This window comes from Meles meles, chromosome 13 (genome assembly GCF_922984935.1).
Source record: "Meles meles chromosome 13, mMelMel3.1 paternal haplotype, whole genome shotgun sequence".
Lineage (NCBI taxonomy): Eukaryota > Metazoa > Chordata > Mammalia > Carnivora > Mustelidae > Meles > Meles meles.
In genome coordinates this window covers 50,467,394-50,611,363 of record NC_060078.1, presented here as the reverse complement: position 1 = coordinate 50,611,363, position 143,970 = coordinate 50,467,394, and the positions used below count along the sequence as shown (strand labels likewise).

At 42.7% G+C, this 143,970-nt stretch overlaps 2 protein-coding genes across 2 annotated transcripts; one reads left to right on the top strand and one right to left on the bottom strand.

Annotated features, from left to right (window-relative positions):
* The first annotated feature begins 24,484 nt into the window (after nt 1–24,484).
* Nucleotides 24,485–99,920, top strand: SLC16A12 (solute carrier family 16 member 12). The gene is made up of 7 exons (XM_046027880.1): nt 24,485–24,629; nt 76,795–77,044; nt 86,063–86,166; nt 89,074–89,217; nt 90,725–91,304; nt 93,553–93,812; nt 96,468–99,920. The coding sequence occupies exons 2-7, from the start codon at nt 76,935–76,937 to the stop codon at nt 96,728–96,730; spliced, it is 1,461 nt and encodes a 486-aa protein (XP_045883836.1). The 5' UTR covers nt 24,485–24,629; nt 76,795–76,934; the 3' UTR covers nt 96,731–99,920.
* Nucleotides 99,921–114,300: 14,380 nt separating this feature from the next.
* IFIT5 (interferon induced protein with tetratricopeptide repeats 5) lies at nt 114,301–125,502 on the bottom strand. Its single transcript, XM_046027230.1, has 2 exons — nt 125,379–125,502; nt 114,301–117,225 (listed from the first exon to the last, which is right to left on the bottom strand). The coding sequence occupies exons 1-2, from the start codon at nt 125,381–125,383 to the stop codon at nt 115,782–115,784; spliced, it is 1,449 nt and encodes a 482-aa protein (XP_045883186.1). The 5' UTR covers nt 125,384–125,502; the 3' UTR covers nt 114,301–115,781.
* Nucleotides 125,503–143,970: the final 18,468 nt, after the last annotated feature.

Below are 143,970 nucleotides of genomic sequence, written 5' to 3'. Positions count from 1 at the left end.
GCTCCCCACTGAGCAAGGGGCCCAACGCAGGGCTCCATCCCAGGACCCCAGGATCATGACCTGAGCCAAAGGCAGACGCTTAACCAATTGAGCCACCCAGGCGCGCCAGAACAGCTTTACATTTAGAGAAAATAAAATGGAAAGATAGGACAGGGCTCAGATAGTACAGGGCTCTCATATACAGTGTACTGGTTTTCTCTCTGGTAACATCTTACATTAGCAGGATACTTTTGTTATGATGATGAACCAATATTATTAACTAAGGTTTTATTCAGAGTTGGTAGTTTTAATTAATGTTCTTTTTCTGTTCCAGGATCCCATCCAGGATACTACCTTATATTTTGTTATCATGTCTTCTTAGGCTCTTCTTGTTTTGGGTTCCTTGTTTTTGATGACCTTGACAGTTTTAAGTACCAGACAAGCATTATGTAGAATGTCCTTCGGTTGGGATTTGTCTGGTGTTTTCCCGTGATCGACCTGGGGTGATGGATTTGGGAAGACCACAGAGGTAAAGTCCATTCTTATCACATTATATCACATTATTTCAACATGACATCACTGATGAGGGTGGCCTTGGTCACCTGGCTCACTGTTAACGGTCTTGGGTTAACGGTGGTGTTATTTCTGTTTGTTTTTAGTTACATTTAGTGTTAGGCATCAAGAAAGATACCTTATTGAGTAAGATCATGAATCACGACTTACATTGTTCTTAATTTATACTAGGATATTACCACTTCTAACTTTAGCAGATGGTATCTATCAGGACCTGTTCTATCTTGAAGTGTGTGTGTGTATGTGTGTGTTTTAAGGTTTTATTTATTTCTTTGAGAGAGAGTGCGCGCATGCACGCATGCATGAGGGCACGAGATATAGGGAGGGGCAGAGGGGTCATGACCTAAGCCAACAGCAGAAGCTTAACGGACTGAGCCACCCAGCTGCCCTGGTAAATTGTTTTTTAAAAACAACTTTATTGAGGACACCTGGGTGGCTCAGTCTCTTAAGCATCTGCTTTTCGGCTCAGATTCGGAGGTCCTGGGATCAAGTCCCACATGAGACATCCTGCTCAGTGGGGAGCCTGCTTTTCCCTCTCTCACTCCCCCTGCTTCTATGTGCTCACTTGCTCTCTCTCTGTCAAAAAAATAAATAAAATCTTTTAAAAAACCCAGTTTTATTGAGACATAATTTACCAACCATACAATTTGCTCGTTTAAGGTATGCAAGTCAATGGGTGCCTGCCTGGCTCAGTGGGAAGAGAGCGTGACTCATGATCTTGGAGTCATGAATTTGAGCCCCATGTCAGTGGTAGAGATTACTTGAATAAACAAGTATCTATAAATAAAGAAAGTGTGTGATTCGATGGCTTTTAGTATATTCACAGAGTTGTGTGACCATTACCACAGTCAATTTTAGAATATTTTCATCACTCCTCATCAAAAACCCATACCTATCGACAGTCATTCCCTCTTTGTCTCTAACCCTTCCCCTGAGCTCTAGGTAGCTTACTTTGCTAGCTTACTTTCTGTCTCTGTCGATTTGCCTGTTCTGGACATTTTGTATAAATGAAACCACACAGCATGTGGTCCTTGCGACTGGCTTTCTCACAACATACTGTTTTCAGGATTTGTTCATGTTGTGCCACGATATGTTATAGTATTTCATTTCTTTTTATTGCTGAATTATATTCCATGGTATGGAGGTACCACCTTTTGTTAATCTATTCATTATATGATAAACACTTGAGCTCTTTCCACTTTTCCATTATGGTGAATAATGCCGTCACAGACATTCTTGTACAAGTTTGTGTGGGTGCCTGTGCGTTTAAGTTACCAACAGTATACACCTGTATTATTCTGTACCATTCTGTATTCTAGCTGTCACATTTGTGGCAATTCTACCATAAGCTTAAGCTATTTTACCTTTTATTTTTATTTTATTTTATTTTGTTTTATTTATTTGAGAGAGAGAGCAAGAACATGAGCAGGGGAGGGGCAGAGGGAGAAACAGACTCCCTGCTGAGCAGGGAGCCTGATGCAGGGCTTGATCCCAGGACTCCAGGATCATGACCTAAGCTGAAGGCTGTCACATAACTGACTTAACTACCCAGGTGCCCCCATTTTACCTTTTAATGAGATTATTACTGTTTATTTGTCAAAACATTCTATATTATAAATTACTGTCTTTTTATTCCTTTGCATTAATTTTAGGGTCTTATATAGGGTATTGGGTTGATTCTTTTAAAATTCTGCTAGGTTATTTACATCTAGGAATTGCATTTCAGGATGTCCAAAAAGGGCATTACAATGTATATCTTATTAAGAGGAAGGGCTGTTTGGTTTAATAAGATTGGGGAACACTGGACCTTTTCTTTCTCCCAATCAGACTTAGGGATTCCTTTCCCTGAGCACCCCTGTATATATCATCACTAAAACAAATCATGTGACCATATGATAATTGTTAACAGATTAGTTCTTCGAAGACTATGAGCCCTTTGAGCAAGAATTTTGTCTTTTATTTTTATTTTATACTTCCAGGGTTTGGACAGCTTCTGGGATTCAGCAAATATTTGCTGTGTGATGAATAATGGGGAATAAATGAGATGACCACCCAAAGGCAGTAAGGCAAGAAAAAACACTAGGTGGGAAGAAGGGATGACTATTGTGTCCTGACATCTGAGTCTAGCCTCTAGGCTCTGCTCCCTCACTTCCGATCTAATTCTCCAAGTTGGCCCACCCAGATCCAGGCTCTGGATCCGTTGTGTGGAACTCCCCCAAGCCACCACCCTTCACCATCCCCTGCCCCAGCTCTGGGCGGCCAGGCCTGGACAGATTGCCCCAACCTCTCAGCAATGCAGTGTAGTGGAAGTGCACTTGCAGCTGCTGGCTTTGTGCCCTCTAGGGCACATATTAGTGCGTGGATCCCGTTGCTAGAACAGGCATCAGTGAGATGCACACTGCTGCATTTGCTGGGCTTCTCTGCACCTGTGCTGGTTTCCATCCGGCTCCAGCTCTGGAAACTTTCCCAGGGGTCTTTGCCGCATGGCACAGCCTCGGCACCCCCCACAAGTGCTGTGCTCTTCTCCAGGTGGTCAGTCATCTTTCCTCTCCATTGTGTCACTTATCACATTCCACATTCTACTATTGGCATTTGAATGTATGAAGCTTCGCCACTAAACTTTAACTTTTAGGGATAGAAACTGGGTTACACACCTTCGCATTCTCATAGCACCTAGAGCATTGCCTCAGTCCACAAATGACAGGACACATATGGTTTATTATGTTTTGTGTTAAATGCATTTATTACAGATTACTATGCTTCATGCATGCATTTTATTATAAATATGTCTCAATGAAGTGAAATTCACATAACAAAATTACTCATTTTAAAGCAAGCAATTCAGTGACATTGGTACCTTCACCACCTTATGCATCAACTATCTCGTCCCAAAACACTTTCTTCACCGCAGAGGAAAACTCTCTGCCTACTGAGTGGTCAAGGCCCATTCTTGCTTTCCCGTAGCCCCTGGCAAGCACTCATCTGCTTTCTGTCTCTATTCCAGATACATACCTATCCCCCATAGCTCATATAAATGCAGTCATACAATAGGTGACCTTTAGTGCCTGGGTCCTTTCACTTACCACCACGTTTTCAAGATTCATCCATGATGTAGCACTTATCAGTATTTCATTCCTTTTTATGGCTAAATAAATTCTGTATATTTTATTTGCAGTTGATTGCAGGTATTTGATGTTACCACTAGATGGCACTACCTTCCTAGGAATTTCCTGGTGGTGGTTCTCGCAAGTTAGTAAAATTATGGAAACAAATTACATCAATTCAAGGACTGCTTTCATTGCAATGCCTGATGAATGAGCCATTATGTGTTCTTTGACAGTACAACATACAAAATGTTATGGATCTAGCCATTATATGTTGATATAAACAATAGTGGCTTTCACAAAATTAGATACTACTTTCCAGATTTGTTTACAGTATCTGTTTTATCTTGAATTATCAAAACACAAATCTTTTTATTAAGCTGTTAATGAATAATAACATGCCTGTCTAGAGTGGAATAACAAAATATTGTAGAGAAGTTTGTAATGTCATTGTAAAATCTGCATGATATTTGGCGTGGTTTAGACTCGAGTTCTAACTATTAGCTAAAGGTTCATGAGAAGTCCTTATTGGACATACTTAATCCCCCAGAAAGAAATGAAAGCAAATTAACACTTTCCTTTCAGGGATTTATGAGTATCAAATGAAATACGTCCATGAAAATGCCCCATTATCTGGGAAGCATTATGCTCATTGTTACTAATTTTGAAGATTTAAAAACTCTTACTCAGTATTTACATCATGCATAAAAACGTTATTCTCTTTTGGGTAGTGTAATTAAGCTCAGAGCTTATCAAGAATTTTAAGAATTTTGGGGGGCCTTGCTGATTCAATCAATAGAGCATGTGATTCTTGATCTTGGTGTCATGAGTTCAAGCCCATACTGGGTATAGAGATTACTTAAAAAAAGGAATTTTAACAGTTTAAAAAGCAATTCTATTTTGAGCATTTCTCTGAGACTATCATCAGAGAGAGTGGTTTGAAAAGATTCTGTGAGGAAACTACAGCAATTTTAAGTAAGTGACCTTTGTACTGGAGAATTCGACTGTGTTTATTTAGATGAGGTAACTTTGATTTGACCAACAATATTTCTCAGTACGAGAAGCATTAGTCCTATCTGGTAACAGTTCAAAGTTTCTTTGTACCTTTAATTTAGTGTCCAACAGAGTTTGACATATAACAAGCCTTAAGTATATAATGATAAACAAATAAATGTGTTCTAGTCCCTATATTTCTCCCTTATTTGACTAGAAATTTTCCCTCCCTCCTTCCTTCCTTCCTCCTTCCTTCCTTTTTTACTTCCTTCCTTTCCTTCTTCCAAGATTTTAAAGTAATCTCTACACCTAAGGTGGGCCTAGAACCCAGGACCAAGAGACCAAGATGCTTTACCAACTAAGCCCGCCAGGCAACCTGACTAGGAATTTCTTTAAGGTAACCAATGTTTTATTTGTCAAATTCTCATGACCAAATAGTGCCCAGCCCCCAAATAAAAAACAAAACAAACAAAGTGTTTATTGGATGCATAAGTGAATAGGAAAGTACATTAGTACTAAAATGCAAAAAATACAGGTTTAAAACTGTTTGTTATGTTTTTAAGTTATTAAAGGTCTATTTCAAAGTTACAAATTCTCCCCTAGTTGATCTAGCAGTTTAGTTAAAAGCTAAAGCAGTTAACATCTATAATCATCTTTTAACAGATAAAACCGAAGCAAGCCAGGGGTGTTCACAGATAGGTTTGCAAGTGATTCATATGACCTCAATTTCTTAAAATGTAAACAATACAGAGTTCTTTGCGTGTATAAGAAGCACTGGGACCATGAAAGCCGAATGGGAGGGAGGCGTGGGGCAAATGGATTCAATGAGATTACATCCACACAAAGCATTCAACTTGGAACCTGGCTCAGAGCACCTTTGGGCTAATTGGGTAAGGACCTCTCTGGGCAGCTGGAGCCCCGCTGATGGATTTCTGTCCCCAAGCTTCTTTGGTGGGGGGGCAACCTTGCACAATGAACAACCTGCAGAACTATTTTTGGAGGCCCCGGGGCTAGCTGTGGTCATTAAGAGATGGCATGATGAAGCGGTCAGATGGCGTTCCCCATCTTACCCATGGGGGGCTAGGAACAGAGCAATCTTTCCGTGTCCTGACTTGTAAAGTGAGACAATGAGACAATGTCACTAGGGTTGTTGTGCCGCCGAAATGAGCGAATGCGGTCCACGGCTCTGTCAGGACGGCTGGCGTATGCCAACCTCACATGAGGTGGTTTTCTCCGTCTCTTCTGAGATGATTATTTATGAGTCCTTTCCCAAATGCGGCAGCATTCTGAAACACAGTCTCCTGCATCTCTTACCGTTCGCTCTCACCTCCACTTTCTCACAGGAATGCTTCTGTTCTGGAATGGCAAGGATACAAACAAACACGGGATTTCTCAGAGTGCATTCTCCCGGATTTTGGAATAGCAAAATTTCTCATCATAGACTTAAAACACTAAGTAAACTTCATTTTCTAGAGTAGTTTTAGGTTACAGCAAAATTGAGAGGAAAGTGCAAAGACTTCCCACATCCCACATACCCCTCCCCTGACAACAGCCTCCTCCATTGTCTCATTGTTAATCAAAGTCCATTCAGGTTCGCTCTTGATGATGTGTATTCTATGGGCTTGGACAAATGTATATGACACCTACCTACCATCATAGTTCCATACAGAAAAATGACAACAAAATCCCCCGTGTTTTGCCTAGTCATCTCTCCTTCCTCTGAGCCCCTGGCAAGCACTGATCTTTTAGCATCCTTACAGTTTTGCCTTTTCCAGAATGTCATGTAGTTGGGATCATACAGCATGTTAGCCACTTGAGACTGCCTTTTTTCATTTAGCAATATGCACCTAAAGTTCTATGTCTGGTCGTGATTTGATAGCTCATTTGTGTTTAGTGCAGTATAATATTCCATTGTATGGATATACCACAATGTATGCACCCGTTCACCTACGGAAAGGCATCTTGTTTTAACAACCATGAATAAAGCTATATGAGCATTCGTGGGTAGGTTTTGTGTGGATGTAAGTTCTCAACACCTTTGGGCAAGGAAAGTGATTGCTGGACTGTATAGTACTAATAGGTTTAGTTTTGTAAGAAGCTGCCAAACTCTCTTCCAAATGGTTATGTCAGTTTGCATTCCCACCAGCAGTGAATGAAAGTTCCTTTTGCTTGACACCCACACCAGCATTTGGGGTTAGTGTCTTGGATTTTAACCATTCTACTAGGTGTGGAAAGGTAACTCATCATTGTTTTAATTTGCAATTCCTTAAGGATATGTGATTTTGACCATCTTTTCATACACTTCTTTGCCATCTGTATATCTTCTTTGGTGAAGTGTCTGTTCAGGTCTTTTGTCCAATCTTAACTGGATTCATTTTCTTATTGGGTTTCATCATGATTTTTTTTATTAAAGTTGTGGAGACTTCAGTAAATACAGAAACGCAAGGGGAAAAAATAGAAATTTCTATAGCTTAGAAATAACCAGAACACTGTTTTATATCCTTTGGACCTGTTTACTCTGTACAGATGCAAATATTGTTACATAAAGTACATAAAAAATTAGGATAACACTCAACCACTAAAGAAAGGCCACATTCATCAATTCCCCTGCAGAATTAACACTTCCGTGGGATTCCTTGTCTTCTTGTCCTCATGTCGCCTCAGTTCCAGAAGCTCCTCTTATACTCCTTGTTGCAAACTATGGCAGCGTCTTCACAATGGCTGAGAGACTGACCGGCAGCCTTCCATCTTTCTTCCTTAAAAACCGCAGTGAGGGCAAGCAATGTCAATACATTGTGGGAAGGTTTTCTACAAATCTCCTATGGACTATACTTACTTCTCAAGGAGTTTGGAAAATTACACTAAATGCAGTCCCTAATGTCCAGTTTACAACTTGGTGCAGTTTGGAATTTCAATAAATCTGGATTCAAATCCCGGCTCTGGGTGGTAGGATGTAAGTTGTTGCCCCTGTCTCATTTTGTCTTTCTTACAATTAAAGGGAAGAATCATAATACCTAGTTTGTAGGATTGCTGGAAGGTACTGAATCAGAATGACCAATGAGAGTTTACCTAATTCAGTTTGATGCCATGCCCCTTCCCAGTTGGTAGCAAGTACTAGAGGCCAGCAGGCCAAGCAAGCACTGTGGGCTGGGCTGGTATTATTGAAATGAGTGATTACTGGGGCGCCTGGGTGGCTCAGTGGGTTAAGCAGCTGCCCTCGACTCAGGTCATCATCTCAGGGTCCTGGGATTGAGCCCCACATCGGGCTCCCTGCTCACCAGGGAGTCTGCTTCTCCTTCTCTCTCTGCTCCTTCCTCCTGCTCATGCTCTCTCTCTCTCTCAAATGAATAAAATAAAATCTTTTAAAAAATGAGTGATTACTGATATTATTTATTCATTCACAAACATTGTCTCTCTTAATGATCTATTATGACCATGTGGGTATTTACGCATCAACGATATTGAAAGGAAAAAAGAAAGAAATCTCCTTGTTTTGGAGAAGCTTGTTGTCTAGCATGTCGGGCAGATAAAAAAAGCCACCAGCTAGAATACCAGGTTGGAAAGAGTACAGGACCTAACTGTGCACAAGGCGTCAAGGTATCTTGAAGGGATGCTTGTCTCATCAGGGTAGGGGAAGCTTTCCAGGGCAGGCTAGAATTAAGCTTGACTTGATGTGTGAAGAGGAGTCAGCCTAGATAAACAGAGAAGCCACGGAAGGCTGAGTGAGTACAGTCTATTCACAGAACCGTGAATGGCTGTGTACAAGAGAGTACTGATGACTCGGGCAGCCATAGGAGAAGAATCCAAGAGGTAATCTCAGCAGACATCATTATGTGGTGTATAATTTGCCTTGTCCTGACCCCACCTCATTTCCTACAAACGCCCTCCCTGTTCCAGTCCCACTGGCCTCCTTGCTTTTCCTCCAAGACGCCAAACACACTCCAAACTGTTCCTTTGTCACAGGCTCCTTGGAATGTTCTCACTGCAGATAGCCACAGGCCTTCTCCCTCAGCTCCTTCTGGCTTCTGCCCAAGTGCCACTTCCCTGACCTTGTCAGCCATTTTTCCTGTGCCGTCTCTCTCCATGGTGCCCGTCACGGCCTGACACAACATATACTTCCCCCGTTACTAGTCTGTTGTTTGTCTCTGCCGCTCGACCCGCAGGGATGAGAACAGAGCCTGACCTATGCCAGGCAACTCACATATTTTTTATGTTTAAATGAATGCCACACGATTGCTGTTAATTTGAAGTTATGACAGTACATCTCACGGGATGATACTTTTGTTCCTGTTTGTACATTTGTTTTTGCTGTACTGTCACATAGAGGCTAAAGATATACAGAGTTTTTACCTGATCTTTTCCTATGTATGAAAGCAGCCAGGGCTATGATCAAAACAATTTAAGTTGTTCCTAAAAGATGCTCCACATCGCTCATCATGAGGGAAATACAAATCAAAACCACAATGAGATAACATCTCACACCTGTCAGAACAGCTAAAATTATCAATGCAGAAAACAACAGGTGTTGTCAAGAATGTGGAGAAAGGGGAACTCTCGTGCACTGTGGGTGGGAATGCAAACTGGAGCAGCCGCTCGGGAAAACAGTATGGAGTTTCCTGGAAAAGTCGTAGGTCGACTACCCTATGACCCAGCAATTGCACTACCAGATATTTACCCAAAGAATACAGAAATACTAATTCAAAAGGGTAGACCCACCTTCATGTTTATAGCAGCATTATCTACAGTAGCCAAATTACGGAAGCAGCCCAAATGAACATTGACAGAGGATTGGATAAAGATGTGGCATAGATATGCAATGGAATATTACACAGCCGTCAAAAGAACGAACTCTTGCCATTTGCAAAGATGTGGCTAGAGCTAGAGGGTATTATGCTAAGTGAAAAAAGTCCGTCAGAGAAAGACAAATACCATGTGATTTCATTCATGTGTGGAATTGAAGAAACAAAACAAATGAGCAAAGGGGGGGATGGAAGAGAGACAAGCCAGCAGAAACAGACTCTTAACTATAGAGAACACACGGATGGCTGCCTTAGGGGAGGTGGGTGGGAAGAAGGGGATGGAGGAAATAGGTGTTGGGGATTAAGGAGGGCACTTGTTGTGATGAGAACCTGGCATGGTATGGAATGTGGAATCACTGTATTTTACACCGGAAACTAGTATAACACTGTATGCTAGCTAACTGGCATTTACATAAAAACTTAAAAAAAAGAATTTAAGTTGATCCTGGAAAATTGTGATGGAGAAATCTGTAAGAATTTTTTTATTCCTTTTAAAGGGGTTCACACATTCCTCATATTTAAGGAACACTGTTATAGTACCTTGGGGTGTTTTTTTCCTTAAGTTTATAAGGAATATGAGTTAAACATTAAACATCTTAGTACCACCACCTACAAGCTCTCTGTTCTTGTGCAAATTATTCATCTGAGAACCATCTGACTATCGTTTCTGAGCGGATTAGATGAGATAATACATGAGGCATGTTTAGCACAGAGCCAGAGCATAGAGAGCTCTCCATAAACTGAGCTACGTTAGGCTAATTATCTTAAGAGGTAGGAGTAAAGCTGAATCATTTTCAAAGAGTCATATCCTTTCCTCCACAGTATGTATTTGAAATACAGATTCTCTGTTTTTGATGAGCATTTCTCTCACGAGATCTCAGGAACTGTGTGGGTTTTACTCATTATCGCTCTCTAGTACCTAGCCCTGTGCCTGGTTTGCTCAAGGGTTGACCGTCTCTCAGGTGTCAGCTTTGAAAGGCCATGTAAATTCCAATACTGAACACAAGAGGGCAGTGTTGCCCCACTTATCCCCACCCTGGCTCCATGCAGATAACTCGCTAGAGGAAAATGTATTGTTCAAGCCTACTTCTAGTCAAGGAAACAAGTCCTTCATTTCTTGAAGGCTCAGGCTCTTCGTTTTTGCTCCATTTCTGCCTGGAATATATATACTATCCTTCTCATAGAAATAAAAGGAAATTCTAAAAGCTTGATTGTGTTTGTACCCAAGACTTCATAGTTTAAATGACAAATTATTTAAATCAAAGTAATTTAAACTGGTTATCCCTCTCTATCAGGTAACATAAAATATAATGCTGTTGCAATTAACGTGATTATGTGGACCCTCTGAAACATTAGTTTGCTTGTGAATCTTTGTGAACAACTTTCCAAAGGTAGTTGCTAACCTTAAACACTTCATTCTACAAATATTTACTGAGTGCCTTATAGGTGCCAGGGATTTTTCTGGGCACTGGGGAGTTAAGTGAGGAAGACAGAAAATTGTTGTGTCTTTGTGTTTAGCCTGGTGGATATTCTAGAAGGACAGGAAGGAAGAGATATACCTGCTTGCAGAGGCTCAACATCCTTGAAAGAATATCTTAGAAACATCTAGATGTATTTAGAGATACGGGGATTTAGGATGATCTTGTGGAAACTCAGATGCTTAGAGGGGCTAGACAGATGATATAAATAAGTAAAATGGGCCAGGTGGGAATTAGCATTAAATATAGAGCAACATCCAATTTAAAGACCACACCCTCCCCATCAGCTCAAACAAGAATTTTCTTCTTCTCTCTCTCTGTATGTGTGTGTCTCTCTCTCTTGTCTCTTTCTCTCTTTTTTACAACCAAAACCCCCCTCCCCTCAGCACACACACCGTTTTCCTTAGGTCACCAAACAGAAAGAACAGCTCTCAGAAGGGTGGCTTCCAAGAACCATCACTGTCAGGTGCTACAGAAGAGGAAGGAGCTGGGTGTGCAGTGCCTTCCTACTTGCAAACATGAGACACGAGATGTGGAAGGGAGTTGCAGAGGCCAGAATTTTCCAGGGAATTCAGATTTGGATTTTGCAGAAGAAACCAAGAATCTGGAGTTCCATGGGAAATCTCCCAATTTTAGAAAGGTGCCTATGAATGAATTTTTTTTTTTTTTAATGCCATGAGGGCTAATCCAGGAGCTCAGCTGAGAGCTAAATTTGCCTCATTGCCTAGTAGCTTCATCTCTAACCTAATTCAGTCCTCTAATTTCATAGCGCAAATAACAGACTCAGACATTAATGACTGCCCAACATCCCTATTCTTTCCATTCAGTAGTAAAGCTGATGAAAAACATGGAGGAAATGTCTGACAACCATGAGATAACTCCTGTCAACTTTAAATAAGTTGGGCTTGATATGAGCCATGCTACTTGGCAGTGTTGGTGCTGAGATGATTCAAAGAATGTGATTCATTCCAACAATGAATGTAGTACCTAATGCGAAAAATGATGTTATTGCCCCGGCAGTTGGGAGGGGGGTGGGGAGAAGGGCTGGTATAAAAGCAAAAGATGTGCTCTAATGGATGCCAGGGGTTCCAAATCGGCACCCGGGTGGCACTGTCAAACGTAACCTGGACACAACCCCCTATGGGAAACCAGCTGCAGGGTTACATGTCAAGAAATTCGGGTAAGTCGGCAGTTGTATTATTTCACAAGACTAATCAGAGAAGGACATGTGCATTTTGCTATTAAATTAAGAAAGAAATGGCTCCATATCACACAGGAAACACAATAGCCATGCAGATCTGGTGAAGGAGCTCAAATGAACAAGGCGATGAGGAAACATTCAGGAGAAGGCAGCTGGGGCTTCAAATTCTGGGGCCATTTCCAATGCATTGCAAATCCCATTTCATGGAAACAGGAGCTAAAAATATTGTGGTACCATTCAAGAAAGTTCCATTTTTCTGACTGTTCACTCTGCACGGCTAATTCCTGTGTTTTGCTATTCCAAGGCGATGGCCAAGTGCTGATGTCATCCTCTGGATTTGCTAAGTCTTGTTGACCTCCCATTTATTCTGTTAGGGCTGAGTGGATGTCTCAATTCTCACTGTCATATTCCCAGCGTGGTTTCTGGCACTCAGAAGGCCCTCAGTAACTGTTTCTTTAGTTGGGTTGAGTTGGCAAAGGGGAACTGAGAAATCAGAAGCAATTGGAAGGGACCTTAGAGCTAGTTCTCATGGTCCCCACCCTCTGTCACCCCCTGAGTGTGACAAGGCTCCCTCCTCTCACACATCCTTTTTCATCCATCGGTGATGGGAAATGCAATGTACTATCGAGCCACGCTTGGCAAGCAGCCAAATTGAACTGCTCTAGACCCTCCCTAGATGATGATTCCTAACTCCAAAATAGATTGTCCTAATGTTCTTGGCCAAAAGCCCATAGTTTTAAAATGAGACTTCGTGTGATTCATGGGTTTTAACATAACCGTAGTAAATATTAATAACACATGCTATGTAATCAATTGGCATTCTCCCACGAAGAGCTCTAACTCTTCTTATTTCTTATTGTGATGCCTTTATACTTACAGATGAACATTAATAAATCTCTCTTCATAAGGGGCAAAACAAGCTTTTGGCTTCATGGAAGTTTCCTGACAACAATGTGATCTAGCTCCGCTAGTTTGGAAGAGCGAAGGGCTGGGGAATTTCATTTTTTTAATTTATTTTTTAATTTTATTTTTAAGTAATGTCCACACCCAGCATGGGACTCATATTCACAACCCTGAGATCAAAAGTTGCACATTTTACCAACTGAGCCAGCCAGGCATCCTGTGGGCTTGGGAATTTCAGTCTCTGAGATCACCCTAGAATGATGTTTAATTTCTGAACTGCACACTCTCACCCCGTCCAAATGAGAGTTTCTGACTTGTCTAAATCAGGGACTTTTCCACACCTTGAAAACTTGGGGTCCTTTTATCCATTCATCCAATAATCAAATTCCTAATATATGCTGGGCACTGTGGTACACGTAATGGAGAGGTTCGTGTTCACCTTGAACTTTTAGTTTAGAGCAGAACAAAATGAAAGCGAACAGCAATAAAAAACTCAAGTTGCAAAAAATAAAAATGAAGGAAAACATAGACTAAGATGGAGAATAATGGAGACTCAGGGGACTGGGTTTAAGCGGTATGGTCTCGGGAGACTTCTTCGGAGATGACACCTAAGCGGAGGTGTTCGCAGAAGAAGATGCAGAGCTGTCCAGGAGGAAGAGGAGATGCAAAGGCGTCTACCTCCTTGGCTTGATGCCAAGCAAAGAACCCAGCGTGGCCACAGTTCTAGCGAGACATGGGATGTGGCTCCAGGTGACGTAGGGGGTCTGATACACGCACGCGCCGTGCTCCCAGGAAGCTCCGGCTTCGTTTGGGGCCTTTGGGAGCCGCAGAAGAGTTTTCAGCTGCAAGGCCATGTGATCCCATTTAAGTTTTGAGGAAAATGTTCTTGATGTTCTAGTGGGACTGGCCTGGAGGAGGCTAAGAGCAGGCACAAGCGGAAGGGTTAGGAGTCGCAGACCAGACGGTGTGGGCAGTGCCCCTGGGAAACAAGTGGGGCAGATCAGGTGTCGTGTTTGGATGAGGTCATGGATAGGACTTGCTGATGGATTGATGGGGGAGGTAAGGGATGACTTGGCTTGACAAATGGAATGCGTGGAATCCCAATATGATAAAACCAAGAATAGAGCTATTCTACTTAAGGAGGAAGAAAAAGAAAAGGGGCAGGCTGGGTCCGGTCTGCTGGGTGCGTTCCTCCTCTCCAACCACCCTTGGGTCTCCCTGGATTACCCACGTACGGTTCTCAGTTTTTAGGGAGCTGAGCCACTTGGAAAGCTTGTTAAATACTGGTTCCTACAGGTAGTGTTCCTGGATCAGAGCATTTAGAGCAGATACAGATAAGATGGTTAATATGGATGTGTCTGCTGATAAGAACTATGCATCCACTGCTTTCAACTAACCTGCAGATTGCTGGGTAGAAATACCTTTTTTTTTTTTAAAGATTTTATTTATTTATTTGACAGAGATCATAAGTAGGCAGAGAAGCAGGCAGAGAGAGAGGAGAAAGCAGGCTCCCTGCTGAGCAGAGGGCCCAATGTGGGGCTTGATCCCAGGATCCTAAGATCATGACCCAAGTTGGGTAGAAATACCTTACAGCAACTGGCAAGCAGTTTGTTGGCAGACTTATGAATCGTTTTTGTAAGCTTTTTCTTTCTTTCTTTCTTTCTTTTTTTAAAGATTTTATTTATTCATTTGACAGACAGAGATCACAAGTAGGCAGAGAGGCAGGCAGAGAGAGAGGAAGGGAGGCAGGCTCCCTGCCGAGCATAGAGCCCGATGCTGCTGCGGGGGCTCGATCCCAGGACTCTGGGATCATGACCTGAGCCGAAGGCAGAGGGTTGAACCCACTGAGCCACCCAGGCGCCCCAGCTTTTTCTTTTTTTTAAAGGAGCTTTTTTTTTCTTTTTTTTTTTTAAGATTTTATTTATTTATTTGACAGACAGAGGGATCACAAGTAGGCAGAGAGGCAGGCAGAGGGAGAGGAGGAAGCAGGCTCCCTGCGGAGCAGAGAGCCCGATGCGGGGCTCGATCCCAGGACCCTGAGATCATGACCTAAGCCGAAGGCAGCGGCTTAATCCACTGAGCCACCCAGGCGCCCCTTTTTTTTCTTTTTTTGACTTTGTGCTTTTCTAGTCTACACTCTTTACTGAAATACAATAGGACAAATGGCTATTATTTATATTCCTAGAATTTCTATAAGTGGTTCTTCCAGTAGTTGGGATGAATTGTACTTTTTTTCCTTCTGTCTTTTTTTTTTTTTTTTAAGGTAGACACCATACCCAGTGTGGGGCTTGAATTCACGACCCGAGATCAAGAGTCATGTGTGCTACCAACAGAGCCTGTCAGGTGCCCCTGAACTGTCCTTTCTTAACTTAATGATGTTACCATAACATCATCTGGAACCACAAGAACTAAGTAATAAGGCTGTGTGAATATGTGTTTCTGCCGAAGACAGTAGATACAACAGAACCCGTAGCTCAGCTTGTGGAACATTGCAGATGTACTTCCAGAGTATAAAAAACTAAAACGAAAGTTACAAAGGATTTGGTCATTGTTTCCCTTGATGCTTTATTTCTTTGGACTGGCTTTATCCCCGTCCAACATGTTCTTCAATTTACACATGCTGAATTTATGAAAATGAATAAAGGTGAAGCAGAAACGTGCTTATTAACCCATTAAGAAGATCAACACAGAGAGTCAAAAAGGGTAAATCAGCCCCAAACAAAGCTGGCTGGCTTTTGTTTTCTGTTGCGGGGTTTTGTTTCTGGTTTTTGCAAATGAGTGTCATCAGTCCCTACGGTGCTTCTGTTGTTAGCAGGTGAGACGTCCAGCCCGGACCACACATCCCTCCAGATGACTTAACAGAAGCCGCGTGGTCCCATTATCACTCCTTCTCTTGGAAGAGAACGTTTCCGCTCTGCTGGTGTGTGTCTCCGTCCCTTCTCCGAGTGGTTATCACACTTCTGTGACTCCTCTGGCACTTGTGACATCCTGCTCAGCGGGCAGCTGCCGCTCTTGCTTATCTCCCCCACTCGACATTGCCGACATTCCCCGAGATCCCGTCCTTGCCCTTCTACTCTGGCGTCATCTCCGCTTGCGTGCACTGAAGGCTTTCAAGCCTGATCTCTAATGCTGCCCTTCCCCCTTGGCCCCCTGACCTGAATTCCCAGCAGCCTGCTGGGCATTTCACTCCCGCCTCAAGTTCCGCCATCTGACATGGAAGAGTTCCCCAGCTGCTACCTCCTAACTGCTCTGTTAATGATCACCATCCTTGGGCTGGAGACACACACACTCCTCACGCCCCTTCCACCCCGTATCTCATCAGGCACTTTGTCCTATTGATTTTCTCTGCTCTCATCAAAAGGACTTATTTACTCTCTGCCAAATACACCTTGCGCTTTCCCTTTGTTGGTATCTTACCTATCGCTGTGCCCACTGAGCCAGGCTCAGCTGCTTACTGAAAGGCTCCCAGAAAGAGTTCCAGCCCCACCTGTCCAGTCAGCCCCCACCTGGGCAGTCCTCTGCCACGCCTTCCACTTCTGAGTTCTAGCAAGGGCTCACTTCCTTTTTTCAAAATGACAGTGCATCTTTTCTTTTTCGAGACATACGGTTGTGGTGCAGGGTTCTTGAAATCTTTTATTGTTACTAGGTTTCTCTCATTTCATGGTTACTTACGTGTCAATTAGACTGTAAATTCCTGGAAGACAGGAACCGTGTCTTAAAATACTGTGGTACTGTGCATAGTGCCTATACAGACCAGACACTCAAAACTGCTGGTTGATTTGTTTGCACGGGATTCATCTGACGATATAAGTGAAGGAGAGACACCCACTGTGGTTCCGTTTGCAATTTAGCTGCTCATTCCATTGACTCAGAAATGGACCCCTGCTATTCCTCTTTCCTACGGGCTAAAACAAGGGCCACAGGGGTGGGGCAACAGGGATGGGGCAACAGGGATGGGGAAGATAAAAATTCACATCACAAGGGTATGGAAACATCTGGAGCAGGTGCCAGCTGTTTTTGTATCCCGGCTACTCCAGACTTACACCAGGCTCTACGGACCAGCACTGCTTCCTAGTTGCACAATTCTGGGCAATTCCTATAACCACTGTGTAGGGGCTGCGGGCAGGCCACCCCGAGACCAGCCGCTGTGGTATGAACATTAGTTTGAGCTACAGGCAATTCTAGACCTGCTGGCTTGAGAAATTTTGCCCCTCAGCTAACTGCATGGAAGAATGTCATTTGGGGGGTGGGTCTTTCCCCGAATAAGGGTTATCGGCAGAGGTGAATTTTATCTAAGTGACCATCTATATGGCAGGGCAAACATCTACATACCAAAACTCTGCTTTTCTTCTTCTTTCCCGGTGAACAGCATTCCTTGTCTCTGAAGTGCCAGACCCCTACCCCTTCTCCTTAGTTCAGGAAGACAAATATACCGCATCTGGCCTGACCACCGTCTTCAGAATTTCCATGTCTGTGTGGATTCCCCATAAGTACCCTAGTACATTTGATCTCATGTCCATTTGATTCTCAGTCGAGCTAGATGGACCAAGAAAGGGACAGACATTCTTGCTCCCCAAAACTCTCAGCCACTTTCCCTCACTTGGAAAATTGTCACTGTAAGAATGAGCGAATACACAGGACCTGGAGCCCTGGAGGAATTCGGAAACCCCCCCTCCCCACCCCCTCTCCGCTCTCCCACCAGCCAGGCAGAGGGGGGGAAGAAGGGTATACCAGCTGTGAACATTATGGACATTAAATAACTTCATTTAAATTCAATTTGGAGAACCAAATGCTAAAACCAAACACATCCTTTGGGGGAAAAAATGACATAAAAGTTTCAGCAATAACTTGAAAGATTTTGAGTAAATTCACTGGGAAACAAAGCTTGAAGTTATTACAATCAGTAGGGCCTTTGGGCGCCTGGGTGGCTCTATCGGTTACGTGTCTAGCTTTCCTCTCAGGTCATGATCCCTGGGTCCTGGGATCGAGTCCTGCATTGGGCTCCCTGCTCAGTGTGGAGCCTGCTTCTCCCTCTGCCTGCTGCTTCCCCTGCTTGTGCTCTTGCTCTCTGTCAAATAAATAAATAAAATCTTTAAAAAAAAAATCAGTAGGGCTTTACACTACTCATGGGAGCAAGAAAGAGTGGGTCATGATGTCCGTGGGCCAGGCCCATCCTCAAGGGAGGAATGTTTGTTATTTTCAGCTAACACATATTTTAATTTTCCCCCCAGCTTTACTGAAGTATGATTGACAAAAATTGACATAATGTGCACAACATGATGATACGATACATACATACTTTATGAAAGGATTCATGCAAACTAATAAAACTTCCATCATGTCACATAGTTAGCATTCTCATGTGCGGTGAGAACACTTAGGATCTACTCACTCAGCAAATTCCAATATGTAACAGAGCACTATTACCTATAGTTACTATGTGGTAGTAACTGGTGTGGTAGGTAATAGAGCTTACTCATAAGTGAGTAAGAGCTTACTCATAAGTAAAAGTTTATAGCCATTTCTTCCACCATTGATAAAGGCAACCACCATGCTACTTGCTGTTTCTGTGAGTTTGAATGTTCTAGAATCTACCTGTAAGTGAGATCATACAGTAATTGCCTTTCTGTGTCTGGCTTATTTCATACAGCATGACGTCCTCTGGGTTCATCCATGTTGTTCCAAATGACAGGCTCTTGTTCCTTTTTTATGGCTGAATAATATTCCATTTTAGAAATACATACCACATTTTCTTTTTCCATTCTCATCAACAGATATTTAGGTGATTTCCGTATCTTCCTGTTGTGAATAATTTATTAAGTCCTTACTGTGTGTCAGCTCCCGTGCTAGGCATGAGAGAAGTCTATGTCTCGTTTAACCTTGCAACAGTCCCACAAGGAAGGTGTTGTTCTTTTGTTTCATAAGTGAAGAAGCTGAAGTTTTGCACTGATATGGAACTTGCCCAAGGTCATCCAGCCAGCAAGAGGTGGAGCTGGCTTTGAACCCAGGTCTACCTAATACCAGAGCCTAAAATCTTAATTACGAAGGGCTAGAGTTAGATGGGAAGTCTTTCATATGTTTGTTTTGTTTTGCTTTTGTATTTTTTGTAATTTTATCTCATTTATTTTTATTAGGACAATTTCCAAACATAGAAAAAGTTGAAAAATTATACATCTGCTGCTTGCTAGATTCTAGGTGAATATTCAGCTAAATTGCTTTTTCAACTGACTTTCCATCTCTGTCTCTCCCTCTGTCCGTTCAACTATCTTTTTTTTTTTTTTTTTGGATGCCTTTCAAAGGAATTTACGAGCATCAGTAGAAGTTGGGATTTGAATTGAGCCTTGAAAGATGTTCTCAAGTCTATAAAGGCAGCAGAGAGGAAGGGAACAAGGCAAAGTCTCGGTATGGGGGAAAAGTGTGGGTGAAAGAACAGGGGACAGGAATGTGCATGATGACTTGACAGAACAAGAAGGAGACTATGATGTAGAGTGACAGGCGGGGGGTATGATGATGAAGCCTGGATAGGAAGGCTGGATGGAAGAGAACTATGGCCAACCAACAGCGAAGTTCCATTTCAGTGAGAATAAATAAGGGGAACAGGAACTACCAGAGTTTCCAGCAGAAAGAATGTAGGGTATGAACAGTATCAGGAAGGCTCTTTGTCCAGATGGGCAGGAGTAAGGAAACACTGGACTAATGGAAGTCTAGTAATTCTAGTGAGCTATGCGTAAGGGAATCTGAATCTGGAGATCAGTCAAAATAGATAGGGAGAGAACAAAACTATTAAGAAAATTTAATGTAAGAAATGTGTCTTATTGTTGCTTAAACTCAAAAACAGCACCTGCTAGGATAGAATAATAATGTAGAACAACACAATCTAAACTAATTTTTTTTCTGAAAATGTTTCTCAACTGTGAGTTTCAGAAAATACCTCCCCTTGACAGAGCTTCAGGAGTGAGTGGATATCCATATTCTGCTGATGCTGACCTGGTCAGGCTCTGTGCAGGCTGCCTTCATGCCCATTGTCTCATGGAATCCTCTCAGACCCAGAGAGGAAGGCCCTTCTGCTCCCCTCAGAATTCCTCTAACCCAGTGGTTGCTAACAGGAGGTGATTTTGTCCCTGGCCAGGGGACATGTGGCAGTGTCTGCAGGCAATTGGGATTGCCATGACCAGAGGGTTACTGCTGGCATCTAATGGGTAAAGACGAGGGATGTTGTTGAACATCCTACAATGCACGGGGCATCCTCACGATGAAGAATTATCAGGTCCAAAATGTAATGAGTGTGGAGGGTGAGAGTCTATCGTTCCAATTTTAGTATATGTGCTGCCAAAGCGAGCACGGAGGGTGAGAGTCTAAACTAACTAGCAAAGAATCTGGGATAAGTAGCTGCCCAAGCCGTATTTTTTGAAAGGTACTGTTGGTCTAATTTTATAGATGAGAAACATGAGGCTTAAGAGGGTTAGGATATTCCCTAATTTCCTCTTGCCAAGGAGTGACAAAGATGAAGTTTTTATTTTGGTCTTTTGATTCCAAATTCAATGTCTTTCAGTTATACCATGACTCCATGAAAAAGAAAAAGGGGTTAAAATCATTCCATTGTTTCAAGTCACAGGAGATGGGAGAATTTCAGCACCAAAGACCAAGGCAGTGATATCAAAGAGGAGAAAATAGAAAGTCTGGGGGGAGGCTAACCACAGAGTGTACTGATAACTTCAGTTCCTGAAAGGTTAACATTTGAAGTGATGGGGTAGGAAGAAGGTAAATGACAGTGTCCAGTGGGGATCTGGCAAGAAGCCCTGGAGAGAGGTCAGAACCAGAAATGCACTGCCTCTCATACAAGTGTGAGCCACAGGCATGACAGGAGGGGTGTAGGATAGGGGTGAAGAAAAGAGAACAGAAAAATAGGGGCTGAATTCTAAGAAAATGTTCATAAGAAAAGAAGTGCTAAAAAAGGAACCAAGGAAGACAATAAAGAAAGTGGGAACCCAAAGCAGCCCATAGAATGTGATTTTATTAAAGAAGCCAGAAGAATAGGAGTTTGAGAAGAAGGTCATTCAGAAATCCATGTTTCTTGGCATGCCGAGAAGAATTTCCCTGCTTCCTGTTCCATGTGTTGCCCTGATTTGTATAACTGACCGCAGACAATACTTGCATCTTTTTTTATGATGTTTGTAGTTATTCTGAGAATCTTTATTACTCATGAAAATAAACTTTCAACTTCTATTTAGGCAAAAGCCTCAAATTGTCAGTCCCAGCCGCCACCCCCCGGCTTCTGCAGCTTCCAGTCTGATGTGGACACCCCAAATATTACTTATCTGGAGCCAATGTTCTCATTTCTCTCTGCTGAGTCCACACATCCTTGTTTGACCAAATAACAGGAACAAACAATTCCTTCCATAATGTACTCTAAGGTGTCACACTTCCGAGAATTTCAACTGAAAATTGATTCCCCTGAACTATGGTGTAATATGATTTTAGTTAACACACTTCCTATTTATCAGACCCAAACGGTAGGGATTTGAGCAAGTATGCTGAGCCTCAGGCCAGAACAGTACAGGTGGTGCCCAGCTCTGAGCAGGGAGGAGGAGGGGAGGGGAGGAGTCGGTGCAGAGCTGTAAATGGTTGCTGAGGGAGGAGAGCTGCTGAACCATGTCAGCAAAAGACTATTTAACTAATAATGATGTAACCGTAGGACTATGTCCCCCTGACAACTTTTCTTTACAGTTAAATAACTGTTAATGCTTATTCTGGTAAGATTTTTTGCACATTTACTCTATGCAGGGAATGATATTCATTCCCTGGAATGATTATAGAATTAGCCCATTCCGACCCTCCCGAGGACTCAGTGACCTCGGTTTCATGATCAATTCCTCCACCCACCTTAGGACAGCTGAGGTCCTGACAAGGATTTGGAAAAGCTGGAACACTGGGGCTCACTTCCTCATCAAAATCCTAGCCTCTAAGCCACCACTGTAACTAAAATTTGTGTGATGAAGGAAATGTTTTATCTGTCATCTGGTACGGTAGCTACTAGCCACACGCTGGGATGGAGCACTTGAAACTTGGTTAGTCCAACAGACTAGCACTAATTCACACTAAACACTAATGCACACAAAAACCCTGAGTTTTCATTAAAATATAAATGTAAATAGCCACACTTTGTAGCCATATGGACCACGCAAATGCAGAACATTTCCACCCATGAAGGATGTTTTGTGGGGTAGCACTGTTTAGGAGAAATGTTGCCTTTTTCCTTTCCTGCCTGGTTGGATTCCAGGGCAAGCAGAAGGGTCTTTTTCCTTCCCTTCCCAGGTCCTCCAAACCCCCAGCCTCTGAGAACGGAGGTTCCTCTCCTCTGACCATCTTCCCCTACTCCACGTCCACACTGCCCATCTGCAAGGCATCAGCTGGTTCAACAGCCTTGGGTGGGCAGATGGAACTGACCTTTCCAACTCAGGCACTGTCAGGCAGCCTTACCTTCCTCCTCATCAACAATCTGCAATTACCCCACTCACACAAGACGGAAATCATTCTGCCAGAGCTACAATCATGCAGACTAAATCTGAACATTCCAAGAATCAAAAACAAACACAAAACCCAAACACATAGCATTTAATGAAATAAACAAAGTGCATGCTTTGGGCTTTGCTAGAGCTTCTCTGTGAGTGATGACTTCAGTCAGATAGAAGGAAGATAATTCGGTTTCTATTCTCAAAAACTTTTTCTTTCCAAAACTTATTTTTTAAAGATTTATTTATTTATTTATTTATTTATTTATTTATTTGACAGAGAGACACAGGGGAGGGAGAGAATACAAGCAGGGGGAGTGGGAGAGGGAGAAGCAGGCTTCGGGGCTTGATCCTAGGACCCTGGGATCATGACCTGAGCTAAAGGCAGATGTTTAACGACTGAGCCAAACAGATGACCTCAAAACTTTTTTTAAAAACTGGTTGTCGTACATTATTTAAACGGAGAATGGACCTTATTTGCCACCCAAAACAATGCTCTGAAATGTAAAAATATTCAACTCTTGAACCTAAAGACCTTCACAGGTGAGCACTCAGGGCTCTCCGAGGCTCTAGATTGATAAATCTGTTTTCAATGCTAATGAATTCTTTTACAATCCATATTTGCTAATTCTTACGTGTGTTTTAGACATAGATTTACTAATCATTACTCAGATGTAACCAAAGGTTTTTGCAGTGAAAACACGACATAAATCCAGATTTATAAAGAGCAGGAGATTAGAGAAAGGAGAAGAAATAAAACAGCCAGAGGGTAAAATGAGGAAGGATTTCCTAGTCTATTTTTAAAATATCCTGAAGTATTATATGGCTACTGCTCAGTAGCTTTGCAGCCCCTTTTTCAGATTTTCCAAGAAATTCAACTCTTACCGAAACTTTGATGTACCACTAACTAAATCACCTAGGGATTCTTGTTAAGCCACAGATTGTGATTTAGAGGTGCCGGGGGTGAGTCCCAGATTTCGCGTTTCTAGCAAGCTCGCACATGACAAAGATGCCGCTGAGTGGCAAGGGTGTAGACCCCAAGAAACTGGAATCAGACAGCCAGTTCGGAGAACCTGCTTCTGACAGACTGATTTACAAGAAGGTTAGCCTAGAATCTGCCTTACGAGGGGTACTTCTGGGCAAACCCGGGAAGCTGTCTCTCTAGGTCACTGAGACCGCCGCCTTCAAGGCAGCATTTGAGGAATGGGGACGAGCCGCCACACAATCAACAGCAGTAACGTCGACCCGGGGCGGGGCGTGTGACATGCCGGGGGGGGCAGTACTTCCCTTCGTTGTGTCCTCTCGGTGAACACCTGAAGCGGACTATTATTATTCTCATTTCACAGGTGAAGAAACTGAGGCCCAGGGACTTAACTTGCTCAAGGTCACAAGCTTTTCAGGAGCGTTGGATCCAGGTCCAGCTAACTCCCAGAGACAACGCTTGTAACTAACACTCCGGGGGCTCGGGGTCGTGCGCTGTGACCTGGGAAGCGCGGCCGGCAGCATCCCTGCCAGCTACGTCTAAGGAGTCCTTGAATTCCTTCTCCGGACGTTGCTCGTCGACCCTGCAGGGGAAAGTTCTTTTGCGAACGCCCGGCCGCCTCTGCTCTCCTCGGTCAGGGGCGCGCACGGCTGATAAGGGTCACGGCAGACCCCGGGGAGACGAGGGCGGTGCCGGGGCAAGCTGGCTGGGGACCCAGCGGGCCGACCCATTGTATAACCGCGAGGTGTCCCTCCGCCCCCGCGCGAAGCCTCGGCCGGGAGAGCGGATCCCAGGGATAAACCCCTTTCGCCCACCCTGCAGAGTCCACGGCGGCGCTGGCGGGGCGAGGGTGAACCCGCCGGCGCGTTTCGCAGGCCGCGCTCTGGGCGCTTCCCCGCGACGCTCTCCTCCTCCCGCGCTGCCCGCGGGGCCCCCAGCCCCAGCCCCGCCGGCGCCTCCGCCCCGAGCGCTCCCCGCCCCTCGGAAGCGCGGACCGCGGCGGCTGGGGCCCGGGAAGGGGCCACGGCACGGGGAGTCGGCCGGGTGGGTGCGCCCGCGGGGCATGTCCGCGCGCCGCCGCCCGGGATACAGCGGTCCACGCGAGGTAAGGACGCGGCGGGACCGGGCGGGGACCGGGAGAGAGGGGGTACTGCGCGCCTGGGCCGTGCTGCGGAGCGCGGGCACCGGTCGGGCGGGGCTGCCCGGGGTTCTCCCGGTTCCCCGGCGGCGTGGGGGCTCGGGGGGACCCGGGTCATGCAGCGTGGCGGGGCGGCCGGGCGGCCTCGGGCTGGGCGTGGTGGAGCTGGCGGAGGGCGCGCGGTGACTCCCGCTTCCCCAGCGCCCCCGGAGCCGGAACCCCCACCCCAGCCCGGGTCCTTTGGGGCGCATGTTGGGATTGGATTAGAGGGACAGACATGTGCTCCCTCGCTCGTCCTGTCGGCGTTGGGCCCGCGCTCCAGCTGTTTCTGGGCAGGTGGCTGGAGAGGAAGCGGCTTTGATCTCCATCTCCTGTGCTTTCCAAAGGTAGATTTCCCGGTGTTATAGAGACTGCTTTTCTGCTGGATTGGGCTTTCAGTGACTTTCCCCCCCCCCCTTTCTTCTTAATCTTCTTCTGCTTAGGTAATAATATTTATTTCTCGTGTACGGTGTACTAACAGCACACCAACTAGCCTTCAAAACTCTCAAATGACAACAATTTCTCAGCTCTTTCTTGTCCTTAAGGAAGGCCGTGTGATCCCTGTAGTGCAAACTCAGGGACAAGTGTTGACAAGCAAAATTCTATAGTACGATTCCAGTAAGTACTGGGGCCATTTGGTTAGCCTTCCGTTTTAACAATTCAGCTTTCTGACCATCTTACAACTTTTTTTTTTTTTTTTTTTTTTTTTTAATGTTGAGTCGGATGGAAACTACCAGAACACGTTAAACCATTCCATTCTGATGGGACTCTAATTCGTCCATCCTGTTTGCTTCTTTGCTGAGATCTGGGCACTCTGAAGTTGCAGCCAGCTTAGTCCAGGGAGAAACACAAGGCCTGACAAATTTAGAAACACACTGTCTCCACGGATTTCTGAGATCACTAGCTTTTAAAATCATCAACGGGGGGTGGCCTGGGTGGTCAGTAGTTTGGGCATCTGATTATGGCTCAGGTCCTGTTCACAGAGTCCTGGGATGGAGCCCGGCATCCGGCTCCTTGAGCAGCGGGGAGCCTGCGTCACCCTCTCCCACTCCCCTTGCTTCTGCTCTCTCTTTCTGTCAAGTAGATAAGTAAAATCTTAAAAAAAAAAAAATAGGATAAAATCATCAATGGACCCTGCAGTTTGTCTCACCCTCCCTCCACCGATGTCCTGCCGAACTAAGCCTAGGGTGTCTGACCCTCCTGAGGTGCCCAACGTCTGTCTGTTAAAGAAATAAATGGTGAAAATAAGGAATAGTAACTGAGTGACTGGATTTGGTCATGTAATCGCAGGATCTTAAAAATTGAAAAGGGTTTTAGAGATCATCTATTCAACCCTTCACCTGGTGAGCCAGGAAGCCAGGATTCCCATTGGCGAAGATGGGCTAAACTCACACTGTTCATTGGTGATGGAGCCAACGCCACAGTCCATGCCTTCTCCTTCCCACTTGGTGACACTCGCAAAGCATATTGCTGCTAGGCATTTTGAACAAAAACAATGAAACTAGAATCACCTATAATTATATTCCTGTTCTTCTTATTTATTTATTTTAACTGGTAGCATTTTGAAATAAATGAGAGGTTGATTTAGCCAAACCACTTCTGTAGTACAATTTAAAAAAAAAATGCAACCCTTTAAATTTAAATAATGCTTACATTCTTCTTGAGCAGTGATGAATATTCAGATACATCCTAGGTGAACATCCAGAGAAGAAAAGTAATCAAAGCGGGTGGGCTAAATTTACCCGCATCTCTCCCTGGAATCTCAGCTCCTTCTGGTGATGATTGGTTAGAGTAAAAGGTGTAATGTATGACTTTGGAGCCATCTTGAGAAAAGGGGTTTATATGAGGATCGTTTGTGTGTTGTGATTAACGCCATGACCTTATAACAGAGCTGAGAAAGGGACTTTAAGCTGACTTCTTTAGCATTTTGGCATTGCATACTTTTTTACGTTTCTCAATTTTTAACAGAGCTCTTTATTTACCTGCCGTATTCTGCAGCGCCTGCTGTGTGCCCAGTGCTGTTTTGGGCATTTGGGATCATCAGTGAATGCAGCAAAAAGATTTGTTCCTGTAGAGCTCAAGTTACAATTCATTCATTAGAATGTTTCTGGATTTTGCTTGGCAGATAGAAGAGAATTTTGGTTTTGCCTAAAGTAGGGAAATGAACTTAAATGTTCCAGATTCTCTTCCCTCCAATCAATCCCCTGATCCTGCTGATTTTATAAGCACTGGAAACAAAGAAGGGAATTCAGATAAATTACTTTGACTTCTTTGAAAGGATATCCTCCCATACTCGAAGAGCAGGTGCCACATTTGGTTATTTTATGTATGTTCATTCGGAGTCCCTTAAATTATATTTCCTTTAGTGCAGGGACATCACTGTGGTGACATTAAACTTAATGGAGCATGGGAGGATTCGTTTTCTCACTAGCGTCGGCGTGCCCATGGTCATGTTGCTATTGTAATGGTACCGGTGGGTAAGATGTAGCTGCTTACTTATTTATGCAGATGGTGCTCTGCTTTCATTTTTTCTCACTTTACATTTTGACCCCCACTCCTCTCCATATTCCTAGGCTTCACAGTGTTGTGACTTCTTGGTAAATCCGTTACCACGGAAGGTTTTATTCAGACATTCCAGTTTTAAGCATTTTCTAGTTCCCTCAACTGTTTTTTCTTCAAAACGGCATGGTTTGCAAGCTTAGGCATGTTTATTGTTTTTAACAAAGGCTTATCAAAATGAACTTGGCAGTTTTTCAGTCGTATACAGCCAAAAAAAGTATTCAGTGCAGACTTTGGGGCTGTTTATGCATTCCTTACCAACCCTATTGGTTTGCTTTTAAAAATCGCTAATTTGGAAGCTATTTGCTTATAAGAACCTTTGTAGGATATCTCAAAACTCACCCATTAAAGTGGTATGGTGTAACAATTTTTTTTAAAAGATTTTATTTATTTATTTGACAGAGAGAAATCACAAGAGAGGCAGGCAGAGAGAGAGGAAGGGAAGCAGGCTCTCCGCTGAGCAGAGAGCCCGATGTGGGACTCGATCCCAGGACCCTGAGATCATGACCTGAGCTGAAGGCAGCGGCTTAACCCACTGAGCCACCCAGGCGCCCGGTATAACAATTTAATTGGGGAAAAACCAAATCCACATTTGATATTGGGAGATTTTGAGCACAAAGATTTTCCTTCTGTTTTTAATTTCTTCTCCATCAAAGGACATCAGGAAGTGTCATTATCTAACAATGTCCTATTTGAAAGTGGTCTCTGTGAAGCCCTTGGAGGAGAGTCATGATTTCTGACGGCTGCTAGGCACCTGGACTCCTTGATTTTCTTCAGTTGCCCCCTGCTTCTCCCCATCAGACGCTCATCCCTAGGCTCATCCCTCCTTTCCCTCTTCTTTGACCCAAGTAGATGAATGGGCTGAGTTGCTCTAGCCAGGTAGGAAATGCCTAAATAAATTAATTATTCAATGTGCTCCTTCTTTACTTAATAAATAAATAATAAATACTTAGTGAATTTCTCCTTATTAAATATTGGTATAAAGATTGTGTTTTGAGCACCTTTTTTTTTTCTATGCTCGTGGCAGCAGGCAAGGCAAAGACACAGAACCTGCCTCCGAGGTAGCTTTCAGCCAGGTATGGGGGGAAAAAAAAAGATGTTATATGACTGGCTGTCATCCAGGTTCTGAGCTCCATGAGATGGATAAATCCTCTGGAAATTAAAAGGGAGGAGAGAAAGCATGCAGGCACTGTAAGTAATCGAGGTTTAAGGAAGACTTTATAGAGAGGACACATTTGAGTTCCTCCTTGACAGACAGTTTGGTAAAGGTTTCTAGAAGTAGAAAGGTATATCTATCTTTATGGGAACCAATCTCTGGTTTTTTTTCTTTGAAGACCTATGGAGGACTTCCTTTGTGGGGGCCAGGTAAGGCTGCATTGGGTTGTATAATGAACCCTGACCATTTCTACACCCTCTGCATGCTTCCCTCTCCATCTTGGATAATGGCATACTGACCGGTGTTACAACAACTCAGGGTACATGCGTGGCTCAGTTGGTTAAATGGCTGCCCCTTGGTTTGGGCTTGGGTCATGATCTTGGGTGGTAGGGTGGAGCCCCACCTCGAGCCCAGTGTTGGGCTCCATGCTCAGTGGGGAGTCTGCTTCAGGATTCTCTCTCTCTCTTACCTGTCCACCCACTCTCTTTCTAAAATAAATGAATAAATCTTAAAAAAAAAACAAAACAACAACCCAGTTCAGGGTTAGCCATTACTCTTCTTCCCTCCGGAACCCTTCCTGGTTGCCCCTCAGCACAGAGGTCGCTGTGGGAAGTAGCTGTCATCACAATGAATTGGTGTACTTTGCTTTTATCAGCTCAGGGGCATGCTCATAGTCGTGTTTGCTCATAGTTCTGTTTATCACTAGCCTACCACTAGTACTTGCTATTGTAATTTTGCAATTTAATGAAATATTACATAAAATGATATAATGTAAATGCCAAAGAATGTTTTTCTATAAAAGCTAAATGGATCACCCTATAGGCCCATAAAAGTGAGTCATTTCTGAAAACAATGTCAACACATGCTACAGTGTGGATGAACCATGAAAACATTACGCTGAGTGAGAGAAGCCAGATGCAAAAGACCACATATTGTGTGATACGTCCAACGTAGGCAAATCCACAGAGACAAAAAGTAGATTGGTGACCGGCATGGTATGGGGGTAGGGAAAGTTGAGAGTGACTGGCAATGATACATGGTTTCTTTGGGGGATGATGGCTTTATTCTAGAATTAGATGGCAGTGATGGCTTTATAACATGGGAGTACACTAAAAATCACTGAATTGTAGTCTTTAGAATGACTAAAAGGGTAAATTTTATCTCAAACCACCCCCTGCAAAACCAGTGAAGCTAAAAAGAGAAAGAACAAGATCAACAAGCAGGCTACTACTCCTTACATGTGGGACGGCCGGCCGTCGAAGATTGTCGAACTCTAATAAAACGGATCTAGGAAGCTTTGGCACTTGGGCTTTTCCACAAGTAACTTTAAGGTACAAATGCTTTTACTGTCTTTGAGAAAATGTGGTAAGGTGATAGACAAAGTGAAAACACTGATCTACTGGACTTCTTAGAACTGATCTTAGTTTTTTGTTTTTTTTTTTTAAGATTTTATATATTTATTTGTCAGAGAGAGAAAGAGTACACACAAGCAGGAGGATCGGCAGGCAGAGGGAGAAGCAGGCTCCCCACTGAGCAGGGACCCTGGGATCATAACATGAGCCCAAGGCAGATGCTTAACCAGTTGAGCCACCCAGGCATCCCAGAACTGATCTTATTTTTAATGACATTTAGTCTTATTTTACTTTCAACAGTAGTGGGAATTCTCACCCTCTGTTACCAGTTAGCTGTCCCCAAATGTGTTTTCACTGTTAATTTTTGTATTAAATGTAGTACTTCTGGGGCACCTGGGTGGCTCAGTCGGTTAAGCCATTGCCTTCGGCTCAGGTCATGATCCCAGTGTCCTGGGATCGAGTCCTGCGTGGGGCTCCTTGCTTGGTGGGGAGCCTGCTTCTCTTTCTGCCTCTGCCTGCCACTCTGTCTGCTGGTGCACGCGTGCTCTCTCTCTCTCTATCTATCTGACAAATAAATAAATACATAAAATATATAAATAAATGTAGCACTTTCATGGATCTTGATCAGTCTGAACTGTGTTTTGCGGATTTCTGTGGGTTTCAAGGAGTCTCGGGACATGAGGGGCATGGGGACGGTGTGGGGAAGATGTCCTACATCCAGCTTGGGGTTCCTTTTGGTGATCTCTTTGGCAACCTGAGCACTGTGCTGGTCTTGATTTCACATTTTGGGTTTCCAAGTAAGATTTTCTCTGAACAAGGGACTTCTTGGTGAAAACAAGTTTGTAAGTGATTAGGCCACATGTTTATAAGTTTCTGCTTCCCTTTCTCTGCCAAATTTGGTTAATGTCATTCTGGTAGCTCCTAATTGTTTCAAAATACTACCATGCACCTGTGTTGAAAAAGCATGGAAAGACATTGGTCTTACTGTCTTTATATCCTCTGTGCCTGTGCAGAGAGAGCATCAAATGAGTAATTAGATATTCTGGGCAAGAAGCATAGATTGGAAGTCATTAGCATAGAGACTCAGTTTAAGTCCTGTGTGTGTGGAAGTAATCATGCCAGGAGGGTGTTGATGGAGAGGCGTGAGGTGGGTCAGAGATGAAATCCTGAGGAATGGCTGTGCTAGGCCAGGTACTCTCTATACTCACACTTTGGTCACGAAGTTCCCTCTTTAGTTTGCTATTTCCCCACATATGCTCGGGCATAACTGTGGAAGAATTGGAGCATGAGTGTGTATGTGGGTAGGTAGGGGTGTGGGGTAGGGTCAGAGCATAGGCTGTGGAAACCATCCAAGGAAGTTTCTCTTTAAGGGCTCCTTCTATATGTGTACTGATGTCCAGAATGAGAAGATAAACTTGAGTGTTTGCCTCATGGATTTGGTAGTGAGAGAGCCATTGCGGTATTTTTGGCATGCAGTGATTTGTTCAGAAGCATTACGGTTTCTTGATTTTTAAAACCCAGACATCCCCTGCCATGTCTTCATTTTTCCCTTGTGGGACTAGAGTGGTGACTACTAGGTTCTGGGTAAGGTCTCAGTGAGACCCCAGGTAAGTCCCCATGCCACAAATATCTGAAGTTTTATTTTGTGTCATTGACACAGACTCTGCCTTCAGTGCTGGCCAGCTGTTTAGCAAATGTGTTACAAGTCTCAACAGGCAACAGTGTATTAACATAATTTATAAACCCATAAACCCTCTTAGGAGAAGTCAAAGTACCCTGATAAAGAATAAATAAATGCTCATAAGTAAGACAGTGGCAAATATATTTTACTTAATAGTTAGGGGGTTCTAATGATAAAGCAGGCATGGTATTGGGGGTGGGGAAAGTTGAGAGTGACTTGTATCAAAAAATTAAGCACCGCACATTTTTTCCTCTTGTTTTTACTTCTCTTAGTTGACTTCTTCCACATTCAGAAAAGAAAAATTATAGACAACCGTATGTTTTAATTTTATTAGAGATGAAAGTGTAATGAAAATTCCAAATGAAAGTGGGGGGGGGCACCTGGGTGGCTAAGTCAGTTAAGTGTTTGACTCGATCTCAGCTCAGGTCTTGATCTCAGAGTGCTGAGTTCAAGCCCTGTGTTGGGCTCCATGCCCAGTGTAGAGCGTACTGAATAAATAAAGCTTCAAAAACAAAAAGAAATTTCAAACGACATGGCATAGCGGATGCATCTAAATTGGTCTCTCGGAATTGTTCTGGCACATTCTGCTTTCTTTAGAAATTCTTGCATGATCAAATACCTAATGGGCTGCAGATACAGGCTAGATCAAGGCAAAGTTTCAAGTTTGTTTTTTTTTTTTAAGTTTTAGTAGTTTTAAGGTGGGAAGAGCCTTTTGAATTAGATGGAATAGAATTAATTACTTTCAAAAGCCCTAATAAAAACATACTGTGATTAAGGAATGTTAAAATAACTCAATGAGTTTACCTCTTCATCAGGCAAATGTTTGCTGAGTCCCCAGCATGTGCTAGACACTGTCAGGTGCTGAAGGCCCACAGAAAATAGATGGGGTCTTATTGAAAGGCTTGCAATCTCCTAGGGGAGGCAGATTACTTGTCTCCTAGGCAGACTAGTAATCAGGGCATTGTAATGAGTCCCTGCTTTAGTTCAAAGCCAGAGGGTCTAAATGCTGCCTGGGTTGGTCAAGCCATTAAGGAAGTGTAGAAACTCATGTAGTGAACACCCTGAGGAAGGGTGGTCTAGGCATCAGGCACAATATGTACAAAGGCACTGAGGTGGGAAAGTAACACTGTGGACTGAAAGACCTGCGTGGCTCCCCAGGGTGGTTAGGGATGGCTGAGCCACAGGGCGTGTGTATGGATCGATGCCAGATAAGACCAGAAGAACCGGCAGGAGCAAGACCATTTAGGGTCTTCGTGGACCACACTAAGGAGTTTCAGTTTTGCTTTAGCTGCTAAGAGTACTCCTTGAAGGCTTTTAAACTGAGGAGTGGGGGTAGGAATGGGGTTTTGGTGATAAAATTAGCTTGTGCTTCTAACATTTCTGAATGAGGCTTGAAGAACGGTCCAAGAGGGTGACGAATGAGCGGTCTGTTGAAATGGTGCCTGGGGAGTATGGTTCATGCCTCATGGTAAGACTTCCGCTTTATTGATATTTATAGTCTTTGCCCTTTATAGGTCTGGTAGGCAATTTGATGTTCTAGGAGAGCAGTCCAAAATGTGGGCATTATCAGCTAATAGGCTCAGTTGAACATGACAGGATTGGATGAACAAGACATAATTGGATGTAATTACCCGAGGAGCATGTAAAGAATGAAGTGTGAAATGGGTCAAAAAATTGTGGAGAATAACTAGGGTGTGTTCACATTATACCCAGGGCACATCTTGGTCACTGTACCCTCCTTTTTCCACTCTAGTTACATGCCGATCTTTTTCTAGAGCAACTGTGAGGGCAGAGACTACGTCTTATTTACAGTGTCACTACAATTGTTCATGGCTTAAGTCCTGTGTTTGGAAATGATCACCCAAGGAGAGTGTTTATAAAGAGACGTGAGATGGGTCAGAGATAAAATCCTTGCACAATTCCAGTAAGCGCCATTCATATGTCTGCGTAGTTGTGTCTCACTGTGAATAGTGCCTCTTGGGGTTGTGCTTCAGCTGTCCCTACTCAGCTGGTCGCAGCAGCTGTCATGCTACCTGAGATATGGTAAGTGTCCAGTATGTTTGTTGAATGAATGAGTAAATGACACGACATCTAATGAGTGTCCAGAGAAAGAAGGCTCTAGCAAAGGAAAGTAAGAAGCATAGGTCTTTGGGGGGAAAAGGATAAACAGGCGGTACTCTGGTCATGGAAATTCAAGGAAGAAAGTTTCGATAATGAGAGAGCGTGCCAAGTGCTACAGAGAGGCCAGTTAATTAGGGATGGTAGAGTTACTATTGGCAATTAGGAGTCATTGGTGTCTACAACAGCTCGAGCGGTGTGTAGGGGAGGCAGGATGCAAATTCCGTTCTGCTGAGGTGGGAGTGAGAAAAGGGATGAGGACACGGTCAGTGTGGACAGGTCCTTAAAAGGCTGGGTTTGTGAAGGGAAGAAAGTAATTGGGGGCAGCTGAAAGGGCAGTGGGGGTGAAGGGGGCTTTCTTCCCAGGTGGTAGGGGTGAAGGGGGCTTTCTCCCCTTGGCTTGAGTTCTCTTCCCTTCTTTCCTCTCTCACATTCCTCCTCTCGCTTTCAAGGTGACAGATACTTGAGGAAATTTATAAGCTGAAGGTCTAGGTTCAAAATACAGAATGTAGAAGAGGGGACGCTACCCTGAGAAATCAAATGCGAAGGGAAGCCTCTTTCTTTGCCAAAGGAACAAAAGGGATGAAGGGTGCACGATGAAGGGAAGAAGTGGACGAATAAGCTGAAGGGGGAGAAAATGGAGTAAAAACAGCCCACATTTTCTCTATAAAACAGTAACTGGCATTTTCGGGGGGCGCTTTATATGTTCTAAGGGTTGTTCAAACTACTGCCCCGTGTGAAGTCTCTGAGTGCTAGCAACAGTCACGTGAGGACGGAGTTATTTTCCTAATGTTATAAGTGAGACAACGGCAGACCGGACGGGTGAAGCCTCTGGCCTGAGGTTGAACAGCCGCCCGGAGGCAGGACCCGGATGCCTTCATGCTGTCCACCATCCTGCTGCGGGGTACATAGAGTACTTCTTTTGAATAAGCAATGTGCAAACGGAATAGGTAGAAATATTGTTGCTGAGTCATTCCAAGCACTTGGTTTGTGTTAGAAATCATAATTGTGCCATTGATTTGCAAGGTTGAGAGATCTGCTGTGGCAGAACTTGCCTTACCAGTTATAGGAATGGAAATGTTTGGATGGTCTGGGTTGATTCAAAATTGGGGATTGGTGGCTTGGAAGGAGTGGGGGTGTCAGAAAGAGAGCAAGTGACATGATGGAGAAGGAGCTCTAGCCTCTGAAGAGCAGGCAAGCTGAGGGAATGGGAGAAGAGGGAGAGGCCAGGGGCCTGGGAGCTCAGAGAGCCTAGAAACCAGGTGCAGTAGGAGTTAGGGAATTGTGAAGGATAGAAGGTTGGGGTTTGGGACATCTCACATCAGCTCTAGTTTTCAGAAGTGAGGATTGGCACAGGTGATGATTGGTTGATGGCTTTGGGAGTACACGGCTGAACTGAATGGAGGTGAATCTTATGGGACGTGACGAGGTCAAGGTTGAGGCTGAGATCCGCAGAATGTTGGGCCCCTGTTGACTAGACCCTGCCTCTTGTTGGAGGATGGTGCCCCGTAGCCTGGATTTTAGAAAGCTACAACCCAAGTATGCTGTGGTTCTAGGGAAGGACACAGAAGGCTGATCTCTGGCATGCAATAAATACCACGGCGTGCTCCCAACAGGGCAAGTCACAGAATGGTTGGATCGCTCCCATCTTGCACTGTATTTTTTGAAAAAAATAACTTGCAAGTATCGGTTGGCAAAACAACACCTTTCAAAGCAACTTGGGATGCTTTAGCCAAATCGTCTTTATCACCCTGCAAAGAAAGGACTCTGTGCTCTGATGAAACCTCCTCCTCCTTCTCCCTCCTTGTTCTCCTCTCTGAGAGTGAGCAGCACAGTGGGCGGGGAAGAAACTGAGGATCATCAGGCTTCCAGCTGTTGAGCTTTGTTGTGCTTTGTGGGGGTGGGGTCATGGGAGAGGGGCCAGAACTTGGGTGGGGCTCAGTGGGGCTTCTATAGTTAGCCGTGTGATGGGAACCAGCAACGCGTGCTCCCTTTCTACAGCTGTGCATACCATGGTCGGCTGTGCTCTTCTGCCCATTCAGGGTTGCAAGAAATCAAAATTAGATCCGAGGTAAGCTTAGATGCCCCACATGTGAGGATCCGGAGCTACTGCTTTTGGACAGAATATGTGTGCCAGGCCTAGGCGAGTGGCCCGCGCGGGTAGTGAATCAGGCAGGCTGTTCTGGGGTGTACGGAACAAAAACTCCAAGCTGGACTGATGGCACTGGTAAGGGAAAGGATTTCTTCAGTTAGCAGAATGTCCTGGGCTCTGGCTTTACTTCTCTGTGATTCTCTTGGCTCCGTCCCTGCCATGTGTTCGTTTCATTCTCAAGCTGATTGCCCTCATGGTCCCCAGATGGCTTCCGTTGTTCGAAGGATCACATGGAGACAGGAACATCCGCTGGGGTATGGGGGGAGAAGGGGCATCTTCGTGTCTTCTCAGTAGTGAGCGAATCTTTCCCAGAAGCTCCCGGAAGACTTCCTTGTCCCTGGCAAAAAAGGGTCACAGCCCTTTCCTTAAATCAGCCCATGACTGGCATTTTTAAAAAAATTTATTTAATTAAAAAAATTTTTTTATAAATATATAATGTATTATTAGCCCCAGGGGTACAGGTCTGTGAATCGCCAGGTTTACACACTTCACAGCACTCACCATAGCACATACCCTCCCCAGTGTCCATAACCCCATCACCCTCTCCCGACCTCCCTCCCCCCAGCAACCCTGTTGGCAGGCCCAACAGGATTGCTGTAATTTTGATTAACCAGTTGGGATGGACTGGATGTTGGGAATCACGTCGATGACAGAGAGAAGGCTGAGGGCCATTGTTATAAAATTCCAGCCTTTTCAAGGGGAAGGAGTCTCAGGATGGCGGCGGTCAAGTCCCACTCCAGCATTTGCTGGCACTGTGAACTCCGGCCAGTTACCAGCTTCCGTGAGCTTCGGTTTTCTCTGAGAGGATCATAGTGGGAGTTGAAAACCATATAAACTTTAAGGAGCTAATTTTTCATTGAATAATGATGATGATGATGATATGAATAACAGTTCCATTTACTGAGCACTTATGTGTTCCAGACTCTTGCTCTAGTAATATAATTCACTAAACACATATCAAGCAACCATCATACTCAAGGCATTCTAAATGTTTTATTTCTGACCTTGTTAAGCTGAGATCTGGAACAGTAAGGCTAGGGAGAGAGAAGAGGCTGGTGGTCAGTTTCACTGTGGGTTTCAGAGCTGTGGCCAGTGTGACTGGGAGTGGCAGCTGGCTGTTGGGCCTCTGACAATTGCTCCATTGTCTGCCACTGACTGTCTTTCCCTAACTAACTAGTTCAGGGCTCCCTGCACTAGGGGTTTGCAACACACAGGTGTACACGTGCCTTTAGAACACTCGATCCTTTTCTTTTCTCTTTCCCTTTACTTCCCAAATATAAGATTTTTGTGTACTTATGCTTTTGAAATAGTAGAGGGATTTATAAATGTTTATTAGACGCTTATCTCTATTGTCTCATCTGAGCCCCAGGAAGAAGTCAAGCCTGAATGTGCATCTGTATTGAGGGTTAGAGGTCACGAGTTCCATCACGTACTGAAGGCAGTAGGCGTGGTGGCATCATTTTTTTTTTTTGATGTTGCAAATTACCCTGCTTTGAACATCACTGTGAACTTCCCCCATATTTTGGTTTTTATCCATCAGATAGTTTCCCGGAAGGAGAATCTAGGTCAAAGAGTTTGAAACTTTTTTTTTTTTTTTTTTTTTTGAGTTTGAAACTTTTTATAGGGATTGCCTGATTGGCTCATGGAAGGTTTCTGGATGGTGAAAATGACACACTTGTAGTATTATTTGGGGATTAAGGGCTTTCTCAGTCTGTGGTGTTTTATCTGCCTGGGGTCATAAAATATTTCCCGAAAATCTGAACTGTTCTAATAACATCTAACTTACATTTTCCCAGGTCCCCCTTGCAATTATAATAAAAACTGTGATTCTATAGCTCAGCTGATGCCATTTCCTCCCCATTAGTTTGTAAAGTCCTGGGAAGAAACTAAACTCTTCCATCCTGATTCATCTTTTCCTTAGTGTGAGTTACTGCCCCTGAGGCTTCTCGGTCTGCATGCAAATAGACTCCCCGAAGGTCTATCTTTGATACACATCTGCTTTTTATTCGTAGTTCTGGCCCTCGTGCTGGGACTTCTGCTCTACTCTGAGACAAAATGCGAGTCCTTGATGACGACAGTGTCATGCAGTATGCTGGGTTTTCTGCTGATGCAGTATGATATGGAGTATCTGTTTTGGCATTGTGGTGGGACTAAAAAGACTTGCATTCATATGACTTGACTTCCCATGTAATTGTCTCAAGAGTTTCTAAACGATACTTCTCCCCAACTCTTCCAAGCCCATCAACCAGATATATTGATGAATGAAGCTATGTGAGCAATAGAAAGTCAGAGGAAGGAACGGTCAGTAATCTTAAATGAATTTTTTAAAACTCATAGTTGCAACCATATATGCAAGCGTATATGATACAAACTGTATTTGTATTTTGTCCTTTGTACATTTCCTGAGCTAATTTTATTTTATTTTATTTATTTATTTTTTTAATATTTTATTTATTTATTTGACAGAGAGAGATCACAAGTAGATAGAGAGGCAGGCAGAGAGAGAGAGAGGGAAGCAGGCTCCCTGCTGAGCAGAGAGCCCGATGCGGGACTCGATCCCAGGACCCTGGGATCATGACCTGAGCTGAAGGCAGCGGCTTAACCCACTGAGCCACCCAGGCGCCCTCCTGAGCTAATTTTAAACCAAAGTGTGTCAAGTGGGATAAGTGGAAAAAGCAAAAGTGTAGGACCCTGGAGGGGACCATCAGCAGAACACACAGTGTGACCAGGACTGGGGGGCAGGGTCGGGGGAGAGCGCTGTGGCAGCAACTGAGTTGTTTGGGGAGGGCAGGTAGAAACTGGAGACCCAGGAGGCTGCTCCTACCAGATTACGGGGCCAGTTAGGGGGAAAGCCTGCATTTCTACCCAGATCTTTCTGCATTAGAATGGCACCTTCTTTATTTGCTTCTTTTTCCAGGTGTGAATGTTCAAAATTACCTCTAAAATAATCAAACTTTACAGAAGGGAACAAAAGGGCATACTGCTTCCCCCACTTTCTCTCACATCTCAGGTTTACATTATTTTTGAATATATTGTGCCAGTGCAGTTAACATACAGTGTTCTGTTAGTTTCAGCTGTATAGTATGGTGATTCAATGCTTCCATACCCAGAGCTTGCCACAAGGGCGCTCCTGAAGCCCCATCACCTAACCCCTCTTCCCGCTACTACCCCCCTGCCATCTGGTGACCATCAGGGTGTTGCCTAAAGTTACCGGTCTGTTTCTTGATATGCCTCTCTCCCTTTGTTCTCCTTTGTTTTGTTTCTTAAATTCTACATGTGAGTAAATCAGGGTTACATTTTGTATTTTTAATCTCTCCCTTCTGCCTATAGGGTTTCATTTTGAATTTCTAAAAAATGACTCTTAAACGTTTGAACTTGTCTTGAATTAGGCCTTGGCAAGAACCGTTTGCCTATCATGGATTGAGTGGATCCCTGATCCTTATTGGAAATGTCAGGTTGTCTACAAAACTCTTGTAACTTGGGCAGAATGCTAACCCAAAAGAAATGCTACAGTTCAAATGGGACAGAGTCACTTAATTGCTGTGATTTGCCGAGCAACGTGAGGGAATTTAAAAGTTACTCCCTGTCTTCCTGTCCAGGTGGAGCTCAGCTTGGAGAACCTCCCAAGACTAGGCACTGAGCTAGCATTTCCCTTTTTGGCTTGATTCAACCAATTTGTCCTGATAACAAGTTTGAAGGAGTTTACAATCAAATAGGAAACAAGGTAGGCATTCACCTTGTCAGGTAAAAACAGGGTGCTAAGCCCAAAACTCGTGGAAACAAGATCACAGAGAGACTACATAGATTCCTACAAGAAATCTTATCAGGTATTTACAGTATCCATTTACAAGTAATGGTCGGTGGTGGCACTTAAGCCAGGGGTTGCAAAATCCCCCCTCTTTGGGAGCTCAAGCGTGAAGTAGCCGAGCTGTGATTTAATGGGGAGGGACAGGGCTCTCGCCCAGTTGCGGAGAACATCATGTCACCATTGGACAGATACTCTGATTCTGTTCTTACTGCCAAGTATGTATCAGCTGACAAAAGCGACAAAAATCCCTGCCCTCCTGGTGTTTACAGTCTGATTTGTCACTGCCTTGGAAAACAAATGACTAAGCCAGTTAGAATGATGGGCAGAGCAAAAGCAGATGAGTCAGACACACTGGTTCCTGTAATAAATTACACGGATTCCAACTTTGTTCATTTTGAGGCCTTTTTCTCATAGCCAGTGTTTCCGAGTAGACTGTAATTACAATAGAAGTTGAGGTAGCTTCTTTTTGGCATTCTGCTGGTTTTGTTGACTTAATTTGCCAAATAACCTTAATCATAAAATATTACTGGCTCTACAAGGCAGCCCCTGGTTTATTTCCCTCCAGTTTTGTTGTTGAATGGAAAATAGAGCGTTGCAAACAATTCCATCTGTCCTGTGCGAGTAGTGATGACTAATTGATAATGACTTGGGCGGTGTCTGAGCGCCCCAGCAGGCGTGTTCCCTGCCTCAGGGGCTCCCCCCACTCCAAAGCCCCATCCCTCATGGGGCCATGCTCTTACGGGCCTGGTTTTCTGCCCAGCGGTGTGACTCTGATGAGGTCACTAGAATAACAAGCCTGGGAGCTTGAACGGAGGAAACCATGTGCCTTTTCTTTGAGCTTCTTGTGGGAAAATGGGGATAGAAGCATCTGTAACTGCACTTATCTCATTTTCCCAAACAGAACTTCTGGGCTTGCAAAGTGAGGCCAAATTGATAGTTTTGAAAAGAGTAATGCTGGCCACCAGCAGGGATCTAGTCCTCTGTTCTGTTCAGGCTTCAGTGCTTGGGGGGCTGTCTTTAGCAACTGAACCAGTATTACCGATGTGAGTGTTTGTGGCCAGGATTCCTGACTCAGGAGCTGCTTGGATGTATGTGCCCAGAGCTCCTGCTTCTCTTGCACATTGAGGGGGAAGGGGGGTGTTCTGTGCTGAGCTGGGAGGCAGCGATCTGCCCAGCCAGAGTCTCAGCATTCCCCCCCTGGGGCATTTTCCCCTGGAGGGACCTGTGAGTCCTGATGGCCACATGTCTTACAGAAGCGTCTTGGGTGTTCCTACTGACACTGTATGCCCTCAGAGGATCACATCACCCACTGAAATTGTAGCCAAACATCTCTGGGACACCTCTATCTCAACACAGAGTCCAATTTTAGTATATGTGCTGCCGAAGTGAGCACTCAACACAGAGTCCAGTGGGCACTCTAGGAGCCCAGTGTTTGTGTCTCCCCTTCATACGCTGAAGCCCCAACCAGCAGTGGTGCATTATTAGAAGGTGGGGCCTTTGAGGTTCAAGTTTAGAGGTGGTCATGAGGGTGGAACCCCGTGATGGGATTAGTGTCTTAGAAGAAGGGGAAGAGAGAAGAGCTGAGGAGAGGCCATGTGAGCACACAGCCAGAAGGTGGCCCTCTGCAAGCCCCTGCAAGCCACGGAGAGAGCTCTCACCAGCGCCCCACCTGGCTGGCACTCTGATCCCCCCCTTCCAGCTTCCAGAATTGCAGTAAAATAAATGCATGTTGTTTAAGCACCCCAGACTGTGGTATTTTGTTAGGACAGCCCGAGTGGACTAGGACAGGCTCAGTGCCTCTTCTTAGAGTCTTACCTGATCTGTCAGTAGGGTTAATAATATTGTTCCCTTTTTTGGGGGGGCATTTTATATTTTTATTTTTTATATATATTTTTATTTACATGTAATATATTATTTGTTTCAGGGCTACAGGTCTGTGATTCATCAGTCTTTCACAATTCAAAGCACTCACCATAGCATATACCCTCCTCAATGTCCATCACCCAGGCACCCTATCCCTCCCACCCCTATCCTCTCCAGCAACCCTCAGTCTGTTTCCTGATACAAATGTAGTGATCAGAAGGGACACGTGCACCCCAATGCTTATAGCAGCAATGTCCACAATAGCGAAACTATGGAAAGAGCCTAGATGTCCCTCAACAGATGAATGGATAAAGAAGGTGTGAGGTATATATGCAATGGAATATTATGTAGCCATCAAAAAACATGAAATCTTGCCATTTGCAATGATGTGGATAGAACTAGAGGCTATTATGCTAAGTGAAATAAATCAGTCCGAGAAAGACAATTATCATATGATCTCACTGATACGAAGAATTTGAGAAACAAGACAGAGAGTCATAGGGGAAGGGAGGGAAAAATGAAACCAGACAAAACCAGAGAGGGAGACAAACCATAAGAGACTCTTGTTCCGTTTTTTGTTTTTGGTTTTTTTTTGACCTCTGACCCTGTGCTTGCCTGGATTTATCTTTACCTTTCTCAGTTTCCTTGCAGCCTCTGCTTCTTCTACCCCTCCCTGAAAGATTGAGATTCCTCCAAGTCCTACTCTCTCTTCTCTCCCACCCACCATCAGAACACCTGGCTCCTCACATTGGGGTCTGTGGACCAGCATAGGCCTCTCTTGTGAGTTTATCAGAAATTCAAATCTCAGGCCCCACCCAGATCCGCTGAATCTGAATTTGCCATTAACAGGAGATGCCCACAGAAGTCTGAAAGGCCTATTCTTCAACATCTCAGTGACCAGTGGTGTGCCCGGACACCAAGTGCAGATCTGGACACCAGGTCTCTCCTGAGCTCTAGACCAGTTTCTCCAACAGAGCCCCAGGTCTAACCACTTCAGGGTCCCACAGGGATACCGAACTTTGCCGGGTCTAGAGTTTTGTTTCTTTTTTCCCAAATATGCTCCTCTTCCTTTGGGCAACCAATACAATATAGGGGCTCTCCAGAAACGTCTACTTTAGAACTCCCATTTAACGTTGTGCTAGATGGTTTCTTTGGGGTTAGAGAGCTAATAGCCAGGCAGGATGCTCTGATCTGGCTCACCCAGTGTTCATTTGGCCTCTCCTCTGACTGATCAGTGTGGCTAACAGCTTTTTGTTAAATATTTTGAATATTGCCCATGGTGTCATGTTCCTTTAGCAACGTGTCTAAGTTTTTTCCTCTGTAGTATGTTTGAAAGCACACAGGTACTAAATAAATTAGGTGCTAATTTTAAATTAGTATTATTTATTATATTTGTTATTAATTATAATATATTGAAGGTGCTAGCACTTAATATATATTTTTGAGCAAGTAGGAGGTTCTCTGCCTGCAGTGCAAGATTTTCAGCATGTCTGGGATTGACCATAGCTATCCCAGAGGAAGGTTCATTGGGAATACAGTATGACCCTCTGTGTCCCATGATTGAATCCTACAACATCTATGCAACGACAGAGGATGGTGTCATCGATTATAGTGCATTTGTACAAACGCTTTGCAGCTATTAGAATGATCAGAGTGCTTTTACTAACATTCATGGTATCAAATGAAACTAAAAGAGCAAATTATATAAAATGATTATAGTTTGGGATTTTTAAAAAGATTTTATTTATTTATTTTACAGACAAAGATCACAAGTAGGCAGAGAGGCAGGCAGAGAGAGAGAGGGGGAAGCAGGCTCCCTGCTGAGCAGAGAGCCCGATGTGGCTCTATCCCAGGACCCTGGGGTCATGACCTGAGCCGAAGGCAGATGCTTTAACCCACTGAGGCACCCAGGCGCCCTTAGTTTGGGATTTTTTTGAAGTGTGGTGAAATATATACAGTACAATTTACCATTTTAATGTTTTCAAGAGTACAGTTCTGTGCCATTAAGTACATTCATATTGTTGTTCAATGATCCCCACCATGCATCTCCAGCACTTTTTTTTCTATCATTTCAAACTGAAACTCCATACCCATTGAGTAGTAACTCCCCATTCTTTGTCCATCCAGTCCCTGGCAACCACTGTTCTTTCCGTTTCTATGAATTTGACTATTCCAAATACCTCACATAAATGGAAGCATATAATATTTGTCCCTTTGTGACTGGAGAAAACATTCACTTAGCATGTTTTCAAGGTTCATCCATGTTGAAATGTGTCAGAACTTCCTTCCTTTTTAAGGCTGAATAGTAGGCCATTGTGTATATACATCACGTTTTATTTCTTCATTCATCTGGACCTTGAATTGCTTCTACCTTTTGGCTGTTGTGAATATTGCTGTTATGAATGTGAATGTATGGATATCTGCCTGAATCCCTGCTTTCGCTTCTTTTGGGTATGCCCCCAGCAGTTGACTTGGTCGATTGTACAATAATCCAATTTTAAATTTTAAATTACAATTAAATTAAAATTAATTTTAATTAAAATATAAATTAATTAAAATTAATTTCAATCAAAATTTAAATTGATTAAAATTAATTTTAATTTCACTCTAATTAAATTTGATTTAATTTTGATTTAAATTAAAATTGATTTAAAATTAAGTTTTAATTCAATTTTAATTTAAATCAAAATTAAATTTAAATTAAAAAGAGCCACCATATCATTTTCCAATGGAGGCTGCAGCATTTTACATTCCCACCAACAGTGTACAAGGGATCCAATTTTCCTGCATCCTTGCAAACACTTGTTATTCTCTGGTTTTGTTTTTTGTTTGTTTGTTTGTTTGTTTTTGATATTCATTGTGATGGATGTGAAGTCTCATTTTTGTTTTTAAAAAGATGTATTTACAGGGGCGCCTGTGTGGCTCAGTTGGTTGAGCGGCTGGTCGGCCCAGGTCATGATTTCAGGGCCCAGGGATCGTGTCCTGCATCGGGCTACCTGCTCAGCAGGGAGTCTGTTTCTCCCTCTCCCTCTGTCTGCTGCTCTGCCTACTTGTACTCTCTATCTCTCTGTCAAATAAATAAATAAAATATTTTAAAAATTGATTTAAAAAAAGATGCATTTACATATATATATAATATAGAAAACATTTCTCCAGAGGACCTACTTCAAATGAAAGCAGTGAAGATGATTTTTATTATTCTCTCTGATGACTGTTCTCTCCCTTTTCTGCCTTAAGGATGTAGGATATGTGTAATTAAAAATGCCTGAAGCTCAGAGTCAAGCTATGTCTTTAATTCAGGCCTTGGCAGTAACTCCTGTTTGGCTGGCTGTGCAGCCTTCAGGTGGGCCTCCTACTTGCTGATTTTGGACTTGGTGCCTCTGCTGTCACAGGGACAGTCTTCACATTGAGGCCATCCAGCCACTCCCATGCTTGAGGCATGCCCAAGCAGCCCCAGGCTTTGTTGGCTGTGCATGAGGCGCAGGAACCAATTTAACCAGGTCTCAGCATGTGGCTTTCTGTGCCTGAGGCCACCTTCCTCTCCCAGTTGGATTTTTAGCACAAAGAAATCTCCTTTTTGGGTTATATTTACTTGGCAAGGTTTTGGCTGGTCACCTTGGTTGATTACAAGTGAAAGGGAAAGTTACTTTCTTCCTAGTCTGTGAATTATATATTCTGTAATTTTCCAAAGTGTTTCAAGGCTCATTCATCACAAGAGTCTGTGTCAGCTTCAAAAGCAGTAAGGATTGCCTACGTACCAGTTCAGAAAGACCCAAAAGAAATCCTTTCACAGAGTGAACCACAACATTCATGCAAAGAAGAGTTGTCCAGAGTGCGATAATGTAATTTATTCCTTTATTTGTCAAATTACTATATTGGATCACATGTAGGCCGAAAGGGTGGCTTTTCTGCTTGTTTTTGAGGTCTCGGGAAGGAATGGGGGACGGGTGATAAGGGAAGGCTTAGCAAACACTCTCTGGACTTGTGCTTGGGTGTTTCAATCAATTACCAGTGAACTTTTGTGGGAACATTTTCTTGGTGGTTTTGCTTTGACATGATGATCCTGGCTGCCTAGTTTGAAGCAAAGTCAAAGAGACTGTTGAATGGTCCAGACTTGAGCAGTTAGTACTTGGTGCTGGTTTCTCCATCTCTTGTGAGATCTGATGACTAAGTCTGGTGCCTCCGAGAGATGGAGGGAGTAGAAGCTGAGGACACATCCCCTACAAGAGGCATGAGAGCAATTCTGCGTCTTCATCCTGGTCCTTCTGGATGAGGCATCACTGCTCCTGCGATCTCAACATTTCTTCCTGTGCCCAGATTTCTCGGAGATGACATCTCAAAGGAGAAGCTGTTCAAGTTTGGCTTTGGGGCCCCTTCCTCCCTCACTTCCAGCCTCCCAGCACACAGGCTCCTCTTCCTCCAGGCCTGCCACTGCTTTCTGGGGCCACAGCCCCACCCAGCACAGGCCTCAGTGGCCCACCTCGCATGGGGACAGCTGCAGACATCACTGCCCACAATCTGACTGTGGGCTCAGCTTCTCGGGTTCCACCAAGCACCCCCATCCCCCACCCTGCCGGCCCCCTTGGTCTTTCTCAGTCACTGCCTCTGACTCATCTGCTTGTGTCTTGTCCTTCTCGAGGTACATCTAGAAGGCCATGTGCTCCAGCACTCGCTGGACTTTACCTCCCGTCTCTCCACACAGGGTGCCCCCACTCCCCATATATTCTGTTCATCACTGTGTCCACCCCCTCCAAGAAGGCAGCCACCCACTGGGAGAGGGCCCTCCCAGGTTTGTGGGATTTTATGGGGAGCTTTTATTATCCTAGGTGGGGTTCGGATAGCAACTGTGGGTGAGAGGACGTTACGTGAGCAGTTCGTGAGTTTTTTTCTTACCGAAGTCACCACATCATTTTACAATCTTTAAATAAAAACAAGGTCATGTTTATATAATGAGGTTAATCAAGGACCTACCACTTCTGTAAGACATAGTTAATATAAAAAGAAAGTAATGAACAAAAAAGGATAGAAGCCAGTTCCATGAGAAATAAGTCATTTTGACATATTTATAATTTAATTAGATCTGTTATTCAAAGAGAGGGTCACGTTATCCTTTTTGAAGCCTGTTGTTTTGAAGGATCTGGGGCTGCTTTTGAGAACCTTCACTGGAGAGAAAGGAACTAAGTGCTTGTCTGTTTTCACAAGGTACTTCTTACCAACTAGGCAGCCCCTGACCTCAGATTGTAATTTTGATTGTGGATAGAACATGAGTTTCCTCTAAGCTTTGCCGGGCACCGTTGCTTCTCATTTTTAAAATTTTTGCCAAAGAGGTGAGAGAGCTGACTGCTGGCTTCTTTGGACAGATGGAGGTCTAATGGATACGAAGTTGGGGAATTCCTGATCCTCTGCCAATTAATATTTATAAGCATCGTGTTGGTCTCAGTCTGTGGCAGCCAATGTGACTTGGCGGCTGGAAACATAGATGTATGCTCTTTATGGAATGGGTAGTGACTTTATTGATGCCTCTCAAATGCAAAGCCAAGATGAGTGATGTTTATTTGCTTGTATAATCCCAAGGGCTCAAGGCACTTGACACATTTTTGATAGCCCTCCAGTGCCTGGCTCTGAAACATGGCAACTCCCCGGGGCAAGATGCTGAATTCTCAGGAGCATTGCCCGTCTGCTGGTGAATGCGCACAGGATCCAGTTCTCAGTTGTACCAGGAATATTTCTGTGGGCGTCGCTCCTGCCTGAATTCCAGCATGAGAAGGTGGTTGTGTGGGCTTTATACCCCCCTCACTCCTCTCAGGCAGGGGTTTTCAGCAGTTGTGAATCTGTGAGTAGCCAACCTGCATAACTGAGATGGAAAACACCACGGTAAGGATCCAATTGTCTTCTATTTATGAAGCAATTCTTCTTTCATTTTCAATAAATATTTGTTGGGGGCTTGCTAAATGTTAAACTTGTTCTAGGTGCTGGGAACCCAGCAGCATTTAAATAAAATAGGCAAAATTCCCTCCCTCATGGAGCTTACAGTTTTGTCCAGAAGGCAAATAATAAACAATTAAATTAATGAATGAGGGGGCATCTGTGTGGCTCAGTGGGTTAGGCCTCTGCCTTTGGCTCGGGTAGTGATCCCAGGGTCCTGGGATCGAGCCCTGCGTCGGGCTCTCTGCTCGGCAGGGAGCCTGCTTCCCCCTTTCTCTCTGCCTGCATCTCTGCCTTCTTGTGATCTCTGTCTGTCAAATAAATGGATAAAATCTTAAAACAAAATTAATGAATGAGACTTCAAATAGTGGTAGCTATAAGGCAATGAAAAAGCCTAATTAGTTAGAGAGTTATTAAGGGGTCATGGGGATAGGAGACATCATAAATTATTATGGTAGGGAAGGGGTCTCTTAGAAAGAAGCATCTGGCCTGATATCTGAATGATGAGGAGCCATCCATGTAAAGATGAGGAATGAGGGGGCTTTCTAAGCATGTAGGGGCTTTCAAGGCATGAAGAGGCAAGTGCAAAGGCTATGAGGCAGAAATGAATTTGGCAAGTTCAGAGAACAGAAAGAAGGGTTAGGGTGCTACTTCTCCATGACTGAGGGGAAGGGTAAGAGTACTAGAAGGGGATATATGATGATTTGAAAAGGGTCGGATCATTCAAGGTCCTATGGGTTATAAGGAGTTTAGGTTGTATTCTCAGGGAAAGGGGAAACCATTAGAGAGTTTTAAACAGGGGAGTAATATGATCTGATGTATAGTTTTGCCTAATACCCGACTTCGCATTTATAGTCCATAGTCTTCCCTTTTTGTATCCTGATTTTTTAATATATAATGTTCTAGAAGTTTTATAAATATTTTTATTATATATATTTGGCAAAGATGGGGTAGATCATGCCCCCTAATTATTTGTAACATAATTCATTCACCTATCTATATATCTAGAACAGCTTTCCTTGTCAATAATTATACTTCAGCCCGTCGTATGTAAATGAGAGATCAATAGCTAATGTAATTAACCTCAATCAATTGAACTAGTAAATGTTACTGTCTTTCTATTTACCGGTTATAAAAGTAATACTCGTTTCTTGCTTTATTTTTTTTTGCTTTTGGTTTTTTTTTTTGTTTCTTATTATATTTTTAAGTAGTACAGAATTAGATAAATTAAAAAGTTGTACCTATATCTAACTTTATCTTATGTAGTCTGGGTGCCTTATAATTTACAATTTGGAGGGAATAAATACATAGTTAATGTGTATACATAAAGTATGGGTTTGGCCTCAATAAGAAAATGTTATTTTATATATTGTAAGAAAGGGCCTTCTTTAATTAAGAGAAACATGCTCTTTTTTTAAAATTGTTTTGAGAGGAGAGTGAGAGAGAGCCGGGGGAGGGGCAGAAGAAGAGGGAGAAGCAGACTCCCTGCTGTGTGTGGGACCTGTGGGGCTCGATTCCACAACCCCAAGATCATGACCAGAGCCAAAGTCAGATGCTCAAGTGATTGTACCACCCGGGCACCTCCAGAGAAACATGCTTTCAATGAAATCATTCTGGGTTTTCTTTTTCTTTCTGATGTCTATACCCTTCTAATGCTTGAATCAGTAATTGTGCACCAGAGAGCAATAGCATGTAATAGGATGCAGCTAGATTAAGAGTTGGGAGATTTCATCCCACCCTGCTTCTAACCCACTGCGTGTGTAGGAGACTGGGGCTCCTAGTCTAGGCCTTGATCTAGTGTTCTTTCCCCTGTACCAGGGAATTGAATTCCCAGGGAATGAAGAACAGGGAATTCTCCCTGTGGGCATGCCGCTACCCCTGTTGCACCGCTGTGCTTTCCAGCTTAAGCTAAAAAGACCTGGTCTGCATTTTCAGAAATTTGATACAAAAAAGTGATATACAATAGTTTGATTTACAAATAATATACATTTCTTATTGGTATCAAGAGTTAATGTTAACTTCTGAATTCTTTGTTTTTACCTGTATTCTTTAAGAACACATACATAACAATCGTACTACTGGGTATTTACCCTAAAGATACAAATGTGGTGATCCGAAGGGGCACGTGAACCCGAGTGTTTATAGCAGCAATGTCCGCAATAGCCAAACTATGGAAAGAACCCGGATGTCCATCAACAGATGAATAGATGAAGAAGATGTGGTATATACATACAATGGAATACTATGCAGCCTTCAAAATAAATGAAATCTTGCCATTTGATGATGTGGATGGAACTGGAAGGTATTATGCTGAGCGAAATAAGTCAATCAGAGAAAGACAATTATCATGTGATTTCCCTGATATGAGGAATTTGAGAGGCAGAGTGGGGGGGTTTGAGGGGTAGGGAAGGGAAAAATGAAACAAGATGGGATTGGGAGGGAAACAAACCATAAGAGACTCTTAATCTCACAAAACAAACAGGGTTGCTGGGGGGTGGGGGGTTGGGATAAGACGGCTGGGGTATGGACATTGGGGAGGGTATGTGCTATGGTGAGTGCTGTGAAATGTGTAAACCTGATGATTCACGGACCTGTACCCCTGGGAAAAATTAATACATTATATGTTAATAAAAATAATTAATAAAAAGAAAAAAGAACACATACATAAAACCAAAGAAGGTGGATATTCTCTTTGACCCGAAGAGAACATGTTTATCGATGTGGTGCAAGACCTAATAGGATGGTTTTGAGTGGACGCAGCATGTGGGTCTAGCAGTCCCCCCTTATCCTTGGGGGTATGCTCCAAGATCCCCAGTGGATGCCTGAAACCAAGGGTAGTACTGAACCCTATTTACACTATGTTTTTTCCTAAACATACATACCTAGGATAAAGTTTAATTTATGAATCAGGGAAATTAAGAGATAAATAACAACAACAATAAAATATAACCATTGTGACAGTATACTGTAATAAAAGTTATATGGATGTGCTCTCTCTCTCTCAAAACATCTTACTGTACTCACCTTCTCCTTATGATGATGCGAGATGATAAAATGCCTATGTGATGAGATGCGCTGAGGTGTATGATTAAACACTATCTTCTTAAGGGTTAATTATTTTACCTTTTATATTTTGTTCTATAATATGCCAGAAATTGATGTTTGTGAATAGGGTAAGATTGGGAGCTGTGGGGTTTTTTTGAACTTTTTTTTGCACACCCTCATGTGGGACTGTTTTTGTAGTGTTTTTCATCATGTACCTTTTCTGTTCCTGGGACACCTGTTCTCTGAATGTTGGATCTCCTGAGCTTATCCAATAATTTCCTTATTTCTCCTAATATTCTGTATCTTTGTGTTTTTGTCTACTTTCTGGGTAGACAGAGTTTTATTTTCCAATTCTTCTATTGAATTTTACATTTTTACTCTCATATTTTTATTTATTTTTTAACTTTTATTTTAATTTTAAGTAGACTCCATACCCAGCACAGAGCCCATTGAACTCTCGACCCTGACTGAGATCAAGACCTGAGCTGAGATCAGGATTCAGATTTTTAACTGACTGAGCCATCCTGGCATCCCTCTACTTTCATATATATATATTTTTAAGATTTTATTTGTTTATTTGAGAGAGAGAGACAAAGAGAGCATGCATGAGCTGGGTTGGGGGGGGCAGAGGGAAAAGGAAAAGCAGATTCCCCACTGACCAGGGAGCCTGATGTAGGACTCAATCCCAGACCCTGAGATCATGATCTGAGCGGAAGGCAGATGCTTAACCAACTGAGCCACCCAGGTGCCCCTCTCATATTTTTAATTCCAAGACTTCTTTTTACGTTCCCAAATGTTTCTATGTTACAGCCTTCTTTTCCCATTTCATTTGTGAGCTGTCTTTTCTTTATTTCTCTTGAATGGTTTTAAAATTTTTCTTTCGGGGCACCTGGGTGGCTCAGTTGGTTGGGTGCCTACCTTTGGCTCAGGTCATGATCCCAGGGTCCTGGGATCAAGCCCCACATTGGGCTCCCTGCTCAGCTGGAAGCTTGCCTCTCCCTCTCCCTCTGCTACTCCCCCTGCTTGTGATCTCTTGCTCTCTCTCCCTCTGTGTCTGTCGAGTAAATAAGTAAAAATCTTTTTTTTTTTTTAAAGATTTTATTTATTTATTTGACAGAGAGAGAGATCACAGGTAGGCAGAGAGAGAGGAGGAAGCAGGCTCCCTGCTGAGCAGAGAGCCCGATGCGGGGCTCGATCCCAGGACCCTGAGATCATGACCTGAGCTGAAGGCAGCGGCCCAATCCACTGAGCCACCCAGGCGCCCCAATAAGTAAAAATCTTAAACGAAAAATTTTTTTTCTTTCATGTCCTTGTCCTTTTCTTTTATGCTCTGAATTGTCCTTATTTCCTCTGTGTTCATTACCCGCCCCCACTTCTGAGTCCTCCATCCCAGCTCTTGTATTAGAGGCTTTTAATTAGCTGGTGATCTTTGGTTGTCTATTTGTTGAGGAATGGGACACTCAGGAGCTGATCAGGACTTGTAAACTGGCAGCCGTGCTGTGATGAGCAGTTCTGTTGGGTTTAGTTCCTGCATCTCCCAAGTGAAAATGCCTTTTTTTTTCAGTGTGGTCCATTTCTCCAAGGCCACATCTCCGTGTTCTGTCTGGTGGTCAGAAGACTGGCTGCTAATCATATGGCGCCGGTGTGTTTTACCATTTAGCATGATATTGATTCAATCCGCTTGTGTTCATGTAGTGCCCCCCCCCACCTTCTAGCATTATCCGCTATCCCCAGTAACGTAGTGTGCAGCGTTTCCACAGAGTAAAATCTAGTTTCTTCCAGAGAGGGGATGGCTAAAGACTTTCCATTAATGCTCTTATTTTTAACCCTGTCCCATACTCACTGCCTTTAGAAACCTCTATTCCTTCATTCTTGACACTTCCTGGGATTCTGCGGTTGGCTTACTTCTTACTGTATTCCTTCCCTGTTGAATTAGCTTTTAGTTCCCTGTTGTGCTGTGTTGTAGACCATCTGTCCTTCCACTTCTAGCTTCCTGAATGTGCTTTACATCGTTTAACCCTCTGTCTTCTTCTCGCCTGGGCCCTTCCTCTTTGCAGCTTCTTTTTTATTTCTTTACTATTAGTGGTGTTTCAGGAGAGAGTAGATGTAAACATGTGTGTTCAGTCTGCTATATTAAATTGGAAGTTGAATGTACCGCAACTTATCCAACTGATTCTCTGCTCATGGCAACTTACTCCAGCATGTTTGCTGTTATGACGAATGCTGACGTGCCCTTATCCAAACATATCTGTGCCTATGGGGGAGCATGGCTGTAGGACATGCCGACACCAAAGTCAAGTTCGTTTAAACTTTTGATAGATACTGCCTGCTACGACTCAAAAAAATTGAATCAACAAATAGTATTAACAGCGTGAGATTGAACACATTTTTTTATCCATGAACTAGCTCTATGTCGTTCCCAATCCTTGACTGACAGTCTTCTTTGTTGGATGGAAAACCTTCTATTTAGTAATTTTGGCAGACTTTCATATTAGATAAGTGAAAATTTCAATACTAAACATTACTGTATTATAGTTCCTCAAGAAAAAAATTGTAGCATGTGGGTGATTAATTACCAACAGGAATGGAGCCAGTATGATTCCTTGGGTTTTCTTTATTTCTGCTCTGTTCTTGTGGCTCACAGTACTTCAGTCTCATAGGCTTCCAGAAGTTTAAGCACTAAAGGAACTGATGACTGATGTGGTAATAGTCTGCTTTGACAAAATTGCTTTGGTGAGAACCCTTCATTTGTCTGTTTCACGTTACAAATTCATTCTCCTGATTCTTCTACTTCTGACATCTACTTCTACATCTGATTACATGAGTGTTTGTGCAAAAAGAGATAAAAATGTGTTTGTTTAGGCCTGTAGAAAACGGGTAGTATAAACATGTGGGATGGAGAGCCAACTGGGGAACTGGGAAGGAATCGAGAATTGGGAAGAACCACAGATGGAGAGTTTGACAGCCTTGGGTTTGCTTCCTGCCTCAGCCACAAATTACGGCAGATCTTGGAAAATCATCTAGGGTCTGAGCCATGAATAACAATGATTACAAAAACTAGATATGATTTTTGGGTGCAAGTGATAGAAATCAAATGCAACATGACCAAAAACAAAAGAAATGAATTCATCTGTATACTTAACAGAGAACCCCAGGGGCAGAATTTAGACATAACTGAATCCAAATGTTTACACAACTTCAGAAATCTGTATTTCTCTCTCACTCCTTCCCTTTCCTGGTTGACTTCATTTTAGGTGGGGTCCCTCCAAGTAGAGATAAAAACAGCTACGAGCAAACTCTATATATCCATTCTGGGACTTGAGAACCCCATGTAAAGAATGCACTCTTTCCCAGTTGTTTCAGCAAATATCCCATATTTGGGATTCTTATTGGTCGAGTCTTGGCTCTTACTGGTCGAGCTTGGCTCGCAAGTGTCTGGATAAATCCGTGTCTCCAATTGGCCAGGCCTCTCCAGGAGCATGTAGGTTCCCAAGGCGTGTGAACTGAGAATGGATGGGATGCCCAAGGAGAACAGCTGCTGCCCAAAGGAAGGGCCAGGGATGCTGGGCAGAAAGAGAAACAAGAGCTGACCATTACCCTTCTCTGTCTTTCTCACTAGAGGGTGGAAGGCTGAAATGCAGTAATAAATGTCATAATGTAATAACTAATGTAACAATGTGATAAATAAATGAATTATAAGCTCCGTAGCACTATATAACCAATGTAAGGTATTCTTTTTATTCCACTTTATGGAATAAATGATATCCATTTAATTATATCCAAAATGGAATAAATTATATCCATTTGATTCCATTTTATGGATACTCAACTATGATTAAGCAATACAGATTAACCCACATAAATTATTTGTAGTTAATTTTTGCAAGTTCTTTTAGGCCTGGATGGGTTGTCCTCATGCCTGTTTCTAAACTGCTCTCATCTCAGCCACATGAGCTGAAGGATGACTTCAAGGGAAGATTGAGAAGAACCTTTAGTGGATAGTCTCTGTACATTTATCATCATCTACATAGAGTCTTGTTTAAAATGCCTTGGTCAATGAAATAATGATCATGACAGATTATTCTGTCTGGGTATATAATGGTTATGGCCAATGAAGATACACACAGTTTTAAAACACAGAAATTGATCTTTTGTTTGCTCGTAAGTATGACACCAGAAACAAAAGAAGCCAGGGGGAAGATACGGTTATCACGTTAGTGCAAAGCGTGACAGCATCTTCCAAATATTCTCTGTTTCTCTTTGTAACCCGTTTTGATATTACCCATGAATTGATCCAAACTTCTCTTGAATCTGTTTATACTTAAATTGGTATTGCCTCTGGAGATGAGTTCTCCAACTTTTTTATAGGTCCTATCAATATGCCTCATTTTGTGTGGGTGGTACGTGGAACGAGCCCTACTTACAGAATGTAATAAAGTGGCAACTTTATTTTTCATCTCCTATTTTCCTTTAGAACCTGTTCAGTGCCATCTCTGAATGAAAACCTGGTACCCTGGCTTTCCATTCATTCTTGGGTTACAGGTGGTCCCTTGGTCACCCAAGTCATAAACACGGTCTCGATTCAGAAATTGAAGAGCTAACTCATGCAAATAATAAGAACATAGAATTGAATTTAATGCCAGTCCTTACCTTCTCATGCAAGGAGGGCCACTAAAAAGTTGGTTGTTTGGAGTGGGAGAGAAGGCATGATTCTTTCCATTTTGCCAGCCTAATGTCTCTTTCTTACGAGGTTGCTGTAATTTTTTCTTTTTCTTTCTTTCTTTTTTTTTTTTTTTAAGCTCCTCTAGAGCCTGGTTCAAGTAGAAGTGGGGATTAGGAGAATAGGGCACAATCTTGCACTTGTCAACTCTTAATCTAGTGTGTGATTTTTGTTTGGTTGGTTTTGGTTCTTGTTTTTTGCTTATTGGGTTTTTGTTGTTGTTGGTTGGCTGGTTGGTTTTTTGCTCAACCTTTCCAGGTGCAACACCTATGAGGCATGTAGGATGACCTCCTTGGCTCCTGGTTCTCCAGCAGTTATGGACCTTCGGTATTAGAGGAGCACCTCCCATCCCACTCTGGCATGATGCCCTCTTGAGCAGTACTGGAATGACTCCAGGCAGCTCTTTCCTCAGCAAGGTCTGTGTCAGACCCAAGGGAAACTCCGCTGCACCTGTTGAGTTTTCTTGAGAGAGGGAGTAGTGCCACTCTCCTTTGTGCCAAGGTCAAAGCTGAGCATCAGCTACTCTTCTGATTCCCTAGGCCTGGAGTCAGATTCCCCCCGCTCCACAGTCCCAAGTAGGGCCCCCAATGGCTTCACTGACACCTTACTTTTTCTAAGCTTGAGGCAGGGTAGGGGCCTCAAACTCTCTTAAAAAAAAAAAAACAACTGTCTTTTTAAAAAAAAAAAAACCCTTTCTTTAATTTCTATTCTCTCATCTCTTTTGTATTTTCAAAGTTGGGTGAGGAGACCAAGAGCTGTGGAATGAGATTTTGGTGGTGGTGGGGGGGGGGGGTGGTAAATTCTGGAGATAGTCATCTGGCCTGCCACAATAGAATTTCACATTTGTTTTACCTGGATGTTTCAGATGAGACTTCAACATTAACATACTTGTGGTATGAAAAAATGTATTTGGTTTTTGTTCCTGGCTCCTGGCACAGCACTCTTAAAACCCTTGGAATTTCCTGAGTGATAGGAGAATGTCTTTTCTTCATAAGGAACACCTTTTGAGCACACATGAGTTTGTGCTAATGAGGTAGCTTAGCGTAGGGCCCCTGGTAGCCTCAGGATGGTTCTGGTGACTAGAAGAACATCATGTGATTTGTCCTTTCAGCCCTATTCACTGATGTCCTGTTGGGGGGCGCAGCGAGGGTGAGGAAGAAGTGGGGCTGGAGGTTAGGCTCTAGAACAACTCTTGAACAACGGGATTCAGAGAGCTTCCAGGTTGTTGAACACATTCACGTGCATGCACCTTGTCAGGAGGGTGACTCACCCCAACTCCACAGACAGAAGCTGCCAACTGCCAACTCAGGACCCTACCAGATCTTGCCCTAAATACCTTTCTGTCTTGTCGCTCATCTGTATCCTTTATAATAAACCAGTAAACATAAATAAAGTGTTTTCCTGAGTTCTGTGAGGCATTCTAACAAGTTATCAAACCTGAGGAGGGCCCTGGGAGAGCCCCAGTTTCTAGCTGATCGGTCAGGAGTACAGGTGGCCCAGAACTTGAGATGGCGTCTGGAGCGGGGGCAGTCTTGCAGACTGTGCCCTTGAACTTGTCGGTCTGATGCTGACTCCGGGTTGACAGTGTCAGAATTGAAATGTGGACCCACTGTTGTGGAGGGTTGTTGGAGAGTCTGGGAATCAGAGAATATTATTTTATGTCTAAGTCACCGCGATCTCTTCTGGACTTCAGGAATTACCAGCAGGTTCTGAGATACGTTGTAAGTCCAGATTCATCGTACCCACTCATCGTGATTTTGTAATCTTCGAGCCCATCAACATTTGATCTATTTCTTTGCCTGTTGAAGAAGAGCCCTACTTTTAAATCCCTCTTCCTATGAAGACCCTTTGTGTCTTGAAACACTGTAGTCATTTACCTGTGACCCTTCTGAAATTATCTTTTTCTTGGTTTTCAGACAAACAGAACTGTAGCATTATGGATGCTGATTTTTACAGCATCCATAATTTACAGCATCCCAATTTACAAGGGGAATTCTTTTTTTAGTGTGTTCCTATTTCCCCTTGATGATGACCAGCAATTATATTGACTCTCCTGATCATCGCAGTGCATTGAATTGATGTCTTTCCAGTCCCCAATAACTTTTACACCTTTTTTTCACCATTTCTGACATAACAAACTTCATCATCTGTTCACCTGTTTAAATACATGTAATACAATGTTGACTCAAAAGAAAATAGAGATCCGAATGATATTATCCTCTTAAAAGCAGCCACCTTAGGAATTTTTAAGGTCAACCTATCATTGTTCACAATATTTTGGAGCCTCATTTTTTACAACTACTTTAAACCATTAACGTATTCTTTGACTATCATTCACAGTGGCTATTCACTCCAGGAAAGTGACTGTGATTTTTGGAAACACCAAACACTCATTGGGAGCCACATCTGAGCTGTGATACTGATGATCACATTGAGCAGTACTGTTCTGGTCAAAGCAGTGTTGTCTATAAATAGGTGAGCCTGTTTCCTTATTTCAATGAAAACAATACCAAAAGTCATTTTAATTTTTTTTTGACAGTGCCAAAGCCACTGATATTAACATGCCTACATTTTCTAGGGATGACTATTTAAAAGTAAAAAGCACAATCATTCTTTTCTCATGAAAGACTCCTTCTGTGAGGCTGTACGGTATCCAGAACCAACAGGGATGAAAGCCACTCTAGTCAGTTTCTGTCATGTGTATTTTCATTTTGGCTCTTGTCACATCAAAGCTTCTATTATCCTGATACTGTGCAGAATAAACTCAACCAGACCTTGCTGTGTCTGGGTAGAGCCTGTATCTTAGTTCCCTGTGAGCTCTCTGTGTCCTGGGCCATAGCCATCCTCCTTATTTCCTTTACACGAGAGAGGTGATCCTTCGGGAATCCATACAGCTCAGAGAGGGAGCATCTCTAGATTTCTAGGGCATCTGGTGGGAAACTGTCACTCTGGTTGGTTTATTGGGGCTCCTGTCCTAGGCATACACATTACAATGACCAAATTAATTAAAGCTAGATTATTTTATTATTTTTAAAAGATTTTACTTATTTACTTGACAGAGAAATAGCGCACAAGGAGGGGGAGTGCCAGGCAGAGGCAGAGGGAGAAGCAGGCTCCCCAAGGAACAAGGAACCTTATGTGGGGCTTGATCCCAGGACCCCGGGATCATGACCTGAGCCAAAGGCAGATGCCTTACTGACTGTGCCACCCAGGTGCCCCAAGTCTAGATGATTTTAAAACTTCCCTGAACCTTTCCCGCAGCTCATCAATTTGGGGGGGGGGGGGTTGTCTGCCAAGCTCTTATTACTTCTACAGGCACAGAATCAATTTGGGCAGGAAAATGAAATTCTGCTAAACGAAATCATGGTAGCATGATGCCGAGCTCCACTGACAGTGAAGAGCAGGTACCCACGTGCTCTTCTGAAAGACCATCACATATGTGAGTCCCTGAGTACAGTGCCTGGACCACAGATCAGTGCTCACAAAACAGTAGCTGTGGCTATTATGATGCTCTTCATCTATAGAATTAAAATGTTGAGTTGTCTTTTTGCTCCACCGTTCTGGACATTTCCTTTAAACACCCAATTAGTCAAATGTTATTTCACCTTAGAGAAGCCTTGTTGCCTTGCCTAGATTGGCCATGCTCCTTTGGAGGAATCTGACCCTTCGTACAGATTGCACAGAGGCCATGGCCTCCTTCCCAGCTGGCTGTGAAAGGGATTGGTGATGGCCGCCCACCAACTTTCTGGAGAAAGGCCTGCTGGCAGTGAAAGGGTCTGTGTGTCACTCCTTTTTTCCAGATTTCATCCGTGAGCGTCTTTTGCCCTGCAGGGGTTGATTTGCTACCAGCAAGCACACGCATCTCTTCTGGAACACTGTGTATCTACTGTTTTCTGACCTAGGACCTTTGACCTGCCAACTGCAAAAGTAACTTATCCTCAGAGTCACGTTACCCACATCAGAAGCAAAGCTGTGGCAACGAGAAATAAGGGCTCGAGGAAGCCTCTGTTTCTCTAACATTCATTTCCATTTCTCTCTGTTTTTAGACTTGTTTTAGACTATTTCTACTTATTTCATGTCACAGTCCCAGAGTTTATGTCTGTAAATCACAAATTGCATTTGACTCTGGCTTTGACAATTTTTCTTCCCCAGAGAGATTTAATAAATTAAATTAAATTTATTTAAATTTATTAAATTAGTTAAATTTAATAAAAGTCTGTTTTTGAATCCTGAGCCCTTCTTTGACTGAGGTGAGGGGATTGCCCATTTCTCAATCTTTGTGGCCTTTTTTTTTTTTCATATATAGAAGGAACCACATGGGGCTCTTACACGCAACCCCAGATTGCCCCTTGATGATGACCAGGTGCCAGGTGCCAGGCAGTGAGCTGCTGTCCACCAGCTCCAAGACATGCCTCAGCCTCCCCTTCCGTCTTCAGGGACCCAAACAGCTCCTTAAGAACTCTTTCAGCTGGTGGCCACAAATGCTAGAGAGTTCAACCTCTGCTCTGGTTTATTTAACAAAATGACTCCAACTTTTGAATTTTCTGGGTCTTTTCTTTTCTTAATCTTTCTCTCTCTTCTTTCTTTTTGTCTAGGTTGTCTCTGTTGCTCTTAGACCTGTAACAATGATCTCATCCTTGGTTACAGATTTGTCCATGATACCTTCCCTCTCCTCACTCCACCCACTGTGATTACTGCTTGTCATTGGTGGGCCTGAAAACCAAAACCTGTTCATGTAGCATGCACAGTAAAAACATACTGGCCTTTGGAATGTGGACTTCAGCCGTTCATCAGCCTTTTTTGCTGTGTTCTTAATTGGCTGTGTTTTTGAGAAATGAGAAGTCCAATAAATTGAATTTATATTATTTGACACTTGATTCTCAGTGAGGAATATAGGCTTAAGACATGAGCAATTAAGTACACAGCTATACTTTTCAATCTTATAGATGATTGTTTTGTCGAAATCAAAACGTTTATTTTCTCTGTTCAGATTATTCTCATTCCAAGATTCTAAAACTATCCAGTATAACTCAAGACTTTATTTATTCTTGGGGCACCTGAGTGGCTCAGTGGGTTAAAGCCTCTGCCCTCGGCTCAGGTCATGATCATGGGGTCCTGGGATTGAGCCCCACATCAAGCCCTGCATCAGGCTCTCTGCTCGGCAGGGAGCCTCCTTCCTCCTCTCTTTCTCTGCCTGCCTCTCTGCCTACTTGTGATCTCTGTCAAATTAAAAAAAAAATCTTAAAAAAAGACTTTATTTATTCTTATCCTGAACACATTAAATAATTCCTTTTTCCCTTGCCCCCAGTGAAGACAATTTTGTCATTGTCAGCATCCTCTCAAGTTTGTCAGAGAAGAGGGAATGATGTTCTTATGTGAGTCTAGAATTCTGTGAACAAGAAGGTCACATTCTCATTCCATCCAGGACAGTTGTCCTAAAGTGGACTTTTTCATTCCCTGTTATTTACCCATCAAATATTGCAACACTTTCTAAGAGGAAAACAACCTTGAATATTGTAGTAAAAGACCATCGCTGGAATAAAGTCTTTTACTTTACACACACACACACACACACTACACCAGACACATATATGAAGAAAAAACAATAAAAACTAAATTCGGTCAACTTTCCTTAGATAAACTTAAAATATGATTAGAAAGGTTTTCTTTCTACAGGTCGATTTCTTGTTTTCAGCCTGTTGTGAAGAAAAGACGTGAGGGGTGACATTTAAAAACAGCAAGTGCACACTTAGTTGCAAGTCTATAAAAATGATTTTATTACTTTTTATAAGAAGGCTACGAGTCCTCCAAGAAGTTCAGTAAAGAGCATTCATATCTTACTTTCTTCACACAACTTTCTATTTCTGTGCACTGCTTTCTCATCTTGTCTTTATGCATACGTATTTTCGGTAGTTGTACTCATAGCACATACATTTTGTGTTCTGATTGTGAGTTAGCCCAGTACTGGTGTGGATTTGGTGTTGCTACAGTCCTTGTGACCATCCCTGGGAAAGGCTTTATTGGATCCATGGCAGGGACGTGCCATCCGTGCACCTCTTAGGAAAAGTCATCAAAAGGGAAGAGAATGTGGATCAGATACTCTGTGTATGGATAATTGCCTGCAAAGAATTTCAGTGTGCACTGCAAAGAAGTGAAAATTGGTTTGAATGGTCAAAAACTGTGGTATTTCTTCAGTGTTTTCTTTGTCACTTTCTCTGCCACTCTCTGCCCATTATCGACCTCTTTTGTATTGTCTCTAGATCATAAGAGAAAGTTGACATAGCAACATGAAGTCATTGGGTGCCTCCTGGTCTTTTTTCCCTTTGGATGCTCTAGGCAGTGAAATATGGGTGTGCTTTCAGCTATGGTGGAGATATTAATTTATTAATAATTTGGTAGTCATGTCACTATTTGAACTAGTAGCTGGTATAATTTTAACTTAGGTGATCATGTTTTGAGTTTGTACTGTGTTAATATGAGAATATTCTAATAGGCAGGAAGTGCTTTTTCCTGTACTAGGCCTTGTACTCTTCATGAAGGCCCTATTAGAGAGGGACTATGAACTTAGATGTCTGCGACAGGAGTCTGGGATTCAGAAAACTGAGTCCTGAGTCAAGGTCATTCAGCCAGTGGTTGTCTGAGCTGGGTTTCCAAGCCAGACATGTCTGAGCTACCCCAAGTGTACCATTGTGTGTGCTTAACAATGGGATGCAGTGTTCATACTGGAGGCAGGGTTTTTTTTTTCTTTTTTAAGGTTTTAATTTATTTATTTGCCAGAGAGAGAGAGAGAGAGCACAAGCAGGAAAAGCGGGAGAGGGAGAAGCAGATTCCCTGCTAAGCGTCTGATGGGGGCCTCGATCCCAAGACCCTGGGATCATGACCTGAGCCGAAAGCTGATGCTTAATGGACTGAGCCACCCAGATGTCCCTATTCATAGCAGTTTTAAAGCCCTCAAGAGCAGTAGTAGAGGGAGCAGGGAATCTCTGGAATCCTTTAGAGAGGGGTTTCCCATCAGAGGAATGTGGGTCTCTTTTTTTTTTTTCTTTTTTTTTTAAAGACTTATTTATTTACTGGAGAGAAAGAGTGAGTATGAACAGGGGGAGGGGTGGCGGGAGAGAGAGAGAGGCATATCCCCCCCCTGAGTGCAGAGCCTGATGCTGCAGGGCTCGACCCCATGACCCTGAGATCAAAATCAAGACCCTGAGCTGAAATCAAGAGTCGGACGCTTAGCTGATGGAGCCACCCAGGCACTCCCCTTTTTTCTTTAAAAAATATTTTTCTAGGGGCACCTGGGTGGCTCAGTGGGTTAAGCCGCTGCCTTTGGCTCGGGTCATGATCTCAGGGTCCTGGGATTGAGTCCCGCATTGGGCTCTCTGCTCAGCAGGGGGCCTGCTTCCCTCTCTCTCTCTCTCTCTGCCTGCCTCTCTGCCTACTTGTGATCTCTTTCTGTCGAGTAAATAAATAAAAAAAAATTAAAAAAAATATTTTTCTAGCCATGTTATGTTACTACATACAAGTGCACCATGGGTTAAGGGCCTCTTGTAAGCCTCCTTCTCAGAGAACTCTCTCAGAACATATTCACACCCAGCCTCAGAACACACGTACATGCCCATGTGAAGTCTCTGGACAGGGAAAGATGCTAGGTCTTCTTTTGCAGTTTATAAAGTTCTCCCTGATAGAACTGTGACTCTCCTATGCAGTTTTGATACAAAAAATTATAATAACCATAGAATATTGAAATCTTAAATTCCTCACTCCTCTCCTAATGCTCAGGGAGGCAGTCTATTAACAATGAGTGTGATAATAGCTAACATTTATTTGAATGCTTATGCTGTAGGGCGATCCTGTACTTCACGATATAATACGGAGTACCTCATTACATTTTCCAAATAATTCCACGAGTCAGGAAAGGGATTTGAAAAAATCAATTAGAAAACACTCATCTTTTCCCTAAGTTCAAAACCAACGTGGAAGCAAAAACAGGTATCCAAACGATGAAGATCAAAATGCCACCTTCAAAATCTTTTTTTAAAAAAAGGGGGTGGTGCACCTGGATGGCTCAGTCAGTTAAACATCTGCCTTTGGCTCAGGTCACGATCCCGGGCTCCTGGGATCAAGTTCTGCATTGGGCTCCCTGCTCAGCGGGGAGCCCGCTTCTCCCTCTCCCTCTGTCTGCCATTCTCCCTGCTTGTGCTCTCTCTGTCAAATAAATAAATAAAATCTTTAAAAACAAAACCAAAATGCCACCTTCAGGGTTCCTGATACTGAGAATTGGGGAATGAGGTTTAGGACAACCAGCCAGGTAGGACTGCAATACTTTTCCCATTAAAAAAAATGCAGGTTTACCTACTCGCAGTCCCTTCCAGCCCCAAGCAAGCACAGCCCGACTTGCAGGGGCACCCACCCCTATTTCACTTGTCGCACGCAAGACCCGGGAAGGACAAGCTCTCTCTACTAACAAGCAGATCCCAAGTGGGGAAAAAAAACAAGGAAGAGAAGGACTGAACTGACCCAGTGCAGCTGTATCTGTTTTCCCCAAAGTCACAGATCAGATAACCGCTTTCCTCCTCTGGGGAAAAGTCAGCGAGGAGGTTGAGAAAGGCCCGGGGTGTCACATCTACCAGGATGTCCCACACGTGGATTCAACAGAAAGGAGGTCTCTGTCCCCGGTTGCAGGTATTGTCCACAAATCTGTCCTGCGGATAAGGGAACCGAGGTGCTGAGACACTAAATAAAAGCTTGCCCTTAGTGAGTAGCAGGAGGTCCAAACAGTCACCCGTCAGTGACGGATGGAGCCGGGCAGCCTGCGGCAGGCTCCGGCTCGGTTCAGGTACAAGACAGAGGGAAATTCAAGTGGGAAGGCAGATGTGAGAGGCACATGAGTGGACGTGGTAAGAGTTGGCCTCCCTTGTCATGAGAACTGGGGAGTTGTCAAGGTGACTCAGAGTGTTCTAGTGTGCCTAGCTGGAAAATGCTAAAAGCATTACGTGGGTGCACGCGCCCACACACGCACATATTGTGTTTCCAGGGGAAAAGAGCCTATGATGTTTTTGGACATGTGAATTTGAGGCACCTTGTAGACTCTTGGAAATCTGAGGAGGCTGGGAGCAGAGATGCACATTTTGGCCTTGTCCCTTTGAAGGCGATGGCTGGCTGAAGTTAAGGGAGTACTAAAATAAGAGCAACAAAAGAGGAGGTCGGTTTCACCACTGAGTTTTGTATTTGAAATGAGCCAAAAGATTTGAGTTGGTTACCTTGAGTGACGTGACCTTGTTCAAAGGCAAGCCCACGATGGCTCAGGAATTGACCTCCTCTTTCAACCACAGCCCTGGTGCACGACCCAAGCAGCCCACACTGGTGTGCAGGACGGCTTACCCCTGTCCCTCTAAGGTCACCCTCCATCCGTTTCTACCCCGGGAGACGGACATGCAGGAGCTGCGACAACTGGGTCCCCCTTAGGTCCAGCCACAGAGAGGACTCGGAAGTGTCAGGAGTGTGAGGCCAGTGTATTTGTGTCCTCGGCTCTTACTGTCTGATCCTAGTGGCTTGGCTACTTTCCTTTGCCCAAGATTTCCTATGGTAACTTTATAGAAGGTTCCAGATATTGTTCTCTCCAGGCCCGGCGGTGGTGATACCTTTCACCGTTACTAGCCCCCGGGGGACTCTACTGACCTTTGTTAGAGTTTATGAACATAGCTCACATCTTTATAAATGTCTTTGTTGAAGTTGCCCCAACTTCCTGGCCCGTACTAGGACCTTGGGTAAATAATACACCTAGTAAACCAGAAGGAATTTGTGTTCCCTGAGGCACTAGCCCTACCCTTAATAAACAGAGAGGGGCTTCTAATCAAGGTCGGGGCAGGGGGAATCTCTGACCTGGAAAGAGATGAGAGATTTAGTATAGGGTGTGCAGTCCACAGTCCACACAGCATTGCCTGTGAACAGAATTACATCTTACACTGTTTTCAGGCTTTGTCAAATGTTTGTAAGTGCCTTAGTGATTTATAAGATAAAATAAAATAAAATGTATTTGAAAATACCATGAAATTCATTTTAACTGATGTCTTTATATATTTTTTAAAAGATTTTATTTATTTATTTGACAGAGACAGAGAGCACGAGCAGGGGGAGCAGCAGGCAGAGGGAAAAGGAGAAGCAGGCTCCCCGCTGAGCAGACAGTCTGATGTGGGACTTGATCCTAGGACCCTGGGATCATGATCCAAGCCGAAGGCAGACACTTAACCAACTGAGCCACCTAGGCTTGCCTTTATATAGTTTCTTAATCAACAAATAACATTAAAATATAACTGTTTCCATGTTTAGTTAAGGAATATTTTTTTATTTACTTTTAGGAAATATTTAAAAATGTATGGAGCGAACACACCCATGAAAAAGTTGGCTGGGAACTACTTCCAAGGTCTTTGTTGTGGAAGTTCACCAAACTTTTCCCTGGGTCCAAAACTAGGAGGGACGAGAATGAACTGGTTCCGTTCTAACGATTTCTATCAGGATAGAGACAAAGACAGCCACCCACATCTTGAAAGAATTTTTGTAAAATCGTTTCTAAGGTTTTCATTTCCAGAAAGAAATTCCGGTCCTCGGTCTTGCACTAAAGAGTACACCACATTCTCAGCCTTAGCAACACCTTGTCCTTTGTGTGACCTACCGTGGCTCGAGCAGTGAACAGAGTCTACAGAGCGCATAAATAAACATCTCTAAGGGCCTGTGGAATTTGATGGCCTGTGCAGTGTGGGGCAGACAGTGGGCCGAGTGCCAGGCTCTGTAGGTGAGCCCTCCAGCAACCCGCGTGCATTTTTAGCCACTCTCTTGGTCACCAGAAAGGCCAACCGTGATTAGAAGCTTGGGATTTTCAGCCCCACAGCCCCCTCCCTTTTTTCAGAGAGAGGAGAGGGGCTGAAATTGGAGTTAATGATTGATCATGTCTCTGTGAGGAAGCGTCCATAAAATCCCAGCAGCCGGGGGCTTGGGGAGCTTTGGGGTTGGTGAGCACGTGGAGGTGTAGCACAGTGTCATCCCAGGACAGGGCATGGAAGTCCCGTGGCCTGTGAGTCCTGCTCACATACCTTGGCTTACATGTCTCTGGCATCTAGACGTTCGTCTGTATCCTTTACCATAGCCTTTCACAGTAAGCTGGTAAACATGAGTAAGTGTTTCCCTGAGTTTTGTGAGCCGCACTAGCAAATTCGGGGAACCATGGAAGAGACCGTTGGCACTGCCAATCTACTGTTTGCTAGTCAGAAGCTCAGATGATACCCTAGGCTTGTGACTGCTGTCTGAAGGTGGGGGTGAGGGACAGCCTTCGGGGACTGAGTCCTTAACCTGGGGGATCTGACACTTTCTCTGCATAGAAGTGTCAGAATTGAGTTGAATTCTTCGGGACCCTGCTGGTGTCCAAGAATTGCTTCTTGCTGTGGGGGTGACCAGAAGGGTCAGACCTGAAGTGTTTTGTGTGTGCAGGAAAGGAGACTCATGAGAGAGACACACATAATAGGGAAGAACTGGATTTTCCCTACACAAGAAGGAAAAATGATGCCCCCACATTTTTCCATTACACTGGCAGGGAAATTACATTTGCAGGTTTGGCCTGGTCTGGGGTCGGGGCCTGGCCATGCGGGTGTTCTCAGTGAGAAAGATTCACTTGAGGCCCTGTTACCCAGATGCAGGGAAAGCCAGTTAATCTGGTCTGACAGTGGATAAAAAGAATAAACCGATGGGTAATTTCTTGCCCTCATCCCTCAAGCTCCCTGTACCCCTTCCCCCATGGGATTTGATAAAACACCCAGAACTCGAGAATTGGAGATGTTCATTCCCTAAATGTCTATTGAGTGCCTGTTCTCTTCCCAGCAGTGTCTGAGGCATGAAGCATCAAGGGTCCCCCGCTCTTAGGGACCTCACACTCCGTGCAGACCTGAATTCTGCCTGCACTGGCTTTCCAACACCAGTTCTCCCCAACACTGCATGACTCGAAGGGTTAACTTCTAGCCACCTGAAATATTTGACTGGTTGCCTCTCCCATTCCAGCAACATGGCCGTAGCAGTGGTTATAGAGAGAGGAAAATGTTATGGTATAGACCGGCAGCCCTGTCCTTCAATAAAAGACTCTCTGTGAACTAACAGAAAGACTCTGTGCGATCCATCTCAAGCCCCAAGGTTCTCCTCTGCAGTCAAGGAGCCTCTGATAGAATACAGTCTGACCTAATAGTTCTACACGCTCTAAGAGTGCAAAATTAGAATTCGAGACTTCTGCAAGGCACAGAGTTAGACACAAGGATTTATTCACTGAGTCACACCAGCTTTAGACCAGACACTGTGCCAGGAGCAGGCATTCCTGACCACATGTTATATATATATATTTTTTTATCAGAGAGGGATACAGCCCAGGCCTATCCTTTCTTTTACATGCACTTGCAAAGGGGAGAGACAAGAACTCCATCACTGCAGAAAATGGTAATTGGGGGCAAGCTCCTGGTTATGAATTGCACCGTCAACAAACTATTAGAGGCAGAAGTAAGCATTTTTCTGATGTTGCCTTGAATCAGCAGCTCTGCGGGGTAGGAGCTGGCAGGGAGGCAAAGAAGGTGCTTTCTACTCTCTGCGTCTTATATGAATCACAGGTTGTACCCTTTTTTCCCTCTCTGTAGACAAAATACCATATAAATTGCTCTGCTGTTTATCCTAGGTCTTAGGTAAAGTATTCCTGTCCCCAAAGTCTCACACCCAGCGTAGGAACTTGGGCAGCTTCATTACCAGAACTCAGTGTTTCAGTTTAGTGCTCAAAGGCTCCCGACAGACACCCCCAAATTTCTGGGTGAAGTCAGTAGTTATTTATTCCCCTGTTACCAGGATCCATGGGAGGACTAAGCAGAGAGAAGCAGAAAGGAGAGGAAAAAAAAGCAAATCACTAGTTTTTCTTTACTAAGAACAATATTATTTTTCATAGCACATGTGTAATACCATTGAGCAACAAAAATAAACAAATCCATATGCAGTAGAAGACATCCCTAAGACCCAGAGACTCCAAATGGAAAAAATAGTTGGCTTCCTGGGCCAGAGACTGTGCAAAGCCCAGCAGACAGAGAAGTTTCTTTAACTGCCCTCCACACTGGGTCCTTTTCAGAGGCTGGGCTTGCCCTGGGCTATGAGGCTGTAAGGCTAGCAGCAGGAACACGGCTCCCCAGCTCTAAAGGCTTTGCGGAAAAGTGTTGGAATCCTCTCCCAGCATACTTGGAAGACTGACCCACTACACACATGGTGTTCTCTGTGATTCCCAGCCACTGAAAATATCAGTTAACTTGTGTAGATTTGACATCTTCCATGGAATGAACATGGTATCTCTCTTTCTCTTACAGGCATTGATCAATTTCTTTCAACACTGTTTTGTAGTTTTTACTGTAAAAGTAATACAAATATTAAGTTTATTCCTGGGCATTTCATAGTTTGGGATGCTACCCTCAAATTTAAGTTTTAATTTGTAATGGCTCACCACTAATATCTAGAAATACATTGGACTATGCAAAAGAAAAATAACAAATTCCAGTTCTTCAACGTTAGTAACTTCTGCTCTTCAGAATATACCACTAAGAAATGAATGGGCAAGCCACAGAATGGGAGAAAATATTTGTAATACGATGTCTACAGAGGACTTGTATCTACAGTATACAATGAATTTTTACATCTCAATAAAAAGACAAACAACCCCCCCAAAATGTGAATGATATTTGAATAGACAAAAGAAGATGTATGAATAGTTAATAAGTACATGAAAAAAGTCATTAATATTTTTAGTCATCAGGGAAGCACAAATTAAAACTATAATGAAAATCCATTACACGCTAGAGCAACTGGACTTCTAATATATTACTCATAATATCGTGTAGCTGTTTTGAGAAACAGTCTGGGAGTTTCTTCTAAAGTTAATCATATACTTACAATATGACTCAGCAATTTCATTCCTACATATTTACTCAAGAGAATGAAAATAGATGTCCACAGAAAGACGTGCATATGGGTGTCACAGAACCTTTGTTCATAATGTTCTAAAACCGGATATGACCCTAATGTCCATCAACAGATGAATACATAAATAAATTATAGTATATCCATAATACACATTGTTGTTCAGCAATAAAAAGGAATCTACAGATACACACAACATCCTAGATGAATCTGGAAATACTCATCTGGAATCTGGAAACAGAATTGTCCATATTGCGTGTTTCCATTTTACAGAATTCTTGCCTGACAAAACTAATCTATATTGGACAGAAAGCAAATCAGCCACAGTGGCACTGAGGTTGATGGAGATTGACTGCAAAGGAGCTTGAGGGAGGATTTGGGGTGAAGAAAATGTTCTCTATATTGGTTGTGGTGGTCGTGGTTATGTGAGTGTATACATTGTCAAAAGTCATCGAAACATAGACTTCAAAATGGGTGTGTATGAATTATATCTCGATTTTTGAAGTTTCTAGCAGTCTTTGCCAGTTTAAAGTACTTGCTTTCATATTAGCTCAGTCTTTTTAGATCAATATTTAGCTAAATCCAAGGTTAATCTGTAAGTAAATGTTGTTTCTCCTTTCTGTGGTGTTTATTCCTCTGTCTCCTTTCTGCCTGTGTGGCTTAGGGGCGAACTCGTGTGTCCTCATGGTAATGGTGGACAGGGTGGTCGGCAGGCAGGTCCCTGAGTTCTCAATGGCCTAAGCAGAACTTTCCTTAGTATTGGTGTCTTGGCATTCTGCTGGTGACACTCATCTTGCTGGTTTCTAAGTATTGGTTTCTATCCTCACTGTGTACCATAGAAGCCTACCCAGAAAGGAAGGGCGAAACCTCTTTTAAAAGGAAGAGTGATGAGCCGTCTAGGTTTTTCAGGACTGTACTTCCGGTTCTCTTAAGTCTTGACCAGGGGTGGATAAGTGGTATGGTGAAGAATTAAGAAACTACTTTCCCTTTGTGTGATAGACACTTCCCCTTTATCCCAAGCCTATGATTCCTTATTTATGGATGAATTTATTATGGAGGGGACTCACCCTTCTGTTTCTTACAGCAATAAATGTCTTGGGTTAGCCTTAATGACGGAAGGGGGCGAGAGAAAACCAGCTTGCCAAAAAAAGGTAATAAATACCTCAAGAGATATTCCAAAAATACTACCTGCAGTACCGGAATATTTTAGAAATGTCTCAAAAATGAGAGATACTGGCAAATTTCATGATTCTTTTTTTTTAATTTCTTTTCAGCGTAACAGTATTTATTGTTTTTGCACCACACCCAGTGCTCCATGCAATACGTGCCCTCCCTATTACCCACCACCTGGTTTCCCCAACCTCCTACCCCCCGCCCCTTCAAAACCCTCAGGTTGTTTTTCAGAGTCCATAGTCTCTCATGATTCTTAAATCAAAACAAAGAGTAGAGCGATCAGTTTACTGAGAAGTGCCTGGTCGACCAGGTAGCTCACATATGAGAGAAGAGGTACCTAATAATCAGCCAGCTGGTTTGAAGGATAAACAGTAATTCAACTCCCTGGTTTTATAGATTAGGAAATGGTCGCAGAGATGAGGTGATTTGCACAGGGTTATAACAACTACCACATGTTGCTTAGACCCAATGGTTTTAATTCCCGTTCTTGATTATCTTTCTCCCACACACCTTTATCTCTTTTGTGGCTGCAAAGCAGTTTATAAAGAAGGGTACAGCTAAAGGCTAAGGCACCAGAAGTAAAAGGGAATGGAGGAAGGAAAGAACAAGATAGTAGTGGGAGCCCTAACAAAACAAGTGTTTCAGGGACTGTTGTCGACTTTTCTCAACAACACATGGACTGTAAGAGATGCATAGGTCTTCTACTGGCAGAAGAGATCACTTCAGAAAACTTTACCGAGGTCAGCATGAAAGATTTGCCCCACAAATGCGGTGCTTTTGTGGAAAGTTATTGACTGTTAGCAAGAATTCTTTGCAAATGGTTAGATATTATATTAAAAAAAAGATTTTATTTATTTATTTGAGAGAGAGAGAAAGCATGAGCAGCAGGGAGGGACAGAGCACACAGAGAGAAGCAGACTCCCCAATGAGCTGGGAACCTGACACAGGGCTCAAACCCAGGACCCTGGCATCATGACCTAAGCTGAGATCAAGAGTCGGATGCTTAGCCAACTGAGGCACCCAGGTGCCCCAGACATAATTTCACATTTATAGAAAGTTGTAAGAATAGCATAAAAACTTTTTTTTAAAAGATTTTATTTATTTAGGAGAGAGAAAGCACAAATGGGGGAGAGGCACAGAAAGAAACAGCAGCCAGAGAAACACACCCCCCACCGAGTGGGGGCCAACACAGGGCTTGATCCCAGGGCCCCAGGATCACGATCTGAGCCAAAAGCAGATGTTTAAGATGTTTAACTGACTGAGCAACTCGGGGTCCCTGCAAATGGTTGGATTTTTTAAAGCCAGGAGGGCGAAGTGAAATTGAGCATATATCCTAATTTGTATTATTAAAGAGTAATCTTAGAGGAACATCACAATATAGAGACTCTCATGTTCCAAAAAGATTTTTCTGGAACCAGAATGAGATGCAGAATGCGATTATACTTGAGTTGTTGGATGTCAAAGTGAAATAAATTAGAGGCCAATTACTAAAATGAAGAATTACATGATGATAACATGTTTCCTTTCCGTGTAGTTTTAGGTATACTAGTCATTCAGTAAAGGACTTTTTTCTTACATTTGTACCATATCAGGGCAGTTAATTATTTATAAAAATGTGCAAGCTAGTATTCTAGGGGAACGGCAGGCTGCTCCAAAGTCTCCAGGAAACTAGGTTAGCCTTGTCTAACCCATGCATTTCTTCTGAATACATAGAAGTCTCTTGAATGACCGGTTTTGAGAGAAACATGAGGTGCTTTTTGCTTTTTGGGCAGTATACCCTTGTGTTAACCTGTGGGCTTCCTCTCTTTCTTCTGTCCTGATCACTCATGGCAGTGGGTTCTCAAGCTTTACCATTGTTTGTATGGCTTGTTGATAGCAGTGCCCAACAGCTGTTTGGAAATCTGGAAGGTGGATGGGCAAACACACTGTCCAAATCTGCCGGAGTCTCTCGTCTCCACCCGTATCTCCATGTAGCCCTGCCGGTGAGTCCTTCACTCCTCTGGGCTTCAGCTTCATCATCGTGAACAGGAGAAAACAGCGCCCACCTCTGAGCCTTGTGAGGCTCAAGGGGGCCTGTTCATGAGGAATTATTAATCACGGTACCACCTACCAATGCTTTCCAAGCTGCTTCTCCCCACCCTGGAACCCTGTGAGAATGTTCCAGGTTCTGCGGTTTTACCCAGGTTGACTTTAACTTAAAACAGACCTCTGTTCACGGTGCCATCAGCCCCGCGCTGCTTGGACGTATGACTTACCTCGCTCACGTAGCTTCTTGCAATTGAATTTTTTTGAGAGATCTGCATGAATCAGTTCTTAACTTATAAAATGTGGGAATGCCAGAGAGGTTGCTCAACTAAAACAAATGAAAAAAATCATCTGGAGACACAAGAGACGAAGTAAAAGTTAATGATGCTTAAGACTTTTGTAATGAGACAGAACATTTTATTTTTGCCGGAGCTTGTTATGTACATCATGTCCTCTGCTGACCAATCACCTAATTTTCACTGTGTTATTTCAATAACTGTGATATGGTTCTTTCTAGTCCTTGAGAGGCTATGCAAAAGAAATGCCCGTGCTCATATTTACATCACAGGAGTACACCTAAACTACCTAAGAAAACTATATATAAAATGGTATTGAAAAGAATTGTCCTAACAATTATACCAGCTGTATACCTTTTTGCATCATCTTTACAACTATGTACCTTTTTGCATATCCTTGTATCCTTTGCAACAGTTGCAAGTACACAACTTCTACCTAAGTTTTACCTAGCTTCTCCTCACAATGTGCGCACTGTTTTAGAGACCGTTTTTCCCCTTAACATGGCGTCATAGATGTTTTCCCCTATTACAATATTATCTCCTTGTTGATGGTGTGAAAGGATTGGATACTGTTCCGTTTGTTCATGTGTCATAACTCTCGAAAAACTTCCCAGTTATCGAACACTTAAGTTGTCTCCATTTTATATATTATTCATAATGCAACTATTATTTTCCACCCCTAGTGTCCATCTTCTCTTAAATTGTTTTCTTAGGATAACTTCACAGCAATGAGATTACTGCCAAAAAGTATTTGAATAACTTTCTAATTCTTCATCTGTTGCACTATATTTCACTGCCCTTTTCAGCATTTTTTTTTTTTTTTAGATTTTATTTATTTATTTGACAAAGAAAGAGAGCATGAGTAGGGGGAAGGGGCAGAGGGAGAGGGAGAAGCATGATTCCCAGTGAGCAGAGAGCCTGATGCGGGGCTCGATCCCAGGATCCAGGACCATGACTTGAGCCAAAAGCAGGCGCTTAACCACCTGGGCCCCCGAGGCGCCCCTGTTCCAGCACCCCTGAACAGCACCAGCAGCGCTGACTGGGGATGGTCCAGATACTGGGCATTTATGTGTCAGTGGATTTACAGTCTTCGGTTGGAAAACAACTTACCCTTGGGGTTATTTCAATGGAAAAACTCTGACGAGGCTTAAACTAAACCAACGCAGAGGTTTCTGAGCTTCAGCTGTTTTCCTTGTGCAATTGATTCTACCATTTCGTGACACTTGGCACCTAATGGTGTCTAAGCAGTAAGTTATTTCATTGTGTCTGTGTGCAGGTGTGGGTAGAACCTTGAAGGCTGGTCGCGTTGAAATTGTGAGAGAGAGCCTGAAACGTAAGGCATCCCACAAACGTGACTCACATCTGGCCCTTTGAGAAAGTCTGACTTAGGGCAACATGGTATTGGCAAAGTAGAGAAGCTGTTGCCTGCAGGAGCCTGTCAAGTGTTGTGTATGAGTGAGACCGGGAGATCGGACAGGACGTGAGGTCAGGGACAGGGTGAAAGGGGATATACAGGCCTTACACAGGAATGTGCTCCTTCACTCCCTCTGATAGCTGCCACAAAGGAAGGCCTGCCCGCTGTATTCAGCATTATCCGTTTCTCAAGGGAATTGGGACATCTAAAGCTTCAGGTGTCTTAGTCCATTCGGGCTGCTATAACAAAACTACTCTGGACTGGGTGGCTTGGATAACAAACCTTTATTTCTCACGGTTCTGGAGGTGGGAAGTTCAAGATCAAGGTGCTGGCGGAATTGGTAGTGGGTGAGAACCCATCTCCTCGCTCCTAGAGAGCCTTCTTTATGCCCTGTCCTCATGTGGCACAAGGTGCGGGGGAGTTCTCGGAGCCCATCTTCTAAGGGAATGAATCCCATTCACCATCTCTGCTCTGTGTTTGCTCTCTGAATTCACAGGCTGCCAGTTAGTTCTGGTGGCTTTAAAGATAGCAAGATTCTACTGTGAGCCATTTTCTTAAAAGAAATTCTGGTTTTAAAGTAAAAAAAAAAAAAAATTGTATTCATTTGGTTTGCCCATAATTTACCAAGTGGTATGGAGCCTGTGTTCCAAATAATGCATGCTTTGTCTTATTTGAAATGATGTTTCATTGAATTAATACCACCTCGATTTCATCTGTGATCATAATCAAATTGTACCAACAACTGAGTGATTTGCTCCATCCTGTGGGAGAAGGATCTAACAGAACCCTTATTTTTGTCTCTCAAACAATTCATCCCTAACAGTATTTCAGAAGCCTGTTTGATACGCTATAGAATAATTTAAGAAGCACCTTATATCACAGTTTCTGTGGGACCAGAACCCAGGATGGCTTAACGAGTTCCTCAGCTCAGTGTGTCACAGGCTGGGGTCAAAACGTCCGCCAAGCTGTGTTCTTAACCAGAGGCTCACCAGAAAAAATCTGCTTCCAAGCCCACTTGGGATGTTGTGGCAGAATTTGTTTCCCCTTTGTTGTAGGATTGAGAACTTTTAACTTTTTGTTCTCTCCTGGAGGCTATCCTTGGCTCCCCCAGGCTGCCCACAGTCCCCCCAACATGGCTCCCTCCACAGGCTATGTGCAATATGGCAGCTTGTTCAAATCAAGGATGTAGGAAAGTGAGAGCAAGTTTTTTAGCAAGACTGAGTCTTATGTAACATGACATGTCCTGTCACCTGTGCCCTACTCTGGTTAGCAGCAAGTCACAGGTCCCGCCTGCACTCAAGGGGCAGGATTATACACAGTCAAGAACAACAAGAGGCAGGACCATAGAAGGGGCCCTGAAATACTGCCTGGCACCTAGTAGACACTCAGGAAGTGCTGGTAATTGAATGAATTAATGTTGCAGATATTACTTCTTTGAACCACATCTTGCTAATGGTTTTTTCGCAGGTCTGTGGTTTATCATTTGGCTTTATTTAGTACATCTTGTGATACGTAGAAATGTAAATTTTAATTTAGACAAATCAACAAAAATTTCCTCTTAGTTTGTTACATTACTTTATATCTCAGGGAGTCCTTCTCCTATCTAGGGATCAGATAAATGTTTGCCTGTATTTTCACCTAGATTTTTAATGCTTGCGTGTTTTCTTTGTATTATTTATTTTTTTTTATTATTTTTTTTTTGCATTTAATTCTGACCTATCTGGAAGGTTAAGAACTAGAAGGAGAGTTGTGACATGATATATTGAGTAATCCTTTTTTCCCCCACCAATCTCTGCTACCTTATTTAGCGATATTGAATTATTATGTACTTGCTACTGGGCTCTCTATTCTGGTTCATTTATTTGTCATTCTTATCTTGCCTTTATTGCACACTTAGAAATGATAGCATTGAAGAAGAAATTTAAAAAAACAAAAATAAATACAAATTATAGCATTGCTAGTCAGAAATGCCAAAGAAGGTACTGTCAGTCATTTGGTGTCATAAGTAGGACATAGTCTAAGCTGTTGTAACAGAGAGACTCCAAAATACAGAGACTCAAAAAAAAAAAAAAATGGAAGTTTTTGGTATTTTGTGTAGCAGTATTAAGGTCTGTGAAGTCCAGAGCTGAAGAGGCAGCCCTTCTCCACCATCACTGGGGACCAGGGCTCCTTCTACCCTGTAGCTCTGCCAGCCCTCAGGGTGCTGTCCTGGTCTGTGTGGGTAAAGCTGTCTCACCCCCCACATCCAAGCTTGTCTATGGGAAAGGGGGTGGTGGAAGTCCTGAGAAAGTGCCTTTGCTTTTGAACTCCTGAGCTAGAAATGTGAATCACTTTTTCTTCCATCACTTTTATTTAGATTAAACCGTGTTTCCACATCTACCTTCAAGAGAAGCTAGGAAATATGGTATCAAACTGGGTGGACATGGATTTATCTAAAATTTGGGAGGATCTCTTATTAAAAAGAATGGGGGGGGCACCTGGGTGGCTCAGTGGATTAAGCGGCTGCCTTCAGCTCTGGTCATGATCTCAGGGTCCTGGGATCGAGCCCCGCATCGGGCTCTTTGCTCCGCGGGGAGCCTGCTTCCTCCTCTCTCTCTGCCTGCCTCTCTGCCTACTTGTGATCTATCTCTCTGGCAAATAAATAAATAAAATCTTTAAAAAAAAAAAAAAGAATGGGTACGAAGAACAACTAATGGTCTTTGCCTCAGTCCAGCATTCATAGTTATAAATAATCATATTTAACAGGAAAGTAATGATCATTTTTGTTAAATGAAAAATCAACCTTTGGATATGACAATGAAATAAATATATCCTGATTTTTGGTTTTAGATGGCCAGTAACCTATGTGCCAGGTAGCATTCCATGCTAATCTTGAATGCCAATAGGAAGTCACTGGACAGCAACATTCTTCCAGGATTGTAACTGGGCTATTGGAGTAACCTGAAAAAGAAGAAAAAAGAATCGAAGCCATGGCCAAAGGAACTAGAGTTCGGTCTACCTCTCCTCCAGATGGAGGCTGGGGCTGGATGATCGTGGCTGGCTGTTTCCTTGTTACCATCTGCACCCGGGCGGTCACCAGGTAGGTGGGATTCTCTTCTTCACGGATTGAGGTGATCTGGTTTGTCTTTTCTTCTAAGTCTGCTTTGTTCTATTTCTGAACCTGCCATTGTGAAAATACCTTTGTGTATGCATGGGTGTGTGTGTGTGTGTGTGTGCGTGTGTGTGTGTGTGTGTTTCTTTGTTCGGATGTCTTTTTCTTTGCAAGGAATGGGATTTTCTGACATTTGCAAGTCCTGAGTAGTGGTGTCTTCTATGATATCTGGCACAGAAACCTGGAGTGTTAGGGCATTTTTAGACTAAATGTTATGGCTGTTCTAGCCATTTGTTTTCATAAGCAGCCCATCTTAGAAAAGAAAAATACATAAGGTCAAAACAATCCTTGAAAACCTCTTGACTCACCAGATACTGAGCCATTAGAAGCTTAAAACCTAGAATTTAAATTCTTCTGCTTCATTTTACACTTGGCCATGATGCTGGAAGCTAAGTTCTAGGTTGAAAGAAAGTAACAGCAAAAGTACAGTCTTCTCTCTTTCTTGCTTGTTCATTTCTCCTCTTTCTTTTATTCAAGAGCATAGTGTTGAACATGCTTAAGTTATGCTTGTGTACACTGGGACTCATTCATCTCATTTACATTTGGAATAAGTGCATGCTTGACATCCGCATATGCTAGCTCTTTCCTCTACGTGCGCTTTCATTCCAGTAGAGCTCCTTGTTGCTCTTCTCTGACAATGCACCTTTAGCAGTGAAGCAAAGTAATTTGCACTAAAAACTTTACTGGATGGGGGCACCTGGGTGGCTCAGTGGGTTAAGCCGCTGCCTTCGGCTCAGGTCATGATCCCAGGGTCCTGGGATCGAGCCCCACATCAGGCTCTCTGCTCAGCGGGAAGCCTGTTTCCTCCTCTCTCTCTCTCTCTCTGCCTGCTTGTGATCTCTATCTGTCAAATAAATAAATAAATAAATAAATAAAAAAAACTTTACAGGATGACATCCTCAATGAAAGCATCGATGTTTTCCCCCATAACAATATATAATGCAGGAAAGAAGCGGGGTATTTGTTTTTACTACAATAAAGGTTGGTTGACTGTGTATCATTTAAAAAATTATAGATTCATTTAAAATAATGTGATTGGTTGTTGAGTCTGGATTTTCTTCCATCTGTATCATGGACCTTGTGTTCTGGGTATGAGGAGTCATAGAGTTAAAAAGTTAAAAAGTCACAGAGTTAAAAAAGTCATAGAGTTAAAAATGTGAAGACATAGCCAGCATTGGAACTCGATGTCATGAACTCAAGGAACTCGATGTCTTGGTTCTTATACATGTGGAAGCTTCCATTATATCCATGACGGGAAAGTTCTGGAAGTGAGTTAGTACTTTATTAGGAGGGCTCAAGTTGATACCTTTCAGGTCGTTGAGTCTTCATGATGCACTTTAGGCAGACTAGGCTTACCCCCCTGTCATAGATTAGGACACTGGTGCTCAGAGAGCTTAAGTGACTTACCTACAGTTTGCTGGAACAGAACTGGACTGGATTTCTAGTCTTTTTTTTTTTTTAATGTCTTACCTTGTGTATTTGCCATTACATGTGCACACGTAATCCACTGACTCCTTCCAACACAATCTAGGTGTTTTCCTATCCTTTTATTTCTCATTTACACGTCATACTTCTGCTCGTTCTTCCATTAGCATGTATATCCACACACATCCTCTCTTGGTGCCTCTTCATTGCAAGAAGTGACCATGCTTCAATCTTTATCTTTGTTCTGCTCCAAGATGTAGGCACTTTGAGGAAGCTCTGTGGCCAGTTTCTGTCCCCTCAAACATAGGACCTTCTTCTCTAGAACAGCATAGTCTTACCAGACATAGGTTTAAAAAAAAAAAATTGCCTTGGTGATGGCATCATTGCCTTAAGGTAGGCTACTTCCTCATCTCCATAGGGTTGTCACGTCAGTGATGAGAAGTCATGGTGCCAGGGCACAGTTCTTCCAGAGGCTCTCCACTTTCCCTGTCCTGTTGCTAACCAGTCATGAGAGTGGTCACCCCCATTCGTGTACAAACAACTACACATTAAGGCTGGGAGACGTGTGAATTCTCTGAGTGTTGTCCTCTGAAACTATGGACATAACTTGGGGTAGGTGTCTGCAGAAAACTGAGGACTTGCAGCAAGGACACTAATTTATTGATGGTCTTTAATGCTCATTTAGCATCTTATGTGGCTGGTCTTGTTTGGCAGGACATTGAGTCTCAGTTCTTTCTCAGTCACAGTAAAAATACAAGCAGAACCCATGACTGTAACCAAGGGCTGAAAGTCTTGCATATTTCTTTCAGGTTGTACCCTTAAGTTTTCAACTTCAATTTAATAGAAGTCAGGTCCACTAATAAAGAACTATGCATTCACTGAGGACAAGGATCTATCTAGGCACTTCTAAAAGCACAGAGATGTTGGAACACGACCCTGGTAAGCTCAGGCACAAATAACTGAAAATACACATCAAAATGTGCAAAATATCCATCAGGTAAAAGCAGACTGTAAAATAACACAGGTGAGAGAGGGGTTTGTTCTAACATGGCAGTTCAGGGCAGGATTTCTAGGGAAGTCATCCCCAGAGTCCCAAAGAATGGGTAGCATTTGGCCAGGAAGGAATGAAACAAGAAAGAGGTTTCCAGCTGCATCAGGTCTGTGCCCTTCATCTGCTACTCACTTTGTGATCATGGAGGAGGTTGTGGCTAGTGGTGAAGACCTATTATCAGAGGTTAATAGGGGAGGCTTAGAGGGGCATAGCTGAGCAGAATTAAGCTCAGAGGAGAAAAATGTGAAGACATAGCCAGCATTGGAACTCAATGTCATGAACACATAGCAGCCAAGAGGACTGGAGATCTAGCCAAGGAAAGCAGCCACGAGGGTGGTTTGTCAGTGCAAAAGATCAGTGCCTGTTGTGCAATTAAGTCTTTTTTTTTTCTTATTTAAACTGTATACCTAAAAATTAAACCATACAGAGGGGGATGAAACTTGGGTGGCTCCATAGATTAATCGACTGCCCTTGGCTCAAGTCATGATTCCGGGGTCCTGGAATTGAATAAGGCTGCAAGCTCAGTGGGGAGTCTGCTTGTCCCTCTCCCTCCCAGAGGGATGGAGATGTTCTTCCCTGACTCTCTCTCTCTCTCTCTCTTTCTCTCTTTCTAAAATAAATCTTGTTTTTTAAGATTTTATTTACTTATTTGACACAACTGCAAACACAAGCAGGGGATGCGGCAGGCAGAGGAAGAAGCAGGCTCCCCAAGGAGTAGGGAGCCTGCCACGGGGACTCAAGCCCAGGATGCTTAACCAACTGAACCACCTAGGCACTCCTAAATGAATAAAGCTAAAAAAAAAAAAAAAAAAAAAAAATTAAGCCATACATCCAGATGCTAAAAATTTGAATTCAGAGATACATAAAATAGCCTTTTTCTCCTCACCTCCTGAATGCCAGTTTCACTTCCCAAAGTTAACCTTGTTGATATTTTCTTCAGACCTTTCCAAAAATTTTTTTAGAACTTATATCCATATATAAAGCATATTCTTCTCATATTATACACAGTTTTGAACTTTGTTTTTTCTTGCTTAACAGTACCTCTTGGAAACATCTCCATATCAGCACTTATGGTTCTAACTTGCTGAAAAATAACTGCTTAAAATTCCATCACAAGGATGTGAGCATAATTTATTTTACACATTTTTTGAAGGACTTTTTAAAAAAAGATTTTATTTATTTATTTGAGAGAGATCACAAGTAGGCAAAGGCAGGCAGAGAGAGAGAGGAGGAAGCAGGCTCCCCGCAGAGCAGAGAGAGAGCCTGACGTGGGGCTCGATCCCAGGATCCCGGGACCACCACCTGAGGCAGAGGGCTTAACCCACTGAGCCACCCAGGTGCCCCTTGAAGGACTTTTGTATTGTTCCCTGGCTTTTGTTTTACAAACACTGCTACTATCATGACCCAGGACACTTTAAAATCGTATTTCGGCTCTGGCCTTGTAACTGATGACACTGCCTTACATCTGAAATTTACATAAAGCTTAAAGCTATCCTTCTTATTTATTTTCTGTCTCAACTGATGTGTGTTGATTAGTTATTTTCTTCAAGATATCTTATTAGCAAACACATTCTCTATTTTAAGAATCATATTTCATTGTGAAATTACATGATGTTCTATTTGTAAATGGACAGCTTGAATTGGAGTTGACTTGAAAAAGCAATAGTTGATTTAAATGTTCAAAGAAAGCCTCCAGCTGTAAGACCTATTTTTCTCTCAGCCTCTTCTGGATCCAAATTAACTTAGTTGCAATAGATGTCTACAGTCCTGTGGGATTGGAGAGCTCTTCTAACAAGGGCTGAATTCCTGTAAGTAATAGCTAATGTTAGCTGAGTGCTTGCTCTGTGCTGGTTAATGTTGTTCCAGGCACTCTTCATTCATTAAATTGTTTAGTCCTTGGAACAACAGAGAGACTGGATATGTCCAGAGTCACACGGTTATCCTGAAACCAACATTTCACTGTATGTTAACTAACTAAAATTTAAATAAAAATCAGAAGAAAACTGTACAAAAAATATACATTTACTTTAATAAAAAAATTTAAGGAGCTGCAAAAACAAAAAATAAAACAAAGTCACATGGTTAGTAGGCTACACGTCCAGTGGATCACTTCTGCCATTGATGCAGTGCACAACTCCATCAACCAGAAGAAACTCTTGACCAGTTACCAGATGTTGTCAGCATCTAGCTCTTCAGAGGCCAAAGAAGAATTCTCTAGCAGAGTAGCAAGGTAGAAAAACAGTAGGCATGTTGGCCCCTTGAGAGAAAGTATCTTTGAGAATACTAGGTGACACTTGGGTGATATTTTCTTTCTTTCTTTCTTTTTTTTTTTTTTAAGATTTTATGTATTTATTTATTTATTTATTTGAGAGAAAGAGAGAGAGAGAGGAAGCCCAAGCTGGGGAAAGGAAGGGGGAGAGGGAGGAGCAGGCTTCCTGCTGAGCAGGGAGCCAGACATGGAGCTCGAACCTAGGACCCTGGGATCATGACCTGCACTGAAGGCAGACGCTTAACCAACTGAGCCACACAGGCATCCTGATATTTTGTTCCTCATTCTTAGGAATAGAGCCTGTCAACCCCTGCAGGATGTTAGGAGTTTTTTGCAACTGCAGCATGATCTAATGCGTTATGGCTGATCCAGTTGTGTTTATCAAACTGCTTATGTCCTAGATGAGGAACTTGAGACACTGAAAGATGAAGAAGCATTATCAAAATTCTCAGTTACTCCGTATGAGGATCAGAGATGAGGGCCCAGCTTTCCTGACATGTCAGATGCACACATTTTCCAAAGGACAGTAAAAATTATTTCTGGAATGAGAAGCCCACATTCTTCTGATAACATTTGTTTTCTTTAAGGCCGCGGCTATGTTTAGAAGCTATAAATCCTGAACCTTTACCATTTGAAAAGTACTTTTCCCTTTTGAGAACAAATAAGCAATGATGCAGTATTATTCCTGTATTTTATGAAAGTCATGGTCAATCAGAGCATGTTTGTGGTTATTAAATTTTACCTCGGGCAGACCGCTCCCATGTTTAGATAAGAATCTCAGGAGTTATTTTTTCATTTTACGTACCTAAAGTTTGACTGATATGACTAGCCAAGTCAGTTAGGAAAACCATCAAGCAGAAAACAAAACAGCAATAAAACAACAAGAAAGTCACAAGAGACAAACATAGTCGCACAAATGTTAAATCCCTCAGATGACTTAGTGATGAGAAGAGACTATGATTTACAATCCCAAAATGTCATCATCATCTGGGACCCTTTTTTCTTAGGCTGCTGCCTTTTCACCTTCTGTATTTCCCTCCTACTCATTCGTCCGTCAGCTTATGAACTTCTATTCTTCACCTCTCTACTCTACCTTTTCTAGCTACCCTTCCCTGGACAGCCAGCAACCAGGCTTCCTCCTCTTTTCCCCTCATTTATGTCCTTGAAGTTTCTACTCAACCTTTTTACTTTCTCAGCTTCCAGTCACTTCTTTACCGATGCTAATCCTTCCTTCCTTCTTTCTTTCCTTCCTTCAATACCTTGAACCTTGAACAATTTTTAATGAGCACCCAGTACACGAAAGGTGGTGTACTGGGTATTTGGGATTAAGTGCAAGATAAGACAGACACAGAACAACACAGAACAACTGACACAGAACAACAGTCTGTGTCAGTTGTGGAGAAGGCAAATGCATGTGAAGGGAATTGCCGTCTGCCCATCATGTGGGAAGTGCCCGCATGTCATGTAAGCATGTAAGAGAGGCATCAAACCCAGACTCGGGTAGTCAGGGAAGACTTCCTGGAGGAGTTGACAGTTATCTTGAGACTAAAAGAATGAGGGAAGATGAGAGAGCATTCTAGAAAAGTAGACAAATCTTTGATGCTTAGAGGTGTGAAGGGGTACAGGCGGCGTGTTGAAAGTCATGGGAAGCCTTCGGTCTGACTGAAGCGAAGAATGCATAGTGGCGGGGAGCTGGGGGAGACACTACAAAGAGCCAGCTCATGCAGGGTCTCAGAAGTCATGTTAAAAAGTCTGAAGCATCAGGGTAACTCTGACCATTGAGTACAAAATGTACCCAAGGCAGCCGTGTGGGTTCAGGGAGAATGGTTGGGAGGGTTTGGGTTGTAGTTCTTACCACCCCATACTGACCCTTTCCCCTTTCCCATCCCCAGGACCCACAATATAACTGCAGGGCCCAGTGCAAAATGAAAACGCAGTTCCCTTTGTTCAAAAGATAGGAAAATAAAGGCTGTTAAAAGTGCTAAATTAGAAATTCACTGGTCTCCCTCGATTTTTCATGGAGTCCTTAATTTGCTATTCCAAGTTGTTCTTAAGAAAGAAAAATGGAAATATTAACTTACTAGCATGAACTTACCATTCACCTTTATATCCTGCCATACTCGTTTTGAACACAAATGTGAGTATTTAACTCCTGTGTGGGAGCTCTGGGGCTCGTGAGTGCCTATGTTGTTCATTTTCACCAGAACAGGAAAAGCCCTGCGCAAAAACTCAAGTGTTTTTACTTCACTTCTCGATGCATGCATTTTCTTTCTTCCTTTCTTTCTTTTTTCAAATTTTTATTTACATTCTAGTTCACTAACATGCAGTACAATGTTGGTTTCAGGAGTAGAATTCAGTGGTCCATCACTTACAACACCCTGTGCTCATCATCACAAGTGCCCTCCTTAATGCCCATCCCCCATCTCCTATCCCCCGCCCCCATCCCTCCATCAACTCTCAGTTTGCTCTGGGTCATTTAAGAGTCTCTTATGGTTGGTTCCCCTCTCTCTTTTTTCTTTTTCTTTTCTTTCCTTTTCTTTTTTTTAACCCTTCCCATACGTTCATCTGCCTAGTTTAATTCCACATATGAGAAAAATTATATGCTATTTGCCTTTCTCTGACTGATTTATTTCACTTAGCATAATACATTCTAACTCCACCCACAAGTATACACAATGGACTATTACTCAGCCATCAAAAACAATGAAATCTTGCCATCCGCAATGACGTGGATGCACGCACTTTCTATGAACATTCTGTATATTCTGCTTACTGATGAGTAAGGAAAGACAGAAAAGGAAAGGAATTGTGGATAGCCCTCCCTTTCCCCTTTCCTCTGTGCCATCATTTTCAATGTAAGTGGTTGGCTAGTAAAATATAGACATAACCTGAGTAGGAAAGGGTATATGAACCCTTGGTCTTTTGTGTTGCTTAGAACACCATTGCCTTCTTTTGGCATTTGAAGCAAGTTTTGGTTTGAAAAAAGCATGGCCTCTCTACCCCCACGCTTCCCCAGTCGTAGCTGTAACTTACACTGTGCTCGCTCTGAGTCTCACCGAACTCCAACATGTGAGACTACCAGAGTTTGTGTCTCTAGTAATACATGTGTCGATGGCAAGGTAAAGAATCGCAAACACACATTGTGTGTGTATCTCCTCAGATCACATGCATGCCCCATTGTTCCTTTGGACTTTGCTTACAAAACACAAATTCAAAGATAAAACTGTTGGAATTTTAAGACCATGACAGCCGAAGTTCTGTGCTTCTGGGTACCAGATTCTGGGCCTTTGCAGAGGAGGCCCACTGGTAAAGCCAGACCTGCCTAACATAGCTGTCCTGGTTATACCCGATTCTCTTCCTTCTTCTTTTTCCCCATCACCCACCTTCACACCCAGCAGAAGCTGGAGAAGGGAGGAAGAGTGGAGTAACAGGTTGCCATGGGCTGCTGAGGCTTGGTGAGTTAGACTGTAGTCCTCTCCCAAGAGACCGATCACTTCCTAGCTCATTCCCATCAAGGCCGTATTCACCCTTGCTGTCGCCGAGTACTGAGAACTCCTGCCCTGAGTTAGGAAACTTGCTGATCTGTAGAACATTCGTTTCAGGCTGTACAGTGGTGCAAACTATCGCTCCTGAATTGCTTATGTCTTTTTATCCTAAGTAATTAACCATTTTCAACATAAAGTTTCTCTGCCTCTGTATGTCTGTCTCTCTCTAGAGTGGTCATTTATAATCTCACCATATTCACATAGAGTGACTGAGCACTTTTGTCTTATATGCTTTGGCCTTTTTCTATTTATACGAACTATGTTTATTTTTCTTTTTGTTTTTAACCAAAATAAGCCTTATTATGTAAACTACTTTGTAACTTACTTTTTTACTTAAGACTGTCTTGTGAATTTATTCTGAGATCAGTAAATACACACCAAATCATCCTTTCTAACACCTAAAAATATTTCATTTTATTGATAAGTTAAAATTTATTTGACTGGTCCCCTATTGATGGGCAAATAGGTTCATTTGTCTTATCCTTTAGTGGGTCCAATAGCTTTGACTTCCCACCTACGGTGGTCCAGCAATGTACCACCGAAAACCATTAAAGCTTATGGAGATTCAAACAGCGGACCCAGAACTTGAAGCTGTGGTTTAGATCCATGTTCATTCACGTTTTTTTTCTATAAAATGCTTGCATTGTATTTTTCAGATGTATTTCGATTTTTTTTGTGGAGTTCCAGACATACTTCACTCAGGACTACGCCCAAACGGCTTGGATCCATTCCATTGTAGATTGTGTGACCATGCTCTGTGGTGAGTATCACTTACCAGGGAAAGACTGGTGACTTTTGAACTCTACTGACAGTGACCTTCTACTGCTTTTGCTTACCCATTTTTTTCTGAGTAGGAAGGGTTTGCTAAAAATTGACTAAGACTATACAAAAAGAGAAGACCGATCCTACTTTCAGCCAAACCTAACCAGACATGCTCTTGGAATTAATGGTCTTGGCTGACAAGATGGATGAAACAGGCAGTTAATATTCTCAAAAAGACACATATTATTTGGTTCTCCCATAATGAGAAAGGGTGCTGGGCATCACAGGACTCTCCTGATTTGGGAAGCAGTTAACAATACAGTATATGCTTGGCTTCTCTCTTCTAAACGCTATGGTCCCCTCATTCTCCAGTCATGTAAACAGCCATCGGATAGCACTGTGAGCCATTTTTATGCAGTCTCCTTAAATGAGGGCCAACAATATGTGCATCGCAGCTCAAGTCTTATTTTCATTCTGTTCCCTTCCCAGAGATTCATAATTTGGCTAGTGGATTTCATTTTTTATGCATAAACATTTGTTCTTAGAAAAGTATGAGGAAGGATAGGATGGTGAAGTCATGAGAAAAGTGCACTCACCATGGTTAAAATTTCATTCAAGAGACCCTAAGGATATAAATAGGGTCTATAGAGTATTCTCAGAACTCATGGAATCTCTCAATCCACCTGTATGATAGAGGAGAACTAACCTTGAGATTTTTCTTTTTGAACATTTTAAACCAAAGTTATTATGTTAATGTCTTAGAGAGTGTCTGAGATTGGGTCAAGTTGAAATGATCTATTTGTAGTCTAGGCTCATTTAAACATTTCATTTATTTATTTATTTTTAAAATTTTATTTATTTATTTATTTGACAGAGAGAGATCACAAGTAGACAGAGTGGCAGGCAGAGGGGGAGGGGGAAGCAGGCTCCCCGTTGAGCAGAGAGTCCAATGGGGGCTTGATCCCAGGACCCTGAGATCATGACCTGAGCCAAAGGCAGAGGCTTAACCCACTGAGCCACCCAGGCGCCCCTAAACATTTCATTTAAATGAATCCTTAGTATTAAAAAAAAACAAAAAACTACTGTTGCTCTTCAAGCCATGTCATGGTGGCAAAAGGGAAATACTATATTATTTAATAACTCATAAATAACATCAACTGATTCCATTCTAGCTACTGATTCATACTTATTTTTTAGGAAAAAATATACATACACAGGAATCAGTTGAATCATTCTGAAATGTATTTCCCTTGTTGGGAGGAATTTGAGAGCAGTTCTAGGACTAAAAAGTTTCACGAGAAGGCTAAGTTGGCTCTGGCTACTGATAACACTGGAAGGTCTTAAGGGATCAAAAAGTAATATCTTTGTGTTTTCTAGACTGTTTTTTTTTTTTTAATCAGACAGTCCCTTTGTTTTCAGGGTCATGTTTTTAGTCACAGCCTTTATATGAACATGCCAAGTGAGCCATGTTTATCTTTCTCAGAGGACACAGGTGACTCATTTCCCTCACCTTTATCTTTTGGAGAATATTTATAATCCCCAGAAGAGGAATAAATGACCTTCAGTGACCAACACGATCACAGTGACTCTGTGATAAAGCAGGGTCGTGTTAGATTCAGCATTTTTACATTCAAGGGCTTGAGGCCATGCAAGCTGTCCGACCTGTTGTAGCCAGTTGTCGTGTACGCACTTGCTCACCGCGCAACATTGGTGAAGTTCAGGATATGGACAAAGACTGTGGAGTCAAGTATAGGGCACTCACTGGGGGGTGGGGTGCTTTGCCATAGGATAAACAGGGAAGTAAACATTTTTCATCAAGTTTGGTCTAAATTTTGTCACTTTCTGATAGACTTAGATATCGTCTCAGGAGGGTCACTCCTTCCTGTCTTCCAGAGGTTCTATATACAGCCAGCAACTGTGTTAACTAGACAGGGGACATCAGGCTGATGACTGGTTCTATCATGTACATTGGAGTCAGGCCCCAGTTTCAACTTGATCAATACCAAATTATACTCCACAAATACCCAGAGAATTTGATTTTCTGATCTTGTTACTAGGAACACTGGTACCAGCTTGTTCCATAGAAAGAATTCACATGCTGCCCACCCACCTACCCACCTCCCTTGCCGTCAGTCTGGAAGGCCCAGAGAGACAGAGTAAGAGGGTGAAAAAACCCTGCCCTTGGTGTCAGTGCCCCAAGCAGTGCTTCTTGGTGACCTTGGACATGTCATATTCCCCTCAACTTCTATTTCTCTGCAGTCTGTCCCAGCTTTAATTAATATTCTATAAACCTGGCAGTTGGCACAGTTCTGACACATTGTTAAAGCACAAAGTAGAGGGAGGCCAACCAAAATATCACCATGGACGTGAAGCATTTGATTTCTCATCCACAGAGTTTCCTAAAGCCTGAAAACAGTACCAGGTTGTGAAATGTGTCTGCGGTCTCTCTCCCTGGCCTTTCCTGCCTAACACTGCCGGCCACAGTGTCTGCTTTCCTTCCCTGCCAGCTGACTGCCGTAATTATTGCTAATGGTGCATGATCAGAACCATATAAAACATTCAAGTCACATCCCAGTACAGGTGATAAGTAATTTAAATAAGGAGCTGATTCACTGTTCAAAAAGCACCCCAGAGCCCTGGGATTATAACGGTAATAGGATGAAGTGAGGGGGCAGCGAAAAGCAAGTCAGCAGACCCCATTCTAATTCCAGCTTTGCTACCTGTTTTCTGTGTGACTGAGGACAAGTCGTCTCCTCTCTCCTCAGTGACCAAATCCGTAGAATGAGCAGGACGGGCTTGATGCTGTAAAGGCCCATCATTCTCGGCTTTGCCGATGCAGCACCACAGTCTTCTCACAGTGCCCTCAAGGCCCTTCTGTTAAACCCATTTATTATTGCCTTTGAAGCGCCGCTTGGGAGTGTTGTCAGTAACCACTTATCCTGCCAAGTGGGAATCATGCTGGGTGGCTTGCTGGCCTCTACTGGTCTCATCCTGGGCTCATTCGCCACCAATCTGAAGCATCTCTACCTCACTCTGGGAGTTCTTACAGGTAAGGGCACTTGGTACCCCTTGTCTCGCCCCACCCCCATTCCATTTTTGTTAAGCACATCCACAGAACCGTAATCCAAAAAATATTCATCTTGCTAGATGCACCGTTTAGCTGACCTAGCTTATGCTTACCTAACCTAGCAGTTAAAAGAGCTGGAAATCCAGCTGATTGTACTGCTGTAATGAAAATGTACCGGCCACATGATAGAAGTAACTGCTGGCTTCCCTTTGGGCAGCAGAGCATGGTGAGATTCTGTACTCAGAAGCGATGAGAGATTAGCCAGGGCAACATACATTTTCAGCAGTGACCGTTCTCCCAACATCTTTGCCAAGAACTAAAAATACTACCTGTGGTCGACCTGAGCTGGCCCTGCTTCATAGTGAAGATCACTGTCCAGTAAAGGGGAGTTTCTCTCCATGTCATGGAAGTACACTTTAGAGAATTACAGTGAACCCTGCAGGAAGAAAAGAAACCCACGTGCATCCATAACTCAGAGGCTAAGGGGACTGCTTGGCATCAAGGTGGGGTTGGTCGGTGCACTGGAGTGGCAGTTTGCCCATCACTCAGAGCGGCGTGGATTAGCCCTGACTCACAGTCCACGCACCATACCACAGCAGGTAGCGTCATCTGGCCAATAAAAGCCATAATCTCATAGTGATTTTATAAATCTGGCTCTGTCAGCTAAGAAAACGTGTCTAAAGGGCCCAACTGCTAGGGTGTCCAGGCATCTCATTTTATCATCAAGGAGGGCCCTGGTCGTAGCACTGAAAACCTCATCTCCAGGAAACCTACCAGTCCCAGCAAATCAGGATCACTGGTCACCCTGCCGTATGGATGGAAAAGGGAGCTGACGGTGGTTTTCTGTTTTTCCATTTGGATGCCATGAATTCCCAGGGTTTACTCCCTTTAGAATTTCTTGACTTGAAAGGAATTGAAGCTGAAAACCTTTCAGAGGCTTTCCGCTGACTTTAAGGACTATTTTCAAGTTACTTTGTCTATATGCAAAGTCCATGTATAAAGCTGGCATGACATTTACCCAGTCGTGTGAATTACCCTGGAATTTCACAGGGCCATATATGCTGTTGAGCCCAAATTCCAGAGTGGTCCTGATGATCAGAGTTGTGTTTTCATAGGCAGTGAAAAGTTGAGGTAATTCTCTGGATAATTTAAGATAAAAAGATTCATTGATGGGGAGAATAAGTTTCTTTAGGTCAGCATTATCCTGATTTTCTAGTTAATTCAGTTTGTATGACAGTTTTTAAGTTCTTCATTTCATTTGAAGAAGCCATATCCCTTAAAGGTTTCTTCCCAAGAAGAAAGTCATATAGATGCTGTATGTTCCCAACGGTGGATGACTGGTTAGGGGAAACTCCCCTGCAGCTTGGTGTAGAAAAGAGTTTGACAGAAGGCCAGATTCTCCTTCATCCAAATAAATTTATTCTGAGATGTTTTCTTTCATTGGCTGTTCATGGCGTGCCAGCACTCACGGACTTCTCTCAACCCTTAGGTCTTGGATTTGCACTCTGTTACTCTCCAGCGATTGCCATGGTTGGCAAGTATTTCAGCAGACGGAAAGCCCTGGCTTACGGGATCGCCATGTCCGGAAGCGGCATTGGCACCTTCATTCTGGCCCCGGTGGTTCAGCTCCTTATCGAACAGTTTTCCTGGCGGGGAGCACTACTCATCCTCGGGGGCTTCGTTCTGAATCTCTGTGTTTGCGGTGCCTTGATGCGGCCCATTACCCTGAAAGAGGACCAGACGACTCCAGAGCAGAACCCCATCAGTAGAACTCAGAAACAAGACTTCAAGCGAGTGGCTCCCTGTTCCACTTTGACTAAAAAATGGGTGCAGACCTGCCTCTGTTGCTCTTTGCAGCAGGAGTACAGCTTTTTATTGATGTCAGACTTTGTTGTGTTAGCCATCTCTGTTCTCTTTATGGCTTATGGCTGCAGTCCTCTCTTTGTATACTTGGTACCTTACGCTGTGAGTGTCGGAGTAAGTCACCAGCAAGCCGCTTTCCTTATGTCCATACTCGGGGTGATTGACATTGTTGGCAATATCACATTCGGATGGCTAACTGACAGAAGGTAAAATCCTTTGAGACCACAGCTGGTTCCCTACCAGGGGGAAGTTTTCCATATCTGAAAGCAACTCCCTTGCTTGTTCTTCTAGTGAGAGGTTGGCAAACATTTTCTGTAAAGGGCTAGAGAGTAAAGAGGGGCTCTGTGGGTCATGTGATCGCAGTCATTCAACTCTGCTGTCATAGCACAAACCAGCTGTAGACCCTATACACACAAAGGTATACCAGGAGGATTTTACTTATGGATACTGAAATTTTTTTAATGATTTTTTTAAGATTTTATTTATTTATTTAAGAGACAGAGATCACAAGTAGGCAGAGAGGCAGGCAGAGAGAGAACAGGGGAAGCAGGCTCTCTGCTCAGCAGGGAGCCCGATGCGGGGCTAGATCCCAGGACCCTGAGGTCATGACCTAAGTCGAAGGCAGCGGCTTAACCCACTGAGCCTCCCAGGTGCCCCTGGATACTGAAATTTTAATTTCTCATATAATTTTTACATATCAAAATCATCGTGTTCTTTTGATTTTTTTTTTTCCAGCCCACTCAAAAATAGAAAACCATTCTTAGTTCATAGATAGTGCAAAAACCAGGTGGTGGGGTGGATTTGGCCATAGTTTGCCAACTGCTGTTCTAGATGGTTTGGGAGCGTGGATAAGTCTAAGTGGCCAAAACCTGTGGTAACTACAAGTTCTGGTGACAGATTTAATTTCATCCCAAGTCAAGTCAGTCCTTGGGCTGGGTGTTGTGGTTTTAGTTATTTCTTAATGACCCCAGAGGTGGGCTGGCAATGGAGAGAGGAGCAGAATTCAGTTCAGGTAGGAAGACCAGGGGCAATACTTATACATGATCTATAGGCACATATTTGTGTTTGACAATTCAAAAAGCAAATACTTTCATTATAATTTTAAGTTTAGGAATCACAGTTGTCAGAAATCCACGAAGTGGTTTCTTCAGCTAATGCTTATCTGCTAGGATTGAAGAGAGCAAGGTACTCATCTTCTCCTAAACGGACTCTTCACACTTGAACTATGACGTGGGAGAGCAATGATCCTGTATTATGTCTTTGGTAATTAACCAGGGTTCCACTGGCATTCTCCAGTGCTATGAATATTTAAAATTAATTCCAAAAATGTAGTGGGTAAGGAAAAGAGCAGAGAACAGGGGCATCTGTCTGGACAATCAACTCAACAAGAAGTAGCCCAGTGTAGGTTTGATAGAGGTGTATGTAGTCGGAGATATGCGAGAACTAAGTTCTTGTGCTGACTCTGCCCCTTACTATCCCTGTGAGCCAGGGAAGTCACTAACCCTCAGACCCTTAAGGGTCTTCATCTGCAAAGCAGGCCAGTGCAATATTTTTCTATGAACCCTTAGCATTTTGTGACACAGTTTTCAACCGTTTGTAAAGCATAAAATGCTGGTGCTGATATTATACTGAGTCTTTGTAATAATGAATGGTATCAATGCCATTTGGTAACAATGATGAGTTTGGAGCTAGAGAGGGAAAGTGGAAGGGAAATACCACCGGGGAGGGCTCGGAGTAAGACTTCGTCCTCGTATAAGACCTTCATAGTCTCTGGTGAAGCATTTTAATGTCTTCATATGCTAGCTTCTCCCTTTTATATGCTGGGGTTTAAAAAAATATTTTATTTATTCATTTGACAGACACAGTGAGAGGGAAAACAAGCAGGGGGAGAGGAAGAGGGAAAAGCCCCCAATGCGGGGCTTGATCCCAGGACCCTGGGATCATGACCTGAGCTAAAGGCAGACGCTTAACCGAACTGAGTCACGCAGGCGCCCCTATGCTGGGTTTTTGAGCATATATGATGTACCAGATACCAGTGGATGACCTATCTGAAAGCATCTAGTAGGATAGGCTGCTAGGAAATGTTAGCTTCCTGATACTGTACCTGTTATTTTATAACTATCCTTACGGTAACCCTATGAGATTGGTAACAGTCCCATAGCTAAAGAAACTGAGATTAGAGGTAAGCTGTTAGGAGCTGATAGAGCTGGATTCAAAATTCCATCTTTCTAACTTCAGAGCGTATGCTACTTTCTGCCATACCATGTTTCCTGGGAAGATGAATTCTGTGTCTCCATATGCCAGAAGAATGATAGGCAAACAACAGAGATAACCATGGGAAGCCTTCTCTATAAGTAACAATGATGCTTATTGCTGGGGGTGGGGGGCATGGTTCTAAAGCTCTCGGATAGAACCCCTGCATACTGCCCTCATTCTTGATCTTCAAATCCACAGGTGCCTGAAGAATTACCGGTATGTCTGCTACCTCTTTGCGGTGGGACTAGATGGGCTCTGCTATCTCTGCCTCCCAATGCTTCAGAGCTTTCCCCTGCTCGTGCCTTTCTCTTGTACCTTTGGCTACTTTGACGGTGCCTACGTGACTCTGATCCCTGTAGTGACTGCAGAAATAGTGGGGACCACTTCTTTGTCCTCAGCACTCGGTGTGGTGTACTTCCTTCATGCAGTGCCGTACCTGGTGAGCCCGCCCATTGCAGGTAGGTTTCCTGGAGAGACCCACCAACCACATCTGTTTGTCATACCGATGTGAAAACCTCACGCAGACAATGAGGATTGGAAAATAAGTTGGGAAGAGTGAAAGAGAAAGGGATTCAAGAGCCATCAAAATATCATGGTCTTTTTAATATACTTGGTTTATAACTTTCTTCCAGCCAATGGAGACCTTAGCCTACTTGGAAAGAAAAAATCCAAAATTAGGGTGCTGATTCCCTTCCACACTAATGACGGGAGCAATGGAATGGAGCAGCTGTTCAAAACTTGTAAATAAGTCAGGCACGTGCAGAGGGAAGTTTAGAGGGAGTACAGGGTTCCACTTGGGGATAGCGGGCAGCGAGGCTGAAATGGTGAGTGAGCGTGTCACGGTGGAGTGTCTGGAGTGCCAGCCAAAGGAGCCAAAAGGGCCCTATATTATTCTTCAGAGACTCTGGATAATATTATAGGTTTTGTGTAAAGGGGTAATATGGTAAAGAGTATATTTTAGAAACTGGGACCTAGCAACTGACCTGGTAATTAGGGGAGAAGCAATTAGGATTCCATTCTAATAGTTCAGAAGCAAACTGATAGAGACCTACACTAGGGCTGCTGCAGCAGAAGTAGAAATGAGCTCTTGGGGCAAAGAGGAAGTATTGGGGAAAAAAAAATCAACTGAATTTAGCATGTGGGAGTGAGGGAGGAGAAAACACAAAAAGAATTTAGAAAATAATGGCATGGTTGAAAGAAATAAGGAAGCTGGAAAAAGTGGCTTTGCCAGAAAAAACAATGAATTAAAAGTTTAGAAATATTCGCATATCTGAAATGCCTAATAAAATGTCCAACAGAGCTGTTTAAAGATGAAATCTGAGCTTTAGAGGGAGGCCAGATTTGGATTTAAAGATTTGGGAATTATCAGATAAAGCATCTAGAATGTTTTATAAACTGTCAAATGCTATAGCAATTTAAAGCATGATTGAACAAGTAATTTGACAACTATTTATTGCTTACATGCACCAGCATTTCCTTTGGCATTGCTATGGCAGCAAACAGGTCAGAGTCCCTGCTTCCTTCCCGGAGAATGTGGTCTAGACCAGTGTCTCTCAAAATGGAGGTTCTTGGACCCCCCCTGTGTCAAAACACCGTGGGGCCCTTGTTACAAAATGCAGATTCCTTGATCCTCCTTTGTGATCTGAATCTTTCCAGGAATCTACATTCTGAATCAGCTTTTTTGTGAAGCTCATGCGTACTAAAGATTGAGAATAATTGGTTCTTTTTAAAAAGAGCTTATTTATTTATTAGAGAGTGAGTGCACAAGCCCAAGAACAGGGTGAGGGGCAGGGAGAGAGGCAGACTCCCCACTGAGCAGGGAACCCAATGCAGGGTTTGATCTTGGGACTCCTGGATCTTGACCTGCACCAAAGGCGGCCCCTTAACCTACTGAGCCATCCAGGTGCCCCAAGAATAATTGGTTCTGATTTTATCACCTGCCTAAGCTAAAACTAAGAGTGAAGGTCTCTGAAAATAGGCAAAAAAGAAATGAGCCAAACATGTGCTTAGAAGAAAGGAAGGGAATTTTTGAAGAAAGCAGGATTTCTGCTTTAACTGATATTGTGAATAAAAAGTTTTGAATTATTTCCAAACTCTAGTGATTGCTAAAGAAGCACACTGGGGGGGCAATCTGGCTGCTTCATAGGTGTGGATAAAATATCCTGGTCAGTTTAAACTTGGTGATATAGGGCTACATGTTTAATGCTTCATTTTGGGAAGGTACCCCCAAAATGTTTTTTGGGGGGTCATTTTGGGGGCAGATTCCCAAAATGTCTTCACATCCTCCCTCCATAGCCAGTTTTTGTGTTCACCAACCTTTAGGAGCAGTGTAATTCTGTATTTCTTTTAAAAAGTCACAGTGCATCAATGAAATTGGAATTCCTGGATCTTTTTTCAATCTGTGGCCTTCCTTTGGCAAATCAGACATTATACTTATTGTCAGGCCTTGGAGAATCTTACCATTTATTTAATTACCTTTAAAATGACAACTCAGTCTCTTCTGTTTGGTGCTACAGAAATATATGCATAAGTAAATCCCACAATAACTAAAATATTTGAGATACTGTGAATTGTAGGAAATTTTGTGGGGCTTATACCAATTTCTACATAACATTTTTTAAAAAGATTTTTTATTTATTTGCCAGACAGAGATCACAAGTAGGCAGAGAGTCAGGCAGAGAGAGGGGGAAGCAGGCTCCCTGCCAAGCAGAGAGCCCGATGTGGGGCTCGATCCCAGGACCCTGAGATCATGACCTGAGCCAAAGGCAGAGGCTTAACACACTGAGCCACCCAGGCGCCCCTGAATGACACTATTTTAATCTTTTCTTCCATATTTGCTGGTATTAATAATAGTATTTATTGTGTAATCACTAAGAATGAGACACTCCTCCAAGTACTTTACAGAACAACAATCCGTTTTAGGAGTTTTCCTAGAAAGCAGAATGCAGTTTTCAGTTGCTGCACAATATTTTTAGATCAGCTTTGTGTGTCAGAACTATGATGGCGGTGCCTGCAACATAGTGTTTATTATCCTTAGAAAGCATTAGATTTGGGAGCACATAAATAATTGGATTTTAGACTCGACAATGTAATTTTGCGGTTGCTTGTTACAGGATGGCTTGTCGATACGACTGGCAGCTACACGGCGGCATTTCTTCTCTGTGGATTTTCAATGATATTCAGTTCTGTGTTGCTTGGCTTTGCTAGACTCATAAAGAAGAGGAAAAAAACCCAGCTGCGGTTCCTTGCCAAAGAATCGGATCCCAAGCTGCAGCTATGGACCAATGGATCGGTGGCTTATTCTGTAGCAAGAGAGTTAGATCACAAAGACGATCAGTGTGTGGCTCTGACTGTGCCTGGTTACAGTCCTACATGACCCATGGCCTTGAGCCTGGGAATCTTCAGGGCTGAGAGAGGTGGGACCACTGGACTGCACATGTCTCAGAAGCATTTAATTTTGGCAGACGCATTGCCTTCCGGGGAAATTACCGTCATTATTTTATTAACGTGTTGATAGGGGAAAATACCAAAAAACAAAGCAAGTTGGACTGGCTCAGAGTTTTCCTCATTTGCGACTTGTACTCACAATTGAACTTGTACTTTTCAGGCAATGAGCATCACTCTATGGAGAATGTTAGGACGGAGCTGCTATAATTAGCTGTAATTCGGGGTAATTTCGAAGCATGACCAAAGCAGATGACATTGGAAAGCTTTGTTGCCAACTCTCTGCCCCTCTGTCTTACTCCCTCAGTTAGAATGGAAACGGAAACAAAGGCATGTTAGATTTGCTTACTTGATGCTTTTTTGGAAAAGGGGGTCTGTATTAATCACTGCCTTTTGCAGAATCTAAAGCATTCTTCAACAACTCCGTGTAAAGCCCTAGTGAGAAACTACACTATGAGAAGGGGTTGACTTCTTCCTAAGGCTGAGCCCCTCGCCTCTGATTAGGCACTCAAGCCTGTTAATACAATACTGAATTCAACAGAATACACCAAGTCACAAGGGTGATTTCTAAATCTTACCTGAAATGTTAACACCAACACTTCTCTCCCCCTTTTTTCTTTAGAAACAAAGTGTTTATTTGAATTTGTACACACATTCCTGCCAGGAACTGAAAGTGTTGGCAGAATTCCAACTGGGCAGGAATTGAGTTCTTGAATCAGCAGGTCTCTGATGGGAGTTTTCTTTTCAGATCAGACATTTTGGTTCATCATTACCCAAAACAGAACTTGGGAGGTTAGCCTGAAAAATATTCTAAAGGTGAGATTCCTTTCTCCCTGTGTTAAGTTTTTATCTTTTTATGGATAACCATTAGAAACTTGGTTCTAACTTGGGCCTCTTCACCTGAGTGAGAAGGCTTTAGGAATTGGGCTCAGCATCCCAGCGCTCTCATTAATTAGAGCTTTGGTTGGGGGAGAGGGAAGAGAAGCTTAAGAAGGTTAATGCTGTGACACTTTACAGTTCATAGAACTTGTTTATGTACCTTCACTCACTGGATTAGAATAATTTACTCATTCTCAAGTACTCTGTTTTCCTACAGTTTGGAGTAATTTCTGACTTTTCAGAGGGAGGACGTGGGAAAGAAGAGAAAGGCCAGATCTGCTGGCTTGTCTCCAACCCTTTGCATCCCCAAATTGTGTCAGACCTGTAAATTAGGAGCAAGTTACACCATTGAAGGGGGATTTTAACTATTGAAAAATTTAAAATCTGAGCCTTAAAGAAATATTTTGACCCCGAAGTCCATTTTATCCACTGTCCCTCCAGAGGCCTGCACTGAGAAAGATCTTAGGTTGACTAGGCATGTTCAGCAAGAGTCTTTGCCTATAACTGGATTACGTCATGAAATTACATATTACTACATTGCTTTCAGAATGAAATACTGACTTGATTTAATGGAAGAACGCTGTAGTATTTCATAGTTGTTTTCCAAAGATAAATTTGAATGTTGCCTATTATCTTTTTACTTAGTTTAAGACTGTAGTTTTGAACCCATTTACTTTGTCACTTGCAATTTAAAAACAATATTTGGAAAATATCTATAAAAAAGTCAATGTTCAATGAACTTATGTATGTTTGGAGTAGCACTTTACACTAAATGTCACTTCTTGAATCTTCAAGCCTAAAGATTTTTTTGGAAATATAGTTATAAATATTCTTAGATGTATTTTTTCCTGGTGATCACAGTAAAATTTTGTTTATCCAGCTCTGCAATATCATTTCTCTAAAGTATTATAAGTATTCATGAAAATGAGTATAGAAACCAGAGCTTTTAAAAATTTATATAAAATAATTCAGATATTTTTACTTTATACATGCATAAATTTATATTTTACTTCCCTTTTGGAGCAGCGTTTTTAGAAAACCAGCAAAGAAAATGTAGATTTTAGAGTCTACCATTGTCTAACTTCACAAAATTTTCCTGTTAAGGTTCCATGTGCCTATACTGTTTATTTCAAAAGGGAGGAATGTGTGGGAATGATGTATTTTGTGGAATCAAGAACAAGATTGTGGTGTGATGATTCTACATCTTAAATATTACTTTATATCACTTCAAGCTCTACTTTGAAATTGACTAGAAAAGCAAAGAAACTAACTTCTATAGATACATTGTACCATTGGGTCTTCTTTTCAGATTGAGATTTTACTAATAGATCAGATATTTATGCTAATATTTTCTTATTTCAAAAGCATAATAAAGTGAGTTTATATTTGTGTTTGGAAAAATATATTTTTTTCCCTGTACACGGGTTTGGATTGAATGGTGAATGGGTTTGTCTGAATTATGCTAAAATGTAGCTAGCATATAAAGATGTGGTAAACAATCCAATAATTTACGAAAGCCAAACCTATTTATTGAGTACTTCCAATGCATTAGCTACTGTGCTAAGTACTTCCTACACATTGTCTTATTTAATTCCCATAATAACCTATATTATCACCATTGGATGAATGTGGAAACTGAGGCATCAAGTGGCCACTGCATTCCTCTGGCTCCAGTGAAATCCTGTAAAGCTAGGAAGCTGTGTGTGGCCGGAACCTGCCTTGGATTTTCTTCTTATGTGTGTTCAAAAAGCCATTTAGAGACAGACCCTCCTTTGGGAAGATAAAATCCTTTGGATTATGATTCCTCTCCCAATTCGTTTAAATGGGGAGATTCTAGAATGGAAATTTCCAAGAGTTTTCCCAAGAGTCTGGTTCTATCAAGACCACCACTTCTAGCTAAGTGGTTTAATCTGCTATTTATTGATCCAGGACTCTCTTTGGGAGCATTTATGTATGTGTAGCAGGGAGAAGGTTGGGAAGCACACTGTGTCTCAAAAGAGAGTTCTTTCTTCTGCATTACCAGAATCATGCTTTCTCAGCCAGGAATTGAATTTTTTTTTTTTTAAGTGCCTGTACCATTGCCCAGTGATGACAAAGATGGTCATGTCTATCTGGCACTCACCTTCCTGGTCTCAATGGGTCTAATTCTGAAATTGTTTATTGAACTGAAATAGTGTGAACTCAAGATAGATAGCTGAGTTTTCCTTCTCATACTTCAAAGATTGAGTCATTATTTTTTTCTAACTCCACCAAACAATAGATTTTAAAAGATTTTTTTTTTTTAGGGATTTTATTTATTTCTTTGAGGGAGAGAACAAGTATGGGTGGGGGGAGGGGCAGAGGGAGAAGGAGAAGCAGACTCTCCACTGAGCAGGGAGCCCAAAGCAGGGCTGAATCCCAGGACTCCGAGATCACGATCTGAGCCCAAGGCAGATGCTTAACCAACTGAGCCCTTGGGTGCCCCAAACAATAGGTTTTTATAACTGTTGCCAGAACAGCTACCAGTGAGAGATGACTGGGATTTGGTCCCATAACACAGAGAAATATTTGAGAGAGGGAATCTAGAAATATTCAATCAGAATAAAAAGACTAACATTTAAAATAAAACATTTTATTATGGAAATTTTCAAATGTACAAAAATAGAACAGTAAAATGAACTTGACATAACCATCCCATAACATCTACCATTATCTACCTTTACCCTCTCCCTTGATGAAGTTGACAGGACAAGTCTTCCTTCAGCTGTCAAGGAATAACTGAACCTGGCAAGAATAATTTATTCAAGCAAGCAGAGGGTACAGGTGGCTGGTATCACTTGTTAAAGAACCACATCGTTAGGAAGCTGATTGGGTCCTCTTTCTTTCTGTGGACTTTGGGTGTCTGAATTACAAGTTGCAACTCTTCCTTCTTCTCTCCCCAGGCCTGATGTGATGTATCTTCCTGTAGCTTAAGGAGGTGTCAAATAAGTGAAAAGTGTTTTCAAATTCTGGAAAAGAGTGATGATTATTACATTCATTATTATTCTTAATTATATAAGTGTCAGGGGCCTCTTTGTGGAGTCTGGACCTAGGATTGGTCTAAAATAAAAAGCACTTTGTTTTTAAGGAGTTAACGTGTAATCGACTTAAGATATAAAGTGGCATTAAAAGACATTAAAATTAACATTTTGAAATTAATTAATTTTAATTAATAAATAATAATAAATTTAAAATTAACATTATAAAATTCTTTCTTTTGTGATGGCGAGTTTGGTCTTTTCCCACTGACACATTGGTGGAAGAATGAGAGGCCCCCGTCCTGGCAGTGGTGAAGACATATTCTCATTCCCAAAGCACTTGTTTCTACAACAGAGACCTGAGCAGAGTCTGGGTATTGTTCAGGGTGGGGAAGAAGATATGAATGAGGAAAAGGGCTATGTGGTTACCTGAGATTCCAGCAGACTCTGAAAGAGCCTCTGGGTCTAAATTTGCCAGTCCCTGCTCAGGCAGGGGTGAAGAATTTGGACATCTGACTTCAGTTTCAGAGTTCAGCAGTCGAGGAGAGCCTATTTTAGAATCATAAGTTACAGGTCTGGTATGAGCCTTCAGTACCAGCCCTGGTCTCCAAGGTCAAGCAGGGTGTAGCCCCTGCCTAACTTACAGACTTTATGTTGGGCTGCACTCTTGCTGCCAGTGACCTCCTCAGTAGGTTCCCTGGGTCATTTTTGCCTATGATGACCCTTCAGTGTGCTCACTTACCAACTTTTGGGGTACAATTTAAACATCACTTTCTAGATAGCCCATCTGTAACCACTGCCCCATCTAAATTCTATATCCCCATTATCACGACCCACATTACATTCTCATAACATTTTGTTCTTTTCCTTGAAAGAATATATTTTAGTTATAATTAATATTCATGTGTGTGTTTACTTAAAATGTCTCCTCCGTGAAGCCACAAGCTTTCTGAGGCTAGGGATCACACTGACTCTTCACTAGTCAGTCCAGTGCCTAAAATATAGCAGGCACTCGACAAATATTTGGTGCGTAAATGAGTGAATAAAGAAACTGGAATGAGAACTTAACACAGCTGGAACTGGGGCTGATTGAAGGGTTGGGTGTGCTTGAAGTTGCTCTTGGCCCTAGAATGGATACAATATGTTAGATAATTACAGTCTGTGGGTCTATATAAGACACCTGGTGAGATGTGTCCTGGGATTAGTAGGTGCTTCAGAGCGCTGAGTATCGTGGCACAGGTTTGGAAAAGCAAATAAAGGTAGCAAAGAGAAGAGTTGGTAGAAATAAAGTAAATAACTAAAACTTGTAATTGAGGCCTGAAACTAAAAATGGTATGACTGTGATCAACCCAAACAGGCTTAATTAGAAAGCTCTGTTGTGCTCAGATTGAGTAGGAGGCCTAGGGGTGGGGGCTTACACAGGGAGCCCTGGGACGTTAGGAAGAGGTGGAGCACCTGTGCCTCGTGCATGAAATATAGGATTTCAGGTACAGGCAGCACACAAGCTGCTTTCACTTCGCAGGAAAACTACACCACTATTTAGCCAGGAGCAGAAGTCCCTGACTGGAGTCTTCTGCACAGTCCTACGGCTGGCCTCAAACTCAAAGGGCATTACTGAAAATTAGCATGCTGGTAAACATTTTTCAGAGTTGATGAGAGGGTTTAATCAATTAATGACTATCTTTAAAGCCCCTCATCAGCATCTGATATCGTTTTTATGGTAGGGAATTAAAAATACAAAGAGCACACCTTCCATGATTTCAAGTTAATTGCCTAATTGGTAAATTGAAACCATCACCATGGGAGCAATACCATGAAGTTGTTAAATGCTGACCTGAAGCTAAGGGCTCTGGGTACTATGGAGGTTAGGAGAGGAAGAGCTGGAGGCCATTGCAAGGAACTCAGGTATAGGGCTGAATGGGTTGGAATCAGCCTCTACTCTTTCTAGGGGAAGAAGCTGGGAGTAGGGGAAAGGGATGTGGGACAGCCACTTTATGTGGCTTCCTGAGGTTCCAGCAGATACCCAAGGCCAATGGAGCACGAAACACTAGTTAAACACGAATAATTGCGTTTAATCATGAGGGGATCCATAGGGTGTCTGGAACTTTGGGTATTGCTAAGATCTGGGGTTGTATTTGGTGTCTATAATTTGAAAACAGGAATTTTCAGAGAATGGGTTTATACCTCAATATGCACTTCTCAACTCTAAAAAGAAACCATTTAGGGGCGCCTGGCTGCCTCAGTTGAAAGACCATGCCACTCTTGATCTTGGGTTGTGAATTTGAGTACCAAGTTGGGTGTAGAGATTACTTAAATAAATAAAACTTTAAAAGAAACCCAAATAAATAAAAAGGAATTATTTGTAAGTTTTCTCTCTTAAAGGGTCCAGAGCTTCAGGAAGTTTTTTGTTTTGTCTTTGTTTTAAATCGACATGTTATACAGCACTGCCATCTGCTGGAATTAGTGAGACCACCTCCCAAAATTTGGTGACTTCTAATTATAGTTCAAATGGACAGTGGTGCCTTAGAAAAACATTGACGTTTGTTATTGTTTCCTTCTCTTTCGGCCTCCAGTTCCTGCTCATTACCCATCCCACGTTTATCCTCTTCCTCTTGAAGTACAAATATAGGAATAAAGATGCTGTATTGTGTTTTTCACCATTTTGATTGCCTAGGTCAGTTTTCTATGCGGAGTATCAAAGTTAACATGAATGATGGTTTTGATTGACTTAACTAAGGACAACCATTGGTAAAATTTATCATAATTTTTTATTGAGCCTTTTGCCTTCCTTAGGAATCCAGATTGCCGTCCTGGGTTCCCTTCCTAGTCCCTACTAATATGTTAATTGATTTGATTTGAGTTAATAAAGGGTTAAATTAAAGTATGAGACACAGACTCTTAAATACATATCAGAGAGTCGAATTTTGAGAAATGTTGAAACCAAGAGATCTAAAGGAGTGTATTCTGTGTCAATTTGGAAACGTATATAAAACATCATGTTTATTACATTGTACACAAATTGCGAGAGACCGTGATCGGATTTCCTTTAAAATATGTAATTCCTTCGAAACTGTGAAGGTATACTATTTATGTCTAACAACAATTGCCTTCAGAGGGAGGTATATTGTGTTAAAATGAAAGAGCTTTTTTGTTGAACTAAACATCTTGATGAATTTGGCTATGCATCATGGATCTGTGGCTGAGAGTGAGGATGACTCAGAACTGAATTGCTCTTTAAGGAAAATGGAGGAATTGGTTCTTACTTAGAGGGAGAAGAGAGGAAGGGAAGATGTGAGGCCCAGAATCATGACAAGAGGCAGGAACATCAAGAAGTAGTTGAGGGGGGCGCCTGGGTGGCTCAGTGGGTTAAGCTGCTGCCTTCGGCTCGGGTCGTAATCTCGGGGTCCTGGGATTGAGTCCTGCATCAGGCTCTCCACTCGGCGGGGAGCCTGCTTCCCTCCCTCTCTCTCTGCCTGCCTGTCTACTTGTGATCTCTCTCTGTCAAGTAGGTGAATAAAATCTTTAAAAAAAAAAAAAAAGTAGTTGAGGGCGTTTCCTCCTTTACCTCTGTCTCTCCATCCCTCTCTCACTTTTCTTTCCTTCTTTCTCCACCCTCTCCTTTCCCTCCTCCTTTCATTCATTAAAAAAAAAGGAGGGGGTCATATGATATTAAGTTGGGTTTTTTTTAAAGATTTTATTTATTTATTTGCCAGAGAGACACAGTGAGAGAGGGAATACAAGGAGAGGTAGTGGAGAGGGAGAAGGAGAAACAGGCTTCACACCGAGCAGGGAGCCCGATGTGGGGCTCGATCCCAGGACCCCGGGATCATGACCCCAGCCGAAGGCAGACGCCCAACAACTAAGCCACCCAGGCGCCCATGTGATATTAAGTTTTAAGTAATAGATTCTTCCCTCTGAAACCTCAATAAAGGGTTTTTATGTACAAATCATCTGCAAGTAGTTTTTATTTTTTTGTGTTTGTTTTGATGAGATTGAAGCATAAGGTTCCTGGAGTTAATGAGATATGGAGAAGGGAAAGCATGTGAAGAGAGGTGAAGCTATTCTTAACACTAAATTAATGTTCAGTGGAATTAGGGTTCAGAGTCATTTTCCAAAGTTCACAGCTTAAAGGCTCGAGGCAAATCCATCTTAAAGGACTGTTAAATTATTACAAACTCTCCTTCCTTGCATTCTTGTGCTGCCTTCCACATTGGGAGGAGGTTCTGATTCCCTTTAGCCTGGGAGACATAGTTCTTCTCCCAAGGACAAAGGACTTGGAGTCTTGGCTTCTACTTGTTTACTGGTTCTTCAGCCTTCCAACGTGGGTTTACTTCCTTTCCTGGGAATTTATTCCAAATTTCTGTTTTCCAATATTCAACTCCTCCAACTCTCCCTTAAATTTGAGTTCCTTGATTTCTTTTTTTTTTTTTTAAAGATTTTATTTATTTATTTGACAGACAGAGATCACGAGTGCAGAGAGGCAGGCAGAGAGAGAGGGCTCCCCACCAAGCAGAGAGTCCGATGCGGGGCTCAATCCCAGGACCCTGAGATCATGACCTGAGCCAAAGGCAGAGGCTTTAACCCATTGAGCCACCCAGGCACCCTGAGTTCCTTGATTTCTTAGGCCATTCTCTCCAGGGGTTTCAGAGCAGCTTTTAATCCCAGCATCAAAGACAGCTAAGGAGGACAACAAATTCTTTTTCACAATTATTTCTGGGGAATTTTGGGACCCTATGTAAAACAGTGTTGGGTGACCTATGATTCTAGAATGTCTGAGCTTGGTATGATCCTCTGTAACATTGTCCTACGGTCTCTGTAAAGACTGGTCCTATCTTCCCTCATTCCAAATTTTAAGAATACTTTGAAAATACTGTAGAGAGGTTAGATGTTAGATTCTAGAACAAGACATCTAGAGTTTGAGTCCCTTTTCCACCTTTTCTCAGCTATGTGATCTTGGGCTTACTTAATTTCTTCAAATTTCACTTTATTCACATGCAAAGGAAAGAATAATATGCTTTTCTATAGGGGATTTCATGAGGATTTTGTAAGTTTAATAGACGTACTTAGAACAGTACCTGGTACCTAGTGCATTTGGTGTGGGCGTTCGTGTGTCACCAGCATCTACAGATGTGGCCAAACTAGAATTCCCTTTTTCTTAGGGCTTTCCTGCAATTTACTGCTTAGTTAGAGACGTGTAGAGGGGAAACTCCTCCACAGGCTGACTTCTGAACTCTTGCATGTTCATCTCTTTCTTTACCTTTACCCTGTTTTACCCCAGATGTAGGAATGGAAGAAGCTTAGATAGAAATGGCTTTTTCTGAAGGAAAGGCTAGTGTGTTCAATGTCTTCAATGCTCAGTTCAAGTGACAGCAATCCATGCTTGAACTTCAGAGTTTATCCGTGAGACACCTATGTCCTCTCATGAACTCTGGCTTTCCTAAACCTTGCACATCTCCCTTTCATTATTTCATTGATTATTCTGTCTAGATGCCACCATGAAAGGAGATATTGAGAATTCTAGTTCATCACTTATAGAGACATAGGTTCAGAGCAATTATGGGAATATACACATGGCATTTCGGTGCATGTTTCTAGTAATTAGATGTTGTTTTTTTTAATTCAGTTATAGTGAAATACAACAAAAGTCTTTTTTTTTGAAGTTGTCAATACCATGATTTTATTAACTAATAATATAAGTAGGAAGAAAATCAACAAGGATATAAAAGACTCAAATGACAATCCAACTAGACTAGCAATTATCTACAGAAAAGTACATTCAATAACACCAGGAGAGAGACTGTAATATTTCCTGTGTATAGGAATGAATCACTTAAATAGCAAAGTCAGTCTCCAGGTATTGGTCTGTGTCCCATGTGTGAGAAGGACTTTTCAAAATGAAATGGAAACAAATTAGATTTTAAATAACAATTAGTAGTTTTTATTTACCAAAAGTGCATTTGATCACTGTAAAATTTTAAACAACAAAAGTCTTAATGAAAGTTTATTTTAGTAAATATGAAACTGCCAGAGAAGGTGGGAGTTTTGTTTGGGCTCAGATGAGATGTATATGGCTTGACCACAGGAAAAGAGGAGACTACAGAGGAGAAGAAAGCACATTTCAATGATTCAGAGAACCTTGGCTAAGAAGAAAAGTGGAGACACACAAGGGGCTTAGTCCTAGGAGAGGAGTGGGGAAGAGGAGAAGAGGAAGTGTCAGAGCAGAAAGTTACATGATAAAATATGTGGCCATTAAATATAAAATAGCTCTGGGGCACCTGGGTGGCTCAGTCAGTTAAGTGTCTGCCTTTGGCTCCGGTCAGGTTCTAGGATCGAGCCCCACATTGGGCTCCCTGTTCAGTGGGGAGCCTGCTTCCCCCTCTTCCTTTGCCCCTCCCCCTGCTTGTGCTCTCTCGCTCTGTCAAATAGGTGAATGAAATCTTAAAAAAAAAAAAGAGGTAATTATTAAAAAAATAAATAAAATACCTCTGTTGTTTTGTGGGGAGGGGATGAGCAAGAAAGTTCAGGTTTGGAGGAGGATGCTACTGCAAACTGCAGTGGGTGCCCGTGGTGTGCTTATAATGCTATTGATCTATTTAATGTAGACTTTATTGATTTCCTGCTATGTTAAGAGAGGATTTAATTATTGAATTTAAAGAACTCTTATTCCAATTCCCCCTAACCTTGACAGTTATGACTCAATTCTTCATCAGTTTTATAATTTACAATAATATATTTAAACTTTTATTTATTCTTCCATCAAGTTATAACTCAATCTCTTGACTTCCCTTTTTATACGAAGAAGTCTCTTTTAAATTTCTACCCTCCCTTAAGCTCTTTCCCCTTTTCTTTTCCAACTCAAATATTACAAGGTTGGGAAAGATTATGTTCTGTTCTTCAACCATATTACCAATCCAAAAAGTCAAAAAACAATAAATGGCATTTGATACTATGTGAACATGATTTACCCTACAGTCAATTTGAGTCATCTAATTGCATTTCTTTCACTGGGTGAGTTAATTTAACCTCCAAAGGCCGACACCGATATAGGACTGAATAGGATAAATTCATTAGGGAAACATCTGTGGGAAAAAATGGACTGGAGCAAGGAGAGGCTGGGAGAGCCATCAGATTGTGATTCAGGTCTGACTCCAAGTGCAGGAGAGAAAGAAGAAAAGTTAGGTGGAAGCATCTTAGAGTACAGTATAGTATTTTTTTAAGTTTTTATTTTTAAGTAATCTTTATAACAATATGAGGCTCAAACTCATGACCCTGAGATTGAGTTGCATGTTCCACCAACTGAGCTAGCCAGGTGCCTAGTATAGATTTGAGTAAAATTTGGCAAGGGTGATGGGGAATCCTTGAGCCTAGGTCACCTGTCAGAGGAGTTGTACATCTCCCAGGTCAGGGCCTGAGTTAGTGTCCCTGCCATGCTGGGAAGAATGGTCTCAATGCAAATGCAATGATGGATGTCAATATTTAGCAGATGGGAACCTCAGTCAGTATAATCCTTGTAGCTGGAGATCTGAGAGGTGCTTCTCATGGCCACCACCCTAGGGTTATAATGTTATTGTCCCTGGACTACTCAAAGAATTCTAATTGTCAGTCAAATTAATTCTCATTTCTTATAATCCACCAATTATACAAAAGCATGGTACATTTTAATTTATTTTATATTTCTGTTGTGTTCTTTAATCTCAACAATAAGCATAGTCCATAAAAGAACCATCCTTGGGCCTGCTTGTGTCATGGTTGATGTCATTATGTTATATGATTATATGGGGAATTATATGATGGCATAGTCACATCATGGCCAAACTATCAATTAAATTTTAATTGGTATAAGGAATGTTATTGATTATAGGTAGAAACTGTCAAACAGTGAAGAGCACTACTGAACCAGAAGCAAGAAGAAATTATAGTCCATAAAGCAGATGGGAGATCTTAAGTGACATCACCAATCTGGGTCCCAATTTTCTTAGTGATGTATTTGGTTAGAGCAGGGTCCTGCTGGTTCTAAAGTTCTGTGGGTCTATGTGGTTTTTCTTGAACTGAGCTTATGTGCATCTTGGACTTCTAGAAAAGAATACTGACTGCTTATATTGCCCTTGAAAGTCGAGCAGATAGCATGTAATCAACTGCTAAGATCAGCTCTGCACGCTGAGAGGACAGAGAGTATGTTTATAAGGTCTACTACTCTGAAGCCAGTTTTCCTGCCAGCTGACCCACTTGTTGGAAGGGCTCATCTCCGCTTTCGTGAGGCTGGTAGCATAGCTTTAGTGCCAACAAAATAGCTTCCAAAAGGTTGTGAAAGAGGCACTTCTGTTTTCTTGAAGGGGCAAATTACATGAAGGGCAATTACAACCACTCCCTGAGCATATGTTTTGGTTTGTCTAATAGGCAAAGAAATAAACTCGGGCCTGATATCCTGGACTTTTATCAGGCCACATGATGAGTTTATCTAGCTATTCTGATTTGGACCCATTTTCCAGTTTTGAGTCAATTGGTAAGGCGGGCTTTCAGAGGTGGGGACAGGATACTATGCAATTCAATTTAGGTAACTTTTATTAGATTTATTTTATACCAAGCACTGTGTTACATATTGAGAGATTCAAATAAAAACAAGATACTTGAGGAATTTAGGATCCCCTGATTTAAACCTATTAGCCTAATTAATTTTATTCTGTTTATATTTTCCATATTGTAGACCAGAGGCCCTCGAACTTTGCAGCACAATAGTTTCACCTAAGGAACTCAAAAATCATAATGCTGGGTGCCTAGGTGGCTCCGTCAGTTAACATCTGACTTTGGCTTGGGTCATGATCTCAGGGTCCTGGGATCGAGCCCCGAGGCTGGCCCACATGGAGTCTGCTTGTCCCTTTTGCAGTCCCTATCTTGTGGCCACTCCCCCTGCTCATGCTCTGTCTGTCTCTCTCAAGTAAATAAATAAAATATTTTTTTAAAAAATCGTAATGCCAATTTAGTCAGCCTCAGAGGTGGGACCCAGACACCAGTGTTTTGTTTTGTTTTAACTTCTCAGGTGATTCCAAAGTGTAGCGAAATCTGAGGAGCAATACTGTAGACTCTTACCTGAAGAACAGAAACATCATTACTTGAGAGCTTGTGTAAAGTTCAGAATCTTGGGCCCTCTGTGAAATCTAAAGAATCAAAATCTACCTGTTAACAAGATTCCCAAGCGATCTGCATGCACATTAACATTTGACAGCTGTTGTGGTAGGCCCTGTTTCCCAAAGACTTGTGTGTCTAAGGCAGCTCTTGTCTACTGATTTCTAAAAACAAGTTAGTTGAAACAAATAATCTTTTCTATGACTCACAATCTGAATGGCTCCCGAATGTGAGAGTTTTATGAATTAGGTACAAATGTTGGAGTTATTATGTACTTTAAGGTGAAAGAACAGGGTAGCTGTCTATAGGTCATACTTAGGTCCCAGAGAAAGGCCATGTGGAAGGGGAAAGGGGAGGAGAGCCGAACCTGAAAATCTAATTTTGCAGTGTAAAGGGCTAAGGTACATGTGCACGTGAGAGAGAGAAGGGAGGAAAACTTTTTAGTGGGGCACCTGGGTGGCTCAGTGGGTTAAGCCTCTGCATTCGGCTCAGGTCACAATCTCAAGATCCTGAAATCAAGCCCCGTGTCAGGCTCTCTGCTCGGTGGGGAGCCTGCTTCTCCCTCTCTCTCTGCCTGCCTCTCTGCTTACTTGTGATCTCTATCAAATAAATAAATAAAATCTTAAAAAAAAAAACCTTTTTAGTGGGCAACTTTGATGGATTTTGAGGAGTCTCTTCATATAATTGATGAGGTGGAATTTGGGGAAGAGATTCAAGGTAATCCTTGGTTATCTCACTCTACTTTAGTTGATGTGGCTCCAGATTTTAAGTCAGGCTGACATTCTGAGGCAAGATCCTTCCTAAACCTGATTCACCATTCTTCTTGATTTTCCCCTCAGTTATTTCCCCTAACCTTTTTATTTGGAGAGCTTGCACATAGCAGATTGAGAATTCAGTGTCTAAATTTGGACTGTTGTTAAACTTCACCTAACACACTGTTCCCCTGAGCATTTCTACTGGCAAATGGAATGTGTGGGATATAGAACAACAAAACCACCCACTAATGGTATTATAGGCTCTAACTGTCAGTTCCCTACCTGGCTAATCCTCTGAATTACTTTGGATGCTTTATAAATATGTAAATTTCCAGATTTCACCCCTAGAGGTTCTGGCTTTGTCAGTCTGTGGTCGTAACTGGGAATTTAATTTCTTTTTTTTTTTTTTCTCAAGGTTTTATTGATTTATTTGACAGAGATCACAAGTAGGCAGAGAGGCAGGCAGAGAGAGAAGGGGAAGCAGGCTCCCTGCTGAGAAGACAGCCAGATGTGGGGCTTGATCCCAGGACCCTGGGATCATGACCAGAGCCAAAGGCAGAGGCTTTAACCCACTAAGCCACCCAGGCGCCCCGGGAATTTGATTTCTAAAGAGCTTAACCAGTGACTCTAATTTAGGGTTAGGGTTGTGAACCACTGATACAATGGAGAGTGGACTATAAATTAGGTCAGATATGGTTTTAAATCCTAGTCCCACCACTTAGTAGCTTAATAGATGATTTTCAGAATGTTACTTAACTTCTCTGAGCCTGGCTTTATTCATTTGTGGTGTTGAGATGGTTAAATAAGGTGACACACTAAAGTGCCTAATATAGGGAATGCAAAACAGTATTTTTACATGGGTCTTTGCCATCACAGAATACATATATATACATACAGGCTGACCACACGGGTAATCTGGTTTAGTCCTTCAATGTTCAGATCTTTCCATACCTACTTTTATCCTCTACCTTTGTCACCTTGAATTTGAACTAGTCATGTTCAAGGCCTGGAGATCTCACAGAAGCTGGTGAATAAGCTGGTAATGGCTTTTTCAGGGGCTGCCCAGCTTCACTGGATATAGGTCTTTATTTCCCTTAACACGATCATCTTTGGTACCCCAGACACATTCACAGGCCATAATGCCTCCTGTTGTTTCATTTTCTGAAGTTGTCTGAGTTATAGTTGGTGGCCATCACTACAATGTGAGTATGACTTTTTCCCTCCATCTTCCATATACCACCCCCTTACCAGCCAGCCCTCTATGATGCTGAGGTGGAGAGCAGATCTGAAGGAATCAAAAAGGAGTAAGAGAACCAGACTAAGGAGACACAGCGCCTAAAATCCCAACAAAAAAAGTTCACCAAGGACTTCTTCAGTGGTAAGAATGACTCTAGCTCCTTTTTGAAATATTTTACTTGCTACAGAGAACTGTATGGAGTGGGGGAAGAAGATATTAATTTGAATCTATATACCCTGGGTGTTTTCACTGTCAGTATCCAATACCAGTTTTCTTGATAATTTCACCCCTGTACCGTACAATCCACTTGTTTCCAGGGAAGTTAATTTTCTCCCTATTCCTCAATTTCAAGGCCAGCTATGTGTCTCAAGCCTAACTAACGAGCGTGATAACTTCCTCCCTGGCCATGATGACTGATCTGAGAATAGCATGTAACCTCAGGTGGTCCTATCAGACAGCATACTTGGACTTCTTATGTGGCTGGGGGAGCAGATATGCTCTTTTCCACTGCACTGAACAAGAGTACATGTGGCCGCTATCTTAGTATCACAAAGATGGAGCTTTCTCAGAATGAAGCCAATGGATCAGAGCTCAGAAGAGAGTTATTATGTCTTGGTCACACTGCTTAAGAATAGGTCTTGCTTGAAAACAAGATTTATGGGGCACCTGGGTGGCTCATTCAAGCGTCTGCCTTTGGCTCAGGTCATGATTCTGGATTCCTGGGATCAAGCCCCGCATCAGGTCCCCTACTCAGTGGGGAGCCTGTTTCTCCCTCTCCCTCTGCCTCTCCCCTCCACTTGTTCTCTCAAATAAAAAAATAAAATCTAAAAAGAAAAAAATAACCAAGATTTATTTTTGTTACCATTAGAAAGAAAACTTAAGTTGGTTTTCTACTATCTGTAGTGTTATTTGCAATTGGCATTTTATATACAAACTCTTCAAGAGGTACAGGTTACCTGAATTGAAGTGCTGAATGCTATCAAGTGACATAAAACACTTTCAAAAGCCAAATGCTCAGGTATAGGATGTGGAAAAGAGGCCTTAAAATGGCATGTGTGGAAAAAACAACACATGGGTAGATACCAAGGAGAGATTTTGATTTTGGCTACATTCATGGAAATATAGTTTTTAGAAAAAAGAAAGGATCATTCTACCATAGTTCTAAAACCTCACTTTGGATATTAAGTTAATCTCAGCACAAACCACTAGCAAAGGATAAAGACAATTTGGAGAGAACTAAAACTGAGCATGAGGTAGATGGGGATGGGGTGAAATATAATGGCATGTTTATCTTAAAAGGATTCTTGGGGTACATAGAACAATTTTCTTCAAATACTTTCTTTTTAAAAGATTTTATTTATTTATTTTCAAGACAGAGAGAGACATCACAAGTAGGCAGAGAGGCAGGCAGAGAGAGAGAGGGAAGCAGGCTCCCCGCTGAGCAGAGAGCCCGATATGGGGCTCGATCCCAGGACTCTGAGATTATGACCTGAGCTGAAGGCAGAGGCTTAACTCACTGAGCCACCCAGGTGCCCCTCTTCAAATACTTTTAAGACATATATAGTAGACATTTGGTTTATGGCTACTCAGCATAACTTGATTTATAATAATAGCCACTGATCTATATTTGGTGACTCACTTATCTCTTCAAATTTATCCAAAACTAGTACCACCTCTGGATTACTAAATTACAACAGCCATTACATTCCCATTTTTGCTTAGGTCCGTTTGAGCTGGGTTTTCTGCCATTTGCAACTAAGAGTTCTGATACAAAATGTCACCTCTCAAAAGGATTAGATCTTTGAGGTCCCTAAAGACAGCCCAAAATGTGTAACCTTCAGGCCAAAAGTCTTCAGTTATATGGAAGAAACAAATGTGTAAGAATAAGGACTATCTGAAAATGAAATTATCATTTAGGAAGGTAATTCAAGCTCTAAGTTTTGAAGGTTAATTGATAAAGGCAGATGAACTCTGAGGTCTTTTTTTAAATCCAAGACTCTATGAAATTACCTCTAAGTAGTTTTACATTTTAGAAAGGCAAGAACAATTAATAACAAAATTTACAGTTATTACAAACATACTAATTTTAGTTCAGCATTTTACAGAGTTGTATTTTTCATATGCTGATTTTATGCTTTATTGGTATTTATAACTTCTTATATATTGGTATGTTATAATATCTAGAGAATTTTAAAGTCACTTAATAGACTTTAAAGTCTAAATACCTAAATAGAGACTTATAGTTGTATTGTTGTTTTGGTATCATAACTGCATTATATTATGTGTGAATTTCCTACTTGGGAACACAATTTTAATTACAACATTATTCTCAATAGGGGAAAATCAATTGTTGCAAAATAAAATATTTGCTGCAAAATGTGATAATTGCTTCTACTGATAGGTCAGGACTTCAGTCCTGAATTTCTTGGGTAAAAATCATTCCCTTTCCCATTCTTCCTTTTTGAATAAACAAATGGAATGAGCAAAATAAAAACAGCAGGGACCTAAGTAAAACATTTTCAAATTTTAATTTATGAAGTACATTGCAGTATGGATGTATGTCTGAATATGCATAGAAAAAATATCTAGAAGGATACATATTAAATTGTTAACAGGTTACCATGCTGGTGTAGAATTAGGGAAGGGTAAGGGGGGTGCCCCTACTTTTAAATTCATATGCTTCTGTTATGTTTGAAATTTTACAATGAGAATTCATTACTTTTATAATATTCACAACCATAATAGAAATTTTTTTTTAAAAGTAACAAAGTAAAAAACACACAAATATGTATACAGTAGTTTTAAGAGCTACATTAGAGGTATGGAGAATTAAATCACATGGCACACTTTTCCGCTAATACTGTGGTGGTACATATAATTGTGTAGTATATAACCAAAGAAACAACATTAGAGAAGCTACTTTTAGCAGCATCCCAATTAAAAATGTCCCCTGGGATAAGAGCCCTTAAACACTGACCCTTCAAGATGGATATTAAAACTGAAAGCAGGGCTTAACTATTCCTGTAGAATCTATAGGAAAACATGTCAATCTGAAAATTTTAGACAAAAGAAAAAGCTTCACAGAAGTAAATTTGGAATTATAAAACAATTAACCAAAGGCCAGAAATTGGGAGTATGAGAACAATCCAGTCCAGACCCAAAACCAAATCACAGAAATCTTGGTAATCTAAGGATGTATGTTAGGGACATCTATTTTACCCATTTGTTTATCATTTCTCCCAATTTCTCAATTGGCCTGCTTTCTATCTCAATGATTTTAACCTAAGCATACTGGAATTTTAATAGGAAGGAGTAAAACTAATTTGGGAGATAATATTTGTTATTTCTCATGGGTCCCTTAAGTTCTGTATTTGAAGAAGTCTTTTTTTTTCCTATTTGTTTTTTCTCTTTTTATTGAAGTCACCACAGATGACAGATGACAAGCTTTTTATTATTATGAACTTTTTTCTTTCAACAAAGAGGATTCTTCAGGTGACTATCAGGTTGAGGGTTAAACATTCTCATTAAAGTAGAAACATCTGTAACTGGAAGGGTCCATCTTTTGCAAGCTACATAATTAAGAGCTTAACTAATATAATTTTGCACTCCTGAAAGAGTATTCCTGACCTAGGTGTCAGGGTTTATATAGAATTATACTCACTGTGTGAGTAATATGGAAAATTTGATAACATTTAATCGAAAATTACTATAAATGGCAAAAATAAAGGGTATAAATGGCCATACCATTTTTTAAAGTTACAATAGCTGAAATATTTGTTTCTCAATGGACTATATTAGTTTAATTTTAAAAAAAAGGAAAACAGCAAAAGAGTCATCATTATGTATATATAAAGTATTTAGCATGATGCTTGGTATATAACCATCCAAAAAAAATGGCTCTATAATGAACAATGGGTTAAAATAATAAACAAAAAAATATAATGACCCAAAATGGAGAGAAAAGCTTAGAACTAAATTTCCTAGAGTATGTATTTAAATAGAAAGTCGAAGCTCACAGAGAGCAGTAAGGAATTCTTCATTTTCTGGATCTACCTTTTGGGCCCTCTCATAGTACTCAGCAGCCTGCCTTTTTTCTCCTTCCAGCTTGTAAACAAACCCTAGTGCACTTAAACTCTGCACATCTGAAGCATTGTGACCAAGTCTCTTGACAGCCAATTTCTTCAGAGCACTTGTCAATTTGGTGCGTAGGGATGACCGGTCTTTGACCTTTAAGGCTTCTAAATAATGGTGGATAGCAGTACTTTCTGATTTACGGTGAAATTCCTGAAAGCGGCCATAGTGATAGTGGATCTGATGTTTGTGATCATCAGTTATGTTCTCCAGACGAAGGGCTTTTTGGAAAACATCTTCAGCATTGCTGTACTGGCCTCCCTCAGCATACATGTTGGCCAGATCCGTGTAGGCAAATGCAAACATAGAGTCCTTTTCCACAGCTGCTTTGAAATGAAATATAGCAGATGTAATCAGCTCATCAACTTTCAGTTTATCCTTTCCTTTAGGTCTGTTTCGTGTGGCCTTCTTAATTTGGATCATTTGTGCCCTATAGCAAAGTCCCATCTGGTGATGCAGGAAGGAAGAGGTTGGTGTCACCTCCAAAGCCTTTTTCAAAAGTTCCAGAGCTTTGTCCCAGGAATTTTTTCTCCTGTAGAATTTGGCTGCATAACGAAGGACATATGGTTGGGATGATATCTGGTCCAGGATTTCTTCAATATACCTTTCCCCTTCGGCTTCTGCATGTACATCTTGAAGCTTTAGTGCCAGAAAAACCTTAATGTAGGAGTTATCTGGGTTCAAGGTGACAGCTTTCCTCAGAGGGCCCAGGGAAAAGCTCTTTATAGACCCTTCTCTGTCAGAATCATCCAGCCGGTACACTGTGATGGCATAGCCGATGTTAAATTCTGGATTGTCAGGTTCGACTTCCAAAGCCTTCTCAAAAGCTGCTTTAGCCCTTTGGTAATACTTTCCTCCAAATTTCAAGAGTGCCCATCCTTTTTCACAGTCAATCTCAGGACACTCCAACTTGTAATTAGAAGGACTGGACAATTTCTTGCAAACGTTTCCTATCTTGTCTATATACTTCTGAGATTCTTTGAGATGGTCCATGTGATAATATACCCAGGCATAGTTTCCCCAAGTGACCAGACTTCGTATTTCCTCTTTGTCTGAGTGTTCTTGCCGGATTATTTCTTCTGCTTGTTCCAGGCACTCTAGAGCATCTTTATTTTGGCCTTTCAGGTGTTTCACATAGGCCAATAGGTTATAAAGAGTGAGTCTGGATTTTGTGGTAAGAAATTCAAGTTGTTGCCCAATTGTATCTTCCACATCAAACAGATCAATGTCTTCCTTAAGTAAATTCCATGTAAAGTGACATTCTAACTCCAACAGAATGGCCTTCAAGGAGTCCTTAGGAATTTCACTGTCAAAGATAAAACCCCTTTTAATTTTGAAGAAATGAAGGAAATAATCAATCTTTCAACCTTATATACAGTTTTTTGTTTAACAACAATTCTACCTTTTATTTGACCTTACAGTTAAAGCACTAGTCCTCTATATCTTTATACTGATTTCTCTGGTGTAGAGTTAAATTCTAGAAATATCCTCATTATTTATTGCAAAAGCAATTTTGGAGAGATGACAGGATTATCTATGTCACAGGATATTTATTCCCTTCTGGTAGTCACTAACCCATGAGTACCTCCAATTTTTCAGAGGGGAATTTAAAATGTTTTATTTACTTCCCTTGAAAATTAAGAATAATATATATAGCAATAATTAATATAAAAGTTCCATTTCTATACTATGAGTAGGAAGGGAAAGAAGAGGTACGAAATAAGAAAAAGGAGTACACTGAAAGAAGACACAGAAACCATACTAATATATCATTTTTACAAAGGAAGCAAGGAAGGGAAAAAGAGAGGGAGGAAGGAAGAGAGAGGAAGAAAGAAAAGAAGGAACCCCTACAGAGAGAAAAAGCTCAGAAACAGATAGTAACTGGTATACTAACAGATGGGGAAAAGCATTAAGTTTGAGATAGATAAGAGTAACAGATTTCCAGAAAGATGGGGGGAAAGGCACAAGGAAATTTAGTAAGCTTAACAGATTTCATGTAAGTGCCACATCCTTCTGACCTCTTGAATTGTGGGCAACAATAGCTAATGCTTATTATTACCTTGTCACTGCTATTAAAATTCACTTCACAAATATTTGTTGAGCTCTTTGTGCAAGACACAGTGTAATCTCTGCAGGGCACACTATAGGCACTATCTCTGAAACTAGGAAGATACAGAGGAAAGGAAGGGCAAGGAAATATTTATTCATTACTGAGACCATTTTATGTGCAAGATCTTCTAAGTAACCCTGGGTATGTAACTGTGAACAAGACATAGCCCTGTTTATACAAAGCTTATAAGTAAACAATTACAATTCAGCATAAAGTTCCATGGAAGTGACCCAGGAAGTGTACATAGTCGAGTGCTGTGGACATCTGTGGTTTTTACCTGGTGAGGACCCATTCTTTTGGTTTCCATTTCTGGGACATCCTCTCCTCAGTCCCCTGAGTCCCTCTACTCAGTCCCTGTGATTTGAAATGGACTGTCTACCTTTGAGTCTGGGAAGGGACATGATATTCTAGCCACTCCCTGGTCCCAGTGATATATTCAGAGGTAGTCCAATTAAAATATACTTTTGTTGAAATGGGACTTTGATGGAACTATCTCTCTTCCTTCTAAAAATTTTATGTTGGTAGAATACAACCTTGGGTTTGCTGGTGGCCATCTTTCCAAATTTGGGGGGAGAGTCTGCCTGACTGAGAAAAAAATCTTATAGAGAGGAAAGCAGAGTTTAAGATAGTGACTATAAACAGTCTTGCCTGGATCACCTTATCTACCCCTGGGCTCCCATTTACTTAAAGAAATAACCTCATGCTTAAGCCATTCTAAATTAGGTTTCTATTGTTAGCAACTGACAAAATCCTAATTAACATACCTGGTTTTATTTTTTTTTTTGCTTTGTTGATAGTGGTAGTGTGACAGTCAAGAAAGACTGGGTGGCTCAGTTGGTTAAATATCTGTCTTCGGCCCAGGACATGATCCTGGGGTCCTGGGAAGGAGCCCCACATCAGGCTCCCTGCTCAGTGGGGGAGACTGCTTCTTCCTCTCCCTCTCTCCCACCCCCTTCACTTATGTTCTCTCTCTCTCTCTAATAAATAAATAAAGTCTTTAAAAAAAGACTTTCTCAATCTATGTTAATCATAATTAAGAAATGTATAGAAAAAGAAAAAAGAAATTCCTGTGCTCGCTTCGGCAGCACATATACTACAATTGGAAAAAAAAAATTCCTGGGCGCCTGGGTGGCTCAGTGGGTTAAAGCCTCTGCTTTCAGCTCGGGTCATGATCCCGGGGTCCTGGGATCAAGCCCCACATCGGGCTCTCTGCTCAGCAGGGAGCCTGCTCCCTCCCCCCCCCAACCCCCTGCCTGCCTCTCTGCCTACTTGTGATCTCTGTCTGGCAAATAAATAAAAATAAAATAAAATAAATTTTAAAAAATTCCTTAAGTCTTCTCTCAGAGAAAAATGCCCTAATTATGAACAGTATCTGAACAGTATACAGGGTATGTGCATGTGAATGTGTGTTTATTTCCTTCAAATGCATACAAAGACCCCCATCCCCTTGTATGTAAAATATAAATATATAGCTGTATAAATGTTTATGGGAACTATAGTAATAGTGCCATCAAAATATTTATTGACCACTTCATGTCATATGTGTCAGGCAATATCCTAGTTGTAGTGGATAGTAGTGAACAAGTTAGAAAATGGCTCTTTCTTGGCAATTACATTCTGGGAGAGGAAGAAACAAAAGGAGTTGATGGAAAACAAATATGTAGACAAATCAATATGAAAACTAACAGACAACATAATTCCAGGTAGTAGTAAATGTTAAGAAAAAAATTCTGAGTAATGGAATTAAGAGTGGTGGTGGCTGGGGAGGTACTTTAGTTATAATTATGAAAGGACAGCTTTCATACAAAGGGGCAATTGAAGTAAGATCTCAACAATGAAATGGAGGCAATCATAAAAGATCTGAGGGCAGAATGGTCTAAGCCACTGCTTCTCAACCAGGGTGCTTTTCTCCCTAGGGGATATATGGTAATGTCTGGAGATAATGTTGGTTGTCACACTGGAGGAATGCTACTAGCACCTACTGGGCCAGGGATGTTGCTAAATATCCTACAATGCACAGGTCAGTCCCAACAATGAATTATCCAGCTCAAAATGTCAATAATGTTGAGAATGAGGAAACCTGGTTTGGGCTGAGATCAGTGAGTGGAAAGGCCTTGACATGAGAACAAACTTGGTGTGTTCAGGGGACAAAGGAAGAAAAGTGTGGCTGAAGCAGAGTAAAGAGATGATGAGGTGTAGTAGTAGGCAGGGACAGATGATGCAGGATTTGGGAGTCCATGATAAGGAACATAAATTTTACCTAAAACTGCAATGGGAAACCACTGGGGGAAACTTTTCAAGTAGAAAAATGATAATGTTTGATACAAGTTTTTAAAAACTCCCTCTGGCTGCTGTGAGAAGAATGAACAATTAAGGATCAAGAGAGGAAGTTTGCAAACTGATATGGAAGCTATTTGTTCAACCAAGATTAACTGAGAAGTACAATGTAGAGGGCATGTTCTAAGTGCTGGGATACAGCAGTGAATAAAACAGAAAAACACCCTGGCTTCATGTAGCTTATATTCTAATAGGGCAGTGGGGTGGCCAAGAAAAGATTAAAAAAAAAAAAAAAAGGAAAATATAGAGTATGTTAGATGGTGATAAAGAGGAAAAATGAAGCAGAAAAGGAGGAAAAAAATGGGAAGTTGCCAGGGAATTTGAGAGGTGGTTAAAATAGAAAGAGCATGGCAAGAGCAAATCGCCCTAAAAGAGGCTTGAAGACAGCTGTCAAGGAAATCCAAGGAGAGATGATGAAAGCTTCCCCTGTGGATGCAATGGAGGGTTGGTGAGGACTGCATTGGTTATATTTGAGGCAGAGCTGACAGGTCTTTCTGATGGATTGGGTGTGGGGAAGGCCATGAGGAAAAGAGAGAATCCAGGATGATTCCTATGCTTTTGACTTGAGGAAGTGAGTGGAGAAATCAAGGGGCCTATGTAGAAATGTTAATTTAGAGATGTCTATTACACATTCAAGTGAAGATGCCAAGTAGGAAATTGGATATTAATAAATACAATACTGGGGATGAAGAGGAGTGAAGTTAGAACTAAGGATATAAAATCAGGAGTCACAGACATGCAGATGGACTTTAAAACCACAAGATCTAGAATGAGATTACCTAAGGAGTGAGCATAGACTGAGAAGAAGGTCAAAAACTAAGCTGTAAGACACTCTAGGTCAAGTAGACTAGAAGGACCAGGAAAGGAGGCAAAGAAAGAATCAGTGAGGGAGCTGGAAAACTAAGAAATCTGGTATCAATGAAAGCCTAAGGAAGAAAATGTTTTAAGAAAGATTAATATTTAATGTACAAAATGATTCTAAGAGATTGAGTAATTGAGGACAGAAAAGAGATCACTGTTTTGGCAGGAGTAAAGCTGTGGGGGACTAGGATAAGTGTTTCAGTAGAAAGGTAGGGATGAAAACATTACTGGAGGGTACGTGGGTGGCTCAGTGGCTTAAGCGTCTGGCCTGGGGCATGATCTTGGAGTCCTGGGATCAGGTCCCGCATGGGGCTCCCTGCTCCGTGGGGAGTATGCTTCTCATTCTCCCTCTGCTCCCCCGACCCCCATGCCCCGTGCTCTCTTTCCCTCTAATTAATAAATAAAATCTTAACAAACAAAGAAAAAAATGGAGTGCGTTGAGGGGATAATGTGAGGTAAAGAAGTAGATATGGGGAGTAGAGGCCACTCTCTCAAGGAATTTTACTATGAAGGAAATAGAGAAATAGAGCTGTATCTGGAGAAAGGCTGATGAAAATGTCAAAATAATTTTTAACCACAATATTTTTAATAACTTAATGATATGTTATGACATGCCAATAGGAATGATCCAGTAGTAAGGGAGAAAATGATGCTTGTAGAAGAGAGGCAGGGATAACTGCAAGAAAGATGGAACATGAAGCTTAAATGAAAGTATACATTGTTAATATTCAAAACTTTATCTCCAGCTTCAATCTCTTAATCATTGTTGCTATGCCCTTTGTCATCCAGCCCATGTCTACTTCTCTAGCCTCATTTTGTACAACCTTCCTTCCACTCCCTGCACTCTAACCATACAGGCCTTTAAAAAAACTGTTATTTCTTCTGCCAAGTATGTACCTACCTCAGGGTATCTGCATGGGCTTTTTGTTCCCTCATTTTGTGAACTCTTCCTCAGAGAGTTCTAGCGCTTATTTAACTCTCACAATTCTGGTCTTGGCTCAAATGTCAGCTCTTTGAAGAGGTGTACCCCTGACCATCTTGGCTAAAGTCTAGTCTAGTCTAGTCTAGTCTATCACATTTCCCTTTCTGTATAGCACTTTACATCAATATTTGGTGGGAGTTGGGAAGGAGGAGAAGAGTGCTTTAAGTCAAATACTAGCTTGATGTTTTAAACTGAATCAGACAGAGTTTTAGGAACTGGAAAGGGGTTGTTCTAATAGCAAAAAGTGACAGAAGTTACAGAACTGAATTGCACAATTAGTAGTAGTGAATGAAAAAAAAAAGCATTTCATATTTATAACCTAATCTCTGATCTAATCTCTGATCTCTGATCTCTCCCCTGAATTCCAGACTTAATGAATTTTCAGTTCACACCTTCAGTTAGAAGTTCAGTTGGCATCTCAAATAAACATAAGCAATCCAGAAATCTGGATTCCTTGAGCTTGTTCCTCCCTCAATCTTTTTTGGCACCTCTTAGTTCCACAGGCCAAAGAATCCAGTAGTAATCTGATCTTCTTCTCTCAACCTCTTATCCAATCCAGTTGGAAGTCTTGTTAAATCTAACACCCAGATAAATCTCAAATCCACGCACTTTCCTCCACTTTTACTGCTTTTACTTTTATACTTTTACTCCACTTTTTATTGTAGTCTAAACCACAATTATGGTTCCTTTGAGCTGGGGCAAAAATCTGGTCTTCCAGCTTTGACTCTTGATCCCCTCAGAATCCAACTAAACTTTTGAAAATGTAAACCAGATGATGTCGGTCTCCTGCTTAAAATCTCCCAATGGCTTCCCAATGCCCTTAGATATTAATCCAGTCCTTGCCATGTCCTTTAAGTCCCTAAAGGACTTGGCCTTACCTATCTGTCCAACCTTTTCTCCTCCTACTCTTCTCTTCATTCACTGTGTTTTGGACCTTGACTTTCCTATCTCGAACATACCAAGTTCAAGGACTTTAAACCCGGTCATTTTACCCTGGGAACGTTCTGCTTCTAAATCTTTGCATAACTAGCTCTTTCCTATAACTCAGCTCCAACATTCTCTACCAGGAGGCTACCCATAGAAGAAATATCTAAAATAGTCCCCTTCATTCTAGGTTACTATCTTAGGCCATTACATTATTTTCCTTGTAACTCTTAATGCTTTCTCAATTGTGTTATGTACTCAATTATCTACTGTTTATCTATTGCCCCCATTTAAATGTAAGCCCCATAAGAATAGGGACCTTGTTCTGATTTTATATTTTTCACCACTGGGTCCCCAGCACTTTGTCCCTAGAATCTATTATTCTATGCAGTTAATAGAAGCTCAATAAATAAATATGTGTTGAATGAATGCAGTTATATACTGGCAGTTTCTGGCATGTCCAGTCCAGAGGTATAGGCTTAGCGTAAAAAGCACCTGGATTCCAGATGAGAGAATTCTTACTAGTTCTTCACCTTCTGCTAATGGCTCCAGGCTTTCTCCCATTTCAGTTTTCCCTATCTCATTTGTCTTAATATCTTGGCATGCTCTCTGTCTGGCTTCATGTTTGGATTTTGAAAATAAGTTTTTCCCATGGTCCTGACTGGGAAACCCTGTATAACTGTCTGTTGGTAGTTGTTCCTTTTTCTCGTGTAACTGCACCCAAATCATGGACAAGACATCCCCTTAACAACCTGCCCAGATCTATGGCAAATGGACTTACCAGCCCCCTGCCCATCCATACAGTATAATGAACATGTTTCTGTTGCAAGGTTTACACCAGCCCAGCTCAAGGACGATGAAGAGGGCTGCCTCAGGTAATATGAATGTAGTTGTGAGATCTCAAGGGGATAATCAGTCACTAAAGTGCCTTGCCCAGACTCTGTGGAATTTTTGCCCAAATGGATGCCATGCGAAGTTTTACTTTTCAAAACTCTGTCTCTGGAAAGCTGGCAGAGAGAGGCTATTGTGTCTGAAGAGGCAACATTTATCTTTAGGGGATTTGGGGGGTTTGGCCAGGAAGGAGCAGTCTTTCATTGTCCTTGGGGGACAGTTAAACCCCAAGTGGGTTCCACCCCTCTTCCAGCCCATCCTGCATACCTACAGCCCATCCCTTTTCTTCTCATTTATTCAGACATCTTCCTGATACCTCCTTCCCTTCTTACAGATATTAGAAGTGAAGCACTTATTAAATTTCCTTTTTCCATAAAATAATAATAAACATTTGCAAATATTAAGTACCAAGCAATCAACTAACCCCACAGTCCTAACATTGGGAGGTCATTGATTTGTACGGATAAGAAACAGACTCACAGACTTTTAATAAAAGCAACTTTGCTTTGGGTCACCCAACTAGTAGGTGTTCAGAATGAGGATTTAGAGGAAAGGGCTGTCTGCTTCAGGAGCCCAAGAGTTTATCCTCTCATCCCTCTTACTAACTGCGGTTCACTCATCGCGCACAGGGCAGGCTGCCAGCCCCTGAGGACACAAAGCGGGTGAGAAAAGGACCCCACTACCATAAGGCAGTAAAGGAGACAGAAGAGAACACCCCTCCCCCCCACCTCCAATAGCGGACTGGGCGGAATAATAGGAATCTGGACGCGGTACAAAGGCAGCTCACAAGAAGAACTCAGACCCAGAAACCAGAGAGGCAAAATGGCAGTAGCCGACCTAGGTGACAACTGCAGGGCTGCGGCCACATCGTGTCTGCCCACATCGGGGGAATGGCAGCTGCCATCCCGGGAAGGGGAGGAAGGCGACGGGCCTCAGGAGACGCCTGCCACGTAGAAGCTGCCCGGAATGGCCCTGGCAGCGGCCGCCAACCAAGCACGGTCGCCGCCCGCCACCGAGAAGAGCCACAGGGAGGGGGCAGTCTCTCGGGGAGCGTCGCCTGCCCCCTCCCCCGCCCCCCACCCCGGCCGGCCAGTCCTGACCGGAGAGGGTCCGGTCTTCGGGGAAGCGCGCGCTCGGCGACCTTCCCCGCCAGGCCCGACTCCAGACAGACGCCCGGAACCGAGTCACGGCTCCCGAGGGGACGCCCCAAACCCGACGCCCGGCTGCAGGGCGCGAGGGGCTCGGCCACTTGAAGGGCCGCGGCGCTGTGCGGGCAACGGGCTGGGGAAAAAACACCACCGGCTTGAAACAAAGGCCTACGCGGTCTGGGGGCAGAAGCGGGGAAAGCCTTTACCTCATGGTGGCTGGGCGCTGGGTGTAGCGCCGGGAGGCGGCAGTCCCCTCGGGCTTTCTCCTCAGGACTGGGATCCCGGCCTGCGGAGGGGCAGGGCGCGCGCGCGAGTGAGCGGGCGTGTGCGCGTGCGCGGGGAGTGCGGGAGGGCGGTGGGCTCTTGCCACCGGGTCTCTACTGCGCGAGGTCGCTGCCCAGGCGTTGGCTTTGTTAAACGCAGGACCAGAGCGGGAAGAGGAGCTGGAAAGTGAATCTGATCTCGGACTAGGCGGAGTCCAGTTCCAGGAAACGGAAACTTCTGCTAGAGCTGAGTGGGGCCCCGGCTCCGCTGAGAAACCCCGGGTTGGGGGGAGCGGGGGGGGGGGGGCAGGGTGGAGGGGGCGTGCATGTTTGCAGAGCTCCGTGTGGTTCTGTGTGGAATTTGCTGCTGGCCCTCTGAACTTTGGCCTGGGCTCTCACCTGTCTTGCTAAGCCTGGATGGTGCTCGAGCAACCTTTTTTATTTATTTTTTAAATAAAACGAGAGGAGATTGTTCGGCGTTATTTTTGTTGTAAGGGTGGCATCGATGCCGTTTCCAGCTTTCTGCATCCTAAGCTGAAACTGAAGTCCTTGCTTCCCGTCTTCACTGAAAAAAACAGGTACAACGCTGTACACCAGTGCCATTATTTCCGTTGGGTAAATTTAAGGAAGTTTTGGGGTCAAGATGTATATACAGTTTAGCAGTTGATAGGTATTGCTGAATAGCTTTGAATAGAGGTTTATACACGTCCACTCACAATTGTGTAAGAGTGCTTGTCTTCTGTGCCCTTGCCAGCCTTACTCACCATAGTAAGATTCTAGTGAAGATGGGGGTGGTATTGGGAAACTAAGCAGAAAATGCCAAATACCAATAAACCTAGACTTTTGTTCCACTTGAATTCAATCATTCATTCATTCAACAAATTATGTTGGACAGCTGCTAAAACCAGACATTGTTCAAGGTACTATCAATATAGTAATGATGAAAACAGAGGACCTACTTTTTTGGAGTTATCTTCTAGTACAGGAGATAGAAATAGTAAAGAACAAATGAAACATTATGTATCAGATGGTATGGAGAAAAAGCACAGAGAGGTTTGGAGTGAGTGGTATTTTTGCTAGTATAAAGCTGTTGGTAATAGCTGAATAGCTTGTTTCACTGAGAAAGTGGCAACTGAGCAAAGATCCGAAGTGGGTGAGGAGTGAGCACGGGAGATAAGGAGCTAGGGAAGAAAGTTCCAGGCATGGGAAACAGTAGATGCAAATCCCTAGAGGTGAAGTGTACTTGGCATGCATGGATGGTGTGGTTGGAACGGGAAGAGCAGGGAAAAAGTCCTAAGAATTGAGGTCTGAGAGGTAATGCGGTGGGCCTAAAGGCTATTGTAATGTTTTTCTGAAGCGGGAAGCCACATTTTAGAAAAGGTATTGAATGGTTTAGTATGGGTAGAAAATAAACCTGGAATTTTCTTCTTACTAAGAATTTTTAAAAATTTAAAAGAATTAAGAGTAAAAAGAATTTTGGGGCACCTGGATGGCTCAGTGGGTTAAGCCTCTGCCTTTGGCTCAGGTCATGATCTCAGGCTCTCTGCTCAGCAGGGAGCCTGCTTCTCCCACTCTCTGTGCCTGCCTCTCTACCTACTTTTGATCTCTCTGTCAAATAAACAAATAAAATTTAAAAAAAAGAATAAAAAGAATTTAAAAGTCCTCCACTGTTTGAAAAAATTTCCAGTATGTTAATCGTGTTTTTTCTTCATTGTTCCCACTTCTTTCCCTTCCTTTCTCTTAGCTTATCTGGGTCAAGAGATTGTCTTTGCTTATAAAGGTTTTAATGAATAGCAACTAAGTAGTCAGAAGTTAACATCAAAGGAAAAAGAAATCCTGGTTATCTACATATATTGTTAAGAATTCAAATTCAGAAAGACAAAAACTACCTGTAAAAAATTTAAAGAATATGGGGCACCTGGGTGGCTCAGTGGGTTAAAGCCTCTGCCTTCGACTCAGGTCATGGTCCCGGGGTTCTGGGATTGAGCCCCGCATTGGGCTCTCTGCTCAGCAGGGAGCCTGCTTCCCTTCCTCTCTCTGCCTGCCTTTCTGCCTACTTGTGATCTCTGTCAAATAAATAAACAAAATCTTTTTTAAAAAAATTTAAAGAATATATATTTTCAGGATGGAGGAAATGAAGACCTGTTGAGTGGGTGTTGAACATGTTGAAATTATTAGGTGGAATTTATAGATCAATCTTTATTTTCACAGATTGGGTGCGGTCTTTGGCAAATCAATAGTGCATTGTCTTTTGAATTTATTCTTTTCAAAAAATGTTTATTTATTTGACAGAGAGAACACGAGAGAGCATGCAAGCAGAGAGAGTAGCAGGCAGAGGGAGGGAGAAGCAAGCTTTCCGCCAAGTGGGGAACCTCATGTGGGGCTCAATCCCAGAACCCTGGGATCATAACCTGAGTCGAAGGACAGACACTTAATTGTCTGAGCCACCCAGGCGCCCCTTGATTTATTCTTACCAAGATGTAAAACACAGCAACTAGGGGAAAAGGAAATAGAAAGTGAAACATGGCAACTGACCTAAAATCGGCTTGAGAAACTGAAACTTAAGTAATAACTTCTCTAAGAAATAGATGTAAGACAGAGTTTCTCAACCTTGGCAGCTATTGACTTTTGGGCTGGATAATTCTTTGTTGTGGGAAACTGTCTAGTGATGTTTAAGAAGCATCCTTATTTATAACCACTAGATGTCAGCAGGACCCTGCGGTTGTGACCAAAAAAAAAAATTATCTCTATTAGTTGGCAAACGCAACTTTTTTTTCCCCCTAAGACCCCAAATCCTCTTCCCTGTTATGCCCCTCCTCCAAGAATCACTGGTATCAATAATACCCTCATGTCTTCAGAGCACAGCCTGAAATACATGGGAGGTGGACTTTGGGTAGAAAAGAAATGGCTGAATACAGATAAAGGGCAGTTGGGGATGATACTGGAGTTCAGAAGGAGACCTGTGTGAAAGGGTGGATATCAAGGGGAATGTCCCAGAAGGCCTACTCCCTTCAGCATGGACTCCAGCGTGGAGGTGGCTGTATCACACTTGGCCTGGCTGGGGATAAGCTCCAGAGCTATGGACTCAGACTGAGGGTGAGTCATTCAAGCTGGGCAGGCTGCGGTAGAGGCCCTTAATCCCAGTGCAGTTCCAGCACTCACAGCATCGTGGGAATGAAGATGTTGGTGGCTAGGGTGATCTCCAAAGAGCTGGAACCTGCAGTAGCACGCAGACTGCAATTAGCAAAGACCTGGGCTGGAGTACTTAACAATAGTGAATGGCAGGTGTTGTGGCTTGGCCTGATTTAGGGATACATGAGAGACATCCCCTGGGCACTTGGAGAAATTCCAGAGTGGAGGTAACTAAGGACACCAATGAGGTTCTGTCAGTCATTTGCATGGCAGTAACAAGCTCATGAAATTCGACTGTCAGTTTAAATAAAGAATGAACTAATTCCCCAAGGAGTATTTACCTTTCATATTTCTCACTCTGGTAGAATTGGCAGTGGTTAAACTCCTTTTAAAACAGCATGCTTCCCCAAACAGAAGCACTTTAAAATATCATTCCTGTTAAATCTAACAGATTTCTTGTTTCAGTGATAAAGAAGTTGGGAAGATGGTTTCTACCTGACCCTGATGCCTGCCCTCAATGATACAAAGTTTGCTTCCCTGCAATTTCTGTAAAATTTCAGTAGAAATCCAAAACCCTACTGATTAATAGTCTGTTAATTCCGTGGGGATTTGTAATTTTGTAGATTAGGAGTCTCTACCAGGGAATGAAGGGAGCTTCTAGAAGCCAGGAAAGGTACAAAAAGGATTGTCCCCTAGAGCCTGTGGAGGCAGTGTGGCTCTGCCAGCACCTTGATGTTAGCCCAGTGAAACCTGTTTCAGACTTCTGACCTCCAGAACTGTAAGATGATAAACTTGAAAGGTTTTAGCCTACCAAGTTTGTGGTAATTAGTTATAGCTACAATAGGAAATTAATATATCCTCCTCCAAAACAAATATAAAAATGAAAAAACAGTAACATTGGTTCCTTATTTTTTTTCCTTTTAAAAAATATTACTTGGTGTACAATGTCTTTTAATAAAATGTCCTACTCAAAAGTGACTTCGACTGATGGTCTCTCAAATCATACAGCAGCCTTTTCATGTTTCTTGATCAATACCAGCAAATGACTGAATTCATAGTGCTTCAAATCAAATGGCATAAAAGAGAAATGCTTGGACAGTTTGACAAATTAAATTCCAAACTTCTTTTTGGAGAAAACTGACTTTTAATTGACTGCATACTCATTTTACAGTTTTTCTCACTGGATTATAAAAGGCATGAGGTTTGGGGAAAATGTCTGCTTTTTTCACTGAAGTTAATTACCTTGTGGTAGACTGCATCTGTCCATTCCTAGTTCCTAGAAGAATGTGCTGGCCCTCATGATATCTTATGACCACAATATAGTTTAGATCCATGTATTCATTTCCAAACCCAACAAATCAAGATTACCTAAATAACAAGAATCCCATTCCCTAAGTTTACTATAGTTACAGAAGTAGGTAGTGACTCTAAGCAAAATATCACAGAAATGGAAAGTAGAACTATCTAAGGGAAAAGGAAAGGGACCATGGCCAGGCTGGCCCACTATGGGAGCCTAAGTTCACTTAAAGGGAAGAGTGGCTATTAGATAAACCTTGTGTTATCTGGAGGTAAGCAAACCTAAGGCATTAGAAGGAACTGTTAGGCCTATTCTCTTGACAGAACTACCTGATGGTAGGGGATTCCTCAGACATACACCATCTCACTTATTATAGGGCTGTGTGCTCTGAATCGTACAAGAGGGTAAATCTCCATTACAGAAAAAGCCTTATTGTCAGATATGGGACAAATAGGACATTTTTTTCCTGAGATTCCCTTCACGCCTCCCCAGCTTGGGTACAATACGAAATACTAAGACATTTCACCTTTATTTGCTTTTGTGCACATAAGACACAGTGGCAAAGACCACCTGGAATCACATTGTCTGGTTTCAGTATTGGACTTTGCCATTACTGGCTATGTCATCATGGGCTGGTTAGTTCACCGTTTTGGTTTTTTTTTTAAGTTTATTTAGTTAGTTAGTTTATTTAGTAAACTCCACCCTCAACATGGGGTTCCAACTCACAACACTGAGATCAGGAGTTGCGTGCTTTTCTGACTGAGCCAGCCACGTGCCTGGTTCACCTTTCTAAGCCAAAATTTCTTACTTATGAAATCAGGATAGTCATAGATCTTTCCTCATGGGGTTGTGGTGAAGTGAAACGGAATAACACATGGAAAGCATGTCTCACTGCAGAGCATTCAGTAACTGGATGTTACTATCATTATGTATGACAAATCCCTCCATCTGTGCAGTGGGCAGTCTGCAATAACCTCCAGCAGGAGCACTTCCCCATTATAATTTGGGGAATTATGTCATGTCTCTGACTGTGCAGCTGCTGGAGCAGGTGCTCTGTGATCTCAGGACAGGGCAATCTATATCTTCCCACCTTAGGACCCAAGTCAGAGAGCCCTGCATATGCCCACACATGGAGCCTGGTGAAGCCTCTTGGGCAGCAGGCATCCAGCCCTTCCTTTGGACAGCCTGATCTATGTGGGGAGAAGAGATTTTGGAAAGGTGATCACTTCTCAGCTCTCCTAGTTCTGTATCAGATGGGACATTTCTAGCAGACCAACTGAGTTTTCAGGTGAAAACATTTTCTGCAAGGCACCAGCTCTAACCTAACTCTGAAATAAAGGATGGAAATGTCAGCAAATAACTGAAAAGTAAGAAGGGCTATATGCGCTAATAGCAGTATGTCTTTGAAATTTTTGTGCATAAAATTATTGCAAATAAAATACTTTTTTTAAATATTTTATTTATTTGACAGAGAGAAATCACAACTAGGCAGAGAGGCAGGCAGAGAGAGAGGAAGAAGCAGGCTCCCCACAGAGCAGAGAGCCCAATGTGGGGCTCAAGCCCAGGACCCTGGGATCATGACCTGAGCCAAAGGCAGAGGCTTTAACCCACTGAGCCACCCAGGTGCCCCGCAAATAAAATACTTTTAAATTGAAGTATAGTTGACATATTGTTTCATATTAGTTTCAGGTGTAAAAATAATGATTCAACGTTTATCTACATTATGTAATGTAGATAGTCTCACCACGGTGAGACTATACCATTCGTCATCCTGCAAAGTTATTATGATGTTATTTATTACATTTGTATGCTGTACTTTATATCTCCATAACTTATTTACTTTATAACTGAAGGTTTTGACCTCTTAATCTCCTTCCCCAATTGACACCTAGTTTCTCTGACAGAGAAACAGAGCAAATCTTTATCTTGTGATCACTTGAATTTGGCAGCAGTCCTGGTTCTGTGGGGCTCAGACTTAGCTGATTAGGTATGCAGAATCTTGACCATTGTGTCTTTGGCATAAACAGACCCGTGAACTCACAGGACAGCAGCACTAAGGAGAGAGGAAACCGTCAATATAGGGTGTAAATGTGTCTATGTGTGTGTCTGTGTGTGTTTACAAATAGGAAAGAATAGTGAAAAGTAAAGAGGGAAACTCATTTTGAGTGGACAGGGTTTTGACTTGAGGAAATGAAGCTTGAGCATAGAACTATGAGTCCAATATCAGAATTCTAGGACCAGTTCTCTGTTTGACTAACAGTCTAGATGAGTCAAACTCTATGAGTTGTCTTATCAGTTAAACAAAAGTGTTAGCCTTGGACAGTGGCTTGCAGCCCTGGCTGCAAACTAGAAAATTCCTTGAGAATCTTTCAAAACAAAGCAAAAAAAAACAAACCAAACTAAACAAAACAGAGAAGCTGACCCTTGAGCTAATCTCTAGTCCAGTGAATCAGAATCTCTGGTAGTGAGGCCCAGGCATCAGAATTATCAGTCATTGAAAGAAAGAAATCCCAAGGTAATTTTAGTGTGTAATCATGATTTAAAACCACTGCACTAGGGGTGCCTGGGTGGCATGGTTGGTTAGATATCTAACTCATGGTTTTGGCTCAGGTCATAATCTCAGGGTGGTGAGATCAAGCCCTACATCAGGCTCTGGGCTCAGGGAGGAGTCTGCTTGAGTTTCTTTCTCTCCCTCTCCCCCGCCCCCCAATCTCACTCTCTCTCTAAAATGGATAAATAAATCTTAAAAAAAAAAAAAAAAGGAAACAAACAAACAAAAAAGTCCACTGGCTTGATTTTGCTTCTTAGTATGGTCTATGGACCAGCAGCATCAGCATCAACTAAAGCTTGTTAGAAATGCAGAGTCTTAGGTCCCTGACACAGACCTACTTAATCAGAGTTTTTCTTTGAACAGGATGTCTAGGTGACTTGTTGATACATTAAAGTTTGAGGGGTGCCTGGGTGGTTCAGTCGGTTAAACATCTGACTCTTTAGAGTGAGAGAGAGAGAGCGTAAGCAGGGTAAGGGGCAGATGCAGAAGCAGATTCCCCGCTGAGCAGAGAGCCCGATGCGGGGCTCAATCCTGGGACTCTGCAATCATGACCTGAGCTGAAGGCAGACATTTAACCAACTGAGCCACGCAGGCACCCCCTAAATGTCTGACACTTGATCTCAGCTCATGTCTTGATCTCAGGGTCGTGAGTTCAAGACCCATGTTGTGAGTTCAGGCTCAGCATGGAGCCTACTTTAAAAAAAAGTTTGAGAGGTACTTTTTAAGATGATTCCTGGGTCCCTTACAGGCCAAATGCCATAGGAGTATGAGTAGGGACTCATTCCCAGTACATGTCCATCTTTCTTTGAGGCTCTGAGTCAGCAGCTTCTTTTCTCTGTGTCTTGATGTCTCCACGTTTACCTTAATAATTCACACAATATGATAAAGGAACGTAGGTCAAACTGCTTTGACCTCTATATGCAGTGTCTGATGTTTGCCTTAGAGATTACTCATGTTTGCAAATTCATGCCAGTCACATCCATAAAGAAAATACTCAGCTATCTGCTCTGAAAGTTACAGTAATTTTCATACCATCTCAGGTGTCTTAATGGCTGTCTTTTGCCTACCATAATTTATATCCCTGGCTGACTCCCTTATATTCCACATGCAATGTAAGGAATATATGGGATTTTTGTGTTTTATTTTTACATGTCAAGCAGTCATTCACTTGGAATTGTCAATATAAATGTTAAGGAACATTTACGCCATTGATCTAGTCTCAAGACATTGCATAGCCTGCTCCTATAATGTCTATGAGAAAAATTCTCAGGATCCTAGGAGGCAAACATTTTTAGACTTGTCTGAAATATCTTGGACTTAGGGAGTCCGGTCAACCAAAAAAAAAAAAAAAAGAAGAAGAGATGAAGATATTTTCTAATTGCATTGAAGTTTAGAATTCTAAGCTGGTCTGAAAAGCATAAGTTCTACTACTCACATCATTTCATCAATTTCATAGCTCTGGGAAGTCCTTAAATGTTTAGGGAGCTTGATTCAAACATGTTGTTGGTATGTCTAAGACAGTCTTCATTGCTATTAACTCCTTTTTTTTTTTTTAAGATTTTATTTATTTATTTGACAGAGAGAGAGATCACAAGTAGGCAGAGAGGCAGGCAGAGAGAGAGGAGGAAGCAGGCTCCCTGCGGAGCAGAGAGCCCGATGCAGGGCTCGATCCCAGGACCCTGAGATCATGACCTGAGCCGAAGGCAGCGGCTTAATCCACTGAGCCACCCAGGTGCCCCCGCCATTAACTCCTTATTTTTTTCAAAAGCCAGAGAGCTGGGACACTTGAGTGGCTCAGTCAGTTAAGAGTCTGCCTTCTGCTCGGGTCATGATCCCAGGGTCCTGGAATGGAGCCCTGCATTGGCCTCCCTGCTCAACAGGAGACCTGCTTCTCCCTTTGCCTGCTGCTCCCACTGCTTGTGCTTGCTTTCCTCTGACAAATAAAAATTTTTTTTAAGTTAGCAAGCCATGAATAATCATTAGTTACATGCAGGCTGCTTTTGGTACCTGGATATGACATATTTCCTCTTCTCAAGTGACTTGCCATCTAAGTGGAGAGACAGATTCATAAGCATTTGTTCAAATTCAAAACCACATGGCCACCCTGACCAAGTGCCTTATATCCTGGTCTGGCAAGACATGATTGAGAACCCTCCCTCCTGGCTTAAGCCTTTTCTCCCTCCCAAAGCAGGGCCTACATCCAAGATGCTAGCCCTGCGGAACCCAACTCCTAAATCTGACAAAAAAACCGAGTCCAAACCAAAGACTCCGCTTTACCCAGTCCTTCAGGACACTTCCGCAGAGGACCTGATTCTTCCACCACCCAACCAGGTCTCCCCCCACCCCCTGTCTGCCCCTCCAGCAGAAGTATCAGGGGCTGCCGAGGGAGTGCCACTCCCCCTCCCAGATGAAGGGGTCCCCATGCATGGGCCAGCGGCAGGGACACATGGATGGACCCATCGGGGAGCCCCAACCCCAAACCTGGGACCAGCTGATTCCACTGTCCTTCCCCTCCACGCCATGGGACCCCCCGATGAAACGGGGAGACAGCCGATGTTGTATTGGCCATTCTCTACTAGTGATTTATACAACTGGAGAACCCAACATGCAAAGTTCTCCAATAACCCAAAAGATCTGATTGGTCTTTTGGATACTGTTCTTTCACCCATCAGCCCACCTGGGATGACTGTCAGCAGCTCTTCTAGGTTCTCTTTACCACTGAGGAAAGAGAGTGAATCCAGGTAGAAGCCCAAAAGTCCGTCCTGGGTGACGACAGACAGCCAACTCAGAACCCTGATCTCATAAGTGCAGCTTTCCTCTTGTCTTGCCCCACTTGGGACTACAACTCAGCAGAAGGTAAGGAGAGGCTCCGGGTCTACCACCAGACTCTAATGGCAGGTCCCAAGGCTGCAGCATGCAAGCCTACCAATCTGGCCAAGGTATATGATGTAAGACAGGGTAAAGATGAGAGTCCAGCGGCATTCCTAGAAAGGATCATTTAGACAGTACACCCCTATGAATCCAGAGACCCCAGAAACCAGAGCTGCCATTGTTATAGCTTTTGTTAACCAAGCCGCTCTGGACATTAAAAGGAAATTGCAGAGGGTAGAAAGACTAGGAGAAAAGAGCCTACAGGATCTGATAGTGGTGGCAGAAAGAATCTACAATAACAGAGAGAGCCTGGAGGAACAACAGGCTAAGATAAGTGACCGCCAGACTCGGAACCTGGCTAAGATCCTACTGGCCATGACCACGGATGACCCACATGAAAAACAGAGATGTCTCAAGAAATTGGCTTCAGGAGCAGGTAAGGAGGATGGCCCCTGTCGAGAATGCCCCAAACTGAATAAAAACCAGTGTGCTTATTACAAGGAAGAAGGCCACTGGATAAAGGATTATCCCAATAAAAGACCAAAGGCCTCCGCTACTATCTTGGAGGTTGAAGATTTAGATGACTAGGGGGGCCTAGTCCTAGATTTAGATGACTAGGGGGGTTGGGGTTCAGCACCCCTCCCCGAGCCCAGGGTAACCCTTAAAGTATCGGAGGGGCAACCGATTAAATTCCTAGTAGACACCGGAGCACAGCAGTCTATCTTGCTACAACCTCAAGGGAAGTTGACAAATAAGACCTCATGGGTACAGGGGGCCACAGGCACTAAACAATATTCATGGACTACCCGAAGAACAGTGGATCTCGGCATGGGCCAAGTATCCCACTCCTTCATGGTCATCCCTGAGTGACCCTACCCCTTGTTAGGCCGGGACCTACTCACCAAGATGGGAGCCCAAGTTAGTTTATACCCTAAAAGGGCAAAGGTTCTGGATAAAGTGGAGCAACCAATCCAGGTGCTTGTCATGAACTTCGAGGACGAATATCATCTTCAACAAATGCCCCCAGCACCAATGACCAACATTGACCACTGGTTGCAGGACTTTCCCCAAGCGTGGGCAGAAACTGGGGGAATGGGACTGGCCCAACATCAGCCAGCTATATACATTGAACTAAAGCCAGGGGCAGATCCAGTCCATCACAGCACATCGCTTCTCGGCCTTTTGGCTAAGATCAAGTGCAGTCCATCACAGCACAGATGGGGATCCCCCCCAAAACCGGCGACTGCTAGACTCAGGCATACTGTGGCCTTGTAGGTCGGCATGGAACACTCCCCTGCTGCTGGTGTGAAAGCCACACTCTAATGATTGTAGACCAGTCCAGGACTTGAGGGAAGTTAACCGACGGGTGATAGACATGCACCCTACAGTCCCAAACCCCGACACTCTCCTCCCCACCTTGCCCCCAGACAAGACTTGGTACACAGTGCTAGACCTAAAGGATGCCTTTTTCAGCTTGCCCTTGGCCCCAAAGAGCCAAGACCTCTTCACTTTTGAATGGGCAGACCCGGAGAAGGGCATCAATGGCCAACTCACCTGGACTCAACTGCCGCAAGGATTTAAGAATTTGCCCACCATCTTCGACAAGGCACTGCACAAAGACTTAGGTGAGTTCCGTACCAAGCACTCCAATCTGATTCTATTACAATATGTAGATGATATCCTGTTGGCAGCAGAGGACCAGGAAACATGCCTACAAGGCACCAAGGATTTGCTCCAAGCGATAGCAACTCTGGGATACCAGGCTTCAGCTAAGAAGGCCCAGATCTGCAGAACAGTGGTGAGCTACCTGGGATACAAATTAAAAGATGGACAAAGATGGTCAACGGATGCACGGAAGGAGACCGTCGTGAGAATCCCACAGCCTCGAAACATCTGCCAGGTATGTGAATTCCTAGGGTCGGCTGGGTTCTGCCGATTGTGGATCCCTGGTTTCACTGACGTGGCTAGGTCCCTCTACAAGGCCACAAAACAAAAACAGGACTTTGTATGGACTGGGGCCATGAACAAAGCCTTTGACCTTAAGTAAGCCTTGCTTTTGGCTCCAGCACTCAGGCTGCCTGATCTGACTAAGCCCTTCCACCTTTACATGGATGAAAAGGAAGGGGTGGCAAAGGGAGTCCTAATTCAATAGATAGGCCCCTGGAAGAGACCAGTGGCCTACCTCTCAAAGAAATTAGATGCCATGGCTGCTGGATGGCCTCCATGCTTAAAAATTATTGCTGCAGTGTCCACCATGGTCAAGGATGCAGATAAGCTGGCTATGGGGAAGGAACTATACGTCACTACCCTGCATGCCATTGAAGGGGTGCTCAAACAACCCCCCAGACCGATGGATCAGCAGTGCCCGCTTGACCCATTACCAGGGCTTGCTTTTGAACCCTACCAGAATTTTGTTCCAGGCACCAACAGCACTAAACCCAGTGACACTGCTCCCTAACCCTGACTGGGAACCCCCTGTACATGACTGTCAAGAAGTCCTGACTCAGGTGCCCAGAGTCAGAGCCGATCTCCAGGACCAACCACGGCCAAATGTGGATGACACCTGGTATACAGATGGCAGCAGCTTTGTCCGGGAAGGAATCAGGTATGCAGGGGCAGCTGTGACCACAGAGACACAGACTGTCTGGGCAGAACCGTTAGTGGCTGGGACATCTGCCCAACGTGCAGAACTGATTGCGCTAACCAAGGCACTAACAATGGGAGCAGGCAAGCGGATAAGCATCTATATTGATAGCAGGTACACCTTTGCCACAGCACATCCACGGAGCCATTTATAGAGAAAGAGGACTCTTAACAGCAGAAGGAAAGACTATTAAAAACAAGGCAGAAATCCTTGAGTTCCTAAGGTCCCTCTGGCAGCCTAAGGCACCGGACATTATCTATTGTCCGGGACACCTAAAAGCAGACGCGCCAGTGGCCAGGGGAAACCGGCTAGATGACTTAAAGGCAAAAGAGGCAGCTCTTTTGGTGAACCATGTCTTAGTGACCACACTGCCTGATCCAGAAGCACCGAGCTTGCCAGACAACCCCAACTACACTGACGCAGACTTACAATGGATTAGGCATCAGCCCATGACACAGTGCTTACATGGCTGGTGGAGAGCTGCAGATTCCAGCATAATCCTACCAGAGGAACTGGGACGGCGAGTCCTATCCAAAATGCATAAGAGTACCCACATGGGAACAAAAAAATTGGAAGACTTGGTGCGACATGCAAGGATCACCATCAAAGACTCTCTATCAAAGATTGAACAGATTGTGGCAAGCTGTCATGCATGTCAATTAACTAATGCCACCGCCCATGGATCTAACCCGGGCACCCAGCTCCAGGGGGACCACCCAGGAGCCTACTGGGAAGTGGACTTCACTGAGGTAAAACCTGGAAAATATGGATACAGGTATTTGCTAGTGTTTGTAGATACTTTTTCAGGATGGACAGAGGCATTTCCCACCAAACATGAAACAGCACAGACTGTGACCAAGAAGCTGCTGGAAGACATCTTGCCGATGTATGGTTTTCCTGTTAAGATTGGATCAGACAACGGACCAGGATTCATCTCTAAGGTAACACAGGGAGTAGCACTAGTATTTGGGGCAGATTGGAAGTTACATTGTGCATATAGGCCCCAGAGCTCAGGACAGGTAGAGAGGATGAACAGGATGTTAAAAGAGACCTTAACTAAATTAGCCCTGGAGACTGGCGGGGACTGGGTGACTCTCCTCCCCTTCTCCCTATATAGGGTACGAAACTCCCCATATAAGATGGGACTTACTCCCTACGAGATCGTGTTCGGTATTCCTCCACCTGTTATTCCCAATTTAAAACCTGAGGTGCTTGCTGAGTTTGATGATCACCAACTCCTTTTCTCCCTCCAAATGTTACAACGAACCCATGAACAGGTGTGGCGTAAGCTGAGGGCCCTCTACGAGACTGAGCCACCCCGGACCCCCATCGATATCTGCTGGGTGATTGGGTGTACATCCGGTGACACCAACATCAGACACTTCAACCCTGCTGGAAGGGACCCTACATTGTGATCCTGACCACTCCCACCACTCTCAAGGTCGACGGGATTACTCCCTGGGTCCACTACACCCACATCCGGCCAGCTGACCCACACGCCCTTCTCAAGGACTTTGTCCCAGAATGGAAAAGCCAACCAAACAAGGACAGTCCCCTGAAGCTAAAACTGCGGGGGCGGTAATAATACTCTTAACCTTGTTTACCCAATGCCTTTCCAACCCCCATTCGCCACAAAATCTGACATGGGTAGTTTATAACGCAGCCACTGGAGACACTTTGAGTACCACCACCGGCTCGCACCCACCTGGGACATGGTTTCCCTCTTTAACTTTTGACTTGGCTAAACTCCTTCATCTAACCTGGGATGAAACCTTCATTAGTAAACATCATTTCTATGTCTGCCCGGGGCACACCAAAGAAAAGGCACAACAATGTGGAGGTGCCAGCAGTTATTATTGCTATTCATGGAGCTGCGTCTCCACTGGCCACATCTGGTGGAACCCTCCTGTGAAAAAGGACCTTATATCTGTTAGCCGAACTAGTACTACGGGCCAGTGCTCTAAATCTACTAAATCTATAGAGGGCACTTGCAATCCAGTAAGCATTACTTTTACTCCTGAAGGACGAGCAGAGACGAGATGGAGTACTGGACTCTCGTGGGGAGTAAGACTTTATGAAAAAACCAGAGTTCTCCCTGGAGACCCAGGGGCTATATTTGGAATCAAACTCCTCCAGCAACCCTTAACTAACCCAGTTGCCTTAGGCCCAAGTCCTGTGCTAGCACCTCCTCTGCCCAAACCTCAGACAACTCCTACCTCCCCACTGCCCTCCTCTGTGTCCATTAACACCCTTGATGCAGACACAGTCATTCCTGCCCCGACCTAAACCAGCCTGGACCCATGATTGGGTCCTTCCTTAGGTACCTCTGAGAGGGGGGAATGTGGAGGCCGAGAAAATTAAGGACATCCCACCTCAAGTTTAACCTTAGCAAGAGTACAGCCATCTTAGCTTCAGCAGCCATCTCAGGCTCCAGTGACTGGGGGGTCACTTTAGTTCCAGGAAAAACCGCTCTATCCAATGCTGCAACATCCCGGCAACAACTAATCAGCTTACTGCAGGAAAGTCTGAAATTTCCCCTCTCCCCCACCCTCCAAGCCTCTTGTAATGACACATAAATACCCCTGCCTTAACTAGACTCGGGGTCCAAGTCCCTACTCCGCTGTGTCGGGTATACTTGGGCCCAAGCTTAAGCTTGTCGAATAAACCCTTGTGTAATTGCATTGGTGTTGGCTCCTTGGTGGTCTCTCAGACACGAAAACTTGGGCATTACTCTTGGTTGCCTTGTTAGTACAGAAGAAGCACTGTTTATTTCTTCCTCGGGTATAGGAAAAATCCTTCTTTAGTTAACTCTTGAGCTTTTAGCTGAAGCATTTGGCAGAATCATAGTCATGCTGGCTCTCCACCCAGAGAATATTGCCAAGAACGTATGCTCTGACCAGGCCTGGCTCTGCTAAGGGAGGTTTTTGAAGCTATTCATGCAATGTGCAGTGATGCTGGCTGCTCATGCTAGGGTTCCAGAAGGCTCTGGCCTGGGACAACCAGACCAGATCTATGGCAAGTCACAGTAATCCTGCAAACACAGATGAGAGGGAATATGTGTCTGTGAAAGTGCCGGCCGAGCACCAACCTGATATTCTGGAAGTGGGAAGTTTTATTTGGTATATGTCCTTAGTGCCCACTCAAGTATGAGTTTGCTTCAGGTGTTTTGGTAGTTGTACCTCCTGAGGGTAATCAGTTGTTCAATGGCCTGTAGGTGAGATCTAGTCCCTGAATTTTCCAAAGCCAGGCAAATACCATCTGGAGGCAGACTAGACTCAGAGAGCCAGAGGTGCAGAGATAGATCATACCTATTTCCTCTCAGGGGGTTGGCTGATCCGGTACCCTATCTGGTAGCAAAACTGGATGTTCTTCTGATGAAGAATTCTTTACGTTCCACCTGGGCCCATCACATTCATCACTTCAGCAGGTGAAGGGATATATAAATGGTGGTACGTCCATACAATGGAGTATTAGTCAACAGTTGAGACAAAAGAGCTACCAAGCCATAAGGACATGAAGGAACATTAAATGCATATTGCTACATGAAAGACATACTTAAAAAGACTACATATTATATAATTCCAAGTATATGACATTCTGGAGAAGGCCAAATTATAGAAATAATAAACAGATCATTCCTTGCCAATGGTTTAGGGTGAATGGTACAGGTGGAACTCAGGATACTTTTAGGACAGCGAGACTCTTCTTATGATGTAATAATGGTAGATACCTAATATTATGTATAATACAAAGAATGAACTGTACTGTAAACTCTGGGCTTTAATTAGGAATAACATATCAATACTGGTTCATCAGTTGTGACTAATATACCATACAAATGCAAGATGTTGGTGTAACAGCATAGCAGCTGGCCTTAAAGGTTGACTTGCTTCAAGTTAACATTCCTTACTTGCTGACCGAAGTCCCTTGATCTGCAACAGACTAATTTACTTTCTTTGAGGTTTACAGACCACTGACCTTGAGGAGTGAAGGACCAGAACTTTCCCAGGCCACAGAAGCCAGCAAGTCTGTTTGAAACAGTCTTGGCTCTCTGACTAGCCCAGCAATTTTTTTAGCAAAATGTTTTTGTTTGTTTTTTTTTTGGTCACTTAAGTGATTTTACTGACTTCCCTTTGTATATCTGTAGGTGTTGCCTTCCTTTGCAGAAAAAACAGAATACTCCTGCACATCGACCCCCCCCCCCCACACACGCACACACACACAATTCCCCCGCACTAAGATAACTTTTGTAGCTAGTATCGTGGAATCTGCACATAATCAAGAATCCTTGCAGGCCACTGCACTCCCTTTGCTGATTAACTACCCTACACTGTACCCTACATCCCTTAAGAAACCCCTAAGCCAGGCAGAATCCTTGGAGTTTTCTTTTGAACACGAGTCCGCCTTCTCAGGTTGCCAGCCTCCTGACTAAAAGCTCACATTCCTTTCCAGTCAAATACTTGTCTCTTGAGTAATGCCTTTTGAGGGACTGGTAACTGAACTTGGGTTCAGTAATCTTAGTAACAGGGAAACTGTAGGAGGGGTGAGGGTGTAGAGGAGGCAAGTACAGTAGAACTTTGGACTTTATGTGCATTTTTTCTATAAGCCTACAAGTGCTCTAAAAATAAAGTTTATTGAGTGAAAAAGAAAAAAAAACTCTTGCAGTAAGGGAGCTAACTACTGCAATGGGGGAGGGCGACTATAGCCACAGGGAAATAGCTCCCATCTTAAGATCTGCAAATGTCTGAAAAATTAGTCACAGAAGTGCGTGTGTGTGTGTGTGTGTGTGTGTGTGTGTGTTTACAAATAGGAAAGAGCTCACAGAGTAGGCAGTTAGACAGGAGCCAGTGATAAATAGGTGACATGTTAGAAGCCTGAGGGTACAACATCCTGACTCCAGTGGCTTTAACAAGATGCCCTTAGGGCTTCCAACACTCCAGGGCTGACAGACCCAGAGCCACAGGTGCAGAACTTGCCTCTTCTCTTTAATCTCTGCCCCAGGGTAACCTAGCTTCATTACAGTGTATTTACACTGTGGTTTCAAGGACCCCTCCACCCCATAGAGGAAGGTGGCCAGGAAAGTTGCAACAAGAACCTTGTAAGGCCAAAACTCCTCCTCCCAAGTGGTAGGAGGAGTCCCTTGTGTAATTAGAAATAGCATCTGTTAGAGAGGGTCCTAACCAATGTGGTTTGGGAATATAGTGATGTCCGGTGGGGTGAGGTCCAGAGCTGACAACCAAGAAAGAATTCTTGACACGCCTTTGGTGCAAAATGGTGGTTTATTAAAGCACAGGGACAGGACCCATGGGTGGGCAGAAAGAGCTGCTGCACTGGGGTTGTGAGGGGTGACTGATTATGATGAGGGAGCAGAAGGCTGGCTGAGGACAAAGCAAAAGCTGGCACCTTGCACTCCCTCTCCACCCACTCCCCTCAGTAATATGTGTGACATTCCTCAGCCACCCCTGGCTGCCCTAAAAGAAAAACAAAGAGTTAACTTGCAGAGATCACAATCCTGCAAGACAGGAGTCTCCCTTGGTCTACAAATGTCCTAGAGATTTACAACAAAGAAGTTACCTTACCGATAGCCCAACTTCCAGAGACAAGTAAATCAGTTCCTTAGGCCCTAACATCACCCTCCCCTCCATAAACAAAACCGAAGGAGGCTGAGGCAGAAGGAAATGTAAATAAAGTTAAATTTCTTCTAAACCTAAATCTCACTAACAAGGACGCTTGATAGCAGGAATGTGGCATTCCACCAGGAAACTCCCAACTGTCTTCATGCTAGTGCCTCATTAAAGGGAAAAACGGCCTTGGCTTGATAGTAACCAGGACTTCAATATCCTGACAGTCTTCTTTACCCTGATAGCCCTTCTGAACACCCCCTTTGTCCTCACCTACCCAACTTCTGTGTATACAATCAGCCACTCCTCACATCCCCGGGGCAGCAGCTCTTTCTGCCCACGGGTCCTGTCCCCGTGCTTTAATAAACCACCATTTTGCACCAAAGATGTCTCAAGAATTCTTTCTTGGTCATCGGCTC

Excerpts from the sequence above, each read along its gene's own strand:
- SLC16A12 (XM_046027880.1), top strand. The coding sequence starts at position 76,935 with ATGGCCAAAGGAACTAGAGTTCGGTCTACCTCTCCTCCAGATGGAGGC. Across the intron at positions 91,305-93,552 it reads GGATGGCTAACTGACAGAAG|GTGCCTGAAGAATTACCGGT; the intron begins GTAAAATCCTTT and ends TCAAATCCACAG. Across the intron at positions 93,813-96,467 it reads GGTGAGCCCGCCCATTGCAG|GATGGCTTGTCGATACGACT; the intron begins GTAGGTTTCCTG and ends TGCTTGTTACAG.